Source organism: Cryptomeria japonica, chromosome 8 (assembly GCF_030272615.1).
Source record: "Cryptomeria japonica chromosome 8, Sugi_1.0, whole genome shotgun sequence".
NCBI classification, from domain to species: domain Eukaryota; kingdom Viridiplantae; phylum Streptophyta; class Pinopsida; order Cupressales; family Cupressaceae; genus Cryptomeria; species Cryptomeria japonica.
The window spans coordinates 21,691,599-21,835,777 of NC_081412.1; the positions used below are offsets into that span (position 1 = coordinate 21,691,599).

The following is a 144,179-nucleotide window of genomic DNA, read 5'->3' on the forward strand; positions in this document are numbered from 1 at the left end:
TGTGGATTTGATCTTTCAGAAGATCACTGATTCATCTCCCCCTCTTAGTGATCTTTGATTCTAACAATTGGTATCGGAGCCTAGTTCCTTTGAGGAAGCTTAACTTCTTGAGGAAGATATGAGAGATTGATTCTATGGATTTCAGTTTTCAGAGACAACTCAATGTGGCACTTGAGGATCTTGATGCAGCTAGAAATGAGATATATACCCTGAAGAAGAACCTGAATGCTGATGATGAATTCATTAGCGATCTAAAGGATTATGCAAGTGTCTGTAGAGAGAAGAGGAAGGAATTGATGGAAAGTTGAATGAGAAAGAAGATCAGATCATAGAATATCATTACAAATTTGATGAAGTTGACAAGCTTGAGAGAGAAAATGTTGCGTTGAAGAATGAGATGCAATCCATTGTGATGAGGTTGACCAAGGACATTGAGGAACGGAAGAAGAATGAAGAGAATTTGGATCAATCATTGAAGGAATGAGATGATGAATTCTTTAGGCTTGCCTATGAGAATGATTAGTTGAAGCTTGAGTTGACACAATCAAGGAATAATGGTCAAGAACTTGAAAGACGGATTGCTACCTTGAGAGATGAACTTGATATTGCTAATGAGTACAAAGACAAATTCAAAGCTAGTTCATAAAGGCTTGATGAGATGCTGGAAAGTCAGAGACATGGAAAGGACATCCGAGGTTTAGGATTTGAGAAAGGTGAATCCTCTGGATTTGGACAAGGAAATGCAAAACCTGATCAGAAGAAGAGCAAGAATCCTCTGGTAAGACAACCTAATACTCATAAATTCAATGGTAGATGTTTTACTTGCAATAAATTTTGTCACATGGCAATTCAATGCAGAAGTAGGATGAATAATGGAATGATGAACATTAACAATATGATGAATAATATGAATAATGTTCCTACCTTTACCGGTCAGTGTTTCATATGCAATAACTTTGGACACAAGTCAAATATGTGTAGAGCAGTAATGAATAACTTTCAGAATAAAAGATTTTATGCTTGTGGAATGTTTGGACATATCTCTAATCAGTGCATGACAAGACCAAATTAGATTAACTTTAGACCTATGCAGAATAATGTTGTTTGCAGAGCATGCAACAAAACCGGTCACATTACAAAGTACTGCAGAAGCAAAAATAGTGCTCTAATAGACAAGAACAAATCAGATGAAAAGGGAAAGGCAAAGGTAGATGAGATCAGAGATCAGAATAAGAAGATGTGGGTAAAGAAGGATTAATCTAAGGTAGATGGTGGATCTGTACCTAAATCCAATGCAAAACCTTTATCTGGTAACTAGGGATTTTGGCCTTAAGGGGAGGCAAATTCATGCAAATCTTGCAATACCCCTCGATGAGATCTGTAGTCAATGGATTACAGTTGGCAAGAATTGAATTTCAGTTGACATCTAGAATTAAGATAGCTGATTTTGGCATCTGATAGTTAAATAGGGCATCTGATTGGATATCTGAGGCGCATTTATTTCAAAGTGAAATTAGGGTTTGCAAAGTTAAAATGGAAAATACGAGAGTTATTATTCAATTTGCGAATAGTGTTTTCAAGTTGCAGAACAAGGCGGTCAAGGCTTCCAAACTATCAGTGAGCTTAAAGCAATCTGGCGAGTGATCTAGGGAATTCGACAGTCAGTTGAGGTATTTTTCGAAGAGCTTTTCTAAGTTTGGTTTTTTGAAAATTTAAAATGGCATCCTCGTCTTCCATTTGTACTCCACTGGTTGTTTAGGTCAAGGATAGACCTCGTTCCATGTTTAAGAAGCACCCTTACAAATCCATGGAGGTTGACCCAATTGGAGCTTTCTCTTCCATTCTGCATGGAGTTTTGCATATAGATGATGTATGGGCCTATATTCACAGTGAGATCAAGGAAACCGGCAATGAAGACATTTTGGATCTTTATACCGACAACATCATGAATGAAATCAACAATCCTAAGCCAGAATTTGTGCAGTTGCAGAGAAATGGTTTCACTCAATTTGTGAACTTTCCATCATTTGATGAAAATGAATGGGTGAGGTATGTATTGAGCAGAATTCATGCAAATTTATATGGCTAGACCAACCCTATAAAATCACTTCAGAAGCAATTCAGGCGGTAACTTGTTTAAATCAAACTGGTGACAAGCCAGGGCTACGTAAAGTCATAAACCCTACCATCAACAAGCTAACTGGTGCAAAGTTTGATGGACACTCAATGAAGATCAACACAATCAAGGAAAATGATGTTAAGTTTGTTGCGATGGTAATTGGTTACAAGGTACATCAATCTGATTGACTGAATTCTGTATCTAGCACTATCATCCATGCGGCTTGCCAGATGGTTAAGGAAGATGCTCACTATGATCTGTGTAGTGTTTTGTTGGAGGAATTGAAGATAAATTTGAATAAAATTAAGCAAGATAAAAAGCATGTCTCCAAATTTGGTTCATTGGTTATCTGTCTGGCACTTTACTTCATGAATCCAATCCGTGGAACTGGTAGAGTGTAGTAGGCTTTTGACAGACTAGTGGCCCAATAGATAAAGCAGGGTCTTGATAGACTTGAAAATAGAGACAATCAAAATGTTGCATTGTGGCCATTCTTCAAGACCTTTAAAGACAAGATGAAATAGAGAGTCAAAATCCCCAAGGAAATTGTGAAGAAATATGAACGGACAATCTGTTTCATGGTGAACAAAGATGAATGTCTCATGGAAGCGGTTCAGCCCCGGACGGTATGGATAATGCCTATGGGCTATGAGGTTGATGCAGGGACTTTGGATTCTTACGCACAACATCTTCTTAACACTCTGGTGGATACTAAAGAAAAAAGGTTCAAAACCTGCAAGCAAAAATCAATGGAATTGCACACTAAGTTCACCGAACTAACTAGGAAAATAATAGTTGCTAAGATAGTAGAGGAAATCCTTGTTGAGGAAGGTCACCCTCGAGAAAAAGTTAAAGTTGCAAGAGCTGCAAGGGATGCAGTTGAAAAGGCAAAGAAACAAAAGACTGCACCCGTTCAAGTCAAGGTGAAGGTGACAGGGTCTTCTCTCGCTCCAATGAAGACACCTGCTAAATCAGAACCCTTCGTTTCATCTGCAAAGGGGAAAGGTGTTCTGAGGAAGAAGCAGAAACCCCAAAGGGAGTATGTGGCAGTTTCTTCAGTGACATCTAAAATGAAGTCAAATGCAAACATTCCCAAGGTGCCAAAGAAAGGAGATTTTGTAAGAGTAATCCGGTAACCTCAATCTGGTGCTGAGAAGAGAGCGTTGAAAGAGAAGAAGGCAAAGTCCGATCTTGTACTAGAAAGCAAGCCTAAGCGAGGAAAGAAGATAAAATTTGACCTAGATGAGGCAATTAAATCCGGTAAGATGAAGACCACCCAAACAGAGTATCGTATTATTCCTCCTTTGTCTACTCAAGAATTAATAGATGAAATTATTAAAGATGGAAATTTGAAGAACATTTATGTATATTATAAAAATATGGATGATAAGGATAAGAGGCAGATTGAAGAAGCTGTAATTTTGTACATGGATGTATTTAGTAAAGCATTGATTAAATTAGAAAAATATCCTCCAAAAGATTTGTACAGTTTAATTCATGCTAGGAGAAAATCTTCTAGTCAAATGGATAGAGTAATTAAGGAGAGTGAACTAGTCAATCAGTGCACCAGTATCACTATTGAGGAAATTGATTGATTAATTTTGTTAGCAAATAAAAAGGAATTCAAGAGAAAGCACAGAGTCTACAGTCTGATGGTTGGCATACTAGGGGAAATAAGGAGAGAAACCAATGCAATATGGAAGAAGTTTCTCGCTGAGAACAGTCTAGTAGAAACTATTTCACAAGATGAAGCCACTCAATCAGAGAATCCTCTGGTAAATGATGTAAATAAGGAGGAGGACACTCAGGATGTTATAGAGCAACAAATTTTAGATTCTGTTTAGGTTGATCCTGTTAAGGAGAATGATAAATCAGCAGAGGCAAAGGTTGGTGCACCAAGTGGTGAGACCGGTGCACGAGAGGCACCCAAAGAAGACAAAATCGGACAGGTTGAGGCTGAGAAAAAGGTAGAAGAAAAATAGGAGGAACTGGATAAAGGGAAGGGTAAGGTAACAGAAACTCTGATCCTTATGGCAATTGACACATAAAAAATACAAAGCCAAGGGAGCTTTCCACAGTTTAATATCAATTTTGACAAACCATTCAATCAGATGTATATGGCAGAAAGGATGATTGTTGCTGCTACTCTCCAAGCACAAGCTTGTCAGGAGTTAGCATAATCTGAATCAGAAGAGAAGAGGCTCATTAAGAAAACAATTTCAGTTTTGGAGCAGGTGGTACCGAAACTACAACTTGATGGTAATGCTAGTTCATCTGGTAAGCTTCAGAACTTGATAGATCATATATCCACTCAGTTTGATTCTTTGACCAAGGCATCAACTAGGCAGGCTATGGAGAAATGTAAAGATGCCAAGTTCAAACGTTTTTACAAATGATCAACAATATGATAAGGCTCATCTTGAAAAGGAATTAAAACTAATTGATGAGGCCTTAGCGAAAGGTGGTAAAATTTATGTCTTGTCTAGTTTTTAGAATTTTCACTATTGAAATAGACAAGCAAATAGATAATTGGAGAGGGCAGTTAGCTCATATTTCTCAGGCTTATGGTCCTATGGCTAACTCAACCGACAATATTAAAGGCCAAATTTTGACTACTATGGAGCAGATTAGGAATTCTAAGAAGGAGAAGAGGAGAATGGTTAGGCGGACAGGTGAACTCCAAAACCTAATCGGTCCCCGGTTAGACACCTTAGTGTACCATAAGATGGACTGCATTCAAAACATGTCTTGGGAGACTCCAACTGAGATTGCAGCTATAGAATTTCATGCTTATGTTTTGAATGGTTTTGTTTCAATTTTGAAGAAATTGCAGGCATGTTGGAACACATATCTTGGGTTCCTTAAGATAGCATATGCATATATACTCAAGCATGTACAGATGTGATCATTTGGTGTGTGTGCGTGTGTATATGTACAAAATATTTTGTTTCACACCCTATCTTTGGCATTGTTGTCAAAGGGGGAGAGATGAGGTGTAGTTCGGTGATGCGGATTTTTTGGTTATTGATCTAAGGGGGAGCCTTAGAATTATTTCATTCTTTTTCATCTGGAGGTTTCTACATGTCATTTTTCACAGGTATTGCCATCAATGCCAAAGGGAGAGATTGTTGGCAATTGACACTCATCCAGTGACTTCCGGTAGTTTCTTATTGGTCTATGGTTGATGGCAAATCTTCTTGGTGATTCGATTTGGCGACCGTGATTCATCTTATCTGGAGAAGGAGTTAACTGGTAGCAGTTAACTGGTAAAATAGGGCTATCTCAGTAATGTTTTGGTCTGGAATGACTTCAGATGATTGCGGTGATTTTGGTGGTTGATCTCGTGTTTTTGGTGAATGGGAAGATCCTTAGGAAGCGTGTGATCATACTCTTTTGGTTTGATGCTATGTTTTGTTAGATATTGAATCCGACTCGGAGCTACACATTACACTTCTTGAAGCCGACTTGGAGGAGATTATTTTTATGTTAAGACCAGATATATAAGATTGATTTGGCAATTGGTTTTGGGAGTAATACTATTGTGGTTATCCATTTTGGTGTGAGTGAGCATAGTTTCACTTGCGCATTTGGTTTACAGACAATTTGGTAGTTGATTGAGACAGAAACAGAGTATTTGCAGAGCAAGGACAGTCAAAGATCTTGTGCTTAACCAGAACTTATTCATGCATTATCAGATGCTATTTCAGAGTTAATTTCATTGTAATCAAATTGTAAGTCAGTGAGACTTCCCTGAAGGTTGTAGCCTTTCGGGTCATTGTAATTGAGCAATGAGATTGAATGAAAGTGCACTCCCCATCTATGTAATATTTATGTACTCCTAGCCATAATATATGAATATTGTGGGTTACAGCCCCACTATGGTTTTTCCCTTTCCGGGTTTCCATGTAAAATTTTTGGTGTTGTGGATATGTGGTTTATTTATTGCATATTTATGTTCTTTTCTGTTATGCATTGCTAACTGGTGGATAAAGAACAAGTTTGTGGATTTGATTTCTGGCAGATCGTTGATTCACACACCGCCCCCCTTCTCAGTGATCTTTGATTCTAATAGGGGTGTGGTTCCTATTTGGTTCCACATGGTCGGGTGGTTTGATGCCTTCTTCCGTTGGGGTGTTCTTCATTGGATGGTAGTGTTCGTGGATATGGAATTCTATGATTCTTCATTATGCAGATAGATGTGGAGCTGAATTCTATGTAATGAGATAGTTATTTGTATCATGATGACATTGTAATGTAGAAGATATTGTGTATTTGAATCATGTATACTTATGTAATAGGACAAGATGATGTAGAGACTATGATCTTGTAATGGAATGGGATGATGTATTCAATGTATAGTTCATGTTGTAAGAATGTTCATTATGTTAAGATTGAGATCTTATGTTGGATTAGGCAATTGAATGATTAGGTTATATGAATTCTTGTTGTATCAAATGGTTCTTGAATTGGCCTAGTAGCATGAGATCCTAACTGGAAAGAAGTTTAGTATTTGTTATTATAATATTCCATACGTTTGTAGATGGTAACCTTGATGAGAATGTATAATGGTTATTTTTAAGGATGTAATCTAGTTCCAATTGTAAAAGAAGGATATATATATATGATGTGATACATGAATAATGGAAATATATGGGTTTTAGGAACACTTCATTTGGTGCTTTAAAATGAACTTAGAAAGTTAATGGGGTTATGAAGATAGGCATTTGATAACTCATAATCTCATGGTAGGAATAAAGTAATTGAGTAGGACTTAAATGAAATGGATGTTAATGTATTCTTGTGTTATTGTGTTGTTGCTAGTAAGTAGTGACGTTGGAATACCCTAGGGAATGATTGAATGAATGAATGAGTGAAATATTAGGTGTAAGCATTGAGATGATAATTGTTACGATGTTATTTCTTCTTGTGTTATTTGTTGTTATGGATATGAATATGTTCATAATATTTCATGCATTTCCTATGATGTTAATATAATATTTGGAGTAATGATAGTTTATTGTGCTATATTAGTAGATGTTTTGAAAAAAATTATCTCTATTTGTTAGTTAGTTTAGCCATTTTATCTAGGGTATTTGGCGGCCATTACACATGAATAAAAACCTAAAAATACATGGTCCCTACCTTCTCTGTGAAGTATATGAAGAGAGGTAGTATTTTTCCATGCTTTAGATAGAGAAGGAATAAGATGAATACCATTAAGTTTAGCTTGTTGCCAAAAAAATATCAAATTTTGATTTGGAAATAATGTATTTAACCACATACTTGTGCTAAGGGAGAGAAATCCCTCTAACATTCCATGAAAGATTTTAGCGAATCATGATTAAGATAATTTGGGTGGGATTCAACCCCACAAGCCTTGCAATTACTGGCAAGCAAAACACTTGTCACAAATGGAGATCAACTAAGATAGATTTGCTCAACAACCTGATAGTTGTATTGATGCAAAAAATATTATTAATTACAATAAAATAATGAATCCTTATAAAAAATATAATGCAACCCTAAAGGAAGATTAAATTAGCTGATGACAAGTGTCCACATTATATTCAATGAGACCACATGAGCTATTATTTGCCTAATCTAATAAAAGAAAAAGAACACCTAAGTTTAGCATATGTGAATAAATTAATAAGGACCTAATCAGATAATTAGCTATTGATGAATGCATGAAATCAAGAATAAAGGGGTCTTAACAACCACCTGATTAGACCTACCAATGTACAAATCAGTGCAATCTCTCATAGCCTAATAAAAGGAGAAAACCACAAGGGAAAAAAACTCCTCTCCAAAAGAGAGAAAAGGGAAATAAAAAGAGTACATGTGACTAAGAATAAAGGACTCAATGTGTCCCCTACAAGTAATAATTCAGTCACATAAGTAAAATCAAATGACCCCCATAAAAGAAAAAATAAGAGATGATGTATCCCCCCATATGGAAGAAGCTCCAATATCGATAGTGAATGCTTGTAGACAAATGTTGATGATGATCCAAGAACAACAATGGTCCTCCCCTTGGGAAGAATAAATCCAATGATCAAGGTAGAAGAAAATCCATGAAAGGGGATGGGAGGAAAGGCATAAGATTTATGTAGAGGATTGAACCAGCTTTTTGATGTTGCAAGAATTACGAAAAATGGAGTTCAGATTTGAAAGTTATAGCCCTCAAAGTATAAACAGCTAGATATAACTTTAGAGGCTTGTAGAATGCACTGGGAGAAAAAAATCTACATAAATCACCTCCACCACTAGATTGGGCTTGAAACCACCTTTCCAATGGTATCTTATTTGTAGAAACAAAGATTGTACTCCCAAGCTATACCTGATTTCATGAAACTACTCCAATTTGGCCTTGAAAGCAATTAGGGGCTAAAAAAAATTAGCCTCTCCTATGGTAGACTAGGGGGTTGGCAACTAAGCACCAATAGTTGGGCTTAGCCATTGGTCATGAATATGACCATTGGTGGGCGGTAAGGGTGTAGGTGGCATTGTGGAGGTGGTGGGGTTGCAAGTGCAGGCAACATTGCTAGGAGGAGTGGTGGGGGCATGATGGAAGAAAAAATAATATTTTGAAGGAATATTAACTAAGTAGAGAATGACGTTAGTGGTCTGAAACTGGTGCAAGTAGTATGATAGAGCCAAAAAATTGCAAAGGATGCCAATTTTTTTTGCCAACTACCGAATATTTGTATAGGATGATGTAGGTTTCTATGTTTGCACACTATGACATACAATTGTATGGATCCATATAGTTGTACAAAATTTTGTATAATTTCTTTAAAAATGTGTCTTGAAAAGAAAACAACTCAAACTTTTTTGACTCATATTTTTCACCAAAAGAAATGTGATCCTTAAGTTTTTGTATGTTTTGGATGTGATGGATTAGTTCATTTTGCTTGAAGATGCATTAATTTTTTGTGCAACCCTAACATTGCCTTAGATCTCATACCCTTAAAAAAATATGTCCAAAAGTTTACTTGAATTTTGATGAAACAACAGTCAATATGTAGGTTTTGGGCTACTTTGAACATGATGGCAACATCTGTTTGAGCCTAATGTCCATCAATTTTTTTTGTCAAAGCTAGATCCCTCAATATTTGAATAAGAACTTATAGATCTAAAGTTATGATACCATGTTGAAGTTATTGATTCAACCCTATAAGCCTAGAAATTGCCTACAAGTAAAACATGTCACAAATGGAGAACATGCAAGATAGATATGCTCAACAAATGAAGAATTGTATTGGTGCACAAAAGATTATTAATTATAATGAAATATTTTATACTTATAAAAAAAGATAATGTAACCCTAGATCTAAATGGTAGAGGAAGATTAAATCAACTAGAAAAGTGTCCACATCATATTCAACAAGATAATGTGAGCTATTATTAGCCTAATATAATAAAAGAAAAAGAAGTCCTGGGCTTATCTTAAGTGAATAAAGTAATAATGACCTAATTAAATAATTAATTACGTTAAATATCCTAATTACTCTAGCATCATTCTGACAAAATATCAAAGTCATTAACAAGAGAGATAGAATGATTTGAATGTCTCAAATCATTTGGTGCAACTAGGGGTGATCTAGATCTCTATCTCAAAGAAGGGGGTACATGGAACACTGCTCAAGAGACCTTAACTAAGGATGAATGGAAGATGAAGGTAAGTTTTGAATTGTTATGAAACCACTTTGAGGCTTAGTAGGTTCAAAAGGCTCTTTTATCTTCCTAATTGAATATTAGAAAGGTAGGCATGCATTTATCACAACAAGCGAGAATTTCAAATTTCTACTAGTTGAGTTTGAAGTAGGGGAGAGGGCCCTATAGTGAAGTGGGGTCCAGTAGTGAGGATGGTAGTTGGGCACAATTAGTTCAATAGTGGAGCACAAGAAGTGTCATGTCAATACTTATCCCCAAAAAGATTCCATTAAATTCAAAAAAGCAACCAATTAAATGATGCCACATTAGCACACCAAAAAACACGACTTAGTGCACAACTAGGGATCATACTTCTTTTTGGGACCATTTGGACACCTTGGCAAAATAGTCATGTGGTGTGGCATCATATTTGACCATGTGAACATGAAATCAAAAATTTTACATGGTGGATTTTACAAGTAAACAGGTATACAAAATTGAAAGAAATTTGAAATATTTAAGGCTAATTTTTGGAGATGTGAAGTTAGGGTGCTCTATTATAGGGCCCTCTCACATACCTTCAATTTAGTCTAAGTGGACTAATTCTTTTCATTTTGGCATTTTTTTATGGAATACATAGAATATCTTCAAGGGACATGTCATATATTTTTATCCTCGAAATGTTTATGACGTTTACAAGAAAATTGTTATTACTAGATTTGGTGGGCCAAATCGTAATCGTTAAATTTATATATTTCAAATGAAAAATATATAATAGTTCATAATTAATTTTCTCTAATAAGAAATGCTCTAATCACTTCATTGAATACACTACCTTTGAGGTTTGGTTCACAAGCGATTGAAATGGAATCTATTGTAAGTGCGCATGTGGATGATTTTTGCAATTCATCTAGTTAGAAAAGAAAAAAATCCAAATGCAAGAATTCAATAGTTTATGGGACAGGGTTAGGTGGTCAATGACACGAGGTATTAATATTTTGGGCATTGAGTGCAATAATAGTTAAATCTTCTACTTGTGGATAGAATTGTTGGTACTAGACAATTGTTGGTATAAGCATAAAAAATAATTGGTGATAGATCCCTATTTTCCTTAAATCTAATGGGGTGTGTTGTGAAACATCACCACAATATTGTTGCATCTATTTTCTTAGAAGAAATTCTAATATATTTATATAAGATTAAGGAGTTGAGGGTTCTAGTTGAGAAACAAACTATTAAGAAAATCAAATTTTATAGGATATATAATGGTGGTGAATCATGTTTCATTGATTTTGGTATATTTTATATACACATTAGAGTTGTGAAGCAAAGGGAAACTCCTTGTAGATAAAATAAAATAGAGTGGATGAAAGGTTGAATAGAACCTTGTCGATTCATGTCAAAACTATGTTAAGTAGTTCTAGTTTATGACAAGAGTCTTGGGCTAAAGCAATAAGTATTGCATACTACTTGAAAAATGGAGATCTCCTACTTTTGCACTAAAGAACATATTAACAGTATATAAAGTGTGGATTTATAGGAAACTATTTGTAACACATTTGTACATATTTGATTGTGAGTTGCATTTTCACTTTAAGAAGATTCATCAAAAGTACTAAAAGAAAGATTATCAATATAAGTTTAAGATCCATATGGAGAACAAGAATCATCAAGTGCAAGGATAAGATCCTCATGGGCGATGAAGGAAGATAAGGAAGTCTTCACATCCTTTAGGATGTCAAAGGAGTTTTAAAATACAATCAAAGTTAGGAGAGAATGGGAAGAGATATGGTACCATCATCAACTGTGGAAGATGCAATAGAAGAATATTTTTTAATGTAATGAGAATAGAATGAAAGATAATAAAATTACTATCAACATCATCTATATCATACAATGCATTGTCTTGATAGGTCATAGTGATAAATGTGGTGAAAATAATATATAAGGAAAGATATGCATAAGATCTATGAAGGTAGAAAGATCAAAGATATAGTCAAGGATTTCATGTATGGAATATGTAAGTGTATTTGTGTTGTAGATGGAGGTTATATTATCCAATATGTAGGGTTAATAATAAATGAAATGAGAGAAAACAGCGTAGTCCATGGTGTAGGCATGTAAGAAATCCCAAGAAAAGAGCTAGAAGAATCCATCAAAAATTATGTAATATGGAAAATTTATCAAGAAAGGTGTAAATAAAGCCAATTGAAGGAAACAAAATTAAGGAAAGAATTTTCTTTTGATTTTGGAAAAGAAGATATTTTAAGTATTCATGTTAAGTTCACCAAAATGTACTAGATAAAAATGATACTTTTAAACCCATATTAAACTAAATGTGAATAGGGTTGTAAAATGCTAACTCATAGGAAACTAAAATATAAAATTGACAAACTAAATTTAGAATCATGAATAGTAGAAAGAAATGAACCTAGAACTAGAAGATGGAGTTCGTTGCATATGATGCTATCATAAGGCATAGATGTATATGCAATGAGATGTAGTAGTCATCACACACTATCATGTCATTCTTGCACTATCATCAAAAATTTATAAAATTTAAATTACTTTCCAAATTTTGAATTCACCCTTAAAGCAAGAAATAAGGATAGCATAAATAGCAAACAAAAGGTTACCATGACACATTAGAAATGTTAAAAATTTAATTAAATCTATGTACACTAAAATGAAAAATAGAATTGATAAGAATAAGGAAGGGAGACAATAAAAACTTTATGTAATTATAGTTTTTCAAATACTTGTGGCTAGAATAAGAAAAAAGGTTGAGACTTCTTGGGAGCTTACTAAGAATGGACAAGCCCCAACTTTTTTATTTCAATTGTCATAAGTATTCATAGAGAAAATAAGAAAAAATTATGTGCACTCTTAACCTAGGTTCATTTATAACTAACAAAAGTAGTGAACATACAATTATAAATATCAAATCCCAAGTCTAAAAAGATTGGTAAACTAGAGTGTGTATGATATTAGATGAAGAATAGTAATCAACATGAGACTTGTCAAAGATGGGAGAGATAAATGATATAGAAAGAAAGCTTGTACCATTGTCAAAATAAGAATGAAAATTTTCTTAACAATATTACCAACGAAGTGATGAAGAAAATGAGATCATGGAAATGTCAATGAAATAAAACATTGTGTTTCCTTTAGAATACTTCAACAATGGAGTGTGCAACCAAGAGAGAAAAGAGAAAGAAAAATATTTCTTATTTAATGGAGAGGAAGAAAAATCAAGTGTTCAAGAGGGTTCCTTAGAAGTTTTTGGGTCTAATTTAGATGCAAGAGGTATTTTTTGGACAAAAAAATGTCATAATAGGTTGCTTCATAGGAAACAATGTTTAATTTTTTAAAATTTAAGGGACACTAGTGTATCATGCTTGTATCCTAGAGTAATCACTCAAAATTTAATATGTGACTATGTTGGTATGAATGTAGTTTTGTCCTATTCACGTGGCTTAAGCTTACGAAGTCCTAGGTGGCATTCTAGATTATCCTTATAATGGGGCCACATCTCATTATTAGATATTAGTGACTTAGAACAAAATATAGTGCATAGTGCACTTAATTTTGGTTGTAGGTAGTTAGCTCATACTTCATCACACCTTGCTTATTTATACAAGGTGTTTATACATTGTAATTACCAAATATCTCAATTTCATTATTTATTCATTGGTGAAATAGCATCTTTGTGTTGCTTCTCTTTATGTTGTGAAGGTCATTTAGTTTGCATATTGTTGATCTTTGATGGATATACCAACATGGTATTAGAGATGACAATCATGCATCCCCTTCCAAGTTAGATATTTTTCACTAGTATTCATTTTTGAGGTCCATGTTGGTCAGGTCTGCATAGTTTGGCGTTATATGTGCCATTACATTTGGTGCATAGATTTCTCTAGTCAGTACTTTTTGTAGGATTTCATTTATATTTTGCTTTGGTTGTGGCTTCAAATTTGTTGTCAGGCCTATGTTTTGCATTTGTCTGAGTTCGCAGAGGTCTAATGAGGCATGTAGTGTATTTGGTAGGAGGGCGAAGTTCTCATTTATTAGGTGAAATTTTACTTTGAACTATAACATTGTAAATTGCACCTTATGCAATTTCACGTAGCATAGGCCTTCACTTTAGTCAAAATTAAAGACAATGATTAATATCCCATCCAATCATCCTAGCTTGCCATTTGTCATATCGACGTTCCTCGACCATTTGGTCTAGATTATGCATGGACTTGTGTGTGTCGTAGAGACGTCTATGTGCCACACATTTGTCCCACAAATATTCATGAATGAAGGTGGTTGTTAGGACGTTACACTCGCTAATTATAGCAGTGTAACACCTCTATGGGCTTGCACTAATGTCGAGATGACTTCCAGTACCTTCGTTTTTCCTTTTTAGACCTTCTTTTTATCCTCTATGACTCTATCTTTCTCTCTGGTTGATTGAAATCACTTTATTGCGCATTTGTGAAGCTCTCTTGATTATTTTTCTTAACATATCAGTCTATCACCTTCTACCATTGTCATGTATTGAATCTTTGTCACCTTGGAGATTGTTGCTTCCTTCACTCCAGTAACTTGTCGTGCTTCTTGTTCTTGAAGGAGGGTGACTCTCTAGGTTATTCCATTGTTCATTCTATTGTCTTTATTTCAGCATATATTCCATGGTATTCTTGTTTCATTTTTATTATCATTATAACTTATTATGCTATTCATAGAAGAGTCATGATCATGCACAAGATTGAATGTCCCTAACCATGACATGTGAATAAGAATATTATGCATATGATAATAGGATTTTGATACACAATAGTCATGATCAATACTTCACATAAAATGTATGACACATATGATATTATGTCATATACACCATTTGACTCTTATGTGCACTATATACATATGCAAGAGAAAGATAGAGAGAGGGAGATAGAGGGAAAGATATAGATATAATATGCACAAACCAATAAAACCATTTAGGTTAGGAATATATACAAAATATTTTTATATATTGATCTCAATAAGTTCGTGAAGGAATGCATAATGTCATATATAGTGTCATGAGGCCAACATTGTCTCTTAAAATATAAAATGTGATCAATATATATATATATATATAGTCATACAAATTTTCATAAATGTTCCACAAAGACGTACAAAAAAATTACATTTGTGTAACAAAGACTATAAATGAAAAATTCTTCCTCTTTTCCCTACTATAAAGCGAACCTCAATCCCTTGAATCAATTGTATTGCATCATGTCAATCTTGTGACCCCCTCACTATTTTGCAACTCAACCTATATATAGAAATTACAAAAATAGATTTGATACCAAAATCTGCAAATAAATAAAAATATTCTAAAATAGCATTAAAATAATAAACACTTGAACTAACTCGTAGTCTACTTTTTATTTCTAGTCATGCTCAACATCATCAACAGATGTCTATCCTCAAAAAAGGAGAACCTACATCAATCTATAACATAACAAAAATTATATATATATATATATAATTTTCAAATACCTAAATATATCAATTGAGATAAAATAATGATAACAAAATTCATACTTGTGTTAGACGCCTCAAGGATAAAATTACTACTACAATACCAATATCCAGCTTTCCTCGTATACCAAGAGGTGTTATAGCTAAACTCAATAGCTAAAGAAACAATACCTTATTTAACTAAGAAACTCAATTACACATAAACAATAAGATTATTTTTTTGTAACATGATGGTTTCTTCCGCTCCCTCAACGACTCTCTCGCTTGATGCAAATTCAAACCCTATCAATGTTGCAAGTGCACAGTACATTGGTTGAGATGTTTTTGGCCCTCCTCTTGTCATGTCTTTGGGGGTTTCTTCTATGGATGCTCTTGCCTCGCAAATTATGGGTGGGTCTATTGTTGGCCCTACTGTTAGAGTCATTGGTGGTGATCTGAAACATGTTGTTGTGGATGTTCGTCTAATTCCTCTTTTTGCACCTTGCTCTATTGCGACTCTCTTTGGGTTTGGCCTTATCATTTCCTCTACAACCGTGGTGCTCGAGACTCCTATAGGTTTGGTGGTGGCTCCTTCACTTACTACTACTCCTCATGAGGGGGTTTTGCCTCCTACTATAGGTGTCGAGGTCTCCTGTCCAAGGCCTTTTCATTTTGTCGGTAGGCAGAGCTTTTCTCATGTTGCTATCTCTACTGCTACTTGTCCTCTCAAGGAGAAATCACATCCTCTTGCTTGTCCCAGGACCTCCCCTGTTGTCATTTGTGGCTAAGATGTGGTGGAATATGAGGATTTCTACTAGAGTTGTGGGATGGTGTGTAGATTTACTAGTCTTTGGTCTTCTCTCCTAGATGGGTGATGGATTCTTGGAAGCCTTTAGTTGCTCTAGTAACATTCAACTTTTCTCATGTGCTAAGGTTTTTTTTTGTTGCTTTTGTTTCTTTTGATGACTGTGATTTGGTGTTGAGCAAGCTATGGGCTTGGGGTGTTCACTCTCTCCCGATCAAACCTTGGATAACCTCTTTTAACCCTCTTACTAAACTACTCAATGTGTGCCTTATGTGGGTTCATCTTCCTAATCTTTCCCTTCATTTTTGGGAGAATTATTGTTTTGAGTCCATTAGTAACTCTATTGGCTGCTTCTTGAAGGTTTTTGATACCACATCCTCCATGGGTCTTTCTACCTTGCATGCATTCTAATTGATATTGGCATCTTCATACCTCTTCCTAGGGATGTGGTTCTCATGTTTAGGGATAGTCCATGTACTTAATCGTTGGATTATGAGGGCCTCTCCTTATGATGTTGTCATTGCTTCACTACCAGTCACTTGGCCACATATTGTTCTCTCACATCGTAAAGGTGCTTCACTTGGTGGAAGGGCACTAATGGTGATCACCTAAGTGTCTTGGCTTTCAATTCTTCCTCTAATAACTCTTCTGAGGCTACTAATGATTCCTACTAGGATGATATTTTGCCTTTTGTTGCTAGTGTGGACTCTTGAGGTTGTATGGATACAACTCTTCCTCTTGTGTGGCCCTTTGATTCCCCATGGACCATATTGTGCCTGTAGCTCTTGATTTTCTCCAACATTTGGTGGTTGACATGTTGCCTAGTCGACATTCTACTTTGTATGCTGATAATCTCAGTAAGGGAACTTCCCCTCTCGTTCCCCTTTGTGATGGTATTCCAAATGATAGTATCACCTGGAGTATTGTTCATTGATGGAGGATATATCATTATTCCTCCTCTTCCCAAACTCTTAGTTGAGTTGTGGGTAAAATTTCTACCCACCCTTGATGTGGGTTGCTAGTTGCTTTGATGGTGTGTTATGGCCTGCTTTGTCAATGGTATGTTCTTGACCTATTGTAAGTTGCCTTATTGACTTCTCTTTGTATAGGAGGAGCATCCTTGTTTTGCTACTTTTTTAATCAAAAACATTATTTTTTTGTAAAATAAAAATCTAAAACATGTTACAACATACCTCAATGAAACCAATGTCACAATTGACACTATCAAAAGGCATACTAGGTATTATAGGTGGGATTATCGATGATGTACCACCCTATGACGTTAGACCCTAAAATATATAATAAATGCACAATGTTTTAAACTTTCCACATTTTTAATTGAACTACTAAATATTTATACCAACTCTTCTAACCTATCTAAGTTGATGAAATATATTTTTAAAAATATATGTATAGTCACTAAGCAAAACATTTTAGTGAGATTTAACTAAAATGCAGAAAATTTTGCACCATATAGGACTTGCACTTAATTGTATTGATAAGTCTTCCCTCTATGAAATTAAGTGCTCCCACATATAGCTATATTTTATTACTAATGGTTTGAATTCCATGAAAGGTGTCGATTGACAATGGAACTGATTATGTTTGTTGCTTATATAGTTTAATCATGTCCCTCTAATTTCAAAAAATCAATGACTTTGATATAGTTTACAGTTTTTATGTAAATTAGAGATATGCTTTTTCAATTGACATTTCATTGCTCACTCTCAAAGTTTTTAATGGGCACAATTTGCTTACAACCTAGATGATAAGGACTAATGTTCCTTGAATCCAAACATAAAAGAGTTTATACTCTCACCTACACATATGCTCCATAATATTTGTGAGGCAAAGGTGAAATGTGAAAGACTAACATGTAATTTAATGGTCAAAATTTTGCTTTTTTTTTGCAACAAATCCTCACATATTTGAGCAAATCGTTCCAATATAAGTTTGCCAAATGTGCATTTTGGTGGAAGGAACCACAAACCTTTTTTTCTATGGTACATATGTTTTTTTCTTTCTCATTTGTTTGTTAAAAAGATTTGGTATTTTATAATATTTTTTTCAAAAATCAATTTGAGTATGGCTTATGTTGTTTTTTTATATTAACTTGTGTAGCAGATTTAGCTTGACTTTAAAATTTTATTTTATATTGGTTGTATCAAATTATTTTTTTATATTATGTACATGTGTATGTCCAAAAAAGATTTGGTAAATAGCTCATTCATCTTTAATGCATTCTATGATATGATTTCAACTTAGTATTATAATTTTAATTCTTTGTTCATGAAATCATGCTTTTAGTTTATTTAAAATTCTATTATTTTTAATCACAAATTCCTTGTTCATGAAATCATGCTTTTACTTTATTTAAGATTCTATTATTTTTAATCACAAATTCCCCAACATATTCATATTATATAATTGTCATGTCAATGTGTACACACACATGAAACACAAATACATATGTACACACATACATATACACAAGCATGTGTATTTAAACATACATATAGGTGCATGCATATATGTATATAATTGCATACACGTGTGTGTGCATGCATGCACACACGTGTGTATTATGTATATGCATATACATACATGAATGCATACATACATATACATATATAACTTATGTATTTATATGTATGTGTGTATATATATATATGCATGCATACTTGTGTGCATACATAATTTGTTGTTTTTTAATTCTATAATCTGGACTCTCATTCCATTTTATAATTAAACATTTTCAATGAACAAATATTGAGGTGTGTATGACAACCTCATGACCTAAGGAATGGTATGAAAGTTTTATTATTTCTTATTACCTTTCAATCTTGCACTTGAATATACACATAATGTGCATATTGTCATTGTCATGTAAGGTCAAACTAACTATAAAAATATTATTTTGATATCAATTTGTCAAACTTGACAATCAATATTGATTCTCATTGTTTAATTTATAATTTCTTTTATGTACTTTGGAGCCTTGTCCTCCTATACTTCACTCTACATCTTTATGGTTCTTCACTTCTACTAATATTATTCATATTGATCCTTGACTTTTATAGAAGTTGCCCAAATTCAACATCAAATATTACAATAATAAAAATTTCTACACCCAAAATAAACCAATTATATAAACCAATTATATAAATAAGATAATTCAACTTGCTGAAACAAAAGTTAATGTTAACTCCAAAATATAGTTTTACAAAGTTTCAAATTTAGATTAAACCTATAAACCAATATTGTTCTTAACAATGCTAAGTCATTGTCATGGCATATCCTCAACCCAAAAAAAAATTAGAAGTTGGGTCAAATTCCAAGAAATAGATGAGGATTAAATAAGTTAGATCAAATTACTTTTTCCAAATTTCGTTGAGAAAGGTTTGAGAATTTAGAAGAATCCTTAATCTGTCTTGAAAAGTAATCTTAAAGAGAAAAATACATTGTCATATAAATAATTGTAGATTTGTAGATTAATAATCGACTTTTACTCTTTAAGAAAATGTATTGAGAAAAGATAAATTACATTAAATTATAGAGGAACACTAAGGTTTTTAGATAGAATATTCAAGTTGAGAGTGCTTTGTGTACAAGAACGAGACTTAAAAAACCAGAGCTAAATTATTAGAAAGTAAACTTGTCTGATTAAAATATACCCTAAAAACTCCACAAAATAGTAGATCCATACATAAAAACTATAACACGTTTCAGAAAACCAAGCTTATTATCAAGAAAATATGGGTGCTTTGTATCTCTCCAGACTGTATCATTGGCACAGCATTAGTAAGTCCAATGAACTAGCATTAGAGTGCCTCTGTACATTAGAATAAAATCCAATGTCCATCTTCAAGGATATCAGCAAGAAATTTTCTGATGTTTCTGCTCTCAGATAAGCGTGTCCTTGTATAAACTTCAAGATCAACCGTGATCGTAAAATTGAGCTAAAAGCTTAGTAGGAAATGCAATTACAAAACTCCTGTAAATTTAGAATCTTTTATAGCACAAGTAGTCTGTCTATGCCTTGGTGGTGGATGCATAAATCCATTGCACTCACATAAAAACTATGCTTAACTTGTCTTATATCAAGCGGCAACAATATTTCCTCTGCCATGCATCTTTTACACCACAGAAGTGCAAAATGCCCTGCCAAGGAAATAACTTGGTGTCCAATCAGGAGTTTCTTTGATTAAGGTATATCAAATAACCTTCCTGCAAATTATACCATTTCTCCAGCAGCATTCACAGAGCAGATAGTTCAACTTCATGTGTTGCTGGGCGGTAAGCTACAAAGGTACCATCATTTGCAAAAGAACCAGGATTGAAGCAGGTGACCCCCGTGTATTTGAATGCTTTCTGCTCAGCTTTATCTGCTAATACTATCTGCTTAGAGAAAAAAAAAAGCATGCCGCATTAAGCTAATTCTTTTATATGTGATGAAATTGGCAAGAATGAAATAAAGAATCAGACATTCATTCGGGAGAAAAAGAAATAGAACTGCACTGTGATGGCTTTTCACTCCCATAAATAGACTATTGCACCAGGAAATTGTGCTTTCAGATGTTTAAGCTACGAAAAACATATTGACTGCATAAGCACCGATGAAGCTCTAGTTATATATGATATCACAATATAGAGTAACTCTACAATCTAACATGAGTGGGCAGTTGAGAAAAATTAAAGAAAAATGGATAAGAATGCTTGGCAAAATTGTCATCCTCGCCAGTACAAGACCAAAAGCATTAAAACCATAGGCTCTTCACTCCATATGAGGAAAATAATAAAATGCTTTTGAATGGAACCCTTTGCAGATGATATAAAACAATAAAGCGGACAGTGCAAATATTTACATATATATAGAACGTTAACACCCATCTTAATTTGTTGCCATTATTTGTATACCTGAAATCTAATTAGCATTTATGTGTAATAAGCAATATATAGATGATTCAATTTCAACAGACCTTTCTATTAATCTACAACATTTTATATCCTCGCTATATTATGGTTTGCTTTTCATTAATGCATCTATAGCTCAGAGCAAGAAAGATACCGTGTGAGGTGTGGGGTACAAACGTAAGCAATGATCAAAATTCCAGATAATAGGTTGCACCGTGAGAGGCAATGGACAAAGATGACTTTGATGAGTTACAGTAGCAACCAACTGTCAGCCAAACAAAAATGCATTAAACGAAGGATAAGTCCCTACACTTATCAGCGCACTTTTAAAAAATCACATTTAATATCGTTAACATAAAGAAAGGAAGCGTACATGTTCAAATGGTTCAGTTGTTTCCTCTAAAGAAGGAGGTATTATGCAGGACCTCCGCATTCGATATAACATGTCTTGTCGGAAAAGGACTATCTCTTGTGTATAGAATTTAATTCTGGCCATAAAGTTTAGTCAGTGGTTGACATATAAATCATATTGGGTAATAACAGATCCTTAGTTTCCCCTGACCGAACCAAATAAGACGAACTCAATTACCTGCAAGGATTGCTGGAGAAGATAGCATTTGGGACATGCTTCTTAACCTCTTCACAGAAGAAGTTTGGTAACGCAGGTCTGGGGAGAACTTTTGCTGGACCTACATTTGCAAAAAGATTTGTATCAGCTTATTTTCAATGAAATTCAAGATTTGCACCCAAGATCCTGTAACTACTGCAAGAACATATGAACCGAAAAATCAGGCAACAGTTTAAAAAACGCACAACACGGAGAAACAAGCTATAGAAGAAAAGAAAATGCAAGTTCTCAGATATTGTATAAGCAAAGTTAAAAAATGTGCAAACATTCGCATGATTATATAAAGATCCACATCATACGGATTGCAGAAAAAATGACAAGAATATACACTAGAAAATTATGAGCAAATATATTCCTAAGAAATCTTGATTACAGTGAGGTAAAAGGGGTAAGGGGTAGAATGTAATGGTGTGACTGTGTTTAAAAATTTTAAAACAATTTAATTTTTATAAAATAATTTTTCATATCTAGAGGTATAATTTAAGTGCCAGCAAAACATGGAATAAAACTGTATGAACATCTTTAAAAAAATTAAAAACAGCCATCATTTTTGTTAAATTGTAGCTATAAAATAATTCTTAAGAGAATCAAAATAAAATATAATGACATTAATGTGTGATCAAAAACTCGTCTTTTATTTTAAATTTGGCAACTATTTATATGAAAAAATATTAATAATTTATAATGAATATAATATTTTGTTATCATTAAAGATAAATATCTGAAAATAATTAAATAAGAAAATTAAAATAGAACTGAAAATTTTTAGGAATTTGGAGGAGCGCTCTGCAACTAGGGCACGAAACCCGTAGTGCCGCTGGTTGCAGTACGCGTTCGAGTGCGAGGGCTCCCTGGCCTTGCTGGGAAGCCCTCGAAGTCATTTATCACTTCCTGCAATAAATGGAGCCAAATAAAGATGGCCCCAAGAACCCTAAACAGCCCATTTCCTCATCTGCGAATGCTCAAGAGCTGCGAAAAACCTTCAGCCAGGCGGTGGAGGGCAAGCGGTTTTCATTCCCCGAAGATGCAAAATTCGAAGCCGCTCTCCACCATGAAGATGAAACCAATCTCGCGCCTACACAAGGTGAGGTCCACTCTTCCAAGCGCATCACCATTAAACCTAACGACTCCATGCTCTCTGCCATTTCTTCGAAGATTTCTAGACTTAGGGATTCAGCAATTTTTTTCACTGCCTTTGATGTAAATAATTTAAAATCTCAACAATATATGAATAAATGGTTGCAGGTTGTGTGGGTCAATAAATTAGGGTTTCAATTTTCATTTTGTAGAATGATTCAAAAGGGTTTATTCTTAATTTTCTTTGATAATAAGGAAAGCCAAAGCAAAATTGTAAATAAACAGTTTTGGTCAGTAGGAAATTCGTCTTTTAGGGCGGTTTAATGGGACCCTGAAGCCTGTAATGATGAAATACTTACCCTTTCCTGCCCAAAATGGATAACCATTAAGAATGTTCCAGCTTTCCTTTGGTCCTGTGTTGACAAAATTGCGGAACCCTTGGTGAAAATTGTTAAAATCGACTCTTCTCCCTCGGTCCTCCCACATCTCGATGCTAGACTGCTCATTGCATTAAAACCAAGCATGGTCTACCCTACAGAAATGGTTATTCGACTCCACAATAAAACCTACTGTCGTGCGATTGAATATATGGGTGGACTAGATGTCTGTCACTTTTGTAAGGTTAGTGGTCACTTTAGAAGCAAATGTCCCTTATTATCGAGCAAACTTTCAAGGTCTAAAACTAGGGCCTTCGGTCCCCCCCCTGTAACTAAAGTTGTACCCTCTGAACCTGCCCCCGCATCCCCCCCTCATTCCCCTTCCTCGCCACCCCCCCCCCCCCCCCCCGCACGCTTCTTCTCCCCCCCCCTCGCCGCCCCCCCACACCCCTCCCCCTGCCTCTCCACCCTCCTTGATGGCTAACTCCATCTTACACTACAGCAATGCTATCAAAGAGGCCCTCGCCGCTTCTCAGCCTCCCCCCCTTCCACCCTCTGAATCAGTTGATAATCCTTCCCATATCTCTAACCCGATGACCCTTAATGCATAACAACTAGTGATGGAGAAACTGAGAAAAGCAACGGAAGCAAGGAAAATTCTTGAACTAAACCTCCTCAAGCAAAAAATGGAAATTGAGGCCTCTCGATGTCAACGACCTGACCTTGGGGACATTGATAGAGGTGCTCCGGATACGGCAGACATCATTAGTAGGGCCTTGGCCCAAGACTCTGAACTATCCACTAGCAAAGATCATAATGGTCTCAATACTGAGGATCCCCTTACCCTGCAAGGAGATAGGAGAGGACCTAATCTGGAAGAGGTGCCCTCAACCCCTCTAGATGATTTTGGTACTTTAGAGAACTCTAGGGGAGACCCTGCTAGTGGTGCCCCCTATACTGCTAGTACCCCTATTAGTGCCTTGAAGGCAGAGTTAGTTACCACTAAAGTTGTGGAACCCACCATAGACCCCTTCACTCCAGTGGAAGCCAATTTCAAACAAGGACTGACAGTCCCTCAAGATGGATTTACAGTGGTTAAACATAGGAAAGCTAGGAGGAAGAGATCTCCTAAGAACAGCAAGGATAGTGCTAACAGGAAGGAATCTCTAGGCCCTGAGCAAATCTCAGAGGCAAGGAAAAAGAGAGGCAGACCCTCCTCTTCTATTGCATTTGATGCTAGCAATATAGCAAACAAAGAGGGCTGGCCCAAGTGTTTTGAGGGATTTAAATCCCAAACTGAACCTCCCCAACCAGGTGAATCATGTTGAAGATTATATCTTGGAACATCAGAGGCCTGGAGGCCCCTGATCGGAAATACATCATAAAGAGATTTCTTAATGCACATAAGAATATGGACTGCCTCCTCTTACAGGAGCTAAAGGCAATGGGCTTCACACTGCAAATTGGTCTCAAATGTATCTGGAGGGAGGCCACCTCTTTTTACACTAACCATGCCAAAGGAAAAGGTGGATCAGCCATACTCCTTAGCCCTGAATGGGCCAACAAAGTAGTTAACTAGGGTCAATCACCATGTGCTAGAGCTATATGGGTCTCCATTCACATGGAGAACCAGAAGTTCGGAATATGCTCTATATATGCCCCGAATGACTACAAAGAAAGAGGTGAGCTTTGGAACTGGCTAACAACGCTAGAGGATATCCCTTGGATTATTGGGGGAGACTTCAATATGGTGGAATCTCCCAGTGATAAAAAAGGGGGCAATAAATTTGAATGGAAGGGAATGGAAAGACTTCAATGGGATAGAATGATCAATAAACTGCATCTTTTTGACCCTATTGCTGGGAAGAAAGACCAATTGAACACTATATGGTACACCTGGTGCAACTATCAATAGTTGAATAAAAGGATCTACTGCAGACTGGACAGGTTCTACCTCAATAAATCCCACTTTATGGTAGACAAAGGCCCTAGTGGTGACCACTATTCTGTCTCCCCATACACCTTCTCAAATTACCACCCGATAATAATGGGAATTGACCTCTCCCCAGAGAGCCCCCCCTCCTCCTCAAGAGCTTCTTCATTTATCCTAAACACTAGACTCCTAGAAGATGAAGATCTCTGCTCTGCCCTGGCCTTTATCAGACTGTTTAACAAAAAAGATAGGATACAGCCCTCTAATGCAGATGCCTGGAATGCAAACATTAAAACTTGGACCATCCTTTGTCAAACAATGGGCAAAAAGAAGGCCAAGGATGCCAGGAGGGTAGAAAGACTTCTCCAGGAGGATCTATGTAATGCAAAAATGAATCTTCAAAACTCTCTGAATGATGAAAACCTCACCTGCACACTGATGACAATCAAATCACCTTAGGAGGTTTCAGAACCAGAAAATTAAAGGACTTAAAACCAAGTCCAAACTAAATTGGCTGGATTCGGGGGACAAGGGCTCCAAATTCTTTTTCCACATGCTCAAAGTTAAGGAAGCTAAGGTGAACATCAACGCTATATGGGACAATAACACTCACATCACAGACTCCCAGGAGATCCTGCAATGTTTCTCCCTCTATTATCAGAAGCTTTTCGCCTCAGAGGCAATAAATGAAGAACACAGACATGCTAGAGTGCTTATTAAGCAACTGACCCCACCCAAAATTAATGAGGACTATGAGGTTTTGGGGCGCCCTATTTCAAAAGAGGAAATAGCCATGGCTATCTCCTCTATGGGCAATGATAGATCCCCTGGTCGGGATGGATTCCCAGTGGAGTTCTATAAGAAAAATATTAAATGGATTGTAGATGACCTCCATGCCCTATATATGGAAGCTATATCCAAAGGAACCCTTAGCAAAGAGATCAACCAAGGGCTTATCAAACTCATTCCCAAGGAGGGAGACAAGACTTTGGTCAAGAATTGGAGGCCTATCACGCTACTAAATGTATCTTACAAAATATTAGCTAAAGTAGCAACAAACAGGTTAATCAGAATACTACCTAAGATTATCAGTCCTACCCAAACAGGATTTGTGAAAGGCAGGTTCATCCTTGAGAACTTAGTGACCTGCTGGGAATCTCTAGACAAGGGTGTCCTCTTGCCCAGGCCCTGTTTGTCCTGGTTGCGGATGCTATGCACTACATACTAAAAGACTTAAGCTTATCCCCCAAGGTTAAAGGAATAACACTCCCTAACAAAGAAGAGGTCATCAATATACAATTTGCAGATGACACAGCTATCCTCTTCTCCCTAGGGGAGGAGAATCTAACACATCTTCTTCACAATATCGAGATATTCTACAAAGCATCAGGTAGTAGGATTGCTCTCCATAAATCTACCCTGTTAGTTTGGACCGATGCCCCTCCCATCTGGCTGTCTAAGTTTGACCTAAAATGGGGAGGCCCAGCTACCATCATTAGATACCTGGGCATCCCTTTCTCTATCTCTCCGAACTTGAAAGAAATGTGGGAATGGTTCAAAAATAAGGTTGATAAGAAACTTACCAAGTGGAACCAGAACTTCCTCTCCCTGGCAGGTCGATATCAGGTTTGTCAGAAACTTCTATCTTCCTATAACATATATTGTTCCTCAGCCTGGTTATTCAGCAATTATCAGTTCAATTACATTCAAAAACAGATCAGGAACTTCCTCTGGTCAGATGGAAAAGGCAAAAAGAAGCAACACGCAGTTAAATGGGACTAGTGTATCAGATCTAAGACTCGGGGAGGTATGGGTCTCAAAGACCTCAAACTTCAAGGAACAGCCCTGGCTGCCAAATGGATTTGTAAAGCCATTGATGGCAACGAACCCTGGAAAGTGCTTGTTAGAAACAATATCCAATGCTCCACCCCAAAATCAGCAAAAAAATGGAAGAACCTACCCATCAGTGATCTGATTGTTGGGAATTTTGAGGTCTCCCCTACAGGGTCAGAAGTCTTCAAGTCGATATGGAAAGCCTGGAATCATGTTAGGCAATACATTAGCAATAAAGACATAATAGACAAGGAAGGATCCCTTAATCTGAAAAGGTCTATATGGTGGAATGTTTTGCACAATGGGAAACAGCTAGCCTATCTTCAAGGATGCTCTGCCCTGAAATGGCACAACCAGGGACTAATCTCATTTGAACACATTCTGCAAGATGGCACCCTGATCTCCTGGGAGTCTCTTAGCTCTAAATTCAACCTCCCCCTCTCCCAGACCAAAACCTACTCCATCCTTAAGTCTGCACTTGCTCCCATCCTTCCTGCTCCCATCCCCACCTCTCCCCCCCCCCCCCTTTAGCCTCTCTCTGCTGGATAGATGGATCTCCCCTTTTGCTAACCAAAGCTAAAATGATTTACTCTACCCTTACTGATTCTGTGGATATCCTTGACCACCTTAACTGCTCCTGGAACCTTTCCTGGGACTCCAAACAATGGCATTCTACCCTCTCGAGATTCTGGACTTCCCCGATTGAACCAAAGAAGAAATTTTTTGCTTGGAGACTCCTTCTGCATAAGCTGCCACTAAAAGACAACAACGGAAACCCCTTACTATGCAAACTCTGCCGCATCCCTGAATCTGTATACCACATCTTTTTTGGTTGTCATTTTGCTAGAGAAGTCCGGAATCTGTTTGGTATCTCACTTAATAACAACTGTTTTACTATTGAAGAGATGGTATTTGGTTATATTAGAGGTGGCAAGAAACATGCTAATCTTTTCTGGTCTACTTTCTCTTTGGAAATTATGTGGATCATTTGGAAATATAGGAATGATGATGTGTTTAATGAAAAGAGTAGGAACCTCACTGAGTCTCTTAGGAGACTCATCTTTTACCTTGTTGCTATGCAGGTCACAGTGGTACTAAGACTGGAGGAGGACAAATTTGACAAGTGGCTAAAGAATGGCTCTACTCTAGTCTTCATAAGAGAACTCTCACATGGCTTCACATGGGACTGCATGGGAAGCAATAAGACTCATTTTGAACAAGGGTTGATGAGGTTCATGCAAGAGATGGAGGCACGAAAACAGAGAGAAGACTTCATCGAGCTGGGGCTGGAAGGACTTCCCTCCCACCCGTACAGAGATCAGTTTGCCGAAGGGAATGTACTGGTTTGGTGCGAAGGAGAGCTAGGCTGGACTGCATGGCTCCCCCCAGTAGGCGACAACAATGACCTTGCTTCCTCCTTTGTGTTCAGTTAGCTGTACCCCCGTGATGCTTGGACACATCTAGCATTTTGTATAATTTTGTAATTCAGCTCGTATCCAAATGTTTGTATATCATATATTGAGCTCCTGCCTGATATAGCTCCTACATCTTATGTTTTAACTCTGTAGACTGGTTGTTTGGTTTCCAGCCCAAACTCTCGAATTTTCTAACTACTGTTTATATGATGCTTAATACAAAAAAATAATTAAATAATTAATCAAACTAATAATAACAGAAGAACAAACACATAAAATTTTGAAATTATATAATTAATCAAAATATTAAAAATAAATAAATAAAAGAATTTCAAAACTAATATATTATTTCATAATTAAAATTTATCATTAAATTAGAATTATTGAGAAATGTAAAATTAAAAGTTTCATACAAAATAGAACAAGTGATACCAAAAAATAAACAATGTAGAAATAATAAATTTATGTGTCCAAATATATTAAACAAAATAATCCTAAAGTAAATTAAGATAACTTTTAATAAATAAAATAGTTCCAAATTAATATCTGATTTTTTAAATAGATGCATTTAAGTCTTAAGATATTTATATTACATCTTATATAATTTTAATGTAGAATAAAAAAAATTAACTAAATTAACTATGAAATAATTTTTGAAATAAAGAAGTCTTTAATAAATAAAATAAAATAACTCAAAAATAATATCTATGTATCAAAGATATCTAAAGTAGTGACTTACCAGCATCATCAGGACCTGGTATAAATAAAAACCGACTCCCTTCTTTTAGTCGGGTATGAGCCGCAATCATTGACCCCAGCTTACCAAACTGTGTTCTGCTAAAGATGGTATTTTTTGTAAAAGTACATTTATTGAATTCATATATTTACTCACAATACCATTTTTCACAGAATTCCTTGAAAAGAGGCTTACCCAATAGCAATTCAAACATTTATTACACAGTCACTAACATGTCAAACCCCATAGACTTACCGCAGTTCTGAAAAAGAATGGAAAGCAAGATTGCATGGACGAGAGCAAAAGTTGCCCATGAAAACGAACAAAGAAGGAACAATTTCAACCGCTTCATATCCATCCAAAACTGTAGCAACCTTTTCCATGGTCTTTTCTACAGTGAACAATCAGACCATCAAACTTCCCTAACTTATCAAAATCAGACCATGATTGATCCAACACTGACAGAAGAAAGAAACCATTACCTCAGCACAGTCAACCCAGACATCAGAGAGGATAACAAACATATCATTGACTGCCTTCTCTTCCAGATCAGCAAACCTGGTCTACATGCAGTCAAAGAAATAAACAACTTTAAAATCATCAATTTTCAAGTTTGTTGTATGAATTCAGAATTCCCACCTTAGCAACGAAACGTTTAGCTAATTGTTTTTAAGCTGAACCAAAAGGATACAGTTTCGTCTGTTGTCAGAGCACCCCCACCAAAGAAGTCAAGACCTGCCGTTACAGAGAGAGATACATTTCTATTCTCCAATGGTGGAAAGCCACATGTATGTATCTATAACGCACACAGTAAAAACAAATTTTAGCTGGTTAACTCCAAGTGGATCACATTGTGAATGAGCACCTTCCCAAATATATCTTTCAAGAAAAACATAAAAAAACAACTTTGGTATTATTTATATTCCAGAATTGCTAAATTTTACCTATGGAAATAAATAACTATAAATTGAACTGAAAAAGCTTACATGCTTGCTTATGAAAGACAAATTAGAAATATTCAACATGGAGAAACTCTCGAGCTAGAAAAAATCATGAAAACTTAGAAATGATTTTATTTCTTCTGGAAAAGTTTACGACAGAGTTAGAAAGACATATGTTCCCTTCTAAACAATTACAATGATTCCTCATTTACAGAAATTGTTAGAGGTGTTTTCTTTGATCCCCTACGTTCTCATCCCCCTTTGAAAATGCAGGTCGAGGATGATTAAATATTGTTGTTTTCTCTGTTACTTGATCTATTTATGGTTACAAACAATTTTTGGCAGTTATCCAAAAGCCCAGGAATAATGATTACTTGGAAGAAAATTAATAATGCACCTACTTAGTTTAAGAACATTAGTATATTAATTTGATATCTCATGGGCAGTGTCCACCTGAAACTGATCCTCCAAAAATCTCTACTCACACCTGCTTTTTCATTGTTAATTTTGAGCAAAGTTTTCTAGGAATCTAATTTCAATATCGACTTTGAATCTTTGATGCATTTTTTAAGAATTTGTGGGGAAGATTCCTAAGAATCCACTTCTTTTACGTTCCTGTTATCTCTTTTTTCCCCTTACCAATCTCATTCTACATGATTCGTTTTAGATCAAGTAGTTACCATATCAGATCAAATGGTAATATTTAACAGATTCAATTAAAGATAACACAACAGGCCAAAATCTCTCCATATTTCGCAGAATTTTGAAACGAGGAGCAAAAGATCACAACCTCCTCTTACATTTCCTAGTGCATAAGAAAATCATATCAATCTTCCCTCAACAACAAGATAAAAAGGGGGAATGAAGCCCGCGTGATTGGACCCAATCAGACACTAGAACAAATAGCAATTAAGATTTTCATCAAGTATACAAACATTTGTGTACTCATTACCTAAGTTACCAGAAACGAGAAACGCAACCGCAACCGCAACGTGACAAAAAACGGAATATTTAAAGGTTGCGTATAAGAAACGTATGTATATATATATATATATATATATACAAGCTATTATTATAAAAAAATATTTTACATAAATGAAAAAGCATGAAGTTTTATATATATTTTCATTAAAAAACTTTATTCTGAAACATTAGTAGAAGATAAACAAAAATTATTTTAAGATATTGCATTGCATGAACCTAGATATTTATATTAGGAGATAAATCATTAAGATATTGCATTGCATTTATTCTGAAACATTATTGGAAGATAAACATAAATTATATTAAGATATTGCATTGCATGAACCTAGATATTTACATTAGGAGATAAATTATTAAGATATTGCATTGCATGAATTGTAGATAATTATGTTGAAATATTTTGCATGAAGCTGTATAATTAATGTTAGTTAAAGTTAAATATTTAATGTAACTAACATGACTTAGAAAACTATAATCTGCATCTACTAGTTAATCCAAAGTTAAGCCATGAAACATGCAATTTCACATGCCAAAAAAAATCAGTCTGTCAATGTTAAATCAATAAAAAAACAATTACTTTACTGTCAAATCTTTTAAGAACATTTACTTTACTGTCAAACCTATTAAAAACAATTGCTTTACTGTCAAACCTGTTAAAAAGAATTACTTTACTGCACTTATAAGCGAAAACAATTATTTAACTGCACTTATAATGGAAAACAATTATTTTATCACAAATCGAAAACAATGGAAAACACCTTACAAACGAATTGCCCTGCAGAAACGGCCGTTAGAAACGAGAAACGCGTTTCTCGCATTGAAACGCAAAACGACGGGAGACCGTCGCGTTTCTGGCAACTAAGCTCATTACTGAAACATAAATTATATATCAATAAACCATCTTTGATTTACCTGTATGTCTGTTCGAGGTGTTCAATTTGGATCAGAATTAAAAATCACAGAGGTACAGAACAATATTTCTGATATTATTGTTCTAATTCAGAATTCTGAATATATAGATTGTGCTGAAGATATCGAGTATGATAATCAAATATTTCTTCAAAGTGTTTAAACTGATTGATTAAGTTTTCAGATTGAATATATGTACAGCATGAATATCACATGGATAATATGTGAGTGCACAGCGTGTATTACACAAACCACACAGCAGAAGTATCAATCACGGCATATCATTCATTGACCATCGTATGGATATGAACAGAATATATCTCCTCACGGATAATGCGAATGTGCACTGCAATCTCTTCACAGACAATACACGTATATGTACACAGAATCCTCGATGGGTATTACACGCAAATATGCAGTATGATTTTCAACGAACATTCTCCAAGGCTCCCGACCAAGGGAACTAAATGCCCGAACAAGATGGATGAAAGGAAATGACCCTAGACGGGAAATATGACTCATGCAAAGGGTGCGATTATTAGAATAATATCTTTCTCTTTGTGTTATTAATGGTCATTTAAGTTGTTTCTAATTTCGCCTCTAGTTAATGATTTTCTTTTAGAAACATCATCTTTGTAACTCTATTTAAATGAGCTTTGTCTCCTTCATTAATTGAACAACATCGATTCTTTGAAATCCCTATGCTTTTGCATCTGTATTATGGTATCAGAGCCTTGGTTATTTTCGAAAATAATTTTTCAAACAGTTTTTTTGAAAAATTTATTTGTTTATTCGAAATTGCTACTTTGGCAGTTCGTTTTGGCTACAGCTACTAGGGTTTTCTCGCTATTTTCTGCACTCTCCCGCTATCCATCTCTCTTGCATTTCGCGCAACCACGCAACGCAATTTTTTCCCACCTGCAAATTTTTTTCTACCATTTTTGGACAAAAATCTGCATTTTTTATTAGGGTTTTTACCCTTCAGATCAAGTCGAAATTTTTTTCCGATTGCAGATTCTTGGTGGGTTTTTCGAGATCTCAACTGGGTCATCGTCAGAATTTTCTGGGTGCCTCGATTTTTGAGCCAGCGGATCCAAATTTCGACTGTAGATTCGTTCTAGGTTTTTTGCAAGAATTTCTGGGTTGTCTTCGGATTTTTCTGGGTCAGCTGGAATTTTTTTTCTTGAAATTCGTGCCTGCTGCACTTCATTTTTTTAAGTTTGTACCTGCATCTGCCTCTGTTTTTGCTTTGGGATTCGATTTTTTTGAATTCCATGCCAACGCCTCTTCTCAATTTTTCATTTTCCATGCATTGGAAAACGTGCAAGATGGCATCATTGACCAACTTGATGTTGGAAGGCAGTCAGGTTTTGTGCACTTAGCATCTTCTCAGTACCTCGTTTTTCATGCCTCGAAAAGCGTGAAGATGGCTTATGGGTATCAATGTTTGTTTCTGTTTTTAATATTTTTTTACCTCAAAAAAAATTCTGATGGGTTTTAATATTTTTTCCCTTAAAAAATCTGTGGGTTTTAAAAATTTTGTCCTAAAAAAATTATCTGTGGGTTTTTATATATTTTGTCCCGGTAAAAAAAAAATCATGAGGGTTTATGATTTTTTCTTCAAAAATTGTACTTTGCTGCAGTCTGTTTCTTTTGCATCTGTATTAGCGATTAGAACTGACACCATTCTTTAATTATCCGTTAACTAACCATAAGGAATCACTTGTATAAATATTAACAAACAATAGAAAATCGCAGATATAATATAGTGATAAGAGAAATGAATGAAGTAAAATTAAAAGGTAAGATAGCAGTCGAGATAACTCCTGCTGCTACAACATCAACACGAGGTATATTACTAAATGCTGCTGCTTCTGTAAATAGTTAAATCCTTGTCATGTAGTGTGAAATGTTGTTGATGTTGAGGTACAGGATTAGATGGTTTCTACACAGAGGCATCAACATGCTGCTCCAAAAAGACTTGAAAAGTTCCTTCACAGAGAATTTCAAACTGTTACAAGTGCAGTAACAATTGATTGAAATTGTAGTTCCCACCTAGCTGCAACTCAATGCTGAACTTCATTTTGCTTTAGGAATCTTTGGTTACACCTTCCTCTTCTTTCAATGGCTGGGATACAGCCATAGAAATCAGTTGAATCAAATCATTTAAATTGGTTAAATTCAAAGGATATGGATGTTCATACCGCATTCATGTCGCTTAAACAAAATATTCTCATTATCAATTTACTGATCACCAACAATCAAAATTTTGTAGATAAATTGTCTCAGGTAATAGTTTCTCCAAACTGATATTAATGCAGACCCAAGAATGCATTACATCGCTTTTATGCATACTAAAGTCAGCAACATGTACATACACCTCATCACAATAGCTTATTGCTTTCAAGGATACTTGATTAAAAATTGAAGGATTAGTGCACACAGATAGTTATGCAGGAACATTTGTGGGTAACTCTTTCATAGAGTCAAAGCTGAGACCCCAGATGCACAGAATGCCTGCAACGTGAAAGCAGTAAGGACCACACTGAAGTAAAGAGTGCATGAAGCACACTCTCACACAAAGTAAAATTCCAAATTATTCTTTACCTTCAAATTCTTTTGTATCCACTGTAGCATTTATGTAGATGGCCATAATGCATGAACTGACAAACTAGCACTTGTTCCAATTTCATTAAACATTCCATACTTGCTCCAAGTTTGGTAGCAATTTATTGAGTGTTTCTCACCTGCTGATGAAAACAATTTAAATGCTTTCCAAGAAAAACTATGGAGCTGCCAATTGCTTTCCTAAGAAAGCTATTAAGTTACCATCTAGTGGCAGGATGCAAATTGCCTGTTATGATTCTACCAGACAGAGGAGGGGCAGATCTCCCCAAAATGTTCCATTCTGACTACCAGCTGATGAAGGAAGTTTAACAATCTTAGTACTCACCTGAGAATTTTCTTTACAAAACCAAGAAGAAAAATGTGTGGTTACATTTACATATCCAAAGATATTTTGGCTCTCACCAACAGCAAAAGATAGACTTCACATTATCCATACCTCACAATGAGGTGCCTACACACCAACAACATAACCAACTTCACATTATTGAAATTTGATACAGGCAACCGCCTACATCTGCATGGAGTGACTTGTTAACCAAAGTTCCTCAAATATCCCTCCAGAAATATGTTAAGAAATTTGGCCTGCCCATCTGCTCATGAAGAAAGCTTGTACTTGGAGTCCAGCTGGCCTCTACACCTTCCTAAAGCTGCTGATGAGCTCGGGATCCCATTGACTAATACTGTTTTTCAAGGAAAACCATGTAACAAAAAATTTGTTGAAAGCTCAGCTCATCCACTTGAAATGTGAAGCTAATGACATATAGGGCAATAAAATGAGGATATATTAATTGATCTTCCCCAACAAATAGAGATTCTCTTCCTACTCGTGACAATAATGTAGTCAAATTCATGCTTCTGGATACCTATATATGTTGGGAATAGGCAAGGGCTGCAATAATCATGGGCTTTTAAGAGCCTACATCTTGCTTCACTGGCACACCTTGCATGAAGCAACAAAGTTCTTGACATCTGCTGTCTTCCAAACGAATTTAGTTTGGATGTTACAATAGGCATTAAACATTTTCCTTGCATTATGTAAAAGAAAAACAGGTTGGCATACTATTTGATTATTCCACATTAAACCTCAAGCTTTGCAAATCTGGAAGCAAGCTTTGGTGTGAATGCTGTGGGTTGACATGATACCATCTTCCTTTCTAGTAATGTCACTTAAAGGAGCCTTGTTCCTTACGGTCCTCTTTATCCATGATCAATTAACAGTGGACATGAGGAAAAGGTCAAAGAGCATATAACTACTCAGAGATTAGCCATTCCCAGTGACATGTACCATACAGTTGGATCCCACAAAAATTAAAATATCATTATAAGCATAGTTGAAAAACTTAATCTCATCAAAAACTCGGCAAGGCCCGAAAATGCAACTCGGCAAAAATTCAGCAAAACTTGGCAAAAACCCTAAACCCTAAACTCGACAACTTAAAAAATTGCTTAAATTTCAGTAGAAGCACATTTTTATGCAAAATTCAATGACGAGATGCATCCAATGAGTCAATAAATGAGTACATAAAAGAAACAAGCTGAGTATAGTTATATTTAATCGATTTAAATGTAAATTGGGTACAAAATGGCATCCTCATGTGGAATATTGATGGCTGATAGTGTGAAACAAAATGAAAATAGCAAATTGTTTTTGTAAAACTAAAAGTAAATACTACATCAAAACATTTTACATCTTCCTCTTCCCATCTCTAGTGAAAACTAGGGGAGAGGTAGAACTAGAGGACCTACTCCTAGGAGTTCATTGTGGCTCCTCCACGTCGCCAAAACAAGGTTGAGAGTAGCACCCGTTGCAGGGGTCTAAGTGTGAGAGAAAGAGGTAGAGAGATATGTCTAGATCTTGGGGGAAAGAGGAGGGAGTGAGATAGAGAGCGGTATACAGAGGGGATAGAGGAAGAGTGATGGGGAAAGAGATAGGTCTACAATTCAAGGCAGATAAAGTGAGATAGGGAGCGAGAGAATGCTGATAGGAGCCTGCTGATTACTGAAATTTGCTTAAGTCTAAAAATTTATAAGATCTAAAACCTAGAATTTGCATTATAACCCCTAGAGATCTAAAACAACCTTTAAACATATCGTGCCAATATATACATGAAATATAACTTGAAGTATAAGAAAATACTTAAATGTTACATTTCATGTATACATTCTGATGAAGAGAATAAGATTAACTTGAAGAAAACAAATCTAGATAATTTTTTGATGCGTTTGGGCCTCTTTTTTTATGCAGCTGAGTTTTTGCCAGAGACTTGCTGAGTTCTTGTGAATACTCGCCAAAAACTCAACAAGTTTCTCAGTGAAAAACTCACTGTGATGTTCCCATCCAAAGTAAGATTTCATTGGTGCAATTAAGAGATGATATTTAAGGCCAAAGAAAAGAGATGATCAGCATCAGACATGGAAAGTTAAAGATCTGCCCATATAAAATATCCAGGACATCTTTTATGGCAGAGATGGTGGACAATCCCACATGATACATGCAAAGCCAATCACGTTGAAGAGATTAGTTCATTAAGAAGAGACTTCCATTATGGTGGAGAACAGTGACTGCAGTAGCACACCATCGATCAGATCAGAGCCGTTATAGTTAGAAAACATCATTGTTCGTGATGATATGCATGAGGACATTAAATCCGCTGGAGGGAGTTCAGGTATATGATCAAACAAGTATCGATTAAGGAATTCAATGAGTAGATTGATGTTTATATTATTCCTCAAACAAATCTGATTGGCAAGTGATTAGTCAACTTACAAGTAACACCAACAAATCGATAAAGAGCGATTATATTCATCATTACACAGCAGCGATCTAACATACAAATATAATTTGTAACTAATAATCGTATAAAGGCATGGTTAGACAATAACCATAACCCATGAAGAGATGCAGTTAAGGAAAGATATGACCCTTCATAACCAAAGGTTGCAACCGATCAATATCCAAGATATTCAGTAGGGATCAAATGGTCATTCCAGGGCATCGAATATTGTCTTCTTATTGTTCTTATTGGTATCCTAATCGGATCTGGCCATCCAAGCATTCTCTGCCCTTTGACACTTTCGATTACAAGCGTACATATTAATATCCGAGACAGCACGTCACTCATTACTGAAAGCATAAATCTCTAGATCGGGACCAGTAACATATCACCGCCAGACATATCAGATACAGCATATATCGTTATTAGCAATAAAAAGGAATTGATTGTATAAATTAAAATCAAACACCATACCAAATAACAGCATTGATATCATTAGTGGAAGAGATCTATTACATAATTCCCAACAATATATCAGGGAAAAGCAAATATCTTGACTTCTATATATATGCATATATCTTATGGCAGATTAAAATATCATTACCGTGCGTAATTTCTAAGGTGTCCAGACAAAGGGACATTACACTCGCAAAGCAAAAAAACTCGCGAGCCAACTACTCTGCGAGTCTTGAATCTATGATTATAAGGCATATACAGTTCTGTTGAGAGTCAACTCAGCAAAGAATACATAACTGCTGTCTTCTTATTGTGCTCTTTTGCATCTTCTAGCACGAGCTTCACATCCTTACCATACTCAGCTACAATTTCCTCACCAACGAGATTCAGATGTAGATGATTCCTGAAGCTCACAAATCCAGGATAGAGAAGCTGCCAAAACATTATTTATCATCTTTACTTTGAATTCCAAAATCGAACCATTATAATGTGATGATGTGTCTTGCTTATTGCTCATTAAGGCCCATTCTGGATAGGCAATGCTTCAGACACATTGTTTGTTCTAATTATGAGGTTTTGTACCATAAAAGAATACCTGAATTCTCAAAGGCATAAATGAGAGCCAGTATTTATTTATCATAAACAAATAATACATTTTTGTTCATTCATTAATCTTCTTCTCTCAATAACGGTTGCTTTTCTTTTTACGGATTGCCTAATGCCTTTACCGAGATTCCTCACATTCTATTCCACTGGTTTGAAATATTTGGAAATGTACAGAAGCTATGGGGAGCCTTGAGACCTCTTAATCCATACAACCCATGAAAATCTCTTAGTTGTGTCACATTTGTTGGAGTACCCCATTCAAGAACAGCATAAGCATTGGATGGAACAACCTTGACCCCATTGTTATTGATGATAAGCCCTTCATATGCGAGTTCATTTAGTTTAAACTCACACATCAACTCCTTTGCAAAATGATTAAATGAGTGCTCTAACACAATGCTTAAAAGATGATAACTTACTAAGATTCTTTTACTCTTTTAACATAAATAAGGATTGCACTGAAAAAATCAAAATAAAATTTCATAGCTAAGGCTTGAGAATATAATCTTATAATTCACCAAACCTTGGAAGATTATTTGGCCAAAATGCATATATTCAAAACACAATAACAGCCTTGATGAGTTCAGATGATTGCCTTGTACAGACCACATACTCTCACATAGTTGGAGCCTCAAATCAAATTTTGTGAATATTCTTGTTCCATGCAGCTCATCATGTGATTCATCTATACAGGTAACAATGTGCATGTTTCTTATTGTTCTCTTAATCATCTCCCAAATAGCCCATAGGCATTCAAAGGGATCCATCTTTTTTCTTTGCAACAATATTGGGTTTGCAAAAGTAGTCTTATTGGGCAATATATATCACATCTTGAATCCCACCTGATCTGTGCTTTCCAGTTTCATCATTTACGAACTTGGGACATGTATAGTGAGTAGTAAAAGCAAGTATCAGACCCATTTCCAATGCAAACTATATTCTTGTCCTTTGATTAGTGGTATTCCAAGAAGCAATTGCCATAACACACCCAATAAATCTTTTAACAGATTTTATGATTCCTTCTCATTAGATGAGGGATGTAACTAAAACACTGTCAAATAAAGCTTGTTTGGCTAGTTGCTTCGACACTAAAAATTGCTGAGATTAGCTTGTCTCGACCTATAGTACAATATCTCTAGTGGTGATTTATTGATGTCCCTCCTCGTTGTGACATTAGCACACAAATATAACCATGTATAATTGTATAATTTGTATTCAATCTCTAGTCTAGTCAATACAAGAATGGACCCACAATGAACCTAGGCCCCTGGGGTGCACCTAGGCAAACCCAAGTTCGCCGACTGGGTTAACTCACAAAAAGTGACTTTAAAACAATAAATTAAAAATTAAAAATTTTACGTTTTTCAGCCAAAAAACCCTAATCCGCCCCCTTGTTAAATACATTTCAAACCTAAAACAACTTCATTTGCTCATCTATTCTATATTGGTTTCATTTTGGCATTTTGAAGGGCAGGTGATTATTTTCAAAGGAGATTGTTCGTGGAGTGCTTGACGAAGTTGGAGAGCTTGCACAAAGGAGATTCAAGCACTTCAAGTAAGTATTTATCCCTATTCTTTGATCTTTTAATGAATTTTTTCACCTTTTTTTTTTAATTTCTTTAGAAAAAGACAAGCAAGTTCTACTATTTTTTATAATGTTTTTTCATACTTCCATTAGCTTTAACATTGTGTAATCTTACATTTTTTTAATTTTTTTCTAATTTAAAAATGTTTAATTTCTTATAATAGCTAAAAAAAACAAAATGGCAACAAGTTTGAGTTCAGTAGGTGGGGGTTACAAGACTCAAAACCAAAAAAAGTTGATAGAGGATCTCCTTTATGGAATTATACTACAATGCATCAACAACTTCCAGGAGGTGGGGAGGATATGAATGGATTTGTAATTTTTGTAAAACGAATTATAGGTGCTCGTATTATTGAATGAGATGTCACTTTTGTGACCTTGCTGGGAAAGGGATAAAAATGTGTGTAGGCCCAGATGAGAAAGGGTTGTCTGCAACACAAATAGTAGCATTCATTAGTGAACAAGAAAACATTGATCAAGCTATAGCAAGAGAAAAACTAAGAGTTAATCCATCTGCAAGTAAAACACCAATGACTTTACCTAAAGATCATATACTACCAGAAAAGGCCCCCCATCATCCTTTCTTGGAGATAACCCACTATGCAAGATGAAGTTCAAGTAGAAAATCCCTTTCTTTCGCACAAATGAGGCCCATTGGACAAAGCAATCAAAACGGAAGCAAGAAATATTGCAAAGCAAAAAATTGCACGTTGCCTCTATGCCAATGGTCTTCCTTTCAACTTGGTAAGATCACCATATTGGCGGGAGATGGTGACGACAATCAATAATGAATCTACTGGTTTCACAAGTCTTGGGTATGAAAAGGTACGCACCACATTATTGGCAAGAAAGAAGAATTTTGTAGAGACATCATTGAAACCGATTAGAGATTCTTGGGTTGAATCGAGTGTTTCTATTGTTTCTGATGGATGGAAGGATTGCAAAAATAGTCCATTGATAAATGTTATTGCAATGTCCCCCAAAGGGGCAATGTTTTTGAAAGCAGTTGATTGTGAGGGGCAGATCAAAGATGCAGAGTTCATTTCTAGAATCCTCTTTGATTCCATAGATATGGTGGGACATGAAAATGTTGTCCAAGTCATCACAGACAATGCAAAGGTTTGTAGGGCTGCAGGTGCTTTGGTTGAACAAAGATATTCACACATTTTTTGGACACCATGCACCGTACGCTCCCTCAACTTGGTGATGTAAGCAATTGGCACTCAAATAGAGTGGGTGAAGGATATCTACCAAGAGGGTGAGGAGATCCAAATGTTTGTGACAAATAACCATATGTCACAAGCCATTTTCAGGAGCTTCTCGAGGTTGGAATTGCTGAAGGTAAATTTAATTTATCTATCTATTTAATTTTATTTATGCCATGTTTCATTTTATTTTATATTTTTTTAAATGTTTTATTGACATTTTTTACATGAACCTAGGTTGCTGAGACCCAATTTGCATCATATACAATAGTGATGAGACGAATTTTGAAGGTGAAAGAGGCATTGAGTGCCATGGTTATTAGTAGCCAATGGTGTATTTGGAAGCAGTCAAATTCAATGAGGGCCCGAAAGGTTAGGTCATTGATCCTGGATCTCACTTGGTGGGTTCGTGTGGAATATGTATTGAATTTCACCGAACCTATCATGTGTATGATCAAGTATACTGATAAAGATGTAGCATGTTTGGGGGAAGTCTATGATGGCATGGACACCATGATTGAAAAATCAAAGTCATAATAGCAAAAAGAGAGAATGACCCCAAAGAAGTATTTTTCAAAAAGGTGGAACAAATCACACTCTTATTCGGTGGAACAAGATGACCACGCCATTGCACCTCCTTGCACATGCTTTATCTCCCATGTATTATGGCAATGAAGTACTTCCTTTGCCAGGGAGAACTAAACCATATAGAGATTTTGAAGTTACTACTAGGTTTAAGCAAGCATTTGCTAGACTCTTCACAAATCCTGAAGTGGTGGAAAGTATAAGGAAAGAGTTTGGTTTGTTTATCTCAGGAAGAAATCATAGTCCTTATGCCATTAACGACAAATCCAAAATGGATGGTACTACATGATGGTACCTCCATGGTCAAGATTATATGTTCCTCCAACCTCTTGCAATCAAAGATACTATCACAAGAAAGTTTTTTACTTTTAAATTTTAACATTTGTATTGTAGACTCTAGCATTTATCATTCTTTAATTTATCTTGCTTTTTTATAATTTGAAGTTTTGCTGGTTTTATCTCCAATTTCAACAGGTTGCAAGTTCTTCCGCTGCTGAACGGAATTGGAGTGCATACTCCTTTATCCACTCAGTGAAGCATAGTTGGTTGGCTTCAAAAAGAGCAGAAGACTTGGTTTAAATTCATTCCAATTTGCATCTTATAACACATAAGGAACAACAATACAAGGAAGGGTCAATTAAGCATTGGGATGTAACCCTTGAGTGTACCAACTAGGATGCAACTATTGATGATCTGGTTTGTCACTTTGGATGATGATGATGAGAAACCCGTAGCTGATGCACCTAGTGGGAGTGGGAGTGGGAGTGGCACTGGTTTGGGTTCAAATGATTTTGAATTTGAACATGGAGCAAATGATGATGATCTTGATCTAGATCCTTTAGATGATTGATGAAGATAGAAGACAATTATTATTTTTGATGGTCAATTTTGTAATTGTAATGGTTTTCATTTGAATCATGAACCTGGACATATATAAATCTATGATACATTGGCATATATTATATGGCATATGACATAATATGATATTATTAAAATTTTGAACTATCAATTGACATTTGGCATTGATCAATGATAAAGTAGCATACTATTAAATGTATTCAAGTTTGTAATTTTGTATATTTCTTTAAATTTTTGCATACATATATCCACATGTATGGACGAACCCGTCCCATGAACCCAAAAGGCAAAAAAAAATTGCCTAAACCCACAAACTGGCTTCGCGTCCTGTTGACGTGTATTTTGTACACCATCATACACAGAATAAAATACCTTAAGGCATCTTATCCTCTCTTGAAAAAAAATCTCTAACTGCTGAAGATTCGCATGAAGGATCAGTTAGGATGACTCCAATGTTCTGGTTAGTAGGGTCTCTACGTGTGGATAAGCACCAGTTGGTATGATGTGATTTGCTGTGTCCTCGAGGGGATCTTACACTCCGAAATTCCGAAATCTTACTAAACTAAGAAGCTTTCAAAAAATAACAAAAGGATAGGGTTTTGCAAGGAGTCTAATCTAGTCTAACCCTAAGAATGACTTCATGTGGACAAGACTTGGCAAGATTCAACCAACTTCAATTTTGCCATAAGATAACAACTCAATTGAAATTGATGTGATCTTCTAAGGTAACAAAATGATTTTCAATGCATCAAAGATCAAAGACACTACCACGAAGGTACATATCCAAGACACAATAATGATTGAAGGTTAAGTGATTCAAGGTATTCTCCAGTCGACCACGCAAGGCGTTCCTACAATCAGCAAGAAGCTAGTGGTTTGGATTACGAATCCTACCAAAGATCAAGTCTCACACTATGTCCTTCAAATTAACACACTACTTTGATTGAGCATGATTCAGGTAAATTTAACAACCATGAAGATAACCAAGAAAGTTGCAACAAAACACCATAACTTCAATATTTCATTGATTTCAAAGTCATCATGTATAACAATTGCTTGAATTCCTCTCCTCAAACTCAATCTTGCTACAAAAGTAAAATTGCTTCTAACTTTAATCTCTCTAATCTCTCAACTATCTCTATTCTCTATTACTCTAGTTACAAATGAAATGAAAAATGAGGGTATAAATAGCATCCTCAATTACAATGAAAGGTCCAGATTGAAAGTAGATCAACAGTCAAGATCATGACACCTAAACCCTAATTAGGGTTTGTTACAAATGGCCTCCTTTTTACTGAACAATATTAAATGCATAGCCAAATATTAAATTTGGCACAAAAACCTAGGAGACATAAACCAATGACAATTAAGATGCCATGTCATCTATAACAACCTCTCATCTAGAATCTTATTCCCTTTCCAATTCTCTTTCTTAGCATATGCAATGAATCTTGATACGATTCCTTCGATCTCTGCAATTGGAATCTCGAGAAGATTCTTCATACTTTCTTCCAAATGGATGACTTGATCGAATGCATCTAGAAGAGCTGCGTCCCATGAAGATTCAAGTTCCTTTGTTCTTTCAATCAGGAGCATAGTGGCAAACATCTGATCATATTGCTCGTCCGTAACATTAGTGTCCTTGCAAAAGATGACCTTGATTCTATCCTCTAATTCCTGCATATCCACATCTGTCTCGACCTCGATCCTCCTGCCAAGGATGGTACGAAGTACCTCAAATACTCTGTCCTGGATAGGATTGATCACCTCCTCAACTTGGCTACATTTAGTACTGATGTCCTCGAAGAGAACACTCTTCATATGGAGTAGGGTTGACCACTGAAGCAAACTGTGAGGTCCTCCATCCATGATCTTCTCTTGTGCTAAGACCTTCCTTGATGTGTGTCTAATTACTTTCAAGACAGGAATGATAACATCTTTGGTATGAGCAAATGCGGCTACTGTTATCATCAAATTGTGGATTATCTCAAGAACCTGGATAGCTTGATGAATAATCTTCATCATCCTTGTTACAAACTCTATGGCAACTATATGAGATTTATCCATCCAAGTACTTGTACGCTGGACCATATTCTTGAATCTTTCTGCCTCATTGATTGATTGAAGTGGAAGTGCCTGCACTGGTGATCTAGCTGGATCCTGACGTCCCAAAGGCTCATTGAGATGACTGAAATATGTCCTCCATGCACCGACCTCTCTCTCAAGCCTTCTATTATTCTCCATTTCTTCTCTAAGCTTGTCTTTCAATGCTTCAAATGAATCGGTGGCATCATCCAATGTCTGCTCTGCTGTGGATGGTCCTAGCTCAAATGTCTGTATATCATATTCCTCTGCTAGGATTTCTCCCTCATATTTGTCTACTGCCGGTGTAGCTACCTGCAGTTTTCTGGATCCAGTCTCATCTCTAATCATCTTGGACATCTTGGTAGCCTTCCTCCTCTCTGTTACTTCGTGAGAACGTCCAACAAGGCTTTCCAAATCAATTGCATTATCTTCGTCTTCTATCACGATCACCTTGGTTAATCTTTCCTTCAACCAATCTGGGATAGCCGATCTTGTCTCTTGAACTTGAATTTCCTTATGTACTATTTCTTCTTGTCTGGGAGGAGATGTTATTTCATTGTCTTCTTTATCTTCATCTAACTCGTAATCTTGGAGAGATCCATCTGGTGATCCTTGCGGTGCCTGTCCTTCTCCCTGCCTATCGTTCTGTACCATCGACTCCATGGATTCTTCCACTTGAAGTGTCCTCTTCTCTGGTCTAGAAGATGTGCCGGATGAACGATCTCGGTTGGCCTCTTGTTTCTTCTTGGAAGATTCTCTCTTTCCAGGTCTCTCTTTCCTCTTCGAACCTCTTGGATGGAGATTGCCCTCACTGGCACATCGAAGGTTACCTTCACCTGAATTTCTAGGATTAGGATTGCCTTCACTTACACTAGCTCCACCTTCGGCTGGTTTCTCTTCCAAAGTGAAAGTCATAGCTATGCCTTGCTCTCTCAACTTCTGATGCTGTACGTCAACCCATCTGCGAGTACAAGACAAAACTGGAGCCATCAAAGTATCTAGATCCACAACCTCAGGCTCATTCCAATCTAACCTTATTGATTTGCTTTCTCGATCATAGGATGACTGGATATGTCTGCCACTGTCTTGTGCTTGGTCGGCCACTCTGTAAATCCTGCATTTCCTGATGAAATCCAAAGGCAATCTAGAATGCATTTTTCGTTTCACTTCAAGATCATCTAAGAGATTCATCATAAAATCTTCAATTTGGTACTCATGCTTAAACTTCCTGCCGACTGTCTCCTCTAAATGTCCATGTGGATCAAAGCTTTCTCTCAAAGCAAAGGTTGAAAAAGAATACAAGGCTAACTCCTTCTCTGCATCATCCATAGCTAAAGCATTAGGACATACCTCAACTGAATTGCCCAAAATGATAGGTACTGGAACTCCATTCCCATGTCTGTGTCTAAATGCCTTCGCATAAGCTGCCAACTGTCTTGTTACTTCAAGTAACACAATTCTATCTGTCGGATATCTCGGCAACATGTATGGAGGTAAAGGACATCCATGCACTCTAATATAAGTGAACTTCGGAAACTGAATAAACCAAGCACCGTACCTCTTCACCAATTCCTGTGCATCTTGAGATAATCTATTGTGAATCCCACCTTGCAACGTCCTTGTGATGTTCATCGTGAAGGTATCATTAACTAGCTTGTAGTTGCTCCCTGGCGGATGATGCAAGTAGGCATAGGAATCACAAGCTCTGACCTCGCCGGGTCCTCTTCCAATCACTCCTCTATGAGGTAGTCCTACGTACTCAAAACTCCTGATCAAGGCATAGATGACGTATGAACTCATGTGGAAGGACTTGGTAGCCTTGAGTCTCCTCAACTGTACGTCCAAGCAATGGCTAATCATTCTAGCCCAATGTATGGTACCTTTCCCTTGAACAATCACCTGGATGAAGTAGAACATCCACTTCTCAAAGTAGAAGGCCTGAGGGGCTCCTGTAACTCGGTTGAGCATCGTGATCAAATCTCTGTACTCCTCCTGGAAATCAATCCTGTGCGGTGTGTTCGGGATCTTGCTTAGACGGGGACGGCTCTTGAATAACCAGTTCTTATTAATTATGCTTAGACAAGCATCTGGATCATCTTCGTACATTGACCTGGCTCCCTCTATGCTCTTGTATATCATGTCCCTGTGTTCTGGAAGATGGAAAGCTTCACTTATAGCTTCCTCTGAAAGGTACGCCAAAGTGTTTCCTTCATTGGACACGATCGTTCTGGACTGAGGGTCATAATGACGAGCACACTCGATCATCAACTCATGGCACTGAACAGCTGGAGGAAAGCCGGCCGCCTTAATGATGCCACTCTCGATTATTCTCCGGGCGACAGGTGATGGCTTGCCAATGTAAGGGACCTCTCGAAATTTCTTCGTGCTAAAGTTACCCAAGTTGGTATCTCCAATGCTGCTCCACTTCGACACGATCTTGGTCTCCACTTCTTCAGTCCTTTGATCTTCCTTCATGAGAGCTGAACGACTGGTGGATGCTCCCGCCTTCGGGGTCGCCATACCTACACAACATTTCATAATGAGAAACTAGATCTTGCAATAAATAACATAGATTAGAGAATATTTTTAGGAAACCTCATGATAAGTCTTAGAGTTATCATTTCCTAAAAACGAATTGAGCTAGGAATTCAAAATTCAAAATTTCAAAATTTAGGCTATGACGATCTACGTACAAAATTAAAAACAATAAAACCAAATCGTCATACCTTATTCGAGAGCTAACTCTAGAATGCAAAATGAATAAAATCGCTTAGGCAAAATTGAAGTTATATAGTCTTCAACGTGATCTCTCCTTCAAAATAGCAACTTCGCCACCTCTGATATGTTCTTGATGTGATCTCCAATGCCTTTGACAAATTCGAACCTCCTTGGATAATATTTACGCCACCTTTGGATATAAATTCGCACCACCTTGCTTGAAATGAAATTTGCACTCTTCAAACACAATTCGCACTTCTCCCTCAAGATCGCATGTGAGATGATAAAATGATAATGTGAAAATAAAAGTCTTTCACCTCCCTTTATAGCGCTCACCTCATATTCACCTTAAGGCCGACTTGGTAATTAATAAGGCAATTTAAAACAATTTTTAAATAAAATAGAAGGCCGACTTTCATAAACCAAGCGCTCTTTTTTTTTTTTTTATTAATAATTAATAATTAATTATTAAATGCCTTCGTTTATTATCAATAAATTCGATTTTCCTTTACAAGGCAAAAAAAACAACTAATTAATGAATACCATGCGCTATTTAAATGCTTTTAATTAAATATCGATTTTCCTAGCATTTAAATAAATTCAAAAATGTGTTTGAGCACCAAAACTTGGAGAGTGGAAAATTACAAACCTCATCGCCCTGGTCCCTGACTGAGGGACAGGAGCGATCCATCATCTTGGTCTTGATTCTTGCATTTTTGACGTTCAAAGTCCTCATCTCCACGTTGAACTTGGTATTTTTGCTAGGGATTTCGAGCTAAAGTGTCTTGCTGGTGTGAACAAATGCCTTTTATGACTACTATCGCCCTGGTCCCTTGGAGAGGGACAGGAGCGATCTAGATGTTTTCACTTAGATCTTGCATCTTTAATCTCCAATTTTCATCATAAGGTGAATAATAACATTGTTTCTTTACTCCACGCTTGTCTCACTTGACTTCTACAAGGCGTATTTGATGTTTGGAAGGTTATCGGCCTGGTCCCTTGGAGAGGGACAGAAGCGATCCTTGTCTTCTAGCTTGAAATTCTTCGTTCTTGACTTTAACTCCTCGTTCATCACCTTTCAAAAGACGTTTCAATCCTTTTGCAACTTGGTTTTGACATAATCTCCGAATGACAACAAGTGCTTTAGCAAATATCGCCCTGGTCCCTTGGAGAGGGACAGGAGCGATCCTGGTGTCCTGGCTCAAATTTGCAAACTTTCAATCTTTGTTTCTTGTTCAGAATCTTCCAAATGGCGTCCTTGATCTTGTGCGACCCTGCCCTGTCTTGATTTTGAAGGAACATGAGTGTTTTAATGAAAATCGCTTTGGTCCTTGTCCAAAGGACAGGAGCGATATAAGTTCCTTGGCTTAATTGATAGCATTTTGACGTTTGGAACCTTTGTATATCATCTTCAAAAGATACCTTTGACCCTGTGCGACCTTGCAAAACTTTGACTTAACGTGATTTTGGAAAGATTTGGCAAATATAATAGATATCGCTCTGGTCCCTTGGAGAGGGACAGGAGCGAACTTCAAGGTCCTGGGTTCATGCTTGCCCTCTTCAACTTGCCACTGCCTTCATTGGGTAAAATGAAGTCCTTCAATCCTTCTTGATCATTTGATACTTGTTTAACTTTCAAAATCTAGGCATTTATGAGAATTTCGCTCTGGTCCCTGCCTGAGGGACAGGAGCGAACTAGGTGTCTTGGTGTGATTCCTTCAATATTGGCAACTTTGGATACTTCGTTCTTTATTGGGATGCTTCGAAATGCTCTTGCCACCATGTATCCGGTACTTGGAGTGTTTTGAACTTGAAGAAAAGGCAACATACTCATTACATCGCCCTGGTCCCTTGGAGAGGGACAGGAGCGATCTTGCTCTTGTGGGCTTCATCTCACCTTGTTAACTTCAAAAATTATCTTCACTTGTCTTGTTATACCTCCTTTCATCCATCCATGTCTTGAGATTCTCTCAAACTTGGCAAAAAAATCATCTAAGACAAAAATCGCTCTGGTCCCTGCCTGAGGGACAGGAGCGAACTTGGGCATTTGGGTCCCTTGTTGACGTTTCATAATCTTCAATTTGTCTTCAACGAGTTCAAGTCACATCTTTTCTTGCCTTTGAACGTAAAACTTGCTTGATCTTTGCCCAAAACATGCCCTATGAAGGATTTCGCTCTGGTCCCTGGGAGAGGGACGGGAGCTACAATGGTTTTCGCCCTGGTCCCTTGGAGAGGGACAGGAGCGACTTTGGCATTTTAGTTCATTCTCCTTCATAACGGCATTTAAAGTTATATTCATTTGATAAAACATCTCTCCTTGGACCTCTTCAAATCATCAAGTCGTTAAAATCCTGCAAGGACAAAACAATATTTGATTTTAAGCTCCGGTCCTTCACTGAGGGACAGGAGCGATTTTCACTCCTGGGGCATTTCCGTGTTCATGAAATTCTTCAATTTATATTCAACGGAACGATCACGCCTTTCTCTATCACTTCCATTTCGAAATTCATCTTGACCCTGCAGAGACAGTGAGATTTTTGAAAACGAGCTCCGGTCCTTCACTGAGGGACAGGAGCGATTTTGCTCCTACAGGCCAAAATATCAAGATTTCACAAATTTAATCACTTCACAAGGCAAAAACAAATCATTTCCAATGCCCGGGATCAAATATCAAAAAGGTCAAAATTTGGTCAAAATTACTCAATTGGACAAAATTCACATTTCATCATCAACACTTAGACAAATTTAAGACTCTGCACTCAAAATTCCAATTGAAAATAGACCATTTTGGCGAATTCATTTCATTCAAAATTTGCATCCTACAAAAGGAGGCTCAAAAAGCTCCCAAGACTGACTGGATTCTGGCCTGAAAAGACGGTAACTAAAACCCTAAGGCTTGACCCTAAATCCAGACAATTGACAAACTAACAAAACCCTAAAAAGCAAAGCGAAAGGCGAGCAAAAACGAGCAAAAAGAGGGGGTCCCCATTTTAAATGGGGCAATGTGTGAAATGGTCACAACACGTCCCCGAACCGGTAACTTCGATTTTTAGAGATACCACGTGCACAATAGCATAGAGCATTGTACTTTATGCATGAAGATAGAATTTGAGGATAAAGTTAGGGTAAGGAAAACTAATTGAAAATGTGTCATACAGTTATACAAATATGCCCCCTATACTTGTATGAGATAGTTAAGACAGTTCTTGATAGCAAATTCAATGAATAGTCCTTCCCAAACATCCAACTTTCTTTCAAGAAGTCTTCCCAAACGTCCAACTTTCTTTCAGCTACCTGATTGTATTGAGGCATATAGTATGGTATTTCGAGCTAAAGCAGGGTCTTCCTAAGCTCCTCAAACTTTGTGTGATTCACCTCTAAGATTGGGGCATGAATACATTTATAGATGTCCTTTGTGTAAATAAGGTCGACAAGCACCTTGGCAAATGCCCCATTTAGGTCGACCTACAATGCTTTAAAGGGAAACTTTTGTATTTGGGACGAGGTTTGTCTAATAGGGGAACAAGAATAGGTGTTGCCATTGTGGGTATTGTACTAGGGAGCTAGGGTTATTTTCTACATGGGAAAGTTGAGTTCGCGGGAGTAGATTATAAAGGATAGCAATAAGAGAGAATAGCAATAGCAAGTATAAGGAGATTAGTGAGAGTGGGGTAGGTCTAGGGGATATTTATAAACTCGTTAAGATGGGCAACATTTATTATGGTAGTCATTTTCTTCTTTTCCTACCATTTTTTGCCCGTTATTTGCTACAGCTAATTTCCCAATGACTTGATAGGAGCTATCTACATTATATTACACTATAGTAGAAGTATTTGGTTGTTAGTTGTAGTTAGGTTAGCTCATGAGTAATGTATTTTCTTATACCCCATCCCGATGGTGGGTGCGTGTAATTAGGATTTTCCTTCTTAAGTTATCTAGTGCTTGTAGTCTAGCTATACAAGGTTCATGAAACTTTCCCCTAGTGTGGGTGACCTTATCTCAACTTTTCTTTTGATCTTCAACTTCCATGGTTCAATTAGGGTCACATTTTTTATCATTTAGAGCATGTGTTGTCTAGGCTATGTTCGATTATGGGGATGCCTTGACGAGGATTTGATGCCATACTTCCTGACTTGTGGTACTTTGTGATACTTAGGAGGTTTAATGGGTTCATTATGTCTTAGGAAGGCTCTCTAGAATCCATATAGAGCTTGTGGGATGTTAACTCTTGTTCATCGTGCATCCATCGTCAAGGACTTAATTGCTATTGGGGTTGTCTTCTTCCTCTTTTGCTTCTGGGATTTTAGATATAGAGTAAATATTTCTCAAATCCTCTCCTTTGTTATCTTGTGCTACCTCTTCCACATATGTTTTGTCCTCGGGTTCTGCAAATGCAATGTGGACTATCCAATTGTCATTTGCAAAAGAAATTCCTCCTTCTAAGATCCACAACACCATTGGAATTATCAAACCATCAATTCTAATAAGGCTCTACAAGTATTGAACAACTCCTTCATCTCAACAACTTCAAAGTCTACAGTTTGCTTAATGCCTTTAATATTTACTTCAGCATTTCTCCATGTACCTAATGTATCCATGTTGGATCCATCTGCTAGACTTACATTCATAGTTTTCTTACCAAGTTTAAGTTTTCCAAGTTTTCCCATGTAGTTGTCAAAATGATATTCAATCTACACCAAGGTTTACCATGACATATTTCACCTTGCTATCATTTAGATGTACATTGATGAGGGGACCATTCTTCCAATTTCGATCTTGGTATAGCTGGTTGATTTGTTGTTGCTTTTGCTTATTCCAATATTTGCCCAACTATTTTAATTTGACTACCTAGTCTTTCTGTTGTGCCAAGGAAGCTAAGTCTTTCAGCATCTTGACCTATTCTTTAGTAAAACATCCTACATCTTCTTGTTGCTTTTGCACGATATGTTATTTGGCTTTGTATATGATTTTGTCATGTTGGTTCCAAGTAGGCCAAAAGTATTCTTGACTTCCTTCTTCCAAACTCGAGTCCTCATACTCCTCTTCAGTGTCCCTATGTCTATGCTTAGTGGTGTCTGTCCCTTGTCTCATAAGGACTATGGCCTTCTTTTGTTTTCATGTTTTCTTTGTTTGTGTTATCTCCAATGCTTGTTCTTCTTTAGAACATTCTTCATTGGATGTGTCGAAGGACCAAGTGTCCATCTATTGGCAGTGCCTTACCCCTTGTTGTGGCATTTTTCGGATTATATGGGGGCTTCTCTTTGGAGGTTATCGCTTTCGAATGATGTTTCAATGTTTTGAAAAAATTGCCTAGCTTGTTCACATTTGACTAATTCATGATTTTCATCTCCACGGAAGGGACATTTCTTCTTTTATTCTAATCCCCAACATTCAATTGCATAGTGTCACATTTTAACGCAATTGAAACATGTAGCATCGTTTCTCCTCCTTGTATTTTGGTCTCGACCTCTTCTCCTCGGTATCGAACTTTCAGTTATCCTGAGTATTTAGATTATGAGTTTTCTTGCATGGCACAAGCATTTCTATTATCTCTCCAAGGGGGCTGCCTATATGCCCCATCATTTCTTCATCTACACTAATATTGTGACTGTGGCATCCGTGATGGCAATGATTTCCTCCATGCTAAGTTGGAGGTGTCTAATTTGGACAATCTTTGATTAATTGGGTATCTCACTCTCGACAAAATAGCATAGTAGGTTTAATTGGTTTTACTAGATTTGATCTCTACAAGTAGTGTAGCAGCAGTTCTTTCTCCTTGTGCTTTGGGACAATCATTCCGAACTGACAATTGAAGTGACTTAACTACTTTTGTTTTGTCTTTGTTTGATCTTTCCCAAGGTTGTGCCTCAATCTAGAAGGCCATTGTTGTTAAGTTGATGTAGGAGTCAACGACTCTTCCATCCAATCTAAAACTGATGTCCTTTTGTAAATCGAAAGTGAACCATTCAATCTTTTGTTTTTATGTTAGTGGTTCTTCGAATTTGTGGCAAACTTCTTTGAAACTTTTATCATATGCTTTAATAGATTTATTGTCCTTTTGCGTCGATTCTCTCCTCTTGCTTACACTCTCGATGTGAATGGTTGGAGTGTCAAAATTGATTAGAAAGTCATCCCAAACTTTGTCCCAAGTGCTATTATGATTGAGGTAGTTTTTCATATACCAAATCTTCTTTCCTCAATGAGGATACAAAATCTAATAGTCTTTATCTTTCATCCTTCATACCTCTTCTCTCCAATAGTGATTCCAATAGGAATACATGTTCGACGACCTCAATAGTGTCTTGTCCAAATATCAAAATCTTGATTGAAGCTCCCATCTTTCCTAGTTTTTTTCAGGTTTGGACCTCCGAATTTGGGGTTGTGGCTTGTTTTACTTCTTAATGCACTAAATTGTTGGAGGCTTCTCTTCTTTGTCATTATCTCATTCTAACTTAACCTCAAAGAATTTGGTTCCCAAGCAATTTCTTGTGTTGTCCTTGCTTCTTTTGTTTCTTCTTCCTTTGTCAATGGTGTTTCTTCTATGGAAGTTCTCCTACTCTTATATGGTTGTAGGGATGGGTCTTGGTCTAGGTGTTGTGACTCTTCTAAGCAACATTCCATTCTTTTATTGGTAAGTGAAATTTGATCATTTAATGACCTTAAGTCTTCGACCAAAGTTAACTCCTTCGCCTTTGCTTGTTTCTTCCTTTCTTAATCTTCTTATACTTTCATTAATTATTTTTTCCAAATATCTGTCATTTAAAGGTAAGACCATTTCTAGAGTTTGCAAAAATTCTTTGAATTTCTCATCCAGTTTGATTGTCACAAAAGATAGGTCTCGTTTATTCTTAGGGTTTATGGGAGACTAGGTTAGGGTAGGAGCCTCCACACTACTACTTTCCCTTAACATCAATCTCTTAGAGTTTTCATATTCTTTGATAATCTTTTCCAAACCATTCAATAGTTGTCCTGATTTCTTTTGGCATAAAATTAAACTCTCCAGAATCTTTTCTTCCCTTTCCTTCTCATCTTTCTCCTTCTTTCCAGCAACACCAATATTAGCGCACTCAATAGAACCTCCATTGGCACGCTTTAACCTCATTTTTCCACAATCTCCATTCTCCTATGGTGTATCTCTTCTCTTTCCATCATTTGTTTGTCTTCTTTCTTCTCCAATTGGGCTAGCCATTGTCACTTCTCTTTCCAAACCCAATTTCCTCATTGATTTTTCTTGTGTGCTTGTTGTCTCCTCTTGCTATAGGGTTTCTTGTTTTGGACTTTCATTACTCTATTATTATTTCCCATGGTAGTTATCTGACAACTTTTTTTATCAATCACGTCTCTTCATGAGTCCTTTCCAGAACTTTTCCCCCTTTCCATTTGCCATACCCTTGACACCTAGCCCCTCTCACAAGGTAGATGGCAAGATGACAGTACTGCAACCTTTCATACCCTCTTTATTATTCTGTTATCTCTTTAATCTGGAATGTGATTTGATTTTGAAAAATTTCCATGTTGCCCTCAACAAGACCTAATCAGGGTCCCAACAATGGAACAAAAGGTAGCAAGAAATTTGGGGACACATACAAAAAATTTGAGCCCCAATGAGATTCTGTAGTTGCAATCTTACACCCAAGACTCAATCCTATTAAGGCAAAGGCAGGGAATCAGATCCAGATGATTGATTACTAAATTAATAGAATATAGACTACATAACACATAAGATTAAGACCCCAAAAATGATTGTATTGATTGCATGCATATTATATATCATTTACATCCTTATGTCTTCTTATACATACATATTATGTTCCTTCCTTTATATATTCTATTTATTCTTCTTCCTCCAGTATATCTCTCTTATATTCACCTTACTGTTGTGCTATGCACACACTCCCTATCTCCAACAGGGACCCCCTCTCCATTTTTTTGCCTTGCTAGCATGAGAGAGAGAGAGAGAGAGAGAGAGAGAGAGAGCTAAAAGGGGCATAGGGTGAAGCTTGGTCATGAAAGAATCAAGGCCATAGAGTATGAAGGGATTCACGGGTGCGAGTTTAGAATCCAAATCTAGACTCATCTGGTGGACAAAGGAGCAATGTCCAAGGGTCATCCCAAGGGTCTTGTGTGACAAATGAGGAATCAAGAGAGGGGAAGGTGGTCATCCAAGGGCCAAACTTGATCCATGAGGAGATAGAACCAAACAAAATATAGGCCAGCTCACACTTGGAATGAAATTTTGGAGCTTGCCCCAAAAACTCGGTGTTTGCACTCAAAGTGGAATAGGACCCTATTCTAAAAATCCTTCCTTACACCGAAATTCTGCATAAACCTTCCCAAACTCAGTACTATCAAACAAATTTGGATTAGACCTTAATCCTCAAGGCCTTCCTAACACCGAGGCTGACCCCAAATTTCATCCTTTACTCATCAAAGTTCAGTGGTTGCACAAAATTTGGAGTGAAGCTCTTATTCCTAAAGGGTTTCCGAACCCACTTCAGCCCGAAGTTCTGACCCAAACTCTGAAATTCGGTAGAAGCACTGAAAATCAGAATAAGCCTTATTCCGGAAAGGCTTCTTAAGGCCAAAGTTTAGTCCGAACTTCAACCCTCCAATCCAAAATTCGGTGATGGTATGAAAAAGAGGAATAAGCCTTCATCCCAAAAATGTTCTTACCACTGAGGTTAACTCCGAATTTCATCTTTCACTCACTGAATTCAGTGGTAGCACTGAGAATCGGAATTGGCTTATTAATTCGGTGATAGTATAAAAAAGAGGAATAAGCCTTCATCCCAAAAATGTTCTTACCACTGAGGTTAACTCTGAATTTCATCTTTCACTCACTGAATTCAGTGGTAGCACTGAGAATCAGAATTGACTTATTCCTAAAGCCCTTCCCAGCCCCGAGGTTGAGTCTGAATTTGCTTCTAAAATCAGATTTTAGATTCAGATCACCAACATTGGCAACGAAGTTTCAGACAAAAGAATGAAAAACAAAATAGGGTGATATCAGATCTATGTGCTTAGAGGGCTAGAGGCCAAGGAGAATGAATTGCAAACAAGGTATGAGTTCCTTGAAACCTGAGTTGCAGTCCAAGTTTGGTATTTGCACTGAGATTTGGAATAACTGTTAATCCTAAAATGTTTCCTAATACCGAGGTTTATCCCGAGTTTGCAGAATAATGTCAAATCCAAGCTTTCAAACTGATATTCTCCATGGCACTTCAGGTTTAGTCTAAGGTAAAGCAATCCAAGTCATAATTGGGAAGAGTATCTAGGGCTTTTCATGAGCAAACAAAGTTGCAGGTCAAAAAATTCAGTATTATGAGTTAAGGATCAGAATAGTTCTTATTCCAAAATGTCTTCCTAACCCCATGGTTAGGACCGAATTTTATCGCATACTCTTCAAATTCAGTAGGAGCATCCAGAATTGAATTTGGCCTTATTCCTAAAATCTCTCATGGCACCGAATTTTGTCCTAATGGTGTGCTTTGCAGTCAAAATCAGATCAGGATTCAAGTCTTGAAGCTCATCTTGGCACCAAGCTTTTCCCTTAGTCCCAAAATGACCTTCCTAGGTCCTAGTTCATGTGACATGATTTCAGTATGATGTTCAATAGGGCTAAAGTGTTGCAAGAAACAAATCTCCAATGAATGTCTAAATGAAAAGATGATTGATCCTTGGACTTACTTGACCATGCAAGATGAAGGACTCAATGGGACCAAAAGGAGGCTCTACAACATTATAATCCAGAGCACCAATTGAAGGTAGGATCGAGGAGATAAAGACCATCAACGGTGTTGTCCTCATTTTTGTTTCCAAAAATGAAGGACCACTACATGAAATTTTTGTGAAAAAATGAAAAAAATTACTCTATGGCACGCTTCCTGAAGCAGAATTTTGACTAATCCTTGGACTGGCTTAACCCTCAGTCCATCCTCGAACTGCATTTCGAATTTCATCAAATTCTGGGTTCGTTTGCTATGTCTTTCCTTCAATTTCGGGTTTTAAAATCCCGACTGCAGGTGGAGAATTTTCTTCAAACTACAAGTCTTAATGATATTCATTGTTTTGGTTGTTGTAGGGGAATTTTTAGCTTATTACATGTGCATTTTTATTAAAAGATGTTACTTGCAATTTGTTTTAAATTTCCCTTTCTTGTTTTTGTCTTTTTTTTATTGTTTTTTGGTCTTGTGTAGTTAAAATACGGATTTTTTGGCTCAACTACAAGTAAACTTGCAGTTTGGTCAAAAAACCCCTACTTTCATGGTTTTTACATGTAATAGGGATTTTAAATCCTCATTACATATGTGCAAGTATTTCTAACTTGTTGTAGGGATTTTACTTCCCTTTTACAAGTAATTAAAACTTGCAGTTTGCTCCAAAAAACCCGATTTTGCCTTGTAAGTGGAAAAAGTGAAATTAAAACTTGTTATTTCTTCCCCAAAACCCGATTTTCATTGTTTCATGACAATTCGAACTTGTTCCTTGTCGCCAAAAACCCGATTTGCAAGAAAAACGGATTTGTTGAAGATTTCAAAGCGATTTTTTGGGGAGATTTGTTGGAGATGCAAGGCGTTTAGGATTCTATCCTATTCTCATGCATTTACAAACACATTTTACGCCATTTAGGGTTTATCATTACTGGTTTTTTGAGCTAAATCAGCTAACACGTGGTTCCTTCAATCCACATTTTGGGCGTTTTTCACTCCACAAATCTGCATTCTCCTAAATAGTTTTCCCTTCTCTCACCTAGGCGTGGAGTTTGGGATAAGATTTAAGCTATTTAATGATCCATCAATGATGCATTGAATACCACGGTTTTCTTCCACGTGATTCCTTTGGCTGCAAATTGGAAGGGTTTAATGCCACGAATCTTTGACAAGATGAATCGTTTTTGCTTTCCATGCTAAGGCATTGGGATTTGAGGAAGATTTGACCTCTTCTTGTGCCTCCAAGTTTGCATTTTGCTGCCGCGTTTTCCATATAAGACATTCTTGCAAAAACGTGATAAGGGTTTGGCATTACATATTGCTTCTATTGATTGATTTTGCTTCTTCATTCCAAGAATTGTTGCATTATTGGAGAAGCATTTTGCATTTTCAAGAAAGGTATGTTCTCTTTCCTTTCTTTTCTTCATTTTATTATTTTCTTGTTTTCTTAATTTTCATTCTTACTTGCATTTTTTTTGGCATGTGTTGTTCTTCCCCCAAAAATCGGTTTTTGTGAGAGGATTCTTCCCTTGGTATGCAATTTTTGAATTGCATTGTTCTTCCCTAAAAATTCCCTCTTTACTTGTATTCGGGATTTTTAATCTCGATTACAAGTTCGCTGGAAATTCTTGTTCTTCCCCTACGGTTAAGGAATTTAACCATTTTTGGTTAAAATTCCAAGTTAAAAAGTGTGAAATACCCCTCCCTTGCAAATTCGGGTTTTAAAAACCAGATTACATGTTGAAGAGTTCTTCCCATTTTCATGAAAATGACTTTCCCGGATTTTCCCATTTCTATTCTTTCATGTTCCCCATATCCGTACTTTTCGTTTCCATCATTTCCCGCAAGTCAAAATCTCATTTTTCGTCCATTTCTCCATTTTCGAATTGACAAGTGTACTTGTATTTGGGTTTTAAAACCCCGATTGCATATATGTCCTTTCCAACTTGTATACTTGCGAAAATTCTCTCAAGATCCGAAATTGGTCAAAGTCAAGATTTTCCCATTTCTACATATTTCTCCTCTTCCTCTCACAAAATCGTGAAATTCAAGAATCAAAGTTTTACCCATTTGGAGAAGGAAGAATGATATTTGCAACTGACTATGATGTTGCCTTAACTCTTTTAAGTCTTCATCACAGCATTCCAGGTTCACAATCAATGTCAGATTTGTCGGCATCTCCAACTCCAAAGAAAATGAAATACAAATATACAAATATCAGAATGAGGTTGTACCTTCCCAGGTTTCTTCTCCTTTGGATCGCATCAGAGACACGGAGATAGGGCACGTTGATATGGCAGAATTCGTCAATAGGGTAGAAGATCCACATGATAATAACTTGCAGCGGCTGTTGGACAGCCATATTCATCATGCATCTTCCTTCCCGGTGGCTGCCCTGGAACCTAAGTTTGTTCTTGCATGCACCCATCATTTTGACAAGGAATCAAGAGTCATCAAAAATGATGATGGTGAAGCTATAATTCGTCTCGATGCAAATACAATCAAGAAGGTCTTCAGAATACCTCCTGCACCTGTTTATATGGAAATCACCAAAGAAAGTGCAGCGGAATATTACGTGAAGAGGGAAAAAGATTGCAAGCGGCATATCAATAGGTGGATCCAAGAGCCACGACCTTCCTTCTCAAGGTGGGCAAAGCTGTACCGTTGTGATTTCAAATGGGAGATAGGAGACACCATCACTCTTCTCGACAGGATGATGGGCCTTGAACATTCCAATGTCTTTGAGCCATGGATGTATCAGTTCATTATGTTCATACAACAGTCACATCACATTTCATAGGGGGAAATCATCAGCGATGCCTTGTGCGAACAACTTGCAGCAATTCCTACCACCATGACCTTCTTCATGAATTCTTATTTGGTATATTTAGCAACATCACTTAGACACTTTCCAAGTCTTTCTACCAAGGGTGATCGCTTGCTTATACCAGTTTGGGAATATTATGACCAGTTGCCATTGAGACCCAACAGACTGCATTTTAGAAGGGTCCAAGATACATTCTTCGGATATTTCATGTGTCAGTTTGACAGAAATCTCAAGAACAAGAGAGTATCAGATGAGGCATGGGTCAAGGTGTCTGAGTATGGGTGTTTGTTTCTGCAATTTCCCACCTTCACCTATATGAGGATAGGATGCTATGATGGTCAGCCATACATGCTTCCGAGATACCCAACCGATAAGATAATTCTTATGGAGTTGGGAAGACAGATCATGGTTGTTTTCAGTCTGCTAGACACAAGGTTGGAATGGGGATCTCTATCACAAACCCATTGAAAATTGGCCGATACTCCCTTGTCACATCTGTAAAGGCTAAGGCCATGGAGGCTGAATTGCAGGAAATCAAGCTCAAAAGTTTTAAACCTAGAGCTAATTTTGATTATAGAGGTATGAAGGAGAAAATCAAGAAATCCTTTGTGCATGTTCATCGCATTGAAGACATCTGGGTAGATCTCCGCACAGAAGCCAAAGTCCTCAAGATGGATTGTTGTAGGCTCACTGTTGAGCAAATTGTTGATTTGAACTTGGCAGATATCCCACAAGGGATGATTGATGACGGGCATATACTTGATCCTGAATACACTTCTCGGAGGGTTGAGGAAGCTCCACTTCGTTTGATCCAATGGTCGCACAAGGAGTGCATATCCATCCTTGACAGATTTCAGCCTATCTTGGCCAACACCAACTCATGGCTGAAAAGTAATGCTGTTAGACTTATCAAAATCAAGGTTGGTAAAGAAGATGATTCTACAGAGCCTCTTGGACGGAAATCTGAGATTCAGATTGACAACAAGGAGGGTGCTTCATCTTCGGGCACAAGGATCAAGTTACGAGTCAGTCGTGCAGTAGTGCTTCCTCTTGAGGAGACGACTGTTCGTGGGAAGGAAAAATCACGATTCCATGTTCAAGTGATCGATCTGGATAATCCAGAAGAGGGGCAGCAATCTGATGATGCTCCTAAGTCTCCAGTTTCAGACTCGCCTCATGAGGTCATTCCTCCAGTTTCCATTGAGACGCCTCTTTCTCCTCCTGATTTGCTCATAGATGAGTCTCCTCAAAATGCAATTCCCATTTCAGCATACGAGCCATCTCCTGATCATCAACAAGAAAGTGTGTTGAAAGTTCCTGAGGATATTCCTACTTGCATCCAGTTATCAGAAATTGATACTTCCACTTCTGGTTTTAAAGAATTCATGAGGCAATCTTCATGCCCATTGGTAACTGAGCAAACCGTGGTCGCTGTCCAAACAGATATTCCTCCCAGGGTGACCATGGTAATTCAAACAGAAACTACTTCTCCTTTGCCTACGGCTGCTACTAGAAGAGAGTTGATGACTTTGCCTCCATGGCTTAATTCTTTTATCCCGAAAAGGAAGAAGCAAAAAATCTCACCTGATGCCTTTGATTACCAGCAACTCAAACAGTCCAAATCCAAAGTTGCTAAGAAGGCCAAGACTATCTCTAGGGGTCGATAGCAACAAGATGAAAGTAGCTGAAATTGTGGAACCTATTGTAGATAAGCCACTTGATGAAATGTTAGCTGCTGATTATAAGGTTACGAGGATAGAGTTGGGCAAGCAAACGCATGAGGTCATTAAACATGATGCTCAGTTTTCTGTTGCTTCACTGGTGCAAAGGTGTGATGAGATTCTAGCGAAGAAAGACAAGCTAGAAGAGGAAAATCGACAGCTTATAGCAACCATTCATAAAATCACAAAACCTGCTGCTGAAGGGAGTAACTCCATAAGTTCTTCAAGTTCCCAAGAATCGATTCGTGGAGTGGAAAGGGCTGCTCAAAAGGTACAAGCACTGGATTCCTGGGTTGATCAACTTCATGATCAATGTGTACAAGTAATAAAAGACATTTTTCAAATAATGTCTAAACTAGAGACCATTGAGGAGAAACTGGATCAGACTTCTAACACTTTCAAAAAGAATCTGGAAAGTGTTGAGAAAAGTCTGACAATCTAGCATACCATGCCCCAACAACAGCTGAGTATTTTACAGGAGCATGCCATCATCTCTTCCAGGGCCATGTACTTGGAATTTGAAGAACTCCTGGAAAACAAGACCCTTGTTCTTAAATCCCTCATTGAGGAGATCAGTGATGCAAGGAGATTCCGAGGTGAAGTTTACTGAGATATTGTGTCACATTGTGAAAGGGCCTCTTGCAACATAGTAAGTCAGGATGGAGAGCTGATTCCAAAAGAATAAGTTCTTGCTGATTTACAGATGAGGATTCATAATGAATGGAGGAGCGAACAATTCTCGGCAACTTCGATTCAAGCATTGATGAAACACCAAGCCTTTCTGCATGAAATCCAGTCTATCCTGGATAAAATCAATTATGCGCTCCTCCGCTGTCACGACACTATTGTGAAGACTATGGTTGTTGCCAAGAACACCCATGAACCAAATCCCGAGGAACTACAAGCGAGCATCCGGAAATTTCAAGGATGTGTGTCTTCACAAAATGCAACTTAAGTGTTTTTCAACACTTAGTTGAATTTTCCTTCTTTTGTAATCTTTAGTTGTAATTTAGTTTTGGCAAGTTACATGTAAAAGTATTTTTTGTAAAATGCAAGTTACACATTACTTGCACTTTTGTAATTACATTGAAGGCAACTACAAGTTGTGTCCGATTAGGACTGTAGTTGGAATAAGTCTTAGTTAGTTGGAATAAGTCTTAGTTAGTTGGAGTAACTCTTAGTTAGTTAATGAAGTCTCAGATTGTTATCGAATGAGTCTTGGTGGTTGAGAGAATCTCTCAAGTTAGTTAGGATCCTCCCACCTTTTTCTCAAGGCTCCTCTTCCATAAATATTGGAGGGCTCTATTGTAATTATCATATTTTGGAAAGCAAGCAAAAACTTTGCCAAATTTACAGCAAGAAGTCTTTGAGCTTATGTATGTGGATTGAAAGTTTTTGAAGAATAATAAAGAAGGATTACTCAAGTTTTGAGTTTTTAAGCTACATGTTTGAGTTTGAATCTTTTATTTCTTCTATGCCAAGTGTTTCTAAAGGAGCTTAGTCCAATCTGATTTGAAGTCTTTGAGCTGCAAGTAAAGAAGATTAATTAAAATAGGAAACTCTCTTGAAGGAGCAGCAAATCTTTGAGCTTGCATCTATTCTTGTGGAAAAATTACTGTTTGATAAGAAATAGCAGCAAGTCTTTGAGCTTGCATTAGTTCTTGTCTTTGTGTTGAAAGAATAGATTATTCCAGTCTTTGAGCTGTTATCTTTTATTCATTGTAAAATTTAGCATAGCAAAGGGCAGATAGGACTTCCAATAGTCAAGTCTTTGAGCTTGATATTGCTGTCCCGTCCCGAAGGAAGTGACGGAAGTCTTTGCGCTTTCAGGAAACTTCATTTCCTTTCTCTTATTTCACTTAAAAGTGGTTACTGCTGTTATTCAATCGCTATCCTTTTCTGTGAAGAGAAAAAGAAGAAAGATTGCTGTCCCATCCTATTTTATTGTCCAAGTTGTAGTTAGATAGGGGAAGCCTTCCCTTAATTAGGAGAGTTTTTACTCGTGTGCTGTGGTTGAAACCACAATTTTGTATATTTCCCCAAGTGTACAAAATTTTCAACCAACAAACAGTGCCAAAGGATGAAGAATCCAATGCGCAAGAAGAAAATATGATCATCCGAAGGAGCCAAGGATCTGAGCAATTCAGATGGCATCGCCCAAGAATGCCGGAAGGTTACCAGGATAAAAGAAGATGAATTCAAGGTCAAAACCCTAAAGATGTCAACGGACGTGCTACAAAGGCAAAGTACGAGGATGAGATACCACTACCACAGTGCAGAAGGCCAGATCATGCCATTTCCAAAACTCTTGAAGACCATTGACAAGACACAAGAATGCTACAAGAGTCATGCAGAAATGGAGAATGAACAGCTAGAGGTGACAAGAATTTGAATTTATTGTAATGGCAGTTATTTTATTGTAAAATTACAGCTTTTGTGCCCAATTTAATACAAAAAAAGAAAAAGCCAAAAGTTAGTTGTTGACCCAGCTACCAAGTTTGTCTTTTTGTGTCTTGAGCCCCATGCACTTTTGTCTTCTAGTTGGATCAATTGAGGGCAGTTATAAAGTAGTTGAAAAGTGGTTGGAAGTTGTTGAAACCATTAATTGAAGGCTATCAGGGTTTCTAGAAGGAAAATATGGACCATTGACTATATTGAATCCTGGCCATTGATTCAGAATGTAAAATCTATAAAAGGCCAGTTCCTCTCTTTGTAATGCGTAGAAGTTAGAAGGTTAGAAAGTAGAAGTTAGAATTAGGGGTAGAGTAGGAATTGTTGAGCAAAAATTGTTGTAATGGCAGTTGAAGCATGGTGTTTTGCCATTTGCTTTCTCTTGTTTGCATGGTTTATTTTCATCAAGTTAGTTAAAGTTCAATAATTTTAATGGTGAAGAGTGAGGATATCTGATAGATTTTGGGTCCATACCATTGGAGGTTTGCTGACTGTAGGTCTCTGTGCATGGTTAGTTTGAGCCCCTTTTATTGCTGTTAGTTCAACTGAGAAGTCCATCTAAGTTGTGCCAGAATTGGGAGAGATAGAGAGCAGGGCCCTCTTTCCATTTGTTACACTCCTATTTCCAATTGTTACACTTCCTGATCGGTGGCACCTAGCAGCCATCTAGTGATTTCTAGTCTTCATTTGGTGGAAAATTTGCTGTATGGTGAGTTTTGAGGTGTTTTGTACCTGATGTACCTGCATTTGCAGCAGCACTGTATGCTGTTACAGTCCAGTTTAGGACTGATTTTTGTTTACGCAGTCATTCACAGTAATTTTGGGATGTGTTTCAAAAAGTTTAAAGTGATTTCCAATAGTTTGCAAGTGGGTGCATTAGGGTGATTCTTTACAGAGTTTATTGAGCTTTCCAGCAGTGTTTTCAGTTCTGTTTACAATAGCAAAAAGGTGTTATCAGACCTGCACCAGCAATATACTTCGTCCTTCAAGGTATTTTGTTGTTGCTACATTGATGAGCTGATCATTTAATGTTATTTGGGTTATTCTGGGGTTGTAGCAGCAGTTTCTATAATTTCTTATCAAATTGTAATGTATGTTCTCACCCCACTGAACAAGTGAAGCATATTGGACCTTAGTCACCCCACTGAATAAGTGATTATTCTATTTGTGCCCACTAAATAAGTGGTAGCTTTGTATTGTTCACCGCTGAACAAGTGGACGAGTCATAACTGCTTACCCCACTGAATTAATGGATTTGCGTTGGATGTTTGTAATCACACTCAACACTGAATAAATGGTAGTGCTTGCTTACCCCATTGAAATAAGTGGATTTGCTTTGATGTTTGTAATTGCACTCAACACTGAATAAGTGGAAGTGCCTATACATATTGTAACGTCACACTCCACTGAAAAGTAAGATTGGCCAGCTTGCCGCTCAGTGTGTTTCCTTTTATATTGCTGCATTCTAGATAGTAGTGTAGTCCAATTAACCATATGCTCTCACCTTGCCCATTTTGGGAAGTGGGTGATCAAAAAGTGGCATTGGAATTTCATTGTGTCTCATTTCAGTTGGTGAAATTTTCAAAAGAGAAAATTAGGGGTGTTTATTATAGACATAAGATTGAAAATGTATGTACGGAACCCAAAGGAAAACCCCCAATACATGTCAAACTGTCAGTCTGTAGGATTCTTGTTCTATGCACCTTGTTGATTACCTTTGTTGTCAAGGTATGTTGATTTTATTCTGTTTTAGCATGTTTGAGATTTTACTTTATCTATAAGGTAGATGTACCTACAGTATCTCAGTTTAAATTCATGTTAGTGCTAAGTGTAATTTTATTCTGATATTCCATGTTTACATTCATTTTTTAAATTTTTTATGTGTGCTCTTAGTTTAGCAACTTAGCACAACCAGCTTGGATGCAAGATGGTAATATACACTCATTCGGCACAAAGGGAGGTAGCAGGGCCCTCTTCCATAAGCCCCAGCCTTACTTTTTCAGTCTACTTTTGATTGATACAGTTATCCATCTTTTCTGATAAAACAGAACTGCCGAGGTCCCTTGACTTCCACAGCATACCATCCCTTGCACTCCCAGGTTCTCAACAATAAGAGTGATTGTGAAAAGAGCTGAAAGGGTCTGAGCAGAAAATAAATGTTAATAGTAAATACTACCAGACCATTTTACCAGAGTGGCCTCATGAGCACACAATTTACTAAGAGCGGAGGGGGGTGAGTCAGTGAATGCTATTTTCTATTTTTTAACTTAACAATCACAAAACCATCAATTGCATTATATCAATAACATAAGATGCAATAATCACACAACATAAGTAGAACACACAATTTTACGTGGAAACCCTTACAGGAACAAAACCATGGCAAAATATTGCTTATATAAATCTCTTCTTACTAACTTTGCAGGCACCAACCCACAAGAGACACCAATCCCCTCAATTCGTAGGCACCAACCCCACAGCTAAGCACCAACTTAGCAAAAGACACCAATCTCTCCTATAAGAAGCACCAAATTTTAAATCAAGGTTCCACCTTATATGTTGCTTCTTCAATGGATGATGGACATTACAATTTCCTTTATAAAATTCTCAATTTATATCTTCAATGAACGATATTCACATAAATCTCTTCACAAGATCTTCCTTCTATATTTTCTTCACACAGATCTGTGTGTGATAATCTTCTCAAATTTTCCTTCACATACAAATCTGCCTCTTAAATTCTCTTCATACAAATCTGCTCAACACATATACTCTTTCTTCTTGTATTTTACCCCACAATAGATGATGATCTTTCACAAATTTAGCTTTACTCTTTTTCTTAAATCTTCATATACTCCTCTTTGTAAATCTGCCTTCGAATGTTTTATTGTCTTCATATGCACATTGGCTGGTGTATGTATGTTAGATTTTCTTATTCACACATCACAATCCTATATCTGCATAGATTTCTTTTATATCTGCAAGATCCACCTATAAATCTTCCTTGCAGCTGCCTTACATCTGATCAATAATCGAATGATATGACATTACAAGACTCGCACCTCCCCTTCTGCACATTCCAAAAATCTCTTCTTATATATTCATGTCTCTATGAGGAGAGACATCACTTAGAAAGGAAGCAACATTTCCCTTACTAATTGCTGCCTCTTTAAACTTCTAGTCGATACTCATTAAACACTACCCATAACTAATACTAAATCGCTGCACTTTTAATCTATCAATTGCCACCCTTTGTCTTATATGATTTCTGTCTTATATGGCATTTGTCTTATATAGAATCGCTAGCTTGGAGATTAATTTTGCCTTTCATTAGTATTAATCACTGCTTTCTACATTGCCTTCAGATTAATAATAATCACTGCTCATGGAGAATATTAATCACTGCTTCTCTACTTAACATAGTTACTGCTCTTCTTCTTAATACATTCACTGCTTTATATCATTTCCATAATGATGTTCGCTACTTTTAATATATCATAGCTGTCTATTTATATCGATTGCTGCTTTCTATTATTAGAATTGCTGCCTTACTTAAATAACTGCCTTCTTAACATTGAATCATTTCATTTTTCCAATGTGGTCGTTGCCTTTATATTAATCATGCATCAATAATTAATTCGAGCTCCAGACATGGGGGTCGGCCAGCATATGAGTTTGAACAGAAAAGTATTATAATGAGGGTAGGCTCATGTTTAAGAATATTTAATTTACTTCAGTTTAACTTCGGTGTTGCCTCTTACAATGATTTGGCCATATTTTTATTAATGCTTCCTCATAACACCACACCATCAAATGTGCTATCTTCAATCATGCTTGATGCCATTTTTACTTGGACCAAAGTTGGTTACATCATTATGAATCCCAATGCCAATTTTGCTTCGACATCAAGGACAAACTTCTAACAATCTCATCCATACATCAATGATAATATGTTTAGACAATGAAACCCTTCTTGACATGACTTTGACATAAATGATAACTAATCCAACATGGCCAAAACAAGACAACCTAAAAGAAACTAAACAAAATTAGCTAGGTAGCCTTCTGGAATGAATTCTAATATAAGAAAATTACACAAAAGAAGGATCAAATTCCATGACAGAAATTGAAGAGAACCTAGAGAACTAATCAACATTAGCTAGTCTCAATTCCTGATAAAACGTTCTATTGTAAGAACATGAAAATAAACCGTTTACGCACCTGGAAAACTCCATTTGGCTGCAGCTCTCCTTCTGCAACAATTATTGTATTTTCCACAAAGTATCCTGTTGTAATCTTGTGCCATGTGTCAAGGGGAATGGCAAATAGCAAATAGTATACATACTATAATTTGAAAAGTTTCAAAGCCATGAGAAACTGTATTTATGGAGAGATCTTAATAAATTTATGACATAAGCTTTATATTTAAGAACAAGAGTGTTTCCTAATTTAGTATCAACTTTCTAAGTTTGTTTTATACATACAAATAATCCTTTTGGAAACTTCCCATAACCTTGCATCCTAAACTGATCTCTTGGTTGGTTAATTGTATCATTCAAACTCCTGGAACTGGTATTTTTTGTGCAAATATTTTACTTCTAATCATCCAGGCATTCATCCTAAAGGAATATTAGATAATTAAACTTCAAATCCTCTCTCTACTTTCTTCGTAACAATCTAATAACACTTTACTCAATTCTATCTTTAATTTGAAAGCTTTTCTTCATACAACGATTTAACCTATTTTCAAGGATATTGCTTGTGACAAGTCAATTGGAATAGCTCCAGTAAGGTCTTCCAAGAAAAAATGTCCATCTTCTAATTGTGATATCACCCCCATGATCCACCTTCTTCCTATACACCCTATTAGTGATTGAATTGGTATCATCTGCATCAAGTAATCCAAGTCACGTCAAAATTAGAAAGCATGCAAATACATTATACTAGAAAACTAGCACTCATTTTCTCAGCAAAGAAAAAAGCAATAATGAGATGAAAACAAATGCACCCAACAATAAAGATGCAGTCTCATTCAAAGATTCTAGGTGCTTTAGTTAAATGTAGTAGTTTGAAACATAAAACAGATATCCTCTTGAATAGAATCTGGAAGGATGCCATTTAGAAATTAATATCAAGGATAAAACAGAAGTTTCTCGACAGGGCTTTCCAGTGAGTCAGGGAGGATTCAAGGGTGTGTTTTAGTTTGCATATGCCTTATAATGTTTAAAAGGTTTAGGGTGGTTCCCATGTAGGAACAATCTGTCAAAGGAATTGTGAGAATAGCAGCATTCACAATATAATCTAAATAACAGAAATTGCTCAACATCCTTGGAAGCATTTTATTTTTTAATTTTTTTGTCCAAAATGCAGAGCAGAAAGTGGATGCAAAGATCATACTAATATTTATTCTATAAACTGCATGCATGATGATAGCAAATAAAAGGCTGTCCTCATGGTATACCTCAAAACTGCCTGACCTGGATGTATCAGAAGCAAATGCAGGCCTGGCAAAATGCCTGTCACGAGCAAGCCTCTGTTGCAACAATTGAAGCCTTTCACGATACAAAGTAGCTTTGCTATTAGCTTCACCATGGATTGGCAGCTTCCCAGTGAACCTGAAAATGTTAAGTCGGGTTAGATCTAGGGTCAATAGTATGTATATTGTATCTTCTATTCTAAATAAAATTTTCGACTATTCCTGCATTATGCCTTTGTTCAATTTACAATGGGCCAATCACAGTTCATTTTCCATCAGAAAAATGCATACAAGGAATTTTCTCCAATTAGATAGACATGAATATTTTGTGCTTCTCATTTTGCCTGGGTAACTTGAAAAATATCCAAGACAAAGAAAAATATCTAAGACAAACATAATCTACTCACTCAAGCTGTATTTTAGCCTTCAACTTTGTGAGTAATAGGGTGAAAACTACTTGCTTAGAGCTTTTCTTGAGTTCAGAGAGACACAAAAGAATGAAATCACTGAATTCTATATCCTGTTAGAAATTTGCATACAGCTCTATTGCCTAAGAAAAGTGTGGAATTATCAGTTTCCCACCAACAAATTACACCGGAATATACATTCAAAATATGTTGTGAGAAAGTAATCTACTCAATGGTTCATTCAAGTATTTAGATTTACAACAAGAAAAGGATATATCATTCTACATCAGAAGCAAATTATGACTTCAGCTATGTATTGTTAAAGCTTGCAATTATTATTAATTAGGATTTAGAAGTGAAATGTGAAAAACAATTGTCAAGCATTTGATCATGCCATTTCCATTGGAGATGGGTCATTTAGAAAAAAAAATTGATATCTCAGATGTATCGAAGCCCAGTACCCATAGTTCATTATCTGTCAGGGAGATCTGACTGGTCCTCTGTATTAAAATAACATTGCAATATTTAGTTATAATGGTCAATCATGTTGTTAGGAATATTCTTTATTCTCTTAGTTGTCATCTACTTTGCTTAGTTGTTGATATTATCCTTATCAGATAAATCATTTGTAACTCTTAATTAAGGAGACTTTTGCTCCTTTGATATTTGGTATTCAATATTAACAAAGAAGCGAAAGTCTCCTTAAATAAGAGTTACAAATGATTTACCTGATAAGGATAATATCAACAACTAAGAAAAGCAAATGACAGCCAAGAGAATAAAGAAAATTCCTGAAGTCTATCCTAAAAACTTAATTGACCATTATAACTAAATATTACAATATTATTTTAATACTTTGGGCCGCTTGAAAACCTGAGGATGCACCATCCTGTAATGGCTGGACATATCAAGGTTCGAACCTGCGTCAATCATCCATGTCTTTCAACAGCTTGGACAACCAGTCTACACCCCAGGGGATGCTCTTTTAGAGTTTGTCAAGCACGCATTATTTAAAATTATCCACTTCTCTCTGCAAGGATATTATTTAGGCAAAGACTGTCTACAGGATTAAGGAATTTTACGAACCTAGCTGGCTAAGATGTCTTAACTGCAAGACCAAATAGAGTGTCCTTATCAGAAAAGCTTCCCACATGAGAAATAGTTGTTCTAAATGGTGAGATCTTAATTGAGGGAGATCTTTGTAGTTGCATAATGCATAACCAACAATATGATGAACATCTTTTAGCTAAACATGTGGTTTGCATAATTTTCATTCAAGACTTGTACAAATTTCATCAAAAAGTTCCTGAAAATTTGACATCTGAGCATGGATTGTGCACAGGTTCCTCATTTAGAATGTGTGGCTTATACTTGATGCTTCCTTGAAGGTGTATGGTAGATCACAAGCATCACACAACCTAGATGTTTGAGTTTTATAGTTTGTTCAGAAAGTACATGGCAATCACCTTCTAGTCATAATTGGTTAACAAATTTCCAAGCCTGATTTATTCAGGAAGGTAATAAAGGTTATCAAGGAATGTTCTTTTTGTGATGATTTGATGAAGTGGCTTATCCCAAGAGAGAAGGTATCTCCAAGAATTTAAGGATTGTCAAAAATTGGTATAGCAAGGGCAACATTAAGACCAACTGTCTATACTATTCACTCTCTGATTTATAATCTACCATACTTTCTCAGAAAAGCTCAAACCATTGGTGGGCAGTACCTCTTCTTTCATTTAAGACTCCACTCATTTCATTACCTTCATTGAAGATATTCAACATCTTGGTTAGTTTTTATAGAATCTACTTGTTCACAAAAAAGCTAGGTACCAAAGATATTGGTAGAGCGATAGGAGAACATAGCATCTTCTTGCCAAAGTGCTAGCCCAAGATGAAAGTTGGGTCATTGTTGTCAATACAAAAAGGATTAAAGGAGTGAACTTGGAACAATCTACCTATTTTAGGAAACTTCAAACAACTATATGTTTTGTCTAACAATATTTTAAATTATATTGAATTTCTCAATGACAAGAAACATATTTCAAGTTATAATGCTGTATCAGGGGACTGATAACTCAATTTTGCATACTCTGACAAGATGGTTTTAACAATCATTCATGTAACTTGGATTATAACATTATTTCAGAAATCATGCCTTTATCATAAAATACAGACCCCCTCAGATCATTTCATGAACCGTAACAGTATTCAACTCTGGTGACACTCCTTTAAAACTATAAAATCTTTTGAGACGCCACTGCCAGCCCTTGTTTTGTATCACAGTTGGGACTGGTTTCCTTGTCAGACAAACTTTAATATATTCTAGCATTTAATTTCTATAGAAATTTGCTAGGATCACTAATAGAAGATTAAACATCAATTGCACTTTTGTTTGGGCTGTAGCTTCTAGCCTTCTGGTAATTGCAGCACCTTCCTTGTCAGCAGGAGGAAGTATCATCTTCTAGTCTGATGGAGTTTTTCTCATTGCTGTCACACATGGTTAGTTTTGAAGTAGACTATTTCTGATACAATTTTGCAATTACAATGCATGAAATGAATGATTTAAAACTGACCAACTTGGCAGCAATATGTTTTGAAGCAGACTATTTCTGATACAATATTGCTTAATTTTATGGATCTCATGATTAATTGTATTATTGTTTTATAGTTTATATTGTTGTACTACTCTATTGAAGTTTATTGTGTTCTTATACTACTGCTGTCATGAATTATTTTAATTTATATATTGATATTGCTGTCATCAATTATTGGTCTCTCTTGCTCTCTCTCTATTATACATATTTTGAAAAATTCATATATATCCCCGTTCCCAAAAAATGGCCCTCGGGCTGCCATCCCCAAAATGTATCCCCTGTCATCCCCCTATGCCCGTCCCAGAAATGCCGTGGAACATAGCTATAGTCTGTTTGCAAGCTTCATTTAAGGAATTAGAACAATACCTTGTTTAACTGATTATTTGTATTGATGTTCTCCAAGTAGATATAAAGCTGGAATAAGAACTAAGATATAGAAGTAGAAATATGTCATGCCCCTGCCCTTTATGAGAGATCGCAGCTTTAAAAGATGAAATTATTCCTCTTTGCAACCTCACGTCAATCCCTCCAATGATACCTTGGGCTTGACCAGCAAAAGGACTGGGAATGGCTATCAAAAGATTGCAATACTGATACAACTGGTATTAAGAGAAAAACATCCCTTACACCAAGCTGAGTCTCTCACAACATGAGCCAAAAACTGACTCCCACGGCCTTGGTACCACAGCGGCAAGTATTAAAATTACTGAATGAAATCAATAAAGTTTCCAATACGTGCCTCGTCAGTTCTAAGTTGGGGCCCAGCATTAATCTATCCAAAACCCATAGTTTAATATTTGCAACAAATTGCTGCTGGAAGATTTAACCATGCCAAACACTTGCACCTGAAATCTTCATGCTTCTAATATAATATTATAATCAAGGAAAATTCCAAATTGAGCGCTTATATTCCAGCATTCATAATTTATTTAGAACAAGCAATTATAGTTAAGGCCAGCGGTTAGTTTAGAAGAGGAAGCAGTTAGTTAGAAGAGACATCTCAGTTGGAAAGGTGTTAAGAGATGTAACTCCTCATATCTTTTAAAGGCTATAGAAGAGACACCTCAGTTGGAAAGGTGGTAAGAGATGTGACTCCTCATCTCTTTTAAAGGTTATATAAGGAGGATCATTATTGGGGAGAAAGGCATCTAATCAGATCAGATTTTATATGTATAATCTGCATTGAGAAAACAGCAGCCATTTGATCTAGCAAGTAATTGGTATGCAGCAAGATTGAGTATATTCTTTAATATCTAATCTCTTATGTATCTTGAATCTAGTTATTAATTGGAATTGCCAATATATTTAAATTCTTATAATCAGTGAATTAATCTATTTGTTTCCCTACAAGCAATCGTATATGGATTAGTAGGAAACATGTTAGGGAGAGGCAGTAGACCAGTGCCCACAATGTAAGTAGGCCACCCCAAATTGGATGGACTGGAGTTTCTGCCACTTGTGGGCCAAGGGGTGAATTGTCTTGGTTGGATATACCACACCCTTTGGCTTAGTTATGGCAAACAGTTTTCGGGCACCTGTTGATGTGTATTTTGTACACGACCAAACACAGAATAAAATACCCGGAGGTATCTTATCCTCTCTTGAGTAAAGTCTCTGAATGCTGAAGATATCGCAAAAAAGGATCAATCGGAAGGACTTAAAGGTTCTGCTTTGTAGGATCTCTACTCGCGGATAAGCACCAGTGGTTGTTGTGTTTGCTGTTTCTTCAAGGGGCCTTACGTACTTTCAAAGAAAGCTTGTCCATGCTACTATCTTTCCAAATGAGGAAACAGGATTTTCCTAATACTAACAGATTTCAAAAAAATCAGAAGATAAGGGTTTCGAGGAAGAGATACTTAAACTAATCCTAAGAATGACTTAATGAAGACTAGTCTTGATAAGATTCTACCAATTTCAGTATCGCCAAAGGATTACAACTCCACTGGAATTGGTGTGATCTTCTAAGGGTATTCAACGATTTCCAAATCACCAAGGAGATAGATACTATCGGGGAGATACATACCAATACTTCCAATGATAATTGAACTCTTAATCAATTTCAATGTTTCCAGTTGACCACACAAGGCGTTCTTACCATCAGTAAGGAGCTAGTGGTTTGGAATGTGAGTCTTATCAAAGATCAGGCACAACATTCGTCCTTCAAACTTAAAATCTAAATGCTATTTCTACTAAGAGTGATTCAAGAAGATAAACAACCATGAAGATAGCCACAAGGATTGCAACAAAACACCATAACTTCAATATTTCATTGATCTCATAGCCAAATAAACAACAATTGTTTAACTTCCTCTCTTCACTACTCAATTTTGCTACTAACAAAATTAAACTTATTTCTCTCCAACTTTCTAACTTTTCTGACCTCTCTCTCTAACTTTTAAAATGAAATGAGTGAGGGCTTATATAGCATCCTCAAATACAATGAACGGCCCGGATCAAAAGAAGATCGATGGCTGAGATTTTGACACCTAAACCCTAATTAGGGTTTGTTACAAAAAAATCCCCATTTAGATAAACATTATTAATCCATAGCCAATAAAAATTGGCACAAATAATGAGGAGACAGACCAATAAGAATTAGGCTGCCACATCATCTTATAACAACTTTTCATCTAGAACTTTGTTCCCTTTCCTATGCTCTTTTCTAGCATATTCAATGAATCTGGACACAATTCCCTCAATCTCAGCAATGGGAATCTCAGGAAGATTCTTCATTCGTTCTTCCAAGTGAAGGACTTGATCAAAAGCAGTGAGAAGAGTCGTCTCCCACCCAGGCTCAAGTTCTTTGGTCTTCTCAATCAGGAACATAGTAGCATACATTTGATCTCGTTGCCTTTCTGTGACGATGTTCTCTTCCTTACAAAAGATGACCTTGATTTTGTCCTCCAACTCCTAGATGTCCACATCTGTCTCGATCTCAATCCGCCTGTCAAAGATAGTACACAACACCTCAAACACCTTGTCTTGAACTAGATGGATGGTGCCTTCAACTCGGTTGCATCTGGTGTTGACATCCTCAAAAAGAACTTCCTTCATCTGGAGCAGAGTTGACCACTGCAGGAGGCTATGGGTTCCTCCATCCATTATAGTTTCTTGTGCTAGAATCCGTCTTGGTGTTTCTCTTATCACTTGTAAGACTGGGATGATAACATCTCTAGTGTGAGTGAATGCAACTACAATTATCATTAGATTATGGATAATCTCAAGGACCTGGATAGCTCGATGAACTGTCTTCATCATTCTTGTTGCAAATTCAATGGCTATCTTGTAAGATTCATCAATCCAAGAACTCATGAGTTGAACTAGGCTCTTTACCCTCTCTGCCTCACTTATTGATTCAAGAGGAAGTGTATGTAAAGGAGATATTGCTGGATCCTGTCGTCTCAAAGGCTGGTTAAGATGGCTAAAATAATTCCTCCAAGCACTAACCTCCTTTTCAAGCTTCTTATTATTTTCCACTTCCTTTTTGAGTTTGTCTTTGAGTGCTTTTAGTGAATCAGTTGCTTCTTCCATAGCTTGCTCGGTGGTAAGTGGACCAAGATCAAATGTTTCTAGATCATATTCTTCTGCTAGAATCTCATCCTCATATTTGTCCACCACTAGTGTAGCTATCTGCACTTTTTTGGATCCTGTCTCATCTCTAATTACCTTCGACATCTTTGTGGCCTTCTTCTTCTCTATTACTTCATGAGAATTTCCTATAAGGTTTTCCAAGTCAAATACATGTTCTTCCTCTTCAACCACAACTACCCTTGTCAGCGTCTCTTTCAGCCAATCTGGAATGGCAGATCTCGTTTCCCTCACTTGTATTTCTTTAGGTAGAGGTCTATCTTCCCGGAAAGGAGATGTTGCTTCATCATCATTCTTTTCTTCTTGTTGCTCATTAGCACCAACTTGGGGAGATTGACTTGATGAATGCTGAGGTGTCTGTCCTTTTCCTTGTTTATCATTCTATACCATGGATTCCATAGACTCATCAATTTCATACACTATCTGCCTCTGATCTTCCCCTTGACTTGCTTCCTTTTCATGCAGAAGATGTGCTTGGTGGGCGATCGGGATTCATTTTCTGCTTCTTCTTGGAAGGTTCTCTTTTCTCAGGTCCTTCCTTCCTCTTTGAACCTTTGGAATGAGAAGTATTCTCACTCACACTTGCCTCTCCTTCTTCTGGTCTTGTTTCCAAGGTGAATGTCATAGATACATTCTGCTCCTTCAACTTTTGATGTTGTACATCCACCCATCTGCGAGTGCAAGATAAAACAGGAGCCATCAAAGCTCTTAGGTCTAAAACCTCGGGCTCGTTCCAATCTACCTTCACTTCTTTATCTTCCTTCTCATAGGATGATTGGAGGTATCTACCACTGTCCTGGGCTTGATCGGCTACTCTATAAATTTTGCATTTCCTGATGAGATCCAAGGGTAACCTGGAATGCATCTTTCTTTTGACCTCTACATCATCTTGGACATTCATCCAAAAGTCCTCCACCTGAAACTCATGCTTGTACTTCTTCCCGACTGTTTCTTCTATATGACCATGAGGATCAAAATTCTCCCTTGAGGCAAAGGATGTGAATGAATATAGAGACAATTCTTTCTCCGCATCTTCTGCGGCTTGAGTATTAGGACACACTTCAATTGAGTTCCCTAGTATGATGGGTACAGGAATCCCATTTCCATGCTTGTGTCTTGATGCCTTTGCATAAGCTGCCAATTGTCTAGTCACCTCAAGTAGTACTATCCTGTCTGTAGGATATCTTAGCAACATGTAGGGAGGCGAAGGACACCCATGAACTCTGATGTATGTGAATTTTGAAAACTGAATGAACCATGCACCATGCTTCTTCACGAGCTCCTGTGCGTCCAGAGACAATCGATTGTGAATCCCACCTTACAATATCCTGGTAATATTCATCATGAAGGTGTCATTGACTAGCTTGTAGGCACTTCTTGGCGGATGATGTAGTTGAACATAAGAATCACAAACTCTCATTTCTCCGGGTCCTCTTCCAACAACTCCTCTGTGAGGTAGTCCTGCATACTCAAAACCTCTGATCAAGGCATATATAACATATGAACTCATGTGAAATGACTTGGTAGGCCTTAGTCTTCTCAATTGCACGTCCAGGCTGTTGTTAGTGATTCTAGCCCAATTAAGCATTCCCTTCCCTTGGACAATCAGTTGTATGAAGAAGAACATCCATTTGTCGAAGAAGAAAGCTTGAGAGGCACCCGTGACCCGATTGAGCAAGGTTATCAAATCCTTGAATTCTTCTTGGAAGTCGATTCTGTGCGGTGTATTAGGAATCTTGTTCAGGCGAGGTCTGCTCTTGAGTAGCCAATTCTTGTTAATGAAGTTCAAGCAGGAATCAAGATCATCCTCATAAATAGACCTAGCTCCTTCTAGACTTTTGTAGATCATGTCTCTATGTTCCGGGAGATTAAAAACTTCACTTAGAGCTTCCTCCGAAAGATAGGCTAAGATAGTTCCATCCTCGGCTACAATCGTCCTTGAGTGTGAATCATAGTGTCAGGCACACTCAATCATCAACTCATGACACTTGACTCCGGGAGGGAAACCTGCAACCTTGATGATGCCACTCTCAATTATCTTCTTTGCAACAGGTGACAGCTTGCCGATGTAGGGCGCTTCCTGAAACTTCTTCACATTGAAGTTTCCTAGGTTGGTGTCTCCGATATTGCTCCACTTGGACACGATCCTAGTCTCCAATTCGTCATTCCTCTGATCCTCCTTGATGAGAGCCTGTCGAGTAGTAGATCCTCCGGCTTTGGGGGTCGTCATTTGATACCTCTTCCTTGAATTTTAGCTATCAACCTTGAAAAATGAATGAAGGGAGATGAGAATTTGCTGGACAAGGACGTTTGATCTGAATTTCAGGTCCTCCTTTGGATGAATTAAGCTTCAATCAGCCTTCAAAAGGAATTTCGCCTTCAACTAGCTTCTCAAAATCTGGAAATTCGCCTTCAAACACCTTCCAAAATCTGAAAATTATCGTCCAACTTGCTCAATTTCGCACCTCCAAATCTGCTCTTCAAGAGCGCATGAGAGATAATGAAAGAATGATTTGAATTTGTCAAAATACACCTCCCTTATATAGGGCGCTCACCTTGATTTCCCTCAAGGCCGACTTGGCAAATAGGGAATAAAATAAAATAAAATCCCTCTTAAAGGATGGCCGACTTGCTTGTAAAGGCATAATAATGATTTCTTGAGCGCTCAAACATAATTTTTTATTTTTTATTTAATTCCAAAGCTTAAAGGTGGATTTTTCATGTATTTCAAGGCTTAGAAATTAATTAATCAAATTATAAATGCCTTAATTTATGCAAACTTGTTTCAATCTCCCAAATGTGCTGTAATAGGCAAATTTAGTGAAAAATTATGGGCTAGCTTAGGAATGTTAAGGCTTGATCAAGACTTGATGAATTTTTTATTCTCCTTAGGCATTAAAAATGTTCAAAGTGATGGAGGCTTAAATTATTTCAAGGCTTAATTGAATTTTTTATCTAGGCTTGTTCACTTCATGAATCAAAATCTTCACAACCTAGATTTGCAATCTCCCATGCTCTTGCCCTCACAATTTTGCAACTTGCCTTCACCTTAGCTTAAACAAGGTGAATAATAGGTGTTTTCAAGGATTTCGCCCTGGACCCTGTGGAAGGGTCAAGAGCGATTTCCCTGACTAGGCCATGAATACCATATTTTCTTCACTTCAAAATCCTCCGGAAGGCGAGCTTACGCTTGTTTTGGCCTAACAAAGTCTTGGATTTCAATTTTTTAGCTCTTCATATGAGTAAATTGGGTGAAAATGGGTATTTCGCTCTGGACCCTTTGGAAGGGTCAGGAACGATTTTCTCTTTTTAGGTCAAAATTCACTTTTGCTTGATCATTGACCCTTTTCAAGGCAATCTCCAGGGTCTATTCATCTCAACCACTGACTTGGCTCAACAATATTTTGAAGGAAACACTGCACTTTTGGGAATTTCGCTCTGGACCCTTTGGAAGGGTCAGGAGCGAAATTCACTCTTCAGGCCAATTTTCCAATCTCTTTCACTTCAATTCATCAAAATTCCTTCAATTTGAATCCACTTCTCAACTTGCTAGCATTGGTTTGATCCTCACAAGGCGAAAAAGGTCAATTTTGCTCAACAACCTAGCAAGGGACAGCACCTATCCAGAATTTTGCTCTGGACCCTTTGGAAGGGTCAGGAGCGAAATTCTCACTTGAGCTCAAAATTCACATTTTTTGAAGGTCATAACTTCTTCAAGGCATTCTAAATAGTCCCTTTCACCTTTGTTTAGGCCTGGTTTAACTCAAATCTTGAAGGAAAAGGTGACTTCAGGGCTTTTCGCTCTCGACCCTTTGGAAGGGTCAGGAGCGAATTTCTTTGTTTGTAGCTCATTTTTCATCATTCCAACTTCAATCCACCTCACAAGGCTAGGAAATAGTTCTCTTCTTTCACCCAATCCAAGTTTGATTTGATTTTGCAAAGCAAAATAGGAGTTTTTAGGATTTTCGCCCTGGACCCTTTGGAAGGGTCAGGAGCGATTTTCCTCCTTTGGCCTACAATCATCACTTTTGGAGACAAACATCAACTCAAAGGCAATCTCAAGGGCATCTTTTACCTTGGCCTAGGCATAGCTTAGCATAAATTTGAAAGGAATAAGTAGATTTTAGGATTTTCACTCTGGACCCTTTGGAAGGGTCAGGAGCGAAAATCCTGTTTTAGGGCTATTTTGCCATCCTTTCAACTTCAAATCTCCTCCAAGGCATAGAACATCTTGTCTCACTCCTCTCCAGGGTATAAAAACCAAAATCTTGTCTTGATTTGCAAGGAAAAAGGGGCATCTTAGAAATTTCGCTTTGGACCCTTTGGAAGGGTCAAGAGCGAAATTCTCACTAGGCTTCAAAATTTGCATTCTTGGCAACCAAAATCCACTCTAAGGCAATCCAAATGCCTTCTCACCCCCTTGTCCAAGCTTGGCTTTGCTCAAAATTTGGAAGAAAAGATGATTTTAAGGATTTTCGCTCTGGACCCTTTGTAAGGGTCAGGAGCGAAAATCACTTCTAGGCTCAATTCCTTCATCTCTCATGGTTTCTAGCAACTCAAAGTCACTCTTAGGGGCAACTTCCTCTTGATTTTACCTTATCCCACACTTGACCTAGCAAAAATTTGATAGCAAATAGAGGTTTTGAGAAAATTCGCTCTGGACCCTTTGGAAGGGTCAGGAGCGAAATTTTCATTCTTGACCAAAAATCATCATTTTTTCAACTTGAAACTTCTTTGCAAGGTAGGATTTCATCCTTCATTGTCGTAGGAACAAGGTTTCATGTCCAAGAAAGGTCGAAAGGTAGGTTAATAAGGAATTTCGCTCTGGACCCTTTGGAAGGGTCAGGAGCGAAATTTCGTTTCCTGGCTAGAATCCTTCATTTTCACAACTTGCAAATACTCTCAAAGGCTAGATCATGTTCATTCTTCATCTCATCATGCCTTGGACATCAAGCTTTGGCCAAATAAGGCAAGAAATGTCTCTTAGAGAGATTTTTGCTCTGGACCCTTTGGAAGGGTCAGGAGCGAAAATCTTTACTTGGGCTAGATTCTTCATTTCTCCCTTTCAAAACAACCTCAAGAGGCAAAGACAAGTTATTTCACTTCCATCCACGTCATAACAAATCAAAAACTTAACCTTCTTCATTGCAAAAATAAGAGCTTTTGGAATTTCGCTCTGGACCCTTTGGAAGTGTCAGGAGCGAAATTTCCCTTTTGGTCCAAAATCCTTCATTTTCACATGCTTTCAAACCTTCAAAGGCAACAAGGATGTCCCACCTTCCTTCCAAGATACCCTGCAAATCAAAATTTAGTCAAACAAGGAAAGAAAATGAGCTTCAAGAAGATTTTCGCTCTGGACCCTTTGGAAGGGTCAGGAGCGAAAATCTCATTCCAGGCTAGATTGCTCACTTTTCAAACTTCAAACCACTTCAAGAGGCAAGATTGAATCATTTTCCAACATTAGGAACAAGGCTTCTAACCCATTCAAGGCAACAAACAAGGTGTATGATGAATTTCACTCTGGACCCTTTGGAAGGGTCAGGACCGAAATTTTCCTTTAGGCCTAAAATCTTGTTCTTCAAAATCAATCAACTCCATCATCAGGCAAAAACATATCAATTCATCCTCAAACATGCCTTAGAAAACAAAACTTAGCCAAAACTGAGAAGAAAATGAAAGCAACAAGGATTTTCGCTCTGGACCCTTTGGAAGGGTCAGGAGCGAAAATCATGTTTTGGGTTTGATCCTTGACCTTTTGAACTTCAATTCTCTTCAAGAGGCAAACATAGACCATTCTTCACGCATCCCCATCAAGATCCTGCCTTTAGCCAAGTAAAAATGAGAGCTTTCAAGAATTTCGCTCTGGACCCTTTGGAAGGGTCAGGAGCGAAAATCTCCTCCTAGACTGGCTTTCTTCATTTCAAAGCCTAAAAACTCTCCTTCAAGGCAAAAATGTATCAACTTTCTCAATTATGCCTCAAAAGTCAACAATCTTGGTCATATTCTTCCAAAACTCCTTCAATCATCATCAGGTGCCTTTGCTCATCAATTTCTAAAATCACCACTTCAATCTCCTTCTGATCACTGACTCTGCTCAATCAACTCAGACCTGGAAGCAAACAGGACTCTAACAAGAAAACCATCAAACTAGACCTACCCTGACCTTAGACCTATTCACCCTCTTCTTCAATCTCACCATCCTGATTCTCCTGAAAGGAAATACTTCATTAAGGCAAACTTAAGGTTCCAAGCAAACAACTAATGACCTCTCAAAACTAGGCTAGACTCAGCTAAAAGGAAACCCTAAAACGAGCCTTCGGAGAGTATAGCCCTAATCTAGCCAGCCCAGGCAACCACTCACTCACTCAAACCCAAGCAAGCAGAGAGAAAAACTAACTAAGGGAAAGCAAAACCCTAAGAAAAAGAGGGGGTCCCCATTCTGATGGGGCGATGTGTGAAATGGTCACAACAGCACCCTATCATGCTTTCTCTTCCAATCCCTACTATGGTTGGTTGTTGGAAGTGAAACCATAGAATGGATCCAAATAGGTGATGATGTCTATCATTTCATTAATGTTACTTATTTATTTACTTTTAAAAAGTTCAATAGCTATTATATGATTACCACAATAAAGAAACCAATAGATTAACAATATAAACAGTAGTGAAAGAACTCACATAATAAATTACAAAGTTGGCATTTATTTACATCAAGTCAAATAGTTAATTCCCCAGAATGTTCAGCAATGCACTTGGTAAGAATACCAAAGAGAGCTCCTTGAACAAGTATCCAATCATCGGATATATATTTTATCCATATGAATGTCACTTGTACAATTGTCAGAGACCATTGTGCACCAATCACAACTACTGACTAAAACTAGTCACAAATGTCAAAAATCAATTAAATTCCTAAACATTGCACAATACTACTAGTTTGTTGAATACATTATGCAAAATTGACAAGCACTTTAATATTACTAAACACATAGCACATTCTATGGAAAATATATACAACTGCTAATTCAATGCCTATGGCAATGAATTTTGAAAACACAAATATGCAATCTTGTCCAAAAAAGATCAACTACCATTTTACATTTAAAATTCCTCACGTCTGCTGAAGACAGGGTTCTGAAAGTATGCTGCAGCAGCATGTAAGAGCTTTACTGTGGGTTTTGATTACTTTTTATTGCCAAATGGCAGCACTAGAAAAAAATTCTTTTTCTTTTTTGGGAAATAAAAAATTAATCAATAGCCCATATTTGATATTGATAAATGGGAAAATACATCCCCTTAAAAAACTCGATAAGGTGTGATGCAATGTCCCATACTGGGACTTTACCTAATCAGCCCTAAAATTCTTCAATTAGGTTTTCAATAATGCTTGGAAATAGAAATTGTTATCTCGATATCCTGATGTAGGGCCTACAACCAGATTAGTATCACAAGGCCATAGAAACGAGACTCGGACTCGGCACGGATTCAGCAAGGCAATCAGGACTCAGCAGAAAACTCGGCAGGACTCGACAGGACTCAGCAAGACTCGGCAAAAACCTATTTTCTAGTGAGTCTTGCCTAGAGCGAGTTCTTGGAGAGTCCCGAATCTCTGAGACTTGGCTAGGATCGCTCGGCTCGAGACTTGCCAGGACTCAAAGAGTCCTAGCGAGTCATGGAACTATGCACAAGATAAATAGAATTCAGATTTACTATTGTAACATCCAAGATGTACATATGGAATTTCCTTTGAAGTTCTATCCAACCAATTCATCATCATTAGGGAGCATCAGTTGAGGGAGCATCAATTGGGAGACCATACAAAGCACCTTGAGCCGTTCCACCCAGCCCAGGAGCACGGAATGACAACCTCCATTCTCGTCTCCCAGCCCCACTTGGGGTGTCTCTACCAGCGTGGCTTCCTAGCTACTTGCAATACTTCATATGTACCATGTCTCCCCTCCAAAATGGGATGACCAATTGGATGAGAAATTGTAATGAACCTTTGCTGTACCTGCCTTGCCTTTCTGATAATTAGGGCCTGATCTATCCACCAAAGGTTGGATTTAGGGCCACAAAAGGAAATTACGGTTTCCTGCAACATTTAGATATTTTATTTTATGTCAGCAGTAATATTAGATCGGTGGCATAATTATTGCAGCACAAAATACATACACAACCCATTCTAGATTTTGAGGATTTTCCAAGTTGGCTGGGCTACCCATCCAAACCCATCCCGTCTCTTAGGGCTAATAGGGCCACCTGAGGATGGGCCCAACATACCTCTGGCTTGCACTCATTATCTTGAATGTACTAACAAACAGAGAATATCAGGAAGATAACAAATGCATACATAAAACATAGATTCATAACTATATTACTTGGTTAACATTTATCCATTATATATAAATTTGTAGGGACTAATTCATTATATTTATGCTTAGTTGCAAAAAGATGACTATCATTAATTGGTATTCCTTTTCTCTACATATTAGTTGTGTCTGAGAATGAATGAATTATTTTTATTCTTTTGTCTATCACTAAAGTGTATTTTAATGCAGCATTCTAAACCTGATATTGCAGGTTACCTATCTAGCGTGAAGATTAAGTTTATTTTACCCTTTTGTACATTATAGATGTGCTTAGTTCATTTGGTAAGACATTTTTAGGCATGGAACCGATTTAGCAATTAATCTGGGTCACTAGTTAAATTATATTAATTACTGTTATATGAGGAATGGAAATAGATTTAATACAACTGGCACAAAACATACTTCAACATTTCGACATTTAAGCGGATTGGCCTGGGGACCAGCCTACTGGTGATGGGAAGGAATGCTTACTAGGCGCTGGTTCTTCATCGCTGGGAAGAACCAGCGACTAGCCCTTTTACATCGTCTGCTGACTGATGCATTCCCCGGGCAATCCTCATGGTTGTCTAGGCATCATAAATTATGAAAACTGAAATAAATATTATTACTGAGTAACGAAGTTACCTGTTGGATGCTTTCTCCTTGTCCTTCTCTCCTTGTCACTCCCTCTCTTGTGTTTCCTTGGGGTGCGGTTTTATACCTCTTTGAAACCACGCGATTCCCTTTGAAACGTGGTGTCTATTCCGGAGGTGGCTTGGGAATGGACGCATCCTTTCATTACTAGTTAAGATAAAATGTATTTTAAGTGGTAAAAATAATTTATGTATTGAATATATATATATTTATGTACATGTATTGTTTAATGTTTCTAATCATTGCCTGCTGTCTACATGGGAATATGACATAAATTTAAGGGAATCTTCATAACCATTCTATTATGCAGAATCATAGCAAGAATGGTAATATACATAGAAATAGATATAACAGTATTAATATGTTATTTATGCATTAATCTACATCTTATCAGATGAGAGAGCAATAATATATCAGCCAAATCATTATGCATTATACTTCATACCACACTGTTAGATAATTATAAATGGTGTTGCTTAATATATGTTTTCTTTGTTCTGTAAACTTTTCTCAGATCGAATGCTTGATAATTGCTTCTTCAATGCCCTTCACTTGATCGGTTGCTGTTGTTCCTTTCTGCTTTCCTATTGGGTGTGTAGGGTTATGACTTTTCTCACAGTGGTAACCTTTGGAAAGAGAAGTGTCCCCTTATCAATTCGTATGCCCATTCATGACTAACCACTTCCTCAGAAATATTGTTAATCATTCTAACTAATTCTTAGCCTTAATCCATGCCTCTTCTAGACTAACAGCTGCCCTTGACTATAATTGTTTGTTCTCAACTAAATACAAATGCTGGAATATAAGCGCTCAATCTGGGAATATCTCTTGATTATAATACTATATTAAAAGCATGAATATTTGGGGTGCAAGCGCATGATTAAATCTTCCAGCAGCGATTTGTTGCAAATCTTAAACTATGGGTTTTCGGTAGGTTAATGCTGGGGACCAACTTAGAATCGATGAGGCACATGTTGGAAACTTTATTGATTTCATTCAGTAATCTTAATACTTGCCACTGTGGTACCAATGCCATGGGAGTCAGTTTTCGGCTCATGTTGTGAGAGACTGAGCTTGGTGTAAGGGACGTTTTGTTGTTAATACCAGTTGTATCAATATTGCAATCCTTTGATAGCCATTCCCACTCCTTTCATTAGTCAAGGTATTATTGGAGTGATTGACGTGAGGGTACAAAGGGGAATAAATTCATTTGTTAAAGCAGCGATCTGTCATAAAGGGCAGGGGCATGACATGGGACTTATATCCCAAGTTGGCATCAGATTCTGCTGGATCCTAATCTTTAACTTTATCTTTGAAGATCACAGAAAAACAATACTTAAAAAACATAGGCAATCCAGATTGGAAAATATATCCAGCGATTAACTGAAGGAAGGATAAAAATCAAATAAGATCAGATATTCATAAATAAGTATACATACAGAAAATTGTCTTATTTAAAAGACTTCACAATTTTCTGTGGCATTGAAAGAATGAATGTATTTGACATAAAATAAGATGTATCAGTCCATGGATGAGGAACAGAACAAAAATAATGTCAATAAGATTTATATTTGTTAATAATAGGGAAATCAGATTTATAAGACAATTAGGCTTAATTTCATTAATTTACTTATATAATCATAATACCAGAGAGATTAGCATATTAAGGACCTAATCCTTAGCCATTCTATATTGCCCCTTATGAGGGTGGGTTGGTTTTGTTAAGGCAAAGGCGGAGTAATTCCATCCCAAAATAGGTGAGCCCCAAGAGGTGGTATGGACAGGTATTCCTGAAACCCTTGGGCATATTTGTGGAGAAGGCTTCCTAGCGCCTGTTGACATGTATTTTGTACACCATCATACACAGAATAAAATACCTAAAGGCATCTTATCCTCTCTTGAATAAAGTCTCTAACTGCTGAAGATTCGCATGAAGGATCAGTTAGGATGACTCCAATGTTCTGGTTAGTAGGGTCTCTACGTGTGGATAAACTCCAGTGGTATGATGTGATTTGCTGGAATCACAAGGGGACTTACATCTGATGATCGAACTTCCGATCTGCTTTGCTGGAACACAGGCTCTTACTGGCTTAGATTTGAAAAAATGGAAAAAGGATGAGGGCGAAGAGAAGATCTAATCCTAATACTAAGAATGTAGGAGCAATGATTTGATTTTTGATGAAACTCTAACTAGGTCTTGTTTTGACATCAATGGACCATCTCCACAAGGCTAGTGCGATCTTCTAAGGGAAGCTTTATGATGTTCAAATCATCACCGCAGGCATAGACACCATCAAGTTGATGCATATCAATGAAGAAGCGACAAATTGAAATTGAGCTTAAGCTGAATGATTCCAGTTGACTACACAAGGCAAGTCTGCAATCAACAAACTGCTAGTAGTATGGATATACGAATTCCACCATTAATCAATCGCATTTCCTCCATTCATCTAATCATCTACCATCTACGATTGAAGACTCAACAAGAAAGCATGCAAATTGCAAGAAACGACACACTTCACCATTACTTCAATGAAAATGGAGTTTGTTTACAATCAATGGCAACAATTTCTTGCCTTGTCCTCCTATTCTACTCTAATTACTATTCTATCAATTTCTAACTACTCTCTATCTACTAACTACTTTCTATTACTTACAACTCTCTCTAATTTATTGCTAATTTCTAATTAGCCTTTACAAAATGAAATGTCAGGGCTTATATAGTGCCCTCAATACAATTCGACGGCTTAGATCAATTCGAGATCAATGGCCAAGATTCAACAATGAAAACCCTAATTAGGGTTTGTTACAACCATTACATAACATTTAATGCTTAACCAATGATAAAATTGTATTGCTTGGACACATGTCCCCTCTAGAAAAATCGACCAATGGATAGCCGGGGTAGGTACATCGGAGTTTGTGCCACCTTCCATGAGTTAAGTACATTGAATCTGGACATGCTGAGGTGGACCTCACTGATTGGAGACGTGATGACTAGGATGCCATCTCGTCTGACACTTGGTTGATACTCAATTTGGTAGCGTTGAGAAGTTATCTTTGATTAACTCTTCTAAAATTATTTGCTTCTTCAACGAGCCCTTGTCCTAACTCCATGTGTCCTTGATGTGTAGGATGATGATGTACCTCGCCCTGGAACGCTGGATTGAAAGAGGTCGCCCCTGTCCTGGCTTGATCGTCCCGGCAAAGACCGTCCTTGATCCGGCTTGATTTTCCTTGATGAGATCTCCATTTGATGCCTACACAACATTTCAAAATTAGCAACATGATTTTGCAATGAATAACTAGATTAGAGATTAAATTTAGGAAACTTCATAATAAGTCCTTGAGTTATCATTTCCTAAACGACGATTGAGCTATTAGAATTCAAAATTTCAAAATTTAAGGCTATGACGATCAAAATTCGAAATTAAAACAAGGGATCTTGTCATACCTTACTTGAGAGTTTAACTCTAAAATGCAAAACAAAGGAAATCGCCTAGGCACAAATCAAAATTTGATGGCTTCAACGTGATCTCTCTCCAAATGAACGTCCACTTTAGCAATTCGCCACCTTGGGGGAGGAGTCTCCAATGTCTTGAAGATAACAAATTCGCCTTACTTGAAACAAACACGCACTCCTCTTTGATGATAATTTCGCACCTTGTCTTCTCCAAAATCGCATATGAAAGAGGATAAAATGATGATTTGAAAATGAAATAAACACCTCCCTTTATAGCGCTCACCTCATATTCACCTTAAGGCCGACTTGGTAATTAATAAGGCAATTTAAAACGATTTTTAAATCAATAATAAAGGCCGACCTCAATAAAACAAATAAATACCAAGCGCTATATTTAATTTTTAAATTGATTAATTAATTATTTGCCAACGTTTTTATTTAATAAATTCGATTTTCCTTTACAAGGCAAAAAAAACAATTAATTAATGAATACCATGCGCTATTTAAATGCTTTTAATTAAATATCGATTTTCCTAGCATTTAAATAAATTCAAAAATGTGTTTGAGCGCCAAAATTTGGAGAGTGGAAAATTACAAACCTCATCGCCCTGGTCCCTGACTGAGGGACAGGAGCGATCCATTAACTTGTCTTGATTCTTGCAATTTTGACGTTCAAAGTCTTTATCTCCACGTTGAACTTGGCATTTTCGCTAGGGATTTCGAGCTAAAGTGTCTTGCTTGTGTGAATAAATGCCTTTTATGACTACTATCGCCCTGGTCCCTTGGAGAGGGACAGGAGCGATCTAGATGTTTTCACTTAGATCTTGCATATTTAATCTCCAATTTTCATCATAAGGTGAATAATAACATTGTTTCTTTACTCCACGCTTGTCTCACTTGACTTCTACAAGGCGTATTTGATGTTTGGAAGGTTATCGCCTTGGTCCCTTGGAGAGGGACAGGAGTGATCCTTGTCTTCTAGCTTGAAATTCTTCGTTCTTGACTTTAACTCCTCGTTCATCACCTTTCAAAAGACGTTTCAATCCCTTTGCAACTTGGTTTTGACATAATCTTCGAATGACAACAAGTGCTTTAGCAAATATCGCCCTGGTCCCTTGGAGAGGGACAGGAGCGATCCTGGTGTCCTGGCTCAAATTTGCAAACTTTCAATCTTTGTTTCTTATTCAGAGTCTTCCAAATGGCGTCCTCGATCTTGCCTATCTTTGCATTGTCTTGATTTTGAAGGAGCATGAGTGTTTTAATGAAAATCGCTTTGGTCCTTGTCCAAAGGATAGGAGCGATATAAGTTCCTTGGCTTGATTGATAGCATTTTGTCGTTTGGAACCTTTGTATATCATCTTCAAAAGATACCTTTGACCCTGTGCGACCTTGCAAAACCTTGACTTAACGTCATTTTGGAAAGATTTGGCAAATATAATAGATATCGCTCTGGTCCCTTGGAGAGGGACAGGAGCGAACTTCAAGGTCCTGGGTTCATGCTTGCCTTCTTCAACTTGCAATTACTTTCAACGCGTAAAATGAAGTCCCTTGATCCTCCTTGGTCGCTTGATGCTTGTTTAACTTTTGAAAAATTGGCATTTATGAGAATTTCGCTCTGGTCCCTGCCTGAGGGACAGGAGCGAATTAAGTGTCTTGGTACAAATCTTTCAATGTTAGCGACTTTTGATGCTTTGTGCTTGATGGAGATGCTTCGAAACGTCCTTGCCACCATGTATCCGGTACTTGGAGTGTCTTGAACTTGAAGAAAAGGCAACATACTCATTACATCGCCCTGGTCCCTTGGAGAGGGACAAGAGCGATCTTGCTCTTGTGGGCTTCATCTCACCTTGTCACCTTCAAAATTTATCTTCGACGGATTCGTAATGTACCTTTCCACTCATCCATGCCTTGGAATCCATTATAACTTGGCAAGAAATCATTGAAGACAAAAATCGCTCTGGTCCCTGCCTGAGGGACAGGAGCGAACTTGGGCATTTGGGTCCCTTGTTGATGTTTCATAATCTTCAATTTGTCTTCAACGAGTTCAAGTCACATCTTTTCTTGCCTTCAAACCAAAAACTTGCTTGATCTTCGCCCAGTGCATACCCTATGAAGAATTTCGCTCTGGTCCCTGGGAGAGGGACGGGAGCTACAATAGACTTCGCCCTGGTCCCTGACTGAGGGACAGGAGCGATTTTTGCATTTTGGTTCATTTTTCTTCATGACGGCACTTCAAGTTATATTCATTTGGTAAAATGCATCTCTTTGGACTTCTTCAAATCATCAAGTTGTTAAAATCCTGCGAGGACAAAGCAATGTCAGACTTTAAGCTCCGGTCCTTCACTGAGGGACAGGAGCGAAATTTGCTCTCTAGGCCAAATCGTTACAATTTTCACCATGAAATGTCTTTGCTAGGGAAGATATCATCCTGCCTCAAGCTATGAATAAAAGTTAATGTCCAAAAAAAGTCTAAAATTGTGCATATAAAGAAAATCGCTCTGGTCCTTCAGTGAGGGACAGGAGCGAATTTGACCTTCTAGGCAAAAACTTCATCATTTCATTGCTCTTGATCAAGTCTGGATGCTCTATCATGCTCATTTTGCCCTTCACCATGCCTTTGATGTCTCAATTCGTCCAAACAAGGTCAGGAATGGCTCAAATAAGTATTATCGCTCTAGTCCCTTGCTGAGGGACAGGAGCGCTTCGCCTTGGTCCTCCTGGGAGGGACAGGAGCGAAATTCGCTCTGGATCCTCAGTGAAGGACAGGAGCGAAATTTGACTTTTCGAACTCTCTATCAGGATAACTTTTATGGAATATAACATTTAAGTATTCTTATACTTTAAGTTATATTCCATATATACTTTCAGGATGTTTGAGAGTGGTTTCAGACCTCCAGGAGTTATATTGCAAAATCTAGTTTTTTGAGGTTTTTCAGTTTCCAGACTTAGTCAAATTTCAGGATCAGGACATTCCAGACTTAGCCAAATTTCAGGATCAGGACCTCACTCAAGCCGGACTTGCTACCCTATTGATCTCCTGAGCGACACTCAAAATGCAAAGGCTAACTAACAAAACCCTAAAAAAACCTAAAGAACAAACCCTAAAAAGCAAAAAAGCATGGGTCCCCATTTGCAATGGGGCGATGTGTGAAAACGTCACAACAGCGCCCTAACAAGTAATTACCCATCCTCTATTAGAGTTGATGATTATGAAAGGAGTAAGGATGGGGGCTAAAATATGGTAATTATCACCTGTATTATGAATATTAATTGTTCCTTAGTACTAATAATCTAATCTAAGGCATAATGATGTATGTTAATTACTGGGAAACACGCAGCCTCCTAGTAGGGGTCATTACAAATGGTATCAAAGCTTTGATCCTACCATCCTGTAGGGTAAAGATGAATCAATGAATCATTCTAGTCAATGAGAAGGAATCTAACAATACGTGTATTTGTGTGTATGCTCCGTGTTTGCATATATCCATGTGTATGCTTCATGTTTTTATGTGTATGCTCCATGTTTGGTTTATACTTGATGTGTTTGACTACTCCATGAGTGTCTATAATTACTATATACATATCCCTATCATCATAAAATCTCTATTTTTGGTAAACCAAAAGAGATATGAATTTATTGTGGAAAGAACATTGCAATTGAGGTCATAGATGTGTATCATGCTTCTAATCCTCTTCTCAATATATGGGAAGTTCGTCCTTACTTTGTCTCGAAAAGATATCCATATCCATAGGACCAACCAATGCAATTCTTACGATTTCAATTGATGAGAGAAAACTTGTCTTAAATTAAACCCCCAAATTTCCAACTATTGGTCATAACTCACTTTCAACTTAAAAGGTAAAAACAGATATGCCTTAGTTCAAATCTGCAACATGTGATAATATCAGAGTGGAGTCATCTTGACCACTCCCTCTGTGCTCATCCCAATTTTTAATTGTTTGAGAACAAGCAATCTTGGGCAAGGCGGACTGTAATGACCCTGAAATTTGAAATACACTAGAAGACAAAGGACACTAGAAAACAAAATACACTAGAAGACAAAATATACTAAAAGACAAAAAAATTAGAAGGGATACATGGTGTCATGGCCCAACCATAAGTAAGAATTATCAATGGGCAGCAGGAGTGAAGTAAAAACAACGATTGTGATTAATATTAAGGTAGCGATTAAGATGTTACAAAGATAGTAATAAAGGTTAACAAAAGGCAGCGAATAGTTAGTTCATTTACATCAATAAACATTAATATATTAATTAACATTGACTGTTTGATTAGTCAATGATTTGCTTAAGGAGAAACATAAAACAGTACTTATTTCTAAGGAAGAGGCATCGGGTAGTTTGAAGAGACACCATACTTGGGAAGGTGGTGACCATGGTTAAAGACACAACCTTTCACTTCCTGTTGAGGGGTATATAAAACCAGATCAGCATTCAAGGAAGAAGGGGCAATCCAGATTGGAAAACATATCCAGCGATTAACTGAAGGAAGGACAAAAATCAAATAAGATCAGATATTCATAAATAAGTATATATACAGAAAATTGTCTTATTTATAAAACTTCACAATTTTCTGTGGCATTAAAAGAATGAATGTATTAGGCATAAAATAAGACATATCAGTCCATGGATGAGGAACAGAACAGAAATAATGTCAATAAGATTTGTATTTGCTAATAATAGGGAAATCAGATTTATATGAAATTATGATTAATTTCATTAATTTGCTTATATAATCATAGTGCCAGAGAGATTAGCATATTAAGGACCTAATTAGTCATTCTATATTGCCCCTCATGAGGGTAGGTTGGTTTTGTTAAGGGAAAGGCGGAGTAATTCCATCCCAAAATAGGTAAGCCCCAAGAGGTGGTATGGACAGGTGTTCCTAAAACCCTTGGGCCTATTTCTGGAGAAGGTTTCCTAGTGCCCTAACAAGTAATTCCCCATCCTCTATTAGGGTTGATGGTTAGGAAAGGAGTAAGGATTGGGGTCTAAATATGGTAATTAGCACTTGTATTATGAATATTAATTGTTCCTTAGTATTAATAATCTAGTTTAAGGCATAATGATGTATAATGATGTATGTTAATTACTGGGAAACAGGCAGTCTCCTAGTAGGGGGCATTACATTTAGTTATAGAATGCTATTTGTAAACAAATTATATTGTTGGAATTGTTATTTTTGGGCAAAAATCAGGCATACCCCAATAGGTGACATTAAAAAATATGTGATACTAACAGTACAAACCTGCTGTTAATAAGAAAATGCAAGTACCTATTTTGGAAACAGTCATTGGTAATGCTAATGAACTTGTGGCATAGGCAATGTTGTATCAAGACCTCCTTGACTAGATAATCTTAAATTCTTCTGTAATAGTATATGCCATGTAAAAGAAAAACATTTCAGCTTTTTTAATATTTTCGACATAACAAATTATTGCAGGTTTCAAAGGCATTATTTACAGTATTAATGTGTGATGCCCTCTCTTTGAGGCATTGACTTGTTCTGTTTCCATGAAAGTGTTAATTCCTTAGAAGGATTTAAATCCATGAGAAACATTTGTTCATCAGTGTAATATAACTCATTTAAGTTCAGTTTCTTACTAACTTTGATCAAAATACAGAATTTGTCTGCTTGGCATGTACACTGTATAGTTTAAAAATTGGTATAGATAATACTAATATTGTATCTCTTGCTGCAGGATTATGAGGTCAAAGACTAATCAAATAACAAGCATGAACTGTGGCAAGAAGATTGTGAATCTAACTTTGAACTCGGTAGATATCTTTGTTTCTGAGTCAATGTAATACTAACACATGCTAGAATTGGATAAAACTCAAATGGGTGCCTTTGATCGTCTTTCATGATAAAATTCCTTTTTTTTCAAGTATTTTGAGTGAGGGCTAGAACTGGAGTTACATGAAGAAGAAAGTAGATGAAATTATATGAAAATATTTTGTTTTCACATAACAATAGTGCCGTGTAATTCAGTTGGCCAAAGACAGAATAAAACAACCACAATATAGGCATGAATAAAATAGGTTCTATTATAAGTGAATGAGTCTAGTTACTCTGAACCTTGGTTCGTAGCATAAAGAGCTATCATAGTCACACTCTTGTGAACTGTTATCTTTCCATGGCTTCAAACTATTGAAATCAGGACAAAAAATGAGCAATTTGAATTATTGAATGAGAAGTACTATGTACATTATTATGTCAGTTATTGGTTTAATTGACCATTTAGCCACCTAATTTTTTAACAACAATGATATTAACTATTGTTATTGTTAATAGTATATTATGATGTAATATAGTATTCTATTCTAATAGTTGCCCACTTATTACATCATTTTCTCAAGAGTACAAGTCAAGAAGTTTTGAAAGTTTTCAAACTTCACTGCTGCAACTGATTTGGTAAAAATGTCATCACATTGCTCTTGAGTTGAACAATGCTAGAGCTGAATATTTTGTTGTTGAACATGTTCTCGAATGAAATTGCCCCCAACCTCAATGTGTTTTGTACGCTCATGAAATACTAGATTCCAAACAGGTTTTAAGACACCCTAATTGTCACAAAACAGAATTATAGGTTGTATTTCAAGTGTGTTCATCCCTATCAAAATATGACAACCATATCACTTTGTAAACAACTCAACCTACAAAGCAATATTCTACTTCTCTAAGTGAGCAATAATGGTTTGTTGCTTACTCCCCAATGATATTGGACCAAGCCCCAAAAAGAGTACAAAATCCAAAAGTGAATTTTTTTTCATCCAAGGAACATACATAGTACACTTCCATGTATTCTGTCAAAACAGATTTACCACTCTAATTATATTACAGGCTATGTTCCACTATACTATGAACATATCTCAACGGTCACTTCACTGCTTTCTTGTGTCATGCCTTGAGTTCCCACATGAAGCATTAAAAATATCCTTATAGCATAGCCAATATTTGGCCTAGTGTACGTCAAGTAGATGAGACTTGAAATCAACCAGTGATGAAGAGTTGTATTCACTTAAGGTGATAGATTATTATTTGATAGTTGTAAGTTTGTCTCCTTTGTTGTTGACATTGGCTTACAATCTTACCATCTTGAATTTCTCAAGCATTATCTTGGCATATTTCACCTAAGGTAAAAATATATGATTTTTCTTTTGCCACATTTCAAGTCCAAGATAATATGCAAAAGCCCAAGATATGTCATGTCAAATGATTGCTTGTGATCATTCTTTTTTGTTTCAACTACCAATGTCACAATCCTCCTCGCTTGGTCTTTGAGATAAAGGTCAAGTTCATATGGATTCCTAGTGACAAAATCTTGATATAGATGATTTGGAAGCCTATTTCAAATCTTGGAGATCTTTTGCAAGTCGACAGAGTTTACTCTCTTACTAGGTGTAATGTATCCCTTACATTGAATCATAAAAACCTCTTCCTTGAGATATCCATTCAAAAAATCACTCTTAACATCCATTTGATGAACTTGCCAACCAAACTAAGTTGTCATTGCAAAAACCAGTGATGATCTTGATTTGTGCAATGGGAGCAACTATTTTCTCATAGTCAATGCCTTCTTTTTGTGCATAGCCCTTAGCCATAAGTTGGGCCTTCTACTTGACAATACTTCCATCTAATTTGTATTTTATCTTAAACACCCATTTGCATCCAATAGCTTTCTTCCCTAGTGGAAGATCAACAAGTTTCCAAGTGTTGTTTTTAATCAATGCGGCATCCATGTCATCTTTCTGAGACTAACTCAAGAGACCACTTTACAAATTTTGGTTTTGTTTTCCGTATCACCATGCACATGAGAGCCAAATTTTCTTCCTCACAAGCCTTGTTGCAAGTATTTGCCCTTATAGGAAACATATGAAAAAATACATCTGAATCTATGTCCTTCATGATGGTGTAATACCACTTGGGTATCTTGTGCACAACAAATGAGCACGAGGATAAAGGTTTCTCTTTCCAAAACAAATTTTCACCACTTTCTTCTTCATTTCAAAACATCCTCAATTTCATGTTCTTCACCCTCATATATTTTTCGTCCTTGTTTCAAAACAATTGATGTTTCAATAGGTTTGCTACAAACATTCTCATTATCAAAAACATCTTTGTTGAAGTGTAACTTCTTTGGAGTTGAATCCATGAACTGATAACCCTTTGACTTTGACTTGTATCTAAGAAAGATACACTTTGAGAACTTATTAGCCAACTTGTTCATTTGCACCTTGAGAATGTGTTGTAAACCTGAACACCTTGAGATGTGAAATTAAGAGCCTTTTTCTTGTGCAAGCTTCTTCAAAAGTGATGCCATCTAGCACCTTCGTGAGTGCCCTATTCAACAAATACTCATACGTATTAACCACTTCTACTGAAAATGAAGGAACCAAATCTGCATCCTTTTATACTTCACACCATTTCTATGGTGGAGAATTTATGTCTATACAACACCATTCTATTGAGGTGTGTATGCAAGGATTAATACTAGTATTACCTATATTTAAAAAATATATGTAAAATATGCCAAGAGATATCTTATAATAGAAGAGAATCATCTGTAAAATAAATGTCCTGCATGCAAAAAGCTGTGAATCCAGCTGGAGACAAGTGGTGAGGGTTCTATTTTATTTGGAGTAATAAAATAACACCTCCACAAAAGCTGAAACATGACATATTTCATGCATTTACCCGTCATTTGCGTGTCAAATTGTTTTACAAATGGATTTTGTTTACGGACATTTTGATGTCATTGTAGATGCCTCTCGGCATAATAAGCAAATTGTCTTGGGAGGACTACCAAATGACCTTTCAGCAAAGGCTCTGACTTATTTTAACATTGCAAATACTTGATGTGTGCTAGTCAAGCAATATGCTCGCATCTTCCTAGTGAACCCACAAATAGGTGAAAGCATTGAGCATGATTATGACCTAATGTCATTAATCCAAACATATCAATATGCGCCAAATACAAAGAACCATGAGCTCACTTATTTGCAACAAGCAAGGACGCCCAATATTTCTTAACAAGATAGCTGGAGTAAGATCTTTTGTTTTCTTAACAAGGCTAAATCCTTGCACCATGTCATGTCTATTCAAAGCAACATGATAGCCAACATTAAGATAACCAAATTATTTATACCATAGTGTTGTAGATAATTGTGCCAATATTGTGAGGGTGTTATCTTCATGTGAAACATTAACAAGTTGAAACATTTTTCCAAACCTTGAGGCATGGGCAACAATTGCTTGATTGTAAGACTTGTCTCAAATGAGATGTAGTTTCTCACCATCTTGTTGACCAAACAAGATTTCAAGTTGTGCTCATGTATCTAACCTATTAACAAGAGGTTCTTAGTGAGACCTATAGAGTAAAGAACATAAGTTGACATGTGCAATTTTTTAGTATAGTGAAATGTCATCAATGACCTAAACTTCATAAGCATTATCATTTCCCAATGAGACTTGTCCATATGAAGTAGAATTAGTCAAGGTGATGAATCCCTCTTTTTCAACTATCATATGGATGAAAGCACCTAAATCAACATACCATTTTAGTGGCATTGAAGAAGATGTGGATGTTTCTACAACATATAGGAAGTCCTCTTCATTAGAATCTTATGTAGAAGCAGCATTTCCTTGTTATTTGTGAATCTTCTTCTTCTTGTCCCCTTGGGTTTTCTGGTGTGGCTTTTGCTGCCTTAGCTCTCTGTAAGCGAAGTTGTAACAGCATTCTTGGGGTGTATGCAATATCTTACCACAAATGCGGCACTTTTTTTTGCAAACCAACTATATTGTTTTGGTTTGGGCACACCACTCTAACATTCAAGTTTCTTTCCTCATTGTTGCAATCCAAGTGTATGAGTGTCTATGGAGTTTGTGGTCTCATATTGAATTGTTTCATTCTATTGAAACAAATTCACCAACTCTTCCAATATGGCATTTTTGCTAGCCACTTTCAAACAAGCGACAAACACTCAAAAAGAAGAGGGCAACTCTCTTAAGACAATTGGTACAAGAGAGGCATTACAATGTTTTCCCCTAATGCTTGGATTGATTACCACAATTCCACTACTCTCCTGAAGAATTGCTTCAATTTTTTGACCACTTTATGTTCTCAAACAAAACAACTTACTCTAGAGATGAAGAATTAGATCTTGATTATTTGCTTCATATATCATTTTCAATTTGTCCCAAGTGTCTCACACTTTTGGCAATTCCAATATGAGGTTGGCCCTCATCAATAACTCCAAACAAAGTGATACATTAAATCTTCTTTACTCAATTGCATTTACTACAAGCATTGTAATAGTGTTGATTACAATATCCCCACAAGTCTTCAAACTCCAATCGTGTTTGACCTTAGTTTTCCATGTAGAGTAGTTATCACCTCTCAAAAGTTGGCAATCTAGAAGCATTTGAAGCCATTTCTATTGTCTATGATGGTTATTTATCTCTCCTATTAGGTTTCCCTTTCTACATACTTTCCCAACCTGTATTCCAAGCCTCTAGCTATTCCCACCCTTCCAATATATCCATCAATACATGGAAGAAGTTGATCCTTTCTATATACTTGATGGCATGTGAAAGAGACCTTAAGGCACATAAGAGTGAGATAGTACATGGAAAAGAGACCTTAAGGCACATAAGAGCAAGATAGTACATAGCAACTCGACAATACGTAAATGGGATCTATGAAGACAATGGCATCCTGACACAAGGTCACTCTATTGTGGAAAGACAAGGTTCCAGTATACTTTGTGAGAACTACTCTCGCTTTTATAGCCTAACTACCATGCACAAAGGAATAGGAAATGAAATGAAAAATGAAAAAAAAAATGACCCTTGTTTCTCCCCAACAAATTATATGGCTGATGGCAAATGATGTTATAGCTTTATTAGAAATTAGATACGATAATTTGTCACAGCTTTACCTATAAATGTGAATTAGAGGCACCATTTATACTAAACATTGCTAACTTTGTTAAATGACAACAAAAAAATGGTTTATTTGATTTTATTTGATAGTCAAAAATGCTCTAAAAAGAGGAAATTGTCCTATTATATAAAAAAAAAATCTTTATATAATTTCAATTCTAATATAGTTGTCTTTTCTAATACTAGTTTGAACTATACATGAAATTAAATGTATTTCCCCCTTTTAAACCCAAAAAAATAGACTTTCGATTTCCCCCTTTTTTACCAAGATCTAAGCTTCCAATTTCCCCCTTTTTTTAATCAGAAAAAGGGAATTCTGATTTATTAACTGCTTTCTAGTTAAATGAGGCAAAAGAATGCAAAAAGGAAAAAATTGTCACTTTGCACCTTATTTTTACAACTTAACCTATATTTGCTCACAATTACTTTTCTTTATGCATTCATGTTTTGTATTGGGCACTAATCTCAAATTCTTTGAAAGGTTTAGAAAATTGCAATTATCAACATGAAAATGCAAACTCCCACCTTGCCTTTCTTCCACATGGCATTAAATATTTAGAAGACAACATCTCAAAATGGCACAATGGCTGACCTGTATGTGTTTATATATAGAGGATCACCAATGAAGAAGATATTGGAGGAGTGAGACAACAACTTCCAAGAATGGCTCAAGTGTGGAAGTTGTGTTTGTTGGATTAAGAGTTTAAAGAGCACTGTATCCATTACTATGTACCTATCTATCTCTATTGCCAATGTCGACTGTTGCAACATAGGCCTATATTTGAAGTTGATGCTCAATCATCTATTCAACATCACAAGCAAGAAGAGCGCCTCAATATCTATGGATGACTTCTATTTGATAACAACTGATCAAGTAAAGTATGCAACTAAAGATACAAGCATTCTCTCCTTTGCTCTTCACAAGACAATATCATCAATGCTTTGATACCATACTGAATTCAAGAAAAGGCAATGAGCAATTTGTATTGTTGAATGAGAGACAATATAGACATTGAAATGTTGCTTATTGGTTTAATCAACATTTCAACCACCTACCTATTTAACAATTATAATATGAACTGTTGTTGTTGCAAATAGCTTATTATGATGTAATATAATATTTAATTATAACACAAAAATTAAGCATATTCTCATTTGCCTTTCATTGGAGACCTGGAGATGGATGCACATGGGGACTTAGAGGAAGATATAATTCTACAAAAGAGGGTGAAAGTAGCCAAATGAGAACCACAAGAATCCAGATGGATTGGGACCAAATGACAAACACCCAAGCAAGCAAAATGGTACACCGAGGACAAGTGGGAAAAGCTTCTGCCACTTAGAAAGCATTAACATTTTGGAACCCAAGGCATCCTAAAAGGGAGACTATTATCCGTTAAAAATTAAAACAAACACATCTTGCACCTCATAATTGTGAGACAACTATAGCATATTATGCCTCCCAAGTTTGTCCTAGAAAGAAGACCTATAACAAACTCAAATAGCATCATTCCAATTGATACTGGATAAAAGGATAAAGTAGTCCATAAAAGGATACTCCCAAGCGCAAGTATGATGGAAGCACGATGTCAATGATTAAAACTACAAGTGTTAGAGAGGTTGGGTGATGCCATATTCAATTGTATAATGGTAGGAGAAAGTTGTACACCTTTAGGAGGCATATAGAGTTGAGAGAAGTACATGTGGAAGATTTGAGTTGCCACCTACTTCATATTTTCTCTTTATTGCTAAGTTCTTACTGTCCTGATTGAGCAACAAGCTTACATTCAAATTGTCTTTCATTACATTTAACTATAGTCATTTTAGGTTTTTATACAATTTTATATATGAAAAACACTTAGAAAAGAGCATAAGTCCAAGAAGTGTGGTATAATGGCGATGGGACACTTGTTAGCATTTATCTTAGGTTCAAATCCCTCTTGGCCCAACAGGACAGACATAACCCCAACAAATGTAGATAGATTGAAATGTAATCAATTTGGATACACTTTACCCTGAACCCGGTTAAGTAGGTGCCTTCTTGTGTAACCCAGATCTAAAATCTTAAGAATTTTTGAGCTTGCTACACGTGAGAATGGTTTTCAAGATAACTTCATATGGCCTTGACAGAAAAGGCACCCTATAACCTCATCCAATATTAACTAAGTAAAAACAATCAGGGGAATAAAATGAAGAATTCAGACCTGTAATTAATTGATTAGCAAGGAATCAGGTTTTGGAAATTGAGCTAGTGAGATAACCTTGTTACAGACCTGCCATAAAAACACAAATTTACTATCCTCATTGTATTCTGCACCCAAAACCCTAAAGAATTGAAAGAATTAGCAGCACAAATGATAATCTTGTAAATCCAGCAAACTGACAGCTAAGAAATTCAAATCATGGAATTTGAACCAAAGCAACCCTGAGAAAATTTTAGTGGAATAAGTGGGAAATGATCTAATAATAATGGGGGCACTCATAAGAGCAATCACTAGATTCAAACCCAGATTGCCCATAATTGTAATGCACGTACAGCTAAGTTGTAATGTAAATAATATGAGGTTTACTCCCATTTGAATATGACCTAACTTAAATGGATACATTCAATGCATGACATGGTTCTACCATCTTAAACATGTGGCCCATAGTTACTACACACAAGAATGTGGTTCAACCTAATGGCATGCCACCAAAAGTGGCAAGGCAGACAGAAATCTCATCCAAGAGATATGGGGCATATAAAACTTTCATTGAAATAAGAGCAATCAATTAAGCTCAAAATCGTGATTCGAAAGGTGAGCATAAATAGTGCAAGGGATTGTTATGTAATGTTAATTGAGGACAGTCCTAAGAGTGTGCCCTGTGTTGAAATCTTCTGTGACAATAAATCACCCTGTAACATCATACATTCCAGGGTGATCTATGTTCAAGTATCTTGGTTCAAGCATACATCTAATCCTGCTAAATTTTAAAAAAGGGACGAATATAAATAATCGATTCATATGAATTTAGAAAAACTTAAAGGATGAGGGGAAAGGTGATGTGGGTTGAGTGAGGTTGTGGTGTAACTGTTGTGGTGAACATTTCAGCATCCATGTTTACATGTCCTACTCAAAGCATACCTTACGCAGCAATACCAGCAAAAGAATAGGGATGACTATAAATAATAGACTTGCAAAGGTCATGGAATGCTTGGCAAAAGGGGTTATATCCAAGTAAAGATAAAAAAATCTTACTCATAAAACATTTTCCGAATAGGATCATAGCAAAACTTAGAGACGAGGAAAACATCAATGATACGAAGGCCACACTGATTGTAGGCAGTTATGGATGCGCCTGCAGTGTAATCATTTTCTGCATTAGTCCCAGCGAGTAAATTGATAATTCCCTCCACACATTTCTTGTCCAAAACAGGTGCTTGCACTGAAAGAAAAACAACAAACAAAAAGATATTTAAAGTCCTGTAAACAAAACAACAATCCCTTCCCTACAAAAAATAACAATTTACTACCAATAAATAGCAATGTAAAGGAATTTTGAATCTGATGAACTCAAGTGGTAAAAGTTTTAAACAATGACTATTCACAGTGAAGCCCTAGGTTAAACCTCATGAAACATGATAAAGTATAGTATCAAAAAGCAAATACACATTCCCAATTGAACCCCAAGTTCAAACCCCGTGAGTAATGATAATGTGTTAAAATTGGGTCTAAAATAAGTGTGCATTCTCAATGGGGCCCCAGGCTCAAACCCCATGAGACGTGATTGGGTATTATATATTCTGTAAAAAGTAAATGAGCCCTTCTAGTGGAGCCCCAACGTCAAGTCCAATGTGATAAAGTGTTAAAATTTAATAAAACACCGAATCCAACACGCCCAGCGGGGCATTGCACACAACATTGTACCGTGCTTGCACTTTCAAGGGATGCATATGGTACCCAAGCAGCGCACTTATTTTTCTTCTTCTTTTGTGTGTGTTAAGCATAATTGAAAGCATCACTAGTAGTTGGGCACAGAAAGGTTCTAGGGATTAAAAAACACAAGCCCGTGTGTCATTTCATGTCCGTCAGCTTGTAGGTACCCTTATTGCGATCTGTGGCCTTGAACTTAAGCCCATGCCCGTCAAATTGTGGCTTGCCTTATGATTAAGGCCAGATTTGAACGTGAACCACCCTATATGCAAATGCACCAAATGAACCATTCTGTATACAAATGCACCATTTTGCTATTACATCACAACCCCTTCGACTCCAGCCAGTGCTTCTTGCTGCTGTGTATTTTGTCATGTATTTTAATAGTATGTGTTTACGACATTGCACACAGTTCTTTGGAGAATCTGAGACGTATTATGTTGCTGACCATATTCAATGAAACAATCTAAGAATCTAATGATGATATTCGGAAAAGCTAAAATACAGGGTATGAGAAAAGAAATGCATACGGGAAACTCTGTCGATTTCGTCCATAACAAGCTCGAGAGCTTCATCCTCTGCGTCGGTGAATTCATTGATGAAGTTCACCACGGCCCTGAGAGCTTCTATGGTGAGAGCCAACCCTCTCAGCTTGAACTTTTTCTGGACATTTTTAAGGGTTTGAGACCCCATTCTCCCTTTTCTTTTCTGTTTTCCTCGCTGGTCTTTCTTCAGTTCCTCGCTCGTCTGTCTCCAGATGCTTTCCTCCGCTCAAATCTCGGGCTTCCTTCGGAATTTGACGGGATGAAAAGAAAGTGGCGGGAAAGTTAAAGACTTTATATATATGGTTAATAGACGCTTAGGCTGTGGTTCTATGAAGGGCGCTTCCTAAAAAAAAGTATAAGTTTTGTTACATGAGTAATCACATTTTCCTAGATCATTTAGGTTAATTAAATAAATGCTCAAATAAAAGTGATTAATTTAGATGACGTAATCGATTATTCTTATTATCCTGCATTTGAATGGAGGGGGTATAATACTTTTCCATAAAAAATTATTTAAGCTAATATGTAGAGTAGTACAATTCAATTTGTACATTATAAGATATATTATTTTTACTTATTAATTTTTATATAAATTAATTTTAAAAATGTGATGTATTAGAATTTTATTTTTAAAATATAAATATTATTCTGTAAATTTGTTTTTATTTTGTAGAATATATAAATAATGATGAGAATCAAAGATATAATTTAATTTGTAATTTTACAATATAATTTTGAAATACATATAATATTCTTATTAATCATCATTATATCTTTTGGTCTGATATGAAGACTTAAATTTGCTAAAAAAATTATAGTTCTTGTCATATGAAGACTTAAATTTGCTAAAAAAATTATAGTTCTTGTCATATGAAGACTTAAATTTATAAATATTAATATTTGTGACAATGATTCTTATTTATTTTTTAATTAATCCAAAACTTAATGTCAATTTTATTATACATATATTCTTTGTTGGAAATTTTCCATTTTTAGTTCAAGGGAAAGGTCTTAATTGTCCCCCACGTTCGAATAATCATTCATCCATTGCCCACCTAATCCAAGATAACTTTTGCATTATACTCGTATGAATCTTTATAAAGTCTAGTAAAAATTTTCACCTGCACTAATATAAGTTCACTTGTGAATGTGTAGTTGACCAATGAATGTTGCCAATTACACATGTAAGTGCATTTCAAATATAGGGCAAGTTACTCCATAATACCCACTTTTATAATTTCTTTAAATCTTTTATGTTTACAATAACCACCCACTTGCATAGGGTGCAAAACTCAAAACAATTTATATAATTTGCACATCTTTATGCACAGATATTGGTTCCTAATCTGCTATAAAATCAAGCTCTCATTGACTTGATGGGTTGTCAAATGCATATTCTCTCATACTTCTTCTCACATCCACATGAGTCAACTTCATTCACTATAGGTACCTAAACAAACAATAATGATTGAAGGCTCCCCTACCAGATATCAAACAAAGTATAATTCATAATTAATGAATGACATTGTAGAATTCATATGGAAATTGCAACTATAAATTCAGATGATTGAATACATGTTAGATTAATTCAAATTTTGAACTCAACAACTCATTTTTCAAGTTCAAATGAATCATAAGAGGGAAAATAAGTAGTGTCATATTACAACGCAGTAAAGTATCAATTTTGTCTAAGTTTTTTTCTATTATCCTATGCAATATATAGAGAATCACTATGCCTCCTCTGCACATCCTTGAACTCTAGACATCTTTAGATTGGTACTACTTATCTACGTCTCTTGCAACATGATATTTGTAAACCACATTCATCGTAGAAATATAATATGAAAACCATAATTTTATTCCCTTTACAACATATTATGTATGCCTACACACATACAAGAGTGATATAAAGTTATTGAATTCAAGTTTTCATAATAAAAAAGATTGCTGTATCGTCAAGCAAAGGTGGGTTTAATATATAATATATATCAATAATATGTGCAAACATATAAATAAAACCCTATATAGATATTATAGTGGAGAGTCTTAATATATATTATCTACATATATTCACGTATACTTTGTAGGGTTCCAATTTTAATGAATGATAAAATCAAGGTTTTTGTTTATAGGTTTAATAAAAATATATATATTTATGTTCATGAAACTGTGTATATATGTGTGTCATTCATTTAATGCAAAAGCATACAAATTCACTATCATATAACTATAATATGTGTGCGTTTGTGCATGACTTTTAGGACACCAAGGAATAGAGTGTTCAAAAATTTTAATTTTTATCCAAATAACCAATTTATGAGTTCAATGGATGAGATACGAGGCTTGGACTACTACAACATAAGAATATGAAAATGAAGTTGCCTTAATATGGAATTGCCATGATTAGACATGTCTTCTTTATGGTGCTAAAAGTTAGCCCACATATCATGCTTAACAACACTACCTTATGTGAACTTAGAATAGCAATAAAAAATGCATAAGATAGCAACAATAAGGCACAAAGAAACAACATAAAAGCATCACATGACACAAGATCTATATGGAGAAACCCTTGTAGGAAAAAACTCTAAGAAAAGAGGTCAAGTGTGCATAATCTTCCAATGAGATTTCAATACATTCATTTTCATTCTCATCTCTTCCTCCAACATAGTGGCGCCTATGTACTTGTGAACAACTTCTTTACTCATCAATGTGTCCTTGTTATTACATAGTGACTTGACATTCAATTGTTCCTAATAATTTTTGCATCGAAAGAGTTGTAGAAATGTCAAGAGCTCCAAGGCACCAAACATGGTGCCCCAAGATGACTCTTCATTCCAAATATCCCAACCCCTTGGATTGTCTTATTGGAATGAAAAAGGACACTGATTAGGGCTCTAATAATTTCTCTTCAACTTGAGAACTCAAGAGACACATATTGGAAATTAAACATTACATTAAATACAATAAATGATAGAACATCAAGAGATACATATTGCTTGTTCCAAGCACCCACTAAGGGAAGTGAAATAATTGGTCGTTTTTTCACTTTACTTGCCACTGATCGTCCAATCCTAGGCATCCAATGTGAGGAAAATAATAATAAATATTTATGTTCACAGATCACCTTTACCATTGCTAGTGGAACCCATCACCTCTCAAGAAAATATTACAAACAATAGTGAAAATAAATATTACAACTTACTTTCTCAATACACCCTAAGTGTCTTGGAATCCAAGGATGTTGGAACCATGCAATATGGCATAAGATTTAAAAGGTATATTTACTTTCTATATACACCCTAAGTGCCTTGGAATCCAAGGATATTGGAACCATGCAATATGTCATAAGATTTACAATGTAGATAGTACCTTAATCCTAACACAAAGCACTGTACATTTTTATTATCATATATTTTTATGTATCTGTATGTGTATGTGTATGTCTATGTCTATGCATATTTATGTATATTATATATATGTATATGTCTATGTACATGTCTATGTATATTTACATGTATATATTATGAAATTTGGCCAGGAGACTAGGCAAATGAAAACAATAAAGAGAGAAAATTGCAAGAGCAAAATGAAGATGCATTAATGAGTGAGTGAGTGAATGAAATGTGGAAGAAGGGTATCTTACCTACCTCTTACCTAACACCATACTTACCTTGTCTTGCAAGCAAGATGGCACCTAGGTAGGCACCTAAGCACCTAAGTAGGATTAGCACACCAACACCCCCCTCAATAATAGCTCAGGTGAGGCAAAATAGTGGATCCCAACATCAAAGACTTGTAAGGTACCCAAGTATGATGACTGAGTACAATACACCTCATAAAGAATAAGAGAAAATCCAATGCAAAAAATTTCCCCTAAACAAGGGAAAGTGGGCTCTCTAATATATATGAGAAGTAGAAAACCCCATATAAGGAAAACATACTTCACATGAGAGAGAAAAGAGAGAGAGATCATGTTGTTCCCCCTCAATGAAGAATATATTTCAATGATGATAGATGTCCAATAATGAATGTTGAAGATGATCAAAGGCCATCAAACAATATTCCTCCTTAGGAAGAAAACAAACCACAAAAGTATGTAAGTTATCTTCTCGTACCTAAAAGGAATACGGGGAAATAAAAATCAAGATGTTTAATGCTTATAAACTCTTCTCAAGTGTCTACGTGTTAATGTTTAAAGGTACCATAGACAAATTAATTGTTCTAGGCCACAATGATGAAGACAAAAACAAAAAAATAATTATGGGCCACAACGATGAAGGTGAAAAACTAGAATATGGTGAATATCAATGCAAATCATAGCCCAAAGACAATGATGACCCCTCCAAATGGCGTTCAAATGTCTACACATCAATGTCAAATAGTGACAAAGTGTGATGCATGGATTGAACAAGAGGGTCTAAATATGTGCCCATAACATTGGAAGATGATACAAATCCATAGGAGTTGTTAGGAAAGAGCATATGAATTCACTCAATGTGTCCTCCAAGTCAGCAATGTGAGACTCTACAAACAAGGATGCAATGTCTGGTAGAAATGTGTTGCAATGAGCTATCTTTGGAAGACAATGAAAAATCCTACTACACCAAAGCACTATAAGTTGTTGAAGAAGCATCACTAAACTTGAAAATAGTAACAATAGATGGAGAGACCTCAACTGGAGGAGATGAAGTGTCCTTGATTATGGAAACAACAATATGTGAAGGAACATTGTAGGGAAACTAATCACTCTTTAAATCGTCTATGAAGCATAAGCATAAGTGTACATATTGCAAGAAAAAATGGTATAATTAATTTACTAGTGTTATTCAAAACAAAATGATGGGTTGAAGAATCTTCTTAAGAATAATAAAATCATGATTCGTTTAACCATGTTAGGGGGTTCATCGTATTTTTCTTCATAAAAGTCAAAGAGACATAAGGGGAAATTACTTGTTATAGTTTTAGATCTTGATTCAAATAGGTAAATACTTGATTTTGGAGCTTTTCACCATACGGATTCATCACAAAGTACATTCTCTTCATTTGAGTCTTGTTCATCATGACACATCTCAATAGCTTACAACACATATATGCATTTAATGAGTAGGAATCTATTGACATGTATGATAAAGAATTTAATAGTGTTCTTTCTGTGCCTTAATTGTCAATTGAATATCCTTTCTATTTATCATATCACTCATGGTGAAACAAAAAAATAATGTTGAGTTCACACCATATTTTGTCATCGTTTGGGATTACATAACATAGATATAGTTCCATTTTTGGAGACTGATCACCTGTGCCAATTCTACACCTTCTCGCATTCTTCTCATATTATTCATTTAACTCGTGTACACACACTCGCATCTAGTGTGGACACTTTTGAGCAAATTTAATATGGCAATTTGATTGGTTTTCTCTCATCTACTAGTATTCTAGATAGATGTGCTTGTAGTGTTGCAAAAAATTGCACCCTTATAAAAAAAATTGCTGATCTAGGCTCCATTTTAGTGTTCTTGGACTTCAGCGCCTAGTATGCCCGACCCAGCTCAATCCAGTAAATGTTTTTGGCTTCCTTGCCTTGTTTAGAACTTTAGGTCCCAATTTGGGCCTGCTTTGGAGGGAGCATGGCACCTAGGGCTCTCTACTCCCCTTAGTCTAGCCCCAAATTAAAATCACACAGTGGTCAAGTAGATTTAGTGAGAAATATTTTCCTGTGTCGACCCGCTCCTTATTTTGCACCCCGAAATGCTTGGGAGAGGTATATAAGCATGGTATCCTCCCTCATTTTGGGATCCCAATCTAATTGATCAACTACAAGGACCAAATTCCATTTCAAGAGCAAGAGATCAAACATTAAGGAATTGAAGACTATGATTTTGTGGTGACCTCCATGATCTTCTCTTTCTAAGTCAACTACATGTCAAAATCAAGCATTTTCATGAGTATTTTGACATAAAAAGGCCTATGAAGGTATAAACATTCCAATTTCAATTCTAGCCTCTGGTACATAACAACACACTTTCAATTTCAATTTCAAGGTTAATTCTAAAATTGGGGTTTGAATTAGGCAAACCCCTATCTCCCCAATAATTTTCTCTCTTTTGTGTGTGTGGAAACAAGTGATGAAGCTATAGAAAGAGGTGAAGAATCATCAGACAAAGATCTACAGTTTGCAAGTCAAAGCCGAAACTAATCGGAGTAGGGCGCCCTAGGCAACCGAGTCCCGGGAGTGAGGCAAACTAGGTGACCGGGTCCTTGCACTTTTGCCTGAAATTTGGACTTCAAGTTAGTTACAGTTTGTACTTCTGCATAACTTTTTTTGAAATTAGGTTTTGATTCTATTGTCTTCTTGTACATGCAAAAAAATATTATTTTAGCTTATTTTCTCCTAGTTAATTCATTATTCCTTACAATTTGCATAGTCACTTTCAACTCAATAATGAAGGACCATTTCATCCACTTTGTGCTCGAGCCTTCTTGAGCCTAGTGGATCATTCTCCTTCTAAATGTAATCAAAGCAAAAATAGGCCTAGTTTCCTAGCTTGCATGCAGCTAGTGAACCTTGTTTCCCACCATTACAATGTTGATGTTCTATCTCCTTCATCTACTATAGCATGTGATAATACTCATGTTGGCACAATTTTTGCTCCTTGTGATTTAGTGCAACGAGACATTCATTGTCTTCCATATATCCAACTACATGGGATGATCGTTTGATAAAGAATGCAGGCTTTTTTTTAGAGTCTCACATTAGATTTGGGAGACAACATTGTTTGCATCAATCTTCTCTTTGATGGAGATGATTCTTCTTTAGTTGTTGAGATATAATGTTTCACTCCAACCCTCCTGTTCATTATTTGCATGATCATTCCTCTCAATTTGGCATGACCGTGGATACTTTTGAGTAGAATTTGGAGGAGGTTTCTTTATATGCAAAGTGTTAGTGTAAATAGTGTCATTACCTAACTAGTTAGTTATCAACACTATCTAGATTTTCCTATTCACACATAAGATTGAGTTTACTTAGGAATTTTAGAAAATTGTCTCACTTCATGTAGTTGAGACATGTGTACTCACTTTTTAAGACAACACTTTCCACATACATACCACTCACTAAAACACTTATCAAGTTAGTTAACAAGCATCTCATACTTGGAAGGATAGTCAGTCATTGTGTCCAACTTGCCTACCTCCACTTGTTTGCCTATATATTCAAGCTTATACTGTCTATTCAAACCAACTATTTGATATTATTCATTTAACCTTATTTGTTAATGGTTTGTGGTTTGGTCTTTACTTTCTAATCCTAGCTAATCCCAACATGGTATCAAAACCATGTTGGGAAAACCTTTCCCAATACACCACTAATCCTAATCAAGAGTTCCTCATAAAACCAATTTTATATTTGAATGTTGGTTGGATTTTTGTATGAGTTGATTTATCCACCAGTGCATGCAACATTTATCTTTGTTGTGTGTATTTTATGTGGAGGCTCGCGTAGTTGGAAGATGCATGGTGGAGTAAGGATTTAGAGTGGTGTGGTGCAAAAAAATCTATAGATGATCAAAGAGGATTGAAGGTGCATAAAGAGTAGTGTGCTGAAAATCATCTTTAGACAAGAAATCTATTTGAGAGTATTGTTGTGTGTAGGGTGTTTCTATTTTTCAATGCCTTACTATCTCATAATTTGCCTTTTGTTTCTACAAATGAAGAAAAAAGTAGCAACTGTCTTTACACTATGATATGGAATGTAGATTAGAATGTAGGTTGTCATATTCCTCCAAGCACCTAAAGACCCATACATCTATTTCTCCATTATTAGCAGTTTTCATCAAGCACCAAAGTTTCTTTGTGTCAATATTTAAGTGGTTCCTAACAATAATTTTTGTATTATGCAAAAATAAATACTTGGTAGATCCGTGTTCAACAACAATGGTTGATTGCAATAATTGTTAAATAGTTGTAGGTAGAAAGAAACAACTCAGGTTGGTGCCTAGATTTGACCCATCCTTAACATCTCTATAGTGGTTGCTTACATCAACAATAGCACCCCTAGTAGACATAGCCATCTCAATAATTTTTTTGGGTGTTGCATATACTTGTTCTACCTATTCAATTTCTTTGCTTTGGAGAGTCCACTAGGCTTGGATGCCTTGCATCTAAAAGGCATGCACAAACTGTCACAGGCGGTTAACAACAATACCCAAGTTGGTGTATAATTTGCCACATAGTCTCTATTTCAACACAACATCTCCAATGCCCCTCCCCAATAAGGGGGTTGGATCTATAAAGGTTCATTTTTTGGTAGATTCAAAGAGATATTTAACAACATAAATTTATCTCACAACGACTTAGTCAACCCGCAGAGTTGCAAGCTACTCTTCCAATGGAATCTCCACTTTTGGGTGAATATTCATCATTATAAAGGCATTGGATTTGGTCAACACACTCCCATCAAAGCAATATATAAGAAGACCATTCACAAAAACTTTCAACACACCTTTCATCGGCAACAAATCTCCAACAAACCCAATCAAAGCTTTTTTGTAACAACTAAAAGTGTTAAAATCCACTTGAAGATCTCCTCCAACGAGCAAGGAAAATAAACACATGATTTGTTGGCATTGAACAACTAGAATTGATCACTCTAATTGGTTATTTGAAGATTCCAAATTTGAATTTTTTTATTTTTTTAATAAATTGTAAAATTCTTGTAAAGTGGGTGTTAGAGTATTCGGGTATTTACTTGATTAATCAAACAATATTTGTTTAATTATTTAAGTTCCCTTTATCTCTTTTACACTTAAGCTAACTTTAGGTGCATAATAATTAATAATTGATTAATTAAACAATATTTGTTTAATTATTTAAGTTCCCTTTATCTCTTTTACACTTAAGCTAACTTTAGGTGCATAATAATTAATTCTTTTATTAATTATTATGTGCAAACCTAGGTTTTCCCTTTTAGGGTTTCTTGACCTATTAAAGGTTAAGTTCATTATTTTCTTTGTAAGAAGGAGGGTTATTACATTACACATTTTGTGAATATTGAGCTCTCTCTTTTTGAGTATATTTTTTGTGTATTTCTTTCTTCTGTGATTTGCTTCCTTGTTTCTCCTTGTAATAGGTTTTTCAGCTTGCAGAGATCATTTGGGCTCTTGTGGTGTTGTATTTTCTCAACTCCAACATGGTATCAGAGCTTCAGATCTGTAGCTATCTGTTCTTGTTTTGAGAATTTTTGCATTGGAAGTAGATTTGGGGTTTCAGGAAGTTTTGTTTTGTACTTAGGGATAAGCCTATTTTTCTGAGCACTTTGGGCCTAAACAGACCTCACCATCATGCTCAAAAGGCCCAAAAACCCCTATAGTCATATAAAATTTGCCTTGTTTTGGTTCTTGAGCCTGTAGGAGTATTTTTTCTCCAGATTTAAGTCGTATGACCCTGGCACGCAGTTCGAGAAAAAATCAAAAAAAAATTTGTCTTTTTACAGCACGTAGGGCGGATTTTGATTTTTCAAAAAAAAATCAAAAATAAAAAAAGGGCTTCGAAAAAAAACAAGGGTTTCAAAAAAAAATTCTTTGGCAAAAGTTTTTGGGAGAGCGTTTTTTTAGGGTACCGGACTTGACAGTCTGGCCGTCGTACGACGCCTGTTGGACCTGTCAGTTCGGCCCCCTGGGGCCCTAGTCGGTCGTCAACTGCCCCGGCCAATGGCGCCTCCAATAGCCCGCAGCGGCACCTCCAACAGCCACCTCGCCCCAGCCTGCATGTGGCCCTTCAACCCACCGCTCCGCCCTGCTCCTTGGCCCCCACCGCCGTCGCTCCCCGTCGGCCTCCGTCGCCGCTCCGACCACTTGTCGGCTCCTGCAACCGGTCGCCCTGGCTGCCGCCGTCGAAAACCGCTCCGGCCACCTCTTGCTGCCACTGGCACTGCCGACTGCGCTGGCTCCGTCGCCCGGCCACCGGAGCTCCACCAGAGCACCACTCACTGGCCACCTCCATTTGCCAGAGCCACCAGACTACCCCTTCCTCTTGTTTTGAAGGGGGGTTTGATTTTTTGGTCATATCTTGGGCATACAGAGTCATTTTTATGAAAACAAATAGGCATCGGAAAGCTAGTTCCAAGCCAGACCTCGTGATGTTGCTATTTTTTTTCCAATTTTGCTGTTTGACTGTGTTTTTTTTCCAGTCAAAGTGGGGTCTCTTTTTTGCACTCCGGGAGCCATAGAATGAGCATCCGACCTCCTTTTTTTGAAAAGTTTATATTTTTGGAAAGCGTTTGTTGTGTACTTTCCATCCATATGAGTTTTATTTCTAGATTCTGCTCCATGCATATTTTATTTAGTTTTTTTTCTTTTCAGCACTCTGGTAGATATCTTGGTTGTTTCAGGTCTTGGGATCTCTTCTCTGAGTAGGGTGTCTCTATTTTGGTTCTCCTTTCTATTTCTAGTCTTATTGTCATTGTAGCATTGTATTTATGCAAACGCACTGAGATGAAGTGCCATAATGCATTGTTTACTTGAGATCTTACATATCTTGTGCCTTATTGTACATGCACTCCTTATAAAGTGCCATGAGGGGGTTGATGTTTGCCTTGTTTGCCATTCACCTTTGTCCAGTGAGTGTTCCTTCCACGACATTCACCTCATGTTGTGTGTCAAGTGAGTGTTCCTTCCATGACACCATGTACTTTTCTCAGCACCTTTGATGTTCCTGGTTCTTTTTGGTCATTCTTTTTAGGTGTTCCTGTCCCTCTTCGACATTATGGGGAGGTTTGTCCTGTTGGTTCTAATGCTTCCATGGTTCGATTGATCAGCTCTTTAGGCTTTGGTGTTTTCATGCCATCTGTATCTTCGATTTCAATTGTTTGCCTTGTTTGCCTTTTGATTCAAGTAGTATCATTTGAGGGCACTTATACAGATTACAATCTTCTCTACCTGGTCATGTTCTATTTAAGTGGAGGTTCTTCAGATCAGCAGTTATTCTTCAACAGATTTTGCAGGTTCTTCATGCTTTAGTGGTGTTCTTTTCCATCTCTTTTTGGAGTAGAGTTTTTTTCCCACGTGGTTTTCTCTATTTCTCTAGTTCATAGAGATTTCATTGTATTTGGGTACCTGATCAGACCTTGTTGTCGGGACCCATCTTTCCTGCTTTCAGTATTTGTTCTAGGTTTTAGCTTCTCCCTAAATCTAGCTTAAGGGGGGGGGGTGTTAGAGTATTCAGGTATTTACTTTATTAATTAAACAATATTTGTTTAATTATTTAAGTTCCCTTTATTTCTTTTACACTTAAGCTAACTTTAGGTGCATAATAATTAATTCTTTTATTAATTATTATGTGCAAACCTAGGTTTTCCCTTTTAGGGTTTCTTGACCTATTCAAGGTTAAGTTCATTCTTTTTTTTGTAAGAAGGAGGATTATTACATTACACATTTTGTGAATATTGAGCTCTCTCTTTTTTAGTATATTTTTTGTCTATTTCTTTCTTCTGTGATTTGCTTCCTTGCTTCTCCTTGTAACAGGTTTTTCAGCTTGCAGAGATCATTTGGGCTCCTATGGTGTTGTGTTTTCTCAACTCCAATAGTGGGTAGGAGGCGGGGGAGATCGAGGCTCATTTTCTTTTTGTCATCATTGTCATCCAATGAGGTGAAATTTGACATACTTATAGTCATTGGAAATAATATTTCATGAAAATTCCAATGAGTAGTTGGAAGGATTGGTTAGATATCACCTTAGAGATATTTTCTATATTAGGTGCATACATAATTAAAAATAGGTCATTTTACAAGAAATTGATTGTCAAATAACTTTTAAATGGTAGCTCAAAATTGAGCACCGTGTCTTGCAAAAGTTAATATTTTTGGCATTCCCTACGTGATGGGTCTTGATGCATTGTAAAAGACACTAAAATACAAAGTGCCAAAAATTTAGGGCGGGGGGGGGGGGAGGTCACCTAGTATTGAATCAAAGGGAGGTGTCTTGAGTCTTGCCTATGAGCACTTCCACAAAGGCTTGCCTTTGAGCACTTCTACACCTTCTCATCATCATTATAGAGATGAATAATAGTCTTATGACATGCATTGTGATCTCATCACTTGTTGCTAGATATGAATCTAGAAATACTTCACAAAAAGCACGAGTGATTCCTTGCAACAAGATATGCAACCAATTTTTAGTAATATAGGATCATAAACTAGTATGACGCCATTCAATATTGGATCACATGAAAACTTCAAAGACATTAATATTACTTTCTACGCATATGGAGTGGGAAGTCATCTTTCACACATATGTGGTGTTGTTTAACGAATATGGATCATCTTCATGATCTAGTGTGGAGAATTTACCAACACTATGGGCACCACATTATAGGGGGACTACATATAGCCTCTTATTTCTCTCTGGGCGGAGCGGGGGGGGTGTGCAAAATTTATTGTACTAGTGCATATAAGTAGTCCTCGTGGGGGTATCATAAACCCTCTCTTCTATGATCTATCTTCATCACTTGTACATTCATACATTTATTTTGTATCGTTTCTCTTTTGAAGAGGATTTTTATTCCCACCAGGTTTTCTCCTTTACTTATGAGAAATTTGTATATGAGTACTTAACATGGTCTAGTAGCGGAGACTCATCATCATGTATAAATTTCTCCCTAAGTTGCACTTGAGAGGGGTGTTAGTGTAAATAGTGTCATTACTTATCTTTTTAGTTACCAACACTTTTTATATTGACCTATTCACACAGAAGCTTAAGTCTACTTATGTATTATAGAGATTTGTCTCACTTCATGTAGTTGAGACATGTGTACCAACTTTGTGTGACACCTCTTTACTTACACATGCCACTTACTAGAACACTTGTCAAGTTAGTTAACAAGTGTCTCATCCTTGGAAGAATAGTCACCTGTTGTGTTCAACATGCATATCTCCACTCACTTTCCTATATATGGAATCTTATTTTGTTCATTCAAACCAACTCTTTGATAAATTATTCATTTGGATTTTTTTAATAATGGTTTGTGGTTTGGTCTTTGCTTTCCAATCATAGACAATCCCAACATAAAGGATGTATCCTTATATTTGGATTATTCTTTACATTAATTTCTAAGAGATTCTAGATTCTCATCTTCATTAGTGTGGCCTAGAATGCTTGATTGATGGTGACAAAATTCAACATTAACGTGGAGAAACTTGAGCATAATTTAGATACATTACATATCATCCTTATTCCCTCATATTACTTATGGGAAGGGGAGGACATCCTATATACCATCTTTGTTTGTTTATTCCTAAGGGGAAGAATGTTGTTCGGTAATATTGGATCATCTTCAACATTTATTGTTGATCATCTACCATAATTGCAAGAGACTCTACATGAAGGTGGGGAAAGGGGGCGTTGGTCTCTCTTCTACTTCTCTTATGGGGAACTTTTCCCTTGCATTGGGTTTTTTCCTTCTCATTATTTGTTAAGAGAATTTTATTTTCATCTATCTTTTGGAGAGGAGTTTTGTCCCACTAGGTTTTCTTATTTTCTCCGTTTGTGATAGATTGTATTGCATTTATACTCGGGTGCCTATCATGTTCTAATAGCTAGGACCCATCTTTGCATCATTTTCATTTATGTACATTCTCCTCAAGTTGCACTCAAGGTGTGGTTTTGGTGTGAAAAGGGTGTTTTATCTAGCTAGCTCATCACCTGAGATTTATCACATTTGTCAGTTAAGTTTACTAAGGGCACACATAGGATAATCACTCTGTGTCTCAAGTCATAAGATTATGATATATGTGCAATCCTATGCTCACCTTGGCCTATATAACAAAGGGGTCCCTTTTGTAATCTCAATCTATTTTTAATATATCATTTGCATCCTTGATGTAATAACACTATTCTCTCATGGCTTATCTCTCTTTTACTTTCATAGAAGTTCCTAGATCTTGGGTGACTACAATATTTAGCCAAATCTTGCATGGTATAGAGCATTCTTTACCACCTCTTACAATTTTGATATCTTGCACTTTAGTTTAGGTTGTTATATTTTGATTTTGGTTCAAAAATCATTGTACATAAATAAATTATTCTTAATTGGATAGAATATGCCCTACTAGCTAATTTATGGGGAAGGATATATAATTTTGTAAGATACTCGAGTATAGTATTTTCTCTTGTAAGTTATTTAAAGGACATGCGGACATGGGTGTTGGATTAATTATGTATAAACTTTCTAAATTACAAAAAAATATGTTTTCACTAGTAGGTAGATTTCAAGTGTACCAAAAGGTTCTTTTAAATTTACTTTTCTTCTTCACTATTGATCTATTTTTCACATGTGGACAAGTTAAGCAAGTTGATAAAGGACTTTTTATGATTTTATGAAAAGGTTCAAAAAGATCATGTGCTTGGTCAAGATTTATTTTGTTAACTTAGGGAGGTAGGTGGCATGGGGCTTCAAATGTATGTTTTCACTAGGTGCATCCTTAATTGTTAAACTTGTTTTGAGAGCTTTGGAAGGTGAAGAATCATGAAAATTTTTGGTTGGAAATAACATTTGTATAGGGTAATATTTAAAGGGAAACCTAAATGGAGCGGGTTGAATATTGTAGATATTGCTATTGGTAATTTATAACTAGAATTAATTAAATTTATTTTTTAGATCTATTTTGAAAGCTTGAGATTTGGCAAGAATTTATAAAGTAAATTCGATGTAAAAAATATTAAGGATGATAATTTTTTCCCTTATATGTCTTTTTATGGCACCTTGAATACAGGAATAAACCTCTTACTCTTTATAGAGAATGTTCCAGGACTTAACATTTATGTGCATATAATTGATGATAATAATTTAAGGTCTAGGGAAATCTTAGAATTAAGTATTACTTACCAAAAGGCTCAAAAAAAGATATTCTATGATTAAGGAGAGTACCAGCAATTGTTGTCAAGTGTTAGATAAGTGTTATGATATTAAGCTTTTACATAAGTTACCCAAGCCTAAAAAAAGATTTATTCTATGATTCGATAAGATATTGGTTGTTGTACAATTTTAGATAAAGAGATGATATTACGACTTGACATATTTTTTCTTGAAAGTACGACAACATATTATTGGATAGTACTAATAAAAATTTATACTTCATGCTTTCTAAAGTTCTATCTACAGTTTCATTTTAATTCTCTCTAGAAAATTAAGGATAATGGATCTTTTTGGAATGCTAGAATCAAAAGGTTGTGATTGATGTCCATTGAACTCAAAAGAGATTTCTTTTGCATAAAAAACACAAAATTTGTGAAAACTATGCCCATTTTGGGTCCAATAAGTATCTTGGGAGTGGTATGGTAGAGTTTAAGAAATTTATAAATTACTTAGCCATGTTTATGTTAAGAAAGTTTGGGATTGTATTCTTCCTATGTGTAATAAACAAGTTAGTAAAGATTATATCTTGGTTTGAAGTTTTATTTAGTCATATTTTAATTAGTCCAAAAGTTAAAAATCTTATTTTATTGAAAAAGTACAATTCATTATTTCAATACAGGTGTCATGCTTTCTTAGGATAAAAAAGAATATGCATGCTTTTTAGGAACATAACTGTAACAAGATGCACCATAAGGATGCTAATACAAAGAATAATCATATGCACAATCCAAATGTATTGCTAGGAGATCAAAATAATGAAATGATAGAATGCAAATGCGAGAGGCATTACACAATAAGTATCTTGGGAGTGGTATGATAGAGTTGAAGAAATTATTATCTTACTTGACTGTGTTTATGTTAAGAAAATGTGGGATTGTATTCTTCCTATGTCCAGGGTAAATAGGCTAGTAAAGATCATTTGTTGGTTTGAAGTTTGTTTTGGTCATGTTTTAGTTAGTTCAAAAGGTAATTCTTATTTTCTTGAAAAATTATAATTCATTATTTCAATAAAGGTGTTATGGCTTCTTCGGATAAAAAAGAATATGCATGTTTTATAGGAATATTCTTGGGAGCTTATTGACACTTCACTAAAAAAGTCACTGTTGTCATGATCTTATCGTAGGCTAGTCCACAAGTTGACAAGTAAGTGGATGAAATTAAGAAGCCACTTGAAGAAGGAAGAAACAAAGGCAATAATAAAGGTGTCAAATGTCTGTTTTTTATTCCATTTTGTGGCATGAAAATTAGTCTTGTTAGTTATAATGGTATTCCAATCAATGATTTTTTAGAAATTAGTCAACGAATTGCATGCACTTCTCCTTTACCACATTTAAGAAAAAGAGCATTGCTCTAAATGAAAAGAATGTTGTTGATGCCAACAAGTATAAGGATAGTGGGGCTAAAGACTCTCAATTCAATTATTATATGTTGGAAGTCTTTTTTTATCATACTGGTTTCAAATTTGATTTATTTTTTCTACTTCGAACATAATTCAATTGTATTTACACTAGCCTTAAGTACGGTTCAAATATATGGACATAGTATAGTTATGCATACCAAGGGCTGTTCTCAAACCATGGGTTGCATTTTGATGGTTTATAGCAATATTAGTAAAATAAAAAGAATATTAAATACTTTGGACAAGCTTGGTGAGAATGCCATATTGATGACAATCAATTTGGTTGTATATGAATTGTATTTTAAGTTTCTAAATCATATAATATGTTTCATCATTGTGATCATATATGTAGATAATATTCACTCAATGATTGTATAATAGATTTTTTATGATGAAATTTTATTTTATATATTAATTTCAATTATATATTATGAATATTTCATGAAATAGACATCCTTATATATTGCATTTTCAAATTATTTCTATAAATGATTAATTTATAGACCTTTGATATATAATCTTTTTTCCATCTAATTCTACTATATTTGTAAACTTAGAAGTTTAGTGCATAGGTAGATTCGGTCGTGGCTAAACTAGTTCCAAAATCGCTATGTCGTACTTCGTGTTATTGATTGTTTGGAAAATCGCAATCATTGCTTGTACGATCAATGGCGTATAATGCATGACTAACTTTCATATTACTGACTTTCCGTGATACATTTGTACGTTTTTAAAACTAGAAAGCTACGTCAATAGATTCTAGTCAGACTAAGAGAGGCCTAAATCTTTTATCAAGATCCACAATGATTAAACCCCCCAAGCATGTCAAATCACCAACAACAACAAAACACTCTCCACGGCAGCTTTAAAATGGGGTACTCAAACACATCCCAAATTAAAATGCGCACCCAAAAAAGGAGGCCTCACAAGGCCCTGCCACCCGCCCCACTACGTGATCCGTAATCACTACTTCTCTCTGCCCTCATTTTCCCTCGTTCACACTGCCCGAACCGGTCGACTCGCTATATAAACTGCTCGCCCGGCCCTTCCAAACGCACCCGAACCTTCCGTTCTTCAGTTATCAGAAAGTTATCAGAAACAAGGTTAAAAGATGGCATCCAGGAAAGCAGCTTTCATAATAGTTTTGGTAATGTTGTCGACAATTCAGCAGATTTTTGGAGCAGGAGAATGCGGAAAAACACCAGTGAATGTTGTGGCCAAAAGCTTGAGCCCCTGTATAGGAGCAGCCAATAATGCAAAGGCAAAAGTTGCACCTGCCTGCTGTGCCCAAGTCACCAAAACCTTGGCCATGCCCAGGTGCATGTGTGCTGTTTTTCTGTCTCCCTTGGCCAAGCAGGCAGGGATTAATTTGGGTATTGCCATTACCATTCCAAAGCGTTGCAACATAAAGAACAGGCCCATGGGAAAGAAATGTGGACGTAAGTTATCTGCTTTTTTCTTTGGAGTACAGTGAGCTTTCAGTCTTTTTCTTTCATGAGTGTGGAGTATAGTAAGATTTTAGTCTTGGGCTTTTGTGTCTGCAATGGAATTACCTGGTTACTGTGTTTTTTCTTTCATGAGTGTGGAGTACAGTAAGCTTTCAGTCTTGGGCTTTTATGAGTGCAATGGAATAACATGGTTACTGTGTTTTTTTTTTGCTTGTGTGCAGGTTATGTGGTTCCATAAAGGGATGCTGTTGCTTACACTAGTATGGTCTGTGCAGAGATTGCTTCTCGTCCTGTCTGAATCATCTGTTTATCTATGAATAAAGGTGTAACTATGTTTATGCTTAGTCTAGTTTAGTTTATGTATTGGGTGAACTTGATGATGTAGTCCACTGTAGTTGCCTTACAAGTTCTGAATAATGATGTAGTGTGAAATTTTAATGGGAATTATCTAAATATCTATCTTTATTTTGACCTTAGCTCTCATGGGTGGGTGATTCATTTCATCTCTATTTTATCTTTGGATTTATAGTTGTTTTATTCTTATTTAATAGTATTGTTTAAGGTTTTGTTTTGTTTTTATTTTGTGATAGTAAAATTAATTTATTTTATTTTTTAATTGGTAAATGTTTAGATTATCATTTATAAAATAATATTATATATATTTAAAAAAAGGAATAGCTACATTTTTAGAGTTTCTACAAGATCATACGAGATTATAGCTTGTAATATAGGCAACTAAAGTAGTAGTAGAAGGGGGAGGAGGAGGATCCGAATCATTCAACTTTCTCCATACATCAGTAAGATTTGGAGTGTACATTTATAACCACCTCCCCCACACACACATCTTTGAGCAAGTGGTTAAGTAATTGTTTAACCTTAGGAAATTTAAAAGTTGTGATTGAAATTAGTAAGTACTATGAAAATTAGATAAAGTAAAATTTAAGGGTATTTAGTCTTATATTCAATTGACATATCATTGTGCAAATATTAATAATTTATTCATTATGTTGTTAGAATTTAAGAGTTTGTCATTGACTATTGTTGAGCTAAAAACACAATTATAACAATCTATGATCCACTTATGTGAAAACAAAAATGATCTTTATGTATGTGCATTTGAAAATTTTCATATAATTGAACATGTGATCCACATGTCTAAATGATTAAAATTCTATTCATTAAAATTTGTTTAAGCATGTGCATATGCTTTAAATCTAATAAATATGTGGTGTTTACAAAGGCCTTTGAAGATTTTGTTGAATTATGGGTCATGTTCTCCTTAGACCTTTGGATGGATCAATTTGACAACTATGAATCAAGATTAAAGATAACAATAAAATATTTAAAGCATTTTAACTCTCCTTTATCTTGATGATGGATCACATTGTGATCCGAAATGTTCAAACACGCAATAACAATTAAATTATGGATCATGGAAATATAACATTATTGATTTAAATTGTTTCTAGAATGATGATGTGATCTTACTATAACATTTTTTTTTCTATTAAATTAATTCTTAGATGCTCTTCATATTCTTCTTATTAGTTCATAGATGAATTTTAAATGATTAAAATGAATTAAAGATTAGTTCATAAATATTTCATAATAAATTATAATTTCAAATAATTCATGTCCATAATAATAAAAATGAAAGCTCAAAGCCAATTCAACCTCACACTTTGACAATTTTGATAAACTAATTCATGTTACAATGAATGAATTCAAATCTACATCTTAACAAAATTATTATTATTATTATTATTGGCAACAAACTCATCTATAATGCTCTTCTATAGTCTTTCTCTATTTGATAATTCAAAGAACTCAACACATTACTTACATCATCACTACTCTGCTTGCACTAGCGATGTCCTACACATTCTTCAAACTTACTTAGCGTAGTTGTCTATTTTCTACGTGAAAATAGAGCACAACAAACAAAGCAGAACATAACACTACAAACCAAACTGTTGAAAATCCCAGGTTCAAATATTGTATTTATCAACAAATTTACATTAAAGGCTAGTTATGATGTAGAGAATATTTCAGTGATGTAGAGAATATTTAGCTGAAATATTTATGACGATTGGTGATAAGATGATTTGTCTGCACAACAACACACGAAAGACGTGGAAGTATAAAACATCCCTTGGTCTATACCGACCATATTAATCAATTTATTCTAACATCCCCCCTATTTAATTTTACTAAATATTCTAAATATCCTTATATAATCTAGCAAATATGGGTCCCGACTTAAAGCCTTGTTAGGTACCCATTTATAATCACTTATTCACTTAATATAATGATATGAATTTACTATAACCCCCCTGAATTACAACTGTGATAATTTGCCAATAACAACCGAGATCTAGAGGTCAATGAATAACACAATACAAGAGAGACAAAAATAGACAAGAACAAACTATATTCTCATCAGGATGCAAAATGCCACACTCGATTGTCAATCAGATTACATACAATGTAAATGATCCCCCTTATAAAGGCAAGGCTATAAAAACACAAAATCATGACATGTGGCCCAATGAGATACAAGGGTAGGTGGGGTTAGGTAGAAAAAATAATAGAAATTTTGACTAAAGGTGGATCACCCACCAAAGGTGGAATGTGACAACAAGATATCACCATAAAAGGTGGAATTTCTCCTACAACCATCTTCCCACCATCTTCCCTAGATGCACACTTCCCTAAGTGTCTGATATGAAAACTACAATGAATGCATTATCCTAAGTCAACTTAAGTAAAGTGTAACTATGAGACATAATTTACACCAACACCCCCCCTTAAGTGCAACCTAGGGGAATGTAGGCTCAAGATAACAATGCAAGATGGATCCTGGCTATAAGACCATGTTAGGTACTCATGTACAAATGCATTGCAATCTCTCACAAAGAAAGAAAGAAAGAAAAACCCAATGGGAAAAAAATCCCCCACAAAAGAGAGATAAATACACAATGCTCTCAATGAAGAATGAGAAGAACAAAACCTCATGTGAGGAAAAAGTCCCCCCATAAGGCAGAAGAAGAGAGACCATGAAACACCCCTCAATTTAGATTATCCTAGAAAGATGGTCCAATAATGTTGACCAAAATTCCTCCCCATTAGGAAGAAATAGAACCAATGTTGCACCAAGAATGTTAAAGTGTGATTAAACTAGGTACCAATGTCGATGAAGAACGATCGATGAATCAGTCACTGCAACAAAATAGAGATTAGGCATGGAGACAATTGCTTAAGCATCAACTGAATACTCGTCAATGGAAAATTGGTACAATCTAAGTCTCACTGGAGCCATGCACAAATTTGTACAATCTAAGTTTCATTTGAGCCATGCACCAAGTCTTACAAGATATTTCCTAATCTACAAAGTACAAGAGGATAACATAAAATATGTCATCAATGACAAAGTACAAAGAGGTGTGGCACTTTATTTTAGTGCGTTACAACATAGCTCATGCAAGAGAATACAACATGACATGGTGCAAATCTGGAAACATGAAGATGATGCCACCAAAGAAGCCCTATAGAAGATTGTAGATGAAGATGCCTCCAATTGGAATGTTACCAAGAAAAAAGTAGGAGCAACTTATCCCCCCCTTGGCTGCAAAGGGGGTTTTTAATATTTTTTTTGTTTTGTTTTATTTTATTTTTTTAATTAAAAAGTAGGTACTCTGTGGGGCCAGAGGGTACACCTATAAAAAGTGCCCAATTTTTTTTTGATTAAAAAAATCAAACACCCCTCTAAATAAAATAATTTGTTTATTTACATATGCAATTTAAAAAGAAATGAAAAAATGATAATTTATTTATTTATTTATTTTAAAAATAATTGTACATGTGTAGCTGCATGTGAACTGTGTTCATACGATAACCTTGGGAGGTGATTTTTCTTAGCTTTGTATCTCAGATCTTAATGAATGAATAAACAATCTTTGGATTTTTTGGCCTTCTGAACACGATGGTGATGTTAGATTTGACCCAAAGTGATCCAAAATTCCAAATTGCTCCTGGGACAGGTAACCACCCTCCACCTTCAAACAACTCTAGATTTTACCTCTGATGTCAGATTTGGATGAAACATTCGGTGATTTTGACATTCTTGAACCTCCTTAATCCAATGGTGACTTTAGATCGGACCCAACAAGCTCCAATATTAACTTGCAATAGAAAGATCCAAAATACAAAACCCCAAATTACATCAAATTTCTCTCAAATGACTATCCATGGCACTTTAATGGCTTTGATACCATGTGAGAATTTACCAAAAGCAACCAAGATCTAGAGGCGAATGAATAGCACAATACAAGAGATACAAAAATAAACAAGAAAAAATTGTATTCTCATCAAGATGCAAACTGCCCAACTCCATATTATTAGTTGAATTACATACAATGTAAATGAGCTTGCTTATAAAGGCAAGGCTATGAAAGCACAAAATCATAACATGTGGCCCGATGAGATACAAGGGTAGGTAGAAAAAATAATATAATATTGGACCACTAAAGGCAGATCATCCACCAAAGGTGGATTGTGACAACAAGATATCACCACAAAAGGTGGAATTTCTCCTACAACCATCTTCCCTAGACGCACACTTCCCTAAGTGTTTGATATGCAAACTAAAATGAATGCATTATCCTAAGTCAATTTAAGTAAAGTGTAACTATGAGACATAATTTATACCAACAACCACCATTAGAGAGTCATGCGACTTCTTGTAAACCTAAAAGATTTCAGAAAAATACAAACTTAGTCTCACATAATGCCTTGGTAAAAATATGTGTGATTTTATCTTTTGATTTACAATATTGAAGATGAATCACCCATTTCTAGATGAGATGCCTAATATAATGATGATAGACCTCTATTTTCTTTGTTTGAGCATGAAATATTAGATTCTTGGACAATGAGATGGCACTTTGATTGTCACAATGAAGTACTGAAGGTCTTGTTTGATGTTCCTTAAGTAGTGAGAGAATAACTCGTAGTCACGTTATTTCTTTAGCTGCTTTATTTGATGAAGTATATTCCACCTTTGTAGTAGATAGAGTAATACTATCTATTTTTTCTTACTACACCATGAAATGGGACCCGAACCAAGAGAGACAACATAACCTATAGTTGATTTGTGATATGTAATGTGGTGAAAATTAAGGTTTCCACCACTAGATATAGTAAAACCGCTAATTTTGCTTAGGGACCAATTGCATTAGGGGAAAGTAGGAATTTGATAGATCTAAATCTAATAGATCTAGATTTTAATCTAATTACAGGCTCTTCTTTCCCTTGAGTTGAATTTGATTTGAATTTCTTGAAGATACTAAAATTAGGGTAAATGTGTGTAAATTGAAGTAATTACGTATAAAAGTGAGCTACAATCATCAAACAAAGACACGAACTTGGATTTGAGAAATATGTGAATGTTATTTATTCCAAAAAGGTCGACTTGAATTATATGGACCAAAATGTCGGTCGCTTTGGTCTTCTGAAATTTCTGTCATCCAAAAGGGAACTTGTACATCTCTGCAAATAATGTCGATCCTGAAAATCACAACTTTATACTTGTTTACTGCACATAAAAAAGAAGGGGGAAATTGTTGGGAATAGGGGCTTGCTTAAGTCAATCCCAGTTTAGGAATTAAACTTGAATGAAATAATGCAAATATTGAAATAAATGCTAAAAAGATATACCTCAGATTCAAAATTGTTGATGTTGATGCTTTGCTTCTTGAATGTAATCACATATGTTGTATGAAATGACATGAACATGACAAAACCCTAATAACACACATGTTTACATATAAATGATGTAATTTTGGTCCACAATGGTTGAATAAAGAATATGTAGCTTTGAAGATCTCTAAAAATGCTTGATGATGAATGCTTCATGGATGCATGGATTGATTGCTTGAGGATCATGATTTAAAATAAATATAGATGAAATTAAGTTTGATCAACTATCTTTATATAGGGTTATCTAGGTCATTTACCGATTAGGCCGACCTCCAACGGTCATGTGGAGCCACAAAATTAAATTCCCACTAGAGAGATAAGACCCTACCTCATTTCAAAATTGGGCCCAACTAAGAGGGACTAGGGTGTGGGTACCCTTCTCCATCCCAGAAAGGGACCACAATTAAGTCCTAGGGAGAAGGACACATAAGGACACTCCTCTAGGAAGTTCATCGGTGGGTGTACATGGCATCAAAATTGGAGATTGGGCACAAAACAAAACTAGATAGGAGATGAGGAGGGGACACACTAAATTAGTGGCACAAACATGAGGTGTAAATTAGCCCAATGACAATTTATGATGCTACAAAATCATCTACACATCCCACCCAATCTGAATCTCAATACCCAACAAGTTATGGATCTACATGAGAAGAATAATACACAACCATTGTCAAAGTCCCTTGCACATATCTTAATATTCTCTTTGCTGCAACCCAATGTGGAAGCTTAGGAGAACTCAAAAACCTTGAACCACACTTAGTGCAAAAGAAATATCTAGTCGGGTGTTCAAGCCAAGTACACCAAACTTCCAACCAATTGCTTGTATAAGGTAGTATCGACATCCTCACCTTCCATATCCTTGGTCAACTTTAATCTTGGAGCAACTGGAGTAAACACACTCTTACAATCTTGCATCTTAAAATTTATTAACAAATCTAGAGCATACTTGGCTTGAGAGAGATAAATACCATCATATTTATGTCATACTTGTATACCAAGAAAGTAGTGTAGAAAACCAAGATCTGTCATCTCAAATGTATCTTGTAAATTTAACTTTGTCATTGATTTGGTTCGTTATGTCCTATAATGATGAGATCATCAACATAAAGTACAATAATATTTATGCTACCATCACCAAATTCCTTCACATACAAATTTGAATCACGAGGACTATTATTGAAACCTTCGGTTTGGAAATATTCATTAATTTTAGCATACCAATCCCTTGGAGCTTGTTTCAAACCATATAGTGACTTCTTTAATTTGCAAACAACGCGTTCTTATCCTCAACTTTAAAATCCTTGGGGTTGATTCATATATATTTCTTCATTGATTTCACCATTCAAAAATGCATTCTTGACATCCATTTGGCGAAGAGACCACTTGAAATGAGTTGCCAATGCTATAATAGTCAATTGATAGTACTAATATTTGCTACTAGGGCAATTTTTTTGTATAGTCAATTCCCTCTTTTTGTGAATACCCTTTGGCCATTAGTCTTGCCTTGTTCTTTTCAATGCCCCCATCTGACTTGAACCTAGTTTTATATACCCACTTCTTGTTGACCACATTCTTGCCTTTGGGAAAGTCCACCAATTCCCAAGTTTCTTTATCGAAGAATCATACTCATTTTGCATAGCTTGTTCCAATTCATGGTTTCCTTTAGCCTCATTATATGTTTGATTATCATTAGTCTTCATTATGATGGTCATTAGAGCATAATTAATTTGATGACTCTTTTGATAAATCTCTTGAAGATTCTGTGGTATTTGGAGGACTAAATTCCTCAATTATATCAAAAGTTTCCTTCGAACATTCATTTGTTTCAAAATCATTAGAAAATTCATTATTATCTATGACCACTTTATGGAATAGGCTTGAGGATTTTATCACGTCTTCAAAACCTATTTAAAGATAACTTACTATACCCAAATTAAAAATCAAATATTGTATTGATAGGCAAATTTGCATTAAATGATAGTTACATATCAGAGAAGATTTAGCTGAAATATTTATGATGGTTGGTGGTAAATGGTTGTGCAGACAACAATACGTGAAAGACATGGAAGTCTAGAACATCCCTTGGTCTGTGTCAACCTTATTAATTAATTTATTCTAACACTACGCAGTACAATTTTATTGCTCTCTTTTGCAACTTCCTTCCTTTGGTTTTTTGTGCACTCCACTCATCACTTCTTTACCTCTTTTGTTGCATGGGCTCCTCTTCTCTGCTCATTGGTCTCACTCGTTTCTAGCGCTACATAAGCATGCCCCTCTTAGCTAATTCTCTAAGCCGTATTGCTATTAATTTTATAAATAAACTCTACACACCTCTCTATAATCATATTCTATTCCATTTGAAACTAATCATGCGCCCCTCTTCCTCACAGGATGGCTCCCCAATTTTTTTAATATTAGTTTTTATTTCCATATTTGAATTGTCAACAACAACCTTGAGTTCTGCAACTTGTTCAAATAAAGCCCTGATATGTAATGCAACTTCTAATGATGATGGGTTATTTCGTGTACTTTTATCTGAATATCCATGAAACCATATGCTTAGTTATATTAAGTTTGTACTTCTTGAAGGACCTTATAATTTTCGGATCATCTCATGCTCAAACTGTATCAAAATTAACCTTGTGTTGGTACATGTTGGAGTACAATACCACGGAAAGGGGGGGGGGGGGGTGAATCAGTGGTATATCAATTCAAATGAATTTAATTTAATCTTTCAAATACTTTGTTCATAACAATGATGAGGACAAGCAAACATATACCCAACCACTTTGGCAAACATTGATAACTCAAGAAAACAACTCAGACCTTCTGCAACACTAATTAGAGTAATAAGATAACCTCTCTTGAAAAGAAATATTGCATCATATTAATCATGACAACTTATGATAGGTATCAAGACAACAATACAATACTAACAGATCTTCTATTACAAGAAAGTATCAACCCAACGTTATGAAGTAAACATGAACTCACAAATATAAGACTTAAGAGTAAAGATATTTGCACAATTTTTGATATCATAACTTAGATTTTGCTATGAATTTTGACTGACTTAGATAAAGATGAGCAGAGGACATGATCACAAACAATAATAAATTTTGATGTTGATCAATGAATCTTAGGACAACTTAAAATTGAATGACACATGATAAGCAAATGCACATAGGAAGCAGGCATATCAAAACAACTCACAACACAAAAATTGTCCTGAGTGGAAAACCCTCATGGGGTAGAAAAACCACTCGAAAATACCTCACTAGCTTCATCTGCAAAATTAATGTTTACATATGCCTCATTGACTAAATATGCCTCACTGGCTAAATGTGCCTCATTGGCTGAGTATGCCTCACTGGCTAGAAGGTCTCACTAACCAAGGAACTTCAGTGGTTACAAATGCGCCTCATTGGATTTCACAACTTTCTCAATTAAGTTTCACTACATACAGAGTTTAAACTCTGTTTCATTACATATCATCTTCTTAACTTATAAAAGTTAGAAGCAACTGTACAAATTTTTTCAAATCAGTTCATGTGCAATATACTATTTATATGGTTCATCATACATAATTACATCATATAGAGAACAAAATTTGTTCACATATACAATGTCATTGTTGTCACGAAGGATTGCACCCATGATGCTAAGTGTGAAACCAAGCAATCCCGTGAAACATGGAAACACCTCCGAGCCTGTGGGTTTCTCAAGTTGAAGGTGAATCTCTGGGTTATGGTCCGACTTCCCTTGAATCCCTCCTAAAACTAAAATGACTGATGTGGAAAAGAGAGAAATAATCTGAAAAATATTGAAAGCTGCAACTAAACTAGGAGGTGATACATTGAAATTATAATGATAATAGCCTAAGAACCCACAAAAATATGACAGAACCTCACCCACACAAAATAATTGTACTCTTAAACCACATAAATATTTCACAGGAAGGCTAAGGGAATCATAAGCTTGGAAGAAAAACCAGTTTCACAACCAAATTGATAATTATCTCTTTGACAAAACCTAAAACCTGTGATTATACAAAAAGCAGAAAATACATGCACATAAAATAGACTGAAATTCAAAGGTTTCTCGATCAAAACACAGTAAATCTCTGTCAAATCTACAAATGAACATGCACAATTACCCAGGCAGACATATGAAACTCTATAATATCAAAAGGATGCTGCTATATAAAACTGAAAAAGCTAAAGTGCTGAGATACAATGCTTTTTTTCAAAAAATGTGTATGCAAAAAAGAAAGAACTAGAGGGAAAAAAGGAGAATAGAAGAATATATAGATCTCATGAACAAGATCTCCTCCAAAAACCCTAAAAAATGAAAATCTACATGAGAAAAAGCCTTGGGCGAATTTGCCCAAAAAAGCCTAAAGAACTCATACGAAACCCTGCCAAAAATAGCCTCCAATGCCCAAAATAGGACCCCAACTGATGTTGCATGAAAAAGAATCCTTGTGCTAAAAATAGAACTGTCAATCTGCTGCCAAAAATAGGTCTACTGAAGAAGCAAGACTGACTATCCACAACTGCATACCCTACTACCAAATATAGAGTTGAGATAAAACAAAGACCTCCCCCCTAAAAACTGCATGGCAAGACACCAAAAATAGTTCCCTTGAAAAGCAAATTACCTCTCTGAAAACTATGCATGTCTCTAAGCCAAAAATAGCTATAAAAGCACCTCTTTACTTTGAACATGTTATCTTACCTTTGCCTTTTATTCAATTTTATTTTAACATTTATTTTGAACAATTAATAAAATAGTTTTAATAAATGATAAAATAAATCAATTTTTTTAAAGTTATTTTTAGAATTTAATATAATTTTATTAAGATTTTTAATAAAATTAATCTTAATAAAGCTATATTAAATTCTAATAAAGTACAAGGCAAAAGAAAAATATAAAAAATCTTTCAAAATATTCCGACCTCCTTTGCCTGAGGGATATATACATAAGTCCAATGACTTGGAAGTCATTGACCACATCTAATAATAGCTTTGCAGAGATTTATTTTATGGAATTTTTTTAAAAAAATATCACTCATCGGATTAGGGCATGCAGTGAAAAAGCACTTTGAACCCTAATTTCACTTTATCATTTCCATCTTTGTCTTCTTGGAGAAGACTCTCTTTGGCAGGCATGCACTGTAGGGTTTGGACAAGAGATTTGACTGTGGAACTTCAATAAGAACTTGGGTTTTGAAGGTCTAACTTGGACGTCTTGCATGATATTTGCATGGTATGCGACTGTGACCTTTTACCTTCATGTCATTATTGTTTTGAAGACACTTTATTGTAAAACCTGTGTGTTTACTTCTGCATATATTTGAAGTTTTGAACTGAAGTCTCTTTCATGCATTTGTTGTCTTTCGAGTGTAATATTTTCTCCTTCACTGTTTAAATCTTACATCTCTACCTTCATTTGCCTCAAACAAAAATTATTTGTGTCATGTGAAGGGGTATTTATGTTTTCTAGCTGTAATAGATAATTTTAAAGCTTGGTTTGGAAGAATATATTCATACTATAATCTTTACTGTGGTTTTCCCTTAATGCAACATTTTGACAGTCATTAATTTGAATGATTTCATAAATTTGAAACCAAAAAATAGTGATTACTCTTCTCTACTGTGTTCTTATGACTTTATGACAAAAAACCCGGCCTCTGTAACTGCTCACGAATTCAAATCACATAGTGCTCAAGCTGATGGTAGTGATTATGGTTCGTGAGGAGGGTTGTCTTTTTACTCAGATACCGCCATACTATGTTGTGACCATTTGTATATGGTTTTTTTTGGCTTCATAGCTATTATGTATAGAAGATCATGTATCCACTATCTTTTGATCTGCAAATTGTGTGATAGTGACCCTCTACTAGGTGACTGGTGCTACCAAACATCTTGTGACTGTATATGCTTCTCCATAAAGATTTGTACATGATATGAGACTTTTGTTTATTTGTCTGCTTATGGTCATTGTACCTTGTAAGTTTCTCTGCATCCTTATGAAGATTGTAATTTTTGTCTAAATGATCTTTGTTGTCTCTGTGTGACCTTTTAATTGATGTTCTTATGCAATTGTAGTGACCCTTATTGCCAGCTATTCATTGCATACATTTTTTTAATCTGGGTTTTTAATGACTGTCATTGTTTATTTTATTGATGCCTCTGAAGGTCACTTGTGGTCTCATACCTCTGTCATAAGTATGTTAGTCAACTGCACTGTTGCTGTGATCTTGCAATGGACTGTCTTTGAGGTTAGTTGACTGTAGCTATAGCGTCCTAAAATTGCGACACTTGCAATTTCGACCGCATTTGGGTCTTCACGATGGCGATGCAACACTAAACCTGGATGGAGACCCCGAAACTTGCTCATGACACCAAAAACTGCATTTTCTTGCACCCTGGCCTGAACCTCCTTTGCACCCTGCTGTCCTGGGAGGTGGGACCAGAGCGCCCAGTGCCCTGGTTCCCCAGGACCATGGCGCCCAGCGCCCTGGTCCCCCAGGACCATGGCGCCCAACGCCCTAGTCCCTGGCCCTATTTTGGGCCCGGTCTCCTATGGGACTTCGGGTCTTTTTGTTTGCAAAATTGGAAAATAACATTTCCTGGTCGGCCTAAGGTCGGGAAAATCAGTCTATCAGCCCTAATTGACAAGTATATAAACTACATTTTCCTCTTTCATTCGATATGATGGAAAAGGCGTGGAAACTATACTCAAGCATTCAAGCATTCAAGCATTCCTTCAAGCAATTGATCATTCTAAGTCTCCATTCAAGGCTAAGTGTTGCATTCAAGACAAGGATTCAACCATTGAAGAGGAGATCATGTACAACACATTACATGCTACAACATACAACATACAACAAACAACAACATCTATACCTTCGCATATAAGGATACAAACATCCTTACAACAAGGTTGCAGGTACGCGGCTGAAATTGAAGATCTGGAATCCTTGTGCAGAGACGAACAGATCCCCCTTTGTTTCGCGGATTTTTCGGAGGACCGTGTGCACGCCGGGCGCCATCGTCCCGTCAACTTTTGCTCAAATTTGCAGGACAGCGCCGTCTCGACATTTTACTGCTAATTCCAGGTCCGCAGCTTCATATCATATCCCTATCTCAGTTTATAAGCGAATCTTTATCACTTTCTATGCATTCCTAGTTCAATCTTTCCATCTACATTCTTTACAAAAGAGGGTATCCTTGCTATCACAAACCCTTGAAACTCATATAGAATCCAATCTTGCATTGCGTGGGATTGGATCTTGTGGGTTTCAACCCCTCTTTTGAATGTAAAGTCCCTCCTAAGTGAAAACCATCAACCCTAGTGACTCTCCCTTCTCCCTCCTCGGAGTTGGGGAGGGGAGAACGACCAGGGTTCGATTTTTCCGCTTTACATTTTGGTGAACCCGACGTGAACATCCTTTCTGATTATTCATAGTTAGATCTGAAAATTGGATTCCTTGATTACATTTCCATGTTTGATCTTTGGCAAAATTTTAGAGGTTAATTGCATAAAAACCCTAAATTTTCTTTTTAAGTAATTAAACTTGTGAAATGTTTAATTGTTGATGCTTGTTTCAGATCTGCCCTTCTATTACAAATTATCAATTCATATTTGTGCTTTGATTTTGAAAATTAAGTGGTTAAGTGTCAAAACCCTAATTTTTGAAACCCTCTTGATTCAACCTTTGTCCGACAATTTCACTGATCAAAACATCTCCAAATCGGCTGTAACTTTGGATTCCGCAATAAAATCACAATATCTTTCATCCTTGAAAATTTGAAAAAAAGTTGCGAGGACCGTGTGCACTTCGAGCGCCATCATCCCCGACATTTTTTCCGAAATTTCAGGAGCGAGATCTTACTGTATTTTCCTGCTAAAATCCAGAATTTTGGCTGATTTTATCAATTTTAACACCTTCAAAATTACAGTCAAAGTTGGTCTAGTGATTGCTTGGATTGAGGCTTCTAATCATTCAAAAATTGTTGAAATTGAAATTTGTGTCAAAATTGTGTTTCTTACTATCCTAAATCTGAAAAGTGTGTTGGCATTCATTCGAAATTTCAGTGCTTTATTCAAATTCTTGCAATTTGTGACTTTTGAAATTAAGTGCTTAATTACAACAACTTTGATTTCCGCTTTCAGAATTGAATTTTGCGTGAAATTGAGTCAATTTTCAAATTTCAAAACTTGCATTGCTCTTAACATTCCCTCTAAAATCATAAAATTCAAAATTTCAGTTTCCCTCTCTTTTTCAAAATTCAAATTTTGCATTTTTCGACAATCTGGGTAGGGTTCAATTTTGAGATTGCAACTTTAATTTGGCCTATCTACAAATCGTAAAATAACTCAATTTTTTTAGGTTAGCTGTAAAATCATCATAACTTTCATCCCTGCAAATTTCGAAAAAAGTTGTGAGGACCGTGTGCACTCCGAGCGCCACGGTCCCGGACATTTTTTTCGAAATTTCGGGAGACTGTCATGATTGCATTTAACAGCTTAAATCTAGAAGATTGGCTGGTTTTACTGAAATTTGCTACCTCTAAAATTCAAAATCTTCTCTCTCTCTTTAGTGCATGAGTTTTACAACAATAAGTCCTACTTACACTATTCCTGTTAGACGAAGCCTGAGAATTAAGTCTTTCCAAGGTTTAATTACTGAGGAGATGGAACCTAATTTGAATGGTCTTTTTAACGAGGACATGGGTAATTCCTCTAATCCTCTTAATGATGAAGAAGCTCTCCATGAGGTTTCTCTAGAACAACTTTCAAAATTGGATAACCAATTTGACGATTTTCGACAATGGATGTCTCAAGAATACCCTGATAGTCAAGCTCTTCCTTTAATTGAGGGACTAAAACGTATGCTTCAAAGTGATAAGAATGGAATTGATATTTTGCGTGGTATTGCACACATTGTGGATTCAAATGTGATGCCTATGAAAAGTTGTGCCGAAACCTTAGGTTATACACAACCTCCTACTCAAGACAATCATTCTATTCCTTTGACGACTCTTATTGCTAGTATACCTACTTTTACATCAAACATAATGACTACTTCAACACAAGACATTCCTCCTATGATCACCAGTCATGGGGGAAATCCCTCTTCTTCAATTAACCCTCTTCCTTCATTCAATCCAACTTCTTCATTCATTCCTTCAATGAGTGTTCCTATTATATCACCACAAATGAACATGACGCAAGGGGGCAACTCATTTAATCATTCCATTCCTCCTTGTAGTGTTCCTCCTGTCCAATCATCTCCTATGACTAACTATCATAGTGTTCCACCACCTTACTCTCTACCTTCTTTCAATAACATAACACCTCCATCACAATCTAACACGTCTAATATGAACTCTTCGACTGAAGCGACCATTAACAATCTTGCACAAACTGTCTCTTCTTTACAGCAACAAATTGCCTCTATGAATCAATCTAAGTTTAGTGTGCCCACATTTGATGTTGCGAGCCCACTTTCTCTTGACATTGTTCGAGCTATTCCCCCTAAACATGTTGAAATTCCGCATCTAGAGCTTTATAATGGTAAGGGTGATCCTCTAACACATGTTAAGACCTTTCAAACAATATGTACTGATTTTGCTTATGACCAAAGGTTGCTTGCAAAATTGTTTACTAGAACATTAAGAGACAAAGCCCTACAATGGTATTGCTCGTTGCCTTCCTATTCTATTACTTCTTTCGAACAACTTGCAAATGCTTTCATTCAACAATTTCAAAACAATATAAGTCCTAAAGTTACTTTGATTGATTTAATGCATTGTAAACAAGGTGTTAAAGAAAAAGCGACTGATTTCATTGGTAGATATAAGCATTTGTATGCTCAAATTTCTTTTCCAGTGCCTGACAATGATATTCAAAGAATCTTTATTTCTAATTTACAAAAAGATATTCGAGACAAACTCCTATTTTCTGAGTTTACTTCTTTCCACCAGTTGTGCGCAACTCTTCACAATTATCAACTGACTGTGAGTCAAATGGAACAATCACATCCTATGACTCTGAGTGATAAGGGTGATAGTAGTCAACAACCATTTGGGAAGTTTAAACCGAACAGAGAGTCCATCAAATTCAATGAAAACATCATCAACAACAATGTGAATGCAGCATCAGGTGTGTCTCCTATTTCTAAGTTTTTCAAGAGAGAAAGAAAGTTTACTCCTTTGAATGAATCATTGCATAGTATTATGAATAAGTTATTGGAACAAAATGTGCTTACTCTTCCTCCTATAAGGCAAATTGATCCTGCAAAGATTAATTCATCTTATTTTGATAACAAATCTTTTTGTCAATTTCATCGTCAGCCTGGGCATGATACTGAAAAATGTTTTGCTTTAAAGGGGAAAATTCAAGATTTGATTGATAATAATACTATCTCTGTTTCTGGTGTGAATGATAAAGGCAATACATCTGTAGCTCCTCCTAACCAAAATCTTCAGATTTTCACTGATCCATTACCTTCTCATACCTCTAATGCAATTGATACTACTGATTCCTCTGTCTCACCTGATGATCTCGTGTCTATGACTCCGAATGTGATTAACTTTGTAGAGCAGCAAGAAAATCCTAAAGAACTTTCCATCACCTTTGATTCCAGTGAAACTATCAGGGCACCTGATGGTCCTTTATATATAGTTGCAAAAGTCAAGAATACACCTTGCCGTGGAGTGCTTATTGATCCTTCTTGTATGGTTAATGTTATTACTGAAGAATTTCTTTTTACTTTGCAATTGAAACAAGTTATCTATGACAAAACAGATGTGGTTGTGAAACTATTTGATGCATTTTCTTCTCCTGCAATTGGTTCTATTACATTACCTATTGAGGTCTGTAACAAATCCCTTGATGTGAACTTTGCTATTATTCCATCTTCCGAACAATTTCGTGTGAAGCTTGGCTATCCTTGGCTATCTTCCATGAAAGCTATTGCTTCTCCTATTCACAAGTGTTTGAAATTTCCCCATAATGGTGAAGTTGTTACTATCAATCATAGTCTCTTTAAACCAGCTGAAAGAACTCCTAGCGTTCCTATTGATTACTTTTGGCCTAAACAATTCCAATCTCTTCCTCCGCGAAGTGATCATCTTTTCAAATCTTATCAAAAGTGGAAAACAGATATGATCCTATCTCTAAGTGAACCTAGAACACCCAAACTTGACATTCCTATCATTCTTGAGAAGGAAGTTCTTCCTTTGAAAGATAAAACTAATATCTTTCCTCAAGAAGATTCCCAACCCATCTCTATGGATGTGACTATGCCTATGATTAATAAACTTCCTAAAAGTAGACCTATCCCTCCTCGTCATGATGGACTTGGTCTCCTTCCAAAACCAAATATTCCTCCTTTATATGGAGCAGTTCCTCCTCCTTCCTCTTATGGAGAGAAGAGACCTTCCTCTTCTCCTATTGTTCAACCTAAGAGACCACAACCTAAACACCCAAGTGATAAGGATGAGAACATTCCTCCTCCTCAATCTTCTCAACTTCCTACTAAGACTAGACGAAATCGTTCTGCACGTGAACGCCGGCGAAAGCGTCGTCTTAGAGCTCAAACTTTGCAAATCCCAAAAACACCTTCAACAAGCATTATTCCATTTTCTCCTCAGCCGACGATTGAGCCGAAATCTCCTAAACATAAGATGCATGATGGTCTTGATCCTGTGCGAGTTAAAGATCCTATTCTTATAAATCTTGATGATGATATAGATGAAAATGTTATTCATGATGAAAATGCTACTTCTCCTGTTCATTCTGATAGTGAATATGAACTTGTTGATATTGATAACCATTTATCTAACAAATTTTCTAAAGCACTTATCCTAGCTCCTAGACAAGAACACCGCGGCTTGGGATATGAACATAGCCCTTGTTTGGATCTTGTGATAGCTCCATCTGCTGTGTTGGATGTTCCTCCTCTAGCGTGTTCCCTGCCTTCCCGAAATTCTGATCAGCAAGATCGGGGGGTAGATGACGTGCTAGACTAGTTTCATTAGCATAGCAGATTCTCTCCTCCTCTCTTTCGTTACTTCTTCTATATGTTACTCTCATTCTTCTATTTGTTGTCCTTAGTGTTGTCTACTTGAGGACGATGCAAAGCATTGAGAACTCTCGATCTCTCTCATGTTGACTCAAAAGACACATGTGTTCCCTTCTTCTAGGTGACCTTCCTTGATTGGGGAATGAAGAACAATTATGCATACATACATATGATATACATGAATTATCATACAGCATACTGACCCCGAGGAAAGCGAAGTCACCTTGTGCTTTGTGTTTTGTATCTATTATCCTTGGGCTTATCTCACACTTGGGGGCTAAATCCTTGTGATAACGTGCTCCTTTCCCTTTTTCATTTTCTTATATGTATCACTACCTTAAAGCAATCACCCCCGGTGAGGCGTGTGCGATCGCTTTAACGTAGGGGGGCATACATCCCGTTCATATCTTTTCAAGATACTTGAAAATTTCTTGACAAATTTAGCTTTGCCTTGAAAATTTTTGATATCTTTCTTGCATGACTCATAGTGAGGGAACCTTACTACTGACAGTCATGGTTCTCCCTTGTGATCTTCCCTTTTACTTTGTCAATCGAAGTCGTAAGATCCTTAGTCCACTGGGGGCTTGGTGTATCTTGCCTCCTTGACGTGGTGAAAGTTTTTCAATGTTGTTTCCTTGTAGTTTACCGGAAGTATGAGCGTACGCTTATACTCCCGCTAAAGTGGGGGCTAAATGTAGCGTCCTAAAATTGCAACACTTGCAATTTCGACTGCATTTGGGTCTTCACGATGGCGACGCAACACTAAACTTGAATGGAGACCCCGAAACTTGCTCATGACACCAAAAACTGCATTTTCTTGCACCCTGGTCTGAACCTCCTTTGCGCCCTGGTCCCTGGCCCTATTTTGGGCCCGGTCTCCTATGGGACTTCGGGTCTTTTTGTTTGCAAAATTGGAAAATAACATTTCCTGGTCGGCCTAAGGTCGGGAAAATCAGTCTATCAGCCCTAATTGACAAGTATATAAACTACATTTTCCTCTTTCATTCGATATGATGGAAAAGGTGTGGAAACTATACTCAAGCATTCAAGCATTCAAGCATTCAAGCATTCCTTCAAGCAATTGATCATTCTAAGTCTCCATTCAAGGCTAAGTGTTGCATTCAAGACAAGGATTCAACCATTGAAGAGGAGATCACTTACAACACATTACATGCTACAACATACAACATACAACAAACAACAACATCTATACCTTCGCATATAAGGATACAAACATCCTTACAACAAGGTTGCAGGTACGCGGCTGAAATTGAAGATCTGGAATCCTTGTGCAAAGACGAACAGATCCCCCTTCGTTTCGCGGATTTTTCGGAGGACCGTGTGCACGCCGGGCGCCATCGTCCCGTCAACTTTTGCTCAAATTTGCAGGACAGCGCCGTCTCGACATTTTACTGCTAATTCCAGGTCCGCAGCTTCATATCATATCCCTATCTTAGTTTATAAGTGAATCTTTATCACTTTCTATGCATTCCTAGTTCAATCTTTCCATCTACATTCTTTACAAAAGAGGGTATCCTTGCTATCACAAACCCTTGAAACTCATATAGAATCCAATCTTGCATTGCGTGGGATTGGATCTTGTGGGTTTCAACCCCTCTTTTGAATGTAAAGTCCCTCCTAAGTGAAAACCATCAACCCTAGTGACTCTCCCTTCTCCCTCCTCGGAGTTGGGGAGGGGAGAACGACTAGGGTTCGATTTTTCTGCTTTACAGTAGCTTATCCTTTTGGGTGCCTTGACCTATTATTTATGTCTTTTATAGATATATTTTGGTGGTCTCAACTTTATTTGGCAAATGCAATCTCTTGACTCTTCTTGATTGATACCTTGCACTCCTTTGTACCTTGATAGAGATGAAATTGTAATATTATATTTTCTTTTATTGTAGACTCCATAGAACCCCCATGATTGATTTTTGATAGACTACTATGATCTTCTCGATATTGGTAACATTGTTTTATTGCCCCTTAAAACAGAGTATTGTCTTGGATATTGGTGTTGTTTATTTCACCTTGAGCTGGGATTAGAAACATCTCTTTGCAAACTGTCTTGATATGCTATGTATTGTGACTGCATCATCGACTATCTCTTAACATTGAATTTTTCTATAGACTAAATTATGACCTCAATATTGCACTAATGGCTATTAAGATAGTCAATTTTATCTGATTTGACCTTTTCCTGTTACTGTGCTTGCTCATGAACTTTTGGACCTTGTTGTGTCTTCATAATGTGCCCTACATTGCATAGGTTATCTTTTATTGCTTGAGATCATGCTTTGATGAGTTATTCTTGGTATTTCTATTGTATACACTTTATCATTTCATAATCTTCCTTCAAAATGTGAACTATGCTTGGTGTCCTTTGAAGATGTACTTGTGCATAATGATTTTTGGACTATATGTTGTTATGGATTGCAACTTAAACTTTTTCCTTCATACATAGGCCCTTATTTATGAGAGGATTGCTAAATATTCTTTTGACAGTGACTACTGTATGTATCATTAGTTCCTTTTCTTTAGTCATACTCATCTAATCATGCTTTGTGACTGTGACATACTATAATTTGGAGCTTTTGACTAATTCTTTTACTATTTTTAATGGTATGGATATTCTTGTTGCAATAATGGATGTTTTTGTGTGTTAACTACAAATGGTCTCCTTATTCCTCTGTCGTTCTATATATGATTTTTTGGTATTGTTCTTTACCTTTTCTGTTGCTCCAAACATGGAAGATTTACTATTGTTACTATTGATGAATCATCTTAGCAATAGGGTTGTGACTGTATCTTTATTTTATTCATTGAACAACTTGTATTAGATGTTCTTTGGACTGCAACAAAGACCTTTAAGACTGTATATTGTTATGATCTCCCTTTCTAGTACCTTGAGACTACTATGGATGGATCTCATCTTTTCCTTTCCAGTTAATGATGCTCATGGCTTTTGTCACTGTACATTGTGAAATTTGATAATTGTTGTCTAGTCTTGAAGACTGCCCTTGTATGACTGCTAAAGACCCTCAATATTGATTAATCGCTCAGTGTATATTGATTGCCCTTATTGGATTCATATTCAGCTTTGGGGTTGGGTTTGTGATGTCTCGATGTTGTACCTTGGGTAACAATGTAGCATATTGTAGTTTATTATCCTTGTCTTGTAACTTGCTTCATAGTCTTCTTCACAAATCTGCTCCTTTATCAGCTCTTTGAGACTGTGCCTTTATTTAAATATCATCATGAATTTAAGATCACTGCCATTAAATTTTTCGTACTTTTTCCCATGTGACTTGGGTTGTGAATAATATTGAATATCCCTTGATCTTTCTTACAACTTGTCTATATACAGTGATCTTGTCATCTCCAAGCCCTCTGTGCTTACTTATTTTATGGTTTTGCCCCCATTCATTGTGATGGTATTGAATGAGTGAATAATTGTCATTGCTCTTGAAGATGATTGTGCCAAGATATATGTCAATCATGTCATGACATCCGTGTGATTTCAAATTTCCTTATACTTTTGTACCTTTGGAGGATGATGTCTTTATTGATCACTGAGAGTGACTGTATTTTACCATTTATTGCTCTTGTATGAGTGGTAGGCTGTTATTATGAGATATGATTTTTAAGACTCTTGAGTATGACTATTGAACATAGATACTGAACTTATGTATGGGCAAAGATTGCTATCATCAATATAATCTTATATGGTTTATGACTGCAAAATTATATTGGATTGACTGTGCCCTCTAATGTTGATAGTGGTATTGATGACTGTTATTAATTGTTTTTTCTTATGACCACAAAAACTGCTTCTTGAAGGCTCCCTTATGTTGCTACGGGGCACTGTAACTTTTTGCTATAGGTTTGCATCTTTAACAATCATTATTCTAAAGTACTCACTGTATCTTTCTCTGCTTTTATTTAAGTTCTACTCAAGTTTTTATAGTTGTTTCTTGTTCCATGATTATCCTCTGGAGATGATATTGTCTTGTGCATGCTATGAACCTCCACTTATTTTGACAAAAGACTTGATGACTCTCACTATCTATACCATCATTAATGGCTCTAGCCTTTTGCTTCTTGAACTGTGTATACATCTTTGTCAAATGTAACTGAACTATGTCTTTGTTGTATTCTTTTTAAACATTGTTGACTACTTTTCCATGATTGTTAATGCTATTTTCCTTGTTGTCGCTTGATAGTTTTCTTGACACAGACTATCTTTGGTAGTCATATGGTCCAGTGAAAGGATAATAAGGTATATGATCTTTTCCACCTCTTAGTGTTTGCTCTACCTATGTGATAAGTATGATAGTCTTTTATTTGGCATGTTGTCCCACCTTATTACCATTGTTGTGTTCATATATTTATGAGTCTTGAAGTTGAATTGCATCATTACCCTAAGAAGTTTGCTTTATTAGATGCAATCTTAACAATGCTTGCAATGAACAACGACTGTCCCTATTGGCTCCCTGGTCACTGTATCTGTTATCTTTGACAGAGCTTGCTATTTGGTCGTCATTTGATTGCTATGTTTCATTTATTGTGTA

The 144,179-nt window shown here is 36.3% G+C and overlaps 2 protein-coding genes across 3 annotated transcripts; one reads left to right on the forward strand and one right to left on the reverse strand.

Annotated features, from left to right (window-relative positions):
* Nucleotides 1-19,802: 19,802 nt before the first annotated feature.
* On the reverse strand, nt 19,803-104,315 carry LOC131067679 (DNA polymerase epsilon subunit B). 2 transcript variants are annotated; one of them, XM_059209968.1, is made up of 14 exons: nt 103,976-104,315; nt 102,771-102,957; nt 69,497-69,650; nt 68,791-68,923; nt 68,257-68,333; nt 29,684-29,788; nt 29,475-29,555; nt 29,248-29,378; nt 28,996-29,090; nt 21,583-21,682; nt 21,367-21,481; nt 21,148-21,258; nt 20,320-20,477; nt 19,803-20,240 (listed from the first exon to the last, which is right to left on the reverse strand). In XM_059209968.1, the coding sequence occupies exons 1-13, from the start codon at nt 104,136-104,138 to the stop codon at nt 20,337-20,339; spliced, it is 1,593 nt and encodes a 530-aa protein (XP_059065951.1). In that variant the 5' UTR covers nt 104,139-104,315; the 3' UTR covers nt 19,803-20,240; nt 20,320-20,336. The 2 variants fall into 2 exon arrangements, with proteins under 2 accessions (XP_059065951.1, XP_059065950.1); XM_059209967.1 differs by having other exon boundaries at nt 19,803-20,477.
* Nucleotides 104,316-121,342: 17,027 nt separating this feature from the next.
* Nucleotides 121,343-122,222, forward strand: LOC131067678 (non-specific lipid-transfer protein). Its single transcript, XM_058002786.2, has 2 exons — nt 121,343-121,742; nt 121,973-122,222. The coding sequence occupies exons 1-2, from the start codon at nt 121,415-121,417 to the stop codon at nt 121,987-121,989; spliced, it is 345 nt and encodes a 114-aa protein (XP_057858769.2). The 5' UTR covers nt 121,343-121,414; the 3' UTR covers nt 121,990-122,222.
* Nucleotides 122,223-144,179: the final 21,957 nt, after the last annotated feature.

Coding starts and splice junctions, on each gene's coding strand:
- LOC131067678 (XM_058002786.2), top strand. CDS start 121,415: ATGGCATCCAGGAAAGCAGCTTTCATAATAGTTTTGGTAATGTTGTCG.
- LOC131067679 (XM_059209968.1), bottom strand. CDS start 104,138: ATGGGGTCTCAAACCCTTAAAAATGTCCAGAAAAAGTTCAAGCTGAGA. Junction 69,651..102,770: donor ATTCGGAAAATGTTTTATGA/GTAAGATTTTTT, acceptor TAACATTTTCAG/GTTCACTGGGAAGCTGCCAA. Junction 21,683..28,995: donor ACCAGGTCCTGATGATGCTG/GTAAGTCACTAC, acceptor TTGCAAATGTAG/GTCCAGCAAAAGTTCTCCCC.